The sequence below is a fragment of the Erythranthe guttata genome, chromosome 7 (assembly GCF_056151865.1).
Source record: "Erythranthe guttata isolate IM_541 chromosome 7, IM_541, whole genome shotgun sequence".
NCBI lineage: Eukaryota > Viridiplantae > Streptophyta > Magnoliopsida > Lamiales > Phrymaceae > Erythranthe > Erythranthe guttata.
The window spans coordinates 3747100-3883661 of record NC_142539.1 but is presented as its reverse complement, the minus strand read 5'-3'; the positions used below and the strand labels follow the sequence as shown (position 1 = coordinate 3883661).

The 136562-nt window shown below is 33.5% G+C and overlaps 15 protein-coding genes and 2 long non-coding RNA genes across 21 annotated transcripts; 7 read left to right on the top strand and 10 right to left on the bottom strand.

Moving 5' to 3' along the window:
- Nucleotides 1-1669: 1669 nt before the first annotated feature.
- LOC105964213 (putative disease resistance protein At1g50180) lies at nucleotides 1670-5004 on the top strand. Its single transcript, XM_088820908.1, is given in 3 exon segments — nucleotides 1670-2040; nucleotides 2043-2669; nucleotides 3095-5004. Coding segments are annotated over 3 exon segments (2901 nt in total). The 5' UTR covers nucleotides 1670-1676.
- Nucleotides 5005-15906: 10902 nt separating this feature from the next.
- LOC148769009 (uncharacterized) lies at nucleotides 15907-17700 on the bottom strand. Its single transcript, XR_016032149.1, has 3 exons — nucleotides 17354-17700; nucleotides 16648-17172; nucleotides 15907-16533 (listed from the first exon to the last, which is right to left on the bottom strand). It is a non-coding gene; the product is annotated as an uncharacterized LOC148769009 (long non-coding RNA).
- A 6694-nt stretch (nucleotides 17701-24394) lies between these two features.
- On the bottom strand, nucleotides 24395-33198 carry LOC105973467 (uncharacterized). 3 transcript variants are annotated; one of them, XM_088820775.1, is made up of 12 exons: nucleotides 32994-33198; nucleotides 32310-32365; nucleotides 27930-28029; nucleotides 27463-27540; nucleotides 27203-27361; nucleotides 26876-27120; nucleotides 26565-26768; nucleotides 26346-26438; nucleotides 26158-26259; nucleotides 25557-26039; nucleotides 25238-25471; nucleotides 24395-24655 (listed from the first exon to the last, which is right to left on the bottom strand). In XM_088820775.1, the coding sequence occupies exons 3-12, from the start codon at nucleotides 28024-28026 to the stop codon at nucleotides 24626-24628; spliced, it is 1725 nt and encodes a 574-aa protein (XP_088676901.1). In that variant the 5' UTR covers nucleotides 28027-28029; nucleotides 32310-32365; nucleotides 32994-33198; the 3' UTR covers nucleotides 24395-24625. The 3 variants fall into 3 exon arrangements, with proteins under 3 accessions (XP_088676901.1, XP_088676903.1, XP_088676902.1); XM_088820777.1 differs by having other exon boundaries at nucleotides 27463-27525; XM_088820776.1 differs by lacking the exons at nucleotides 32310-32365; nucleotides 32994-33198 and having other exon boundaries at nucleotides 27930-28036.
- Nucleotides 28196-29414, bottom strand: LOC148769008 (uncharacterized). Its single transcript, XM_088820907.1, has 3 exons — nucleotides 29182-29414; nucleotides 29000-29099; nucleotides 28196-28903 (listed from the first exon to the last, which is right to left on the bottom strand). The coding sequence occupies exons 1-3, from the start codon at nucleotides 29412-29414 to the stop codon at nucleotides 28283-28285; spliced, it is 954 nt and encodes a 317-aa protein (XP_088677033.1). The 3' UTR covers nucleotides 28196-28282.
- On the bottom strand, nucleotides 29556-31805 carry LOC148769007 (uncharacterized). The gene has a single exon (XM_088820778.1). It carries the CDS (start codon nucleotides 31782-31784, stop codon nucleotides 29556-29558), a length of 2229 nt encoding a protein of 742 aa, XP_088676904.1. The 5' UTR covers nucleotides 31785-31805.
- A 4430-nt stretch (nucleotides 33199-37628) lies between the features above and the next one.
- Nucleotides 37629-43651, top strand: LOC148769006 (putative disease resistance protein At1g50180). Its single transcript, XM_088820906.1, has 2 exons — nucleotides 37629-38622; nucleotides 41754-43651. The coding sequence occupies exons 1-2, from the start codon at nucleotides 37629-37631 to the stop codon at nucleotides 43649-43651; spliced, it is 2892 nt and encodes a 963-aa protein (XP_088677032.1).
- A 3616-nt stretch (nucleotides 43652-47267) lies between these two features.
- LOC105964211 (putative disease resistance protein At1g50180) lies at nucleotides 47268-50782 on the top strand. The gene is made up of 2 exons (XM_088820905.1): nucleotides 47268-48273; nucleotides 48996-50782. Exons 1-2 carry the CDS (start codon nucleotides 47268-47270, stop codon nucleotides 50780-50782), a joined length of 2793 nt encoding a protein of 930 aa, XP_088677031.1.
- A 3948-nt stretch (nucleotides 50783-54730) lies between these two features.
- LOC105964205 (Protein kinase superfamily protein) lies at nucleotides 54731-60322 on the top strand. Its single transcript, XM_012988734.2, has 13 exons — nucleotides 54731-55260; nucleotides 55710-55859; nucleotides 55956-56126; nucleotides 56222-56365; nucleotides 56483-56588; nucleotides 56670-56818; nucleotides 56903-57028; nucleotides 57122-57265; nucleotides 57375-57462; nucleotides 57544-57917; nucleotides 58534-58866; nucleotides 58950-59174; nucleotides 59979-60322. The coding sequence occupies exons 1-13, from the start codon at nucleotides 55030-55032 to the stop codon at nucleotides 60114-60116; spliced, it is 2379 nt and encodes a 792-aa protein (XP_012844188.2). The 5' UTR covers nucleotides 54731-55029; the 3' UTR covers nucleotides 60117-60322.
- A 196-nt stretch (nucleotides 60323-60518) lies between these two features.
- On the bottom strand, nucleotides 60519-61859 carry LOC105964206 (Tetratricopeptide repeat (TPR)-like superfamily protein). Its single transcript, XM_012988735.2, has one exon. The coding sequence runs from the start codon at nucleotides 61857-61859 to the stop codon at nucleotides 60618-60620; it is 1242 nt and encodes a 413-aa protein (XP_012844189.2). The 3' UTR covers nucleotides 60519-60617.
- Nucleotides 61860-70914: 9055 nt separating this feature from the next.
- On the top strand, nucleotides 70915-75880 carry LOC105964204 (Ankyrin repeat family protein). 3 transcript variants are annotated; one of them, XM_012988731.2, is made up of 3 exons: nucleotides 70915-71337; nucleotides 72752-74474; nucleotides 75236-75880. In XM_012988731.2, the coding sequence occupies exons 2-3, from the start codon at nucleotides 72864-72866 to the stop codon at nucleotides 75569-75571; spliced, it is 1947 nt and encodes a 648-aa protein (XP_012844185.2). In that variant the 5' UTR covers nucleotides 70915-71337; nucleotides 72752-72863; the 3' UTR covers nucleotides 75572-75880. The 3 variants fall into 3 exon arrangements, with proteins under 3 accessions (XP_012844185.2, XP_012844187.2, XP_012844186.2); XM_012988733.2 differs by having other exon boundaries at nucleotides 72733-74474; XM_012988732.2 differs by lacking the exon at nucleotides 70915-71337 and adding an exon at nucleotides 72302-72534.
- Nucleotides 75881-76503: 623 nt separating this feature from the next.
- Nucleotides 76504-78109, bottom strand: LOC148769005 (uncharacterized). Its single transcript, XR_016032148.1, has 2 exons — nucleotides 77536-78109; nucleotides 76504-76660 (listed from the first exon to the last, which is right to left on the bottom strand). It is a non-coding gene; the product is annotated as an uncharacterized LOC148769005 (long non-coding RNA).
- Nucleotides 78110-81857: 3748 nt separating this feature from the next.
- LOC105964203 (FAD/NAD(P)-binding oxidoreductase family protein) lies at nucleotides 81858-87242 on the top strand. The gene is made up of 10 exons (XM_088820773.1): nucleotides 81858-82003; nucleotides 82419-82524; nucleotides 83192-83294; nucleotides 84391-84534; nucleotides 84656-84714; nucleotides 84840-84907; nucleotides 85000-85051; nucleotides 85248-85385; nucleotides 85492-86091; nucleotides 86918-87242. The coding sequence occupies exons 1-10, from the start codon at nucleotides 81996-81998 to the stop codon at nucleotides 87131-87133; spliced, it is 1494 nt and encodes a 497-aa protein (XP_088676899.1). The 5' UTR covers nucleotides 81858-81995; the 3' UTR covers nucleotides 87134-87242.
- Nucleotides 87243-88334: 1092 nt separating this feature from the next.
- LOC105964202 (methionine--tRNA ligase, cytoplasmic) lies at nucleotides 88335-93539 on the top strand. The gene is made up of 16 exons (XM_088820774.1): nucleotides 88335-88762; nucleotides 88878-89022; nucleotides 89185-89338; nucleotides 89422-89577; nucleotides 89665-89895; nucleotides 89987-90130; nucleotides 90215-90305; nucleotides 90427-90533; nucleotides 91098-91212; nucleotides 91408-91526; nucleotides 92260-92325; nucleotides 92417-92545; nucleotides 92641-92769; nucleotides 92853-92952; nucleotides 93097-93435; nucleotides 93483-93539. Exons 1-15 carry the CDS (start codon nucleotides 88609-88611, stop codon nucleotides 93183-93185), a joined length of 1929 nt encoding a protein of 642 aa, XP_088676900.1. The 5' UTR covers nucleotides 88335-88608; the 3' UTR covers nucleotides 93186-93435; nucleotides 93483-93539.
- A 1072-nt stretch (nucleotides 93540-94611) lies between these two features.
- LOC105964209 (chalcone synthase) lies at nucleotides 94612-97703 on the bottom strand. Its single transcript, XM_088820772.1, is given in 4 exon segments — nucleotides 94612-94717; nucleotides 94719-95447; nucleotides 95449-95657; nucleotides 97378-97703. Coding segments are annotated over 4 exon segments (1194 nt in total). The 5' UTR covers nucleotides 97565-97703; the 3' UTR covers nucleotides 94612-94648.
- Nucleotides 97704-103364: 5661 nt separating this feature from the next.
- Nucleotides 103365-105156, bottom strand: LOC105964201 (chalcone synthase). Its single transcript, XM_088820771.1, has 2 exons — nucleotides 104696-105156; nucleotides 103365-104565 (listed from the first exon to the last, which is right to left on the bottom strand). The coding sequence occupies exons 1-2, from the start codon at nucleotides 104871-104873 to the stop codon at nucleotides 103571-103573; spliced, it is 1173 nt and encodes a 390-aa protein (XP_088676897.1). The 5' UTR covers nucleotides 104874-105156; the 3' UTR covers nucleotides 103365-103570.
- An 11343-nt stretch (nucleotides 105157-116499) lies between these two features.
- Nucleotides 116500-118045, bottom strand: LOC148769004 (uncharacterized). Its single transcript, XM_088820904.1, has 2 exons — nucleotides 117364-118045; nucleotides 116500-117011 (listed from the first exon to the last, which is right to left on the bottom strand). The coding sequence occupies exons 1-2, from the start codon at nucleotides 118043-118045 to the stop codon at nucleotides 116500-116502; spliced, it is 1194 nt and encodes a 397-aa protein (XP_088677030.1).
- Nucleotides 118046-120644: 2599 nt separating this feature from the next.
- LOC105950466 (chalcone synthase) lies at nucleotides 120645-122171 on the bottom strand. The gene is made up of 2 exons (XM_012973831.2): nucleotides 121904-122171; nucleotides 120645-121823 (listed from the first exon to the last, which is right to left on the bottom strand). Exons 1-2 carry the CDS (start codon nucleotides 122079-122081, stop codon nucleotides 120829-120831), a joined length of 1173 nt encoding a protein of 390 aa, XP_012829285.2. The 5' UTR covers nucleotides 122082-122171; the 3' UTR covers nucleotides 120645-120828.
- Nucleotides 122172-136562: the final 14391 nt, after the last annotated feature.

Sequence of the window (136562 nt, the reverse complement as noted above, 5' to 3'; positions counted from 1 at the left end):
AAAACGACAATAAAGCCAAATAAAAATAAAAAATAAAAAAATAAAAAGAATTAACATTTATTTTATTTTAAAAATGGAAAAGACGTCAATAGCCTTGGATTTGTCATGTGCAACGCACATGGGCTGAGAGCCGGTCATTTTGACCTGAAAACAGGTAAAAAATGGCAAAGTGGCACAATTAACTGAGTACAGGTAAACTCTTGCAAAAAAAAATTGTTCAGGTGGTGATCCGCAAAAACGTAAAAAGTTTAGGTGGTTTAATGCTATTTACCCTTTAAAATATATACAAAAACTATGTGATAATAAAAATAAAAATAAATTAAAGACCCCATTGTACCTTTATAATTAAGATATAACAAAAATAAAATAATTAAAATATTTAAAGAATATAAGAATTTATTAATTGCAAAATCCCGGGGGTATTTGTGTCTTTTTATATGAAGTGAACACTCAAATGATAAATGGGCCGAGTGTGCTATTTAAATAATTTCACATGGGGTTTTTGCTAGTTTATTTATCATAGGGGAGTTTTCGCTATTTAGAGATTACACAGGGGTACTTTTTGCAGTTTACTCATACATATATATATCTATATATATATATATATACATATATATATATATATATACTTTTTTGGTTTTCTACAGCTGTTGTTGCTTTTCTGTAATGTTTTCTGCATTGTTGGTATTCATTGATGTAGTTTCATTCGTTCAGCCTATATGCCTTTATTTAACTAATTTTTTCTTTATATATTTACAAAAACAGGTGCGTACATGTAATGTGAACTGATTCAATAAAATGATTATATATGCTAATTCTTTTATGTGTTGCCAGTGTGTTGTTTCCACGATCTTTGTCGAGACTCGATTCTCTATCTATTTCTTTTGATAGAGAAGATGTCAAAAGGAGACCAAAAAACAAATGGTGCAAATTTGCTTGGTACTAATTTACTTGGTAGTTGATTTTCTTACCTTTTGTTTTAAATTTGTTCTTGTCGTTATCTTTGGAACAGTCGACTTTCTTACATAACTAATTTATTGACGAGTATCCTGAGCGATAAATGTGTTTATATTGTGAAAAAGACTGATTATGAATAATCAATAATTGTATTGTTAACAAATTCAAACTCATATACGCGGAGGGTAATAGACTATTTTGATTCGAGATTCCACGAAATTTTGTAGAAATTCTTAGTGGCTAATTTGTTTGTACTCATTTCAATTGTTCTTTATTGTAAAAGTGATAATTTAATATTGTATTTAACTGTGTTTTTCTCTTGTGTAAGGATAAATGTACTTGTAATCTTTTCAAATTGAATCACTTGCTAATATATTAATCCACTGATGGCGTGATGAGTGATGACTATAACAAGTAGGACTTTTTCAAATTTTTGTAATATTTCCAGCAATTTTTTGTGATAAACAAATCCATCAATTGGTAATTTATAGTATGTATTAAAGACTACAGAAATGCCAATTGTTGAGAGTTGGTAATATTTGACAGAGTTATGCTGACTTGTTAAAAACAATACAAATAGGCTATCGCTGAGTATTAAAAAATGGGAGTAATTGCTAAACATTAATAAGTTGTTTGTCTAAGAAGCCAAAGCACAGAATCATATATGCATCCAAAAACTTCAAAAATTGTATAGAGTATATTGTCCAAAACCAAAGTTTATGGCTATTCAAGTGTCTCTTCAAACAATTCGTGATTTGCTGATTGAAGAAGGCAGATTTCTATATAGTGTAAGCGATGAGGTGAAGAAAGTCGAGAGGGAGCTCAAAACCATCCATTGCATCTTGATGGATGCTGACAAATGGCGAGATAGATGCAAGGCTGCAATTTTAGGTGATTGGATGGCTGAGCTCGATGAACTGGCTTCAAGAGCTGAGTATGTGCTCGAAAGATATGCTGTTGAAGTTACATCCAGAAGAGGTGGAAACCTGTTGAAAAAGTTCAAAAGGTTCAGCTGTATATTCCGCGAGTGCGTAACGAGCCATGAGGTTGGGGAGGAGATTGAATCCATTAGATCAAGCCTAGCATTCTCACGGGGAGGTTGCAAATGATAGTCCCTGATTGGAGATTCTCGAATCCAAAGGAGGATCACCAACATTATTCGAGACTAGCTTTCGAGCACGACTTTGAACAACATTTTGTTGGTATGGAGAAGGACATAGCGTCTCTGGTGTCACTGGTGAAGAATAAACAGATTCCCGTGATATCAATTTATGGAATGGGAGGCCTTGGGAAGACCACTCTTGCCAGAAAAATTTACCATCACAAGGACCTGATAACTTGTTTCGAAGCTCGTGCCTGGGTTTGCAGTACACAACAGTTTCAACCCAAGGCTGTTTTAAGCCAAATTCTGAAGCAACTTCCTCTTGATGAAGATAATGAATGGATCAACTATCTGGAACTCGCCGAATTGGTGGTGAAACTTCATAATTTTCTAATGCAGAAAAGATGTCTCATTGTGATTGATGATATCTGGGAGTCCGCTCACTGGAACATCTTAGAGCCAGCTTTTCCGAAAGCGAGTGATATATGTAAAGTTATACTTACCACTCGCAACAGAGAAGTTTCTCCTCGAAAAATTTGTCTTTACGAACTCCGTTTTCTCACTGAAGATGAAGGTTGGGAGTTACTTCAGAAACTAGCATTTACCGGAGGTCAGTTTTTGCCATCCGACCTCGAATACTATTTATTGTATTTGATATCTTGCATTATTGCTTATTTTTTTGCATTCATCGATCGACATCCCTGTTTTCATCCTACTGTTGAAAACCCTTATATTAGAAACACTAAAAAATATTTTCAGCCAAGTTTGATATTAGTAGAAGCTACAGCCTAGCCTACATGCGTAAATTTAAGTCGAATAAATTTTAGTTAGTTAACATCATTTCTGTCAAACGGGGGTTCGTGTATAACTAGCTAAATATCTACTTTTTATTTGATAGTCATATCTACTTTTTATTTACTAAATATTTATCCAGTATATAACTAGCTGCCTTGGTCTTCCATCATGCAGAGCCGCCTCAAGCTGAACAAAATTCAGGGGAAACCTCTTTACATACTGCCGAGCTTGGGATTGAAGAAAGCCCACCCGCAATGTATCACCATGCCGAGCGCGAAACGGAACAAAGTCCACTAGAAGCTATTGGAAGACAAATGGTCCAAAAATGTGGTGGTCTACCACTAGCAATTACAGTTCTTGGAGGGATTTTGTGCGAAAAACAAACATCGAGCGAGTGGAAGAGGGTCAACGAAGATGTTGATTTATATTTAAAGCGTGGGGATGAAAAAGTGAAACAGGTATTGGACTTGAGCTACGATGCCTTACCTTACTATTTGAAGCCGTGCTTCCTCTATTTAGGATGTTTCAGTGTGGATCAAGAAATAGATACAGAAAGATTGTATTTATTGTGGATGGCGGAAGGCCTTATTTCTTCGGAAGAAAAGGGAAGAAAAGAAACTTTGAGTGACGTGGCCGAACGTTATTTGAATGAACTAGCATCTCGAAGTATGGTTCAAGTACGAAAGCATGAGTATTGTTCCAGTGCGTATAATACATTCAAATCATGTCGCCTTCATGACCTGATCCGTGATCTTTGTTTGTCAAAGGGAAAGGAAAAACGTTTTCTCAAGCTCATTGATCAAACAAATTATGCTCCCATTCATGATGCGAGCAGATTAGCCATTCATTGTGATGGAACTGCACACGTGGATAATAACTATTTCAACAAGAGAGAAGAAATGAACCTGAGATCTTTTCTATTCCTCTTTAAAGGATGGCGCCGTAGATTGCTAGTGATTGGTTCTAAAGGCAGTGCAATCGATTTCTACAAGTTGAAACGTCTCAGGATTCTTGCTCTGGAAAATGGTGAATTTATATTATCTAAAAAGGTAGGTAATCTAATCCATCTAAGATACTTGAGTTTGTATAAGAGCCATGTGGAAGAGCTACCATTGTCAGTTTTCAACTTGCCATATCTGCAGACATTGGATTTGAGAATGACAGTGCAAATAAAGGTGCCAAATGTGATTTGTAAGATGAAAAGACTGAAGCATTTGCTTCTCAAACGGATACAAGTCATTGGAGAATACGGAGACCAACTGATTCTGGATGGGTTGGAGGAGTTGGAGACCTTACGAGATGAGTCACATCCTTCATGTGTTCGCTTTGCAGACATCCCCAAATTAACAAATTTGCTAAATCTGAAAATTGAAGTTGGTACTAATGTTGAACTCTCAATCATTGCGCACTGCATGAGCTGCGGAAATACCCAACTACGCGAGTCACATCTTTCTATTTCGAATTGCGACTTCAATCCAGAGAGAGGATCGAACTATACGAATTTAAGGAAGATGTTGATGTCTCCCTCACTCACCACTTTGAAACTCAACAACTGTACATGTATCAGTTTGCCACACTATCAACAAGGAATGTGTGCAAATTTGATCGACTTCACACTTTATGATGGTGGTAGAATCGACGGTGATGCTTTAATGAAAATATTGGGAAAGTTTCCCTTGTTAAAAAGGCTTAGCTTGTCCCAGTTAAAATTCACCAAACCAGAAATAAGGTGCCTTGCAGCTTCGTTTCCACAACTCAAGTTTCTTAACCTCCATTGCTTATCCAATTTAGAGAGATGGGTGTTGGTTAAAGGAGCAATGCCCAATCTTTCCCGTTTGCAGATTAGTTTGTGCGGGAGATTGAAGATGATTCCTGATGGATTGAGATTTATCACTGCCCTCCAAGAATTAAATTCTGTGTTTATGCCTAAAGAGTTCAACGACAGATTACAAGTGGTCAATGGTGAACCAAGAGAAGATTATCACAAAGTTTGTCACGTACCATTTATTACACTCTATAACGACTCTAGAATGGAAGGTTGTTCAAATAGCGCGCCACACGCTTCCCGTTTTGTTCCAGACTCGGTCGGCGAACAAGATCGGCCCAAACCTTCGGCTTCCTCCAAGCCTTCCAAGAGGCCAAAGATGTAAGGGGCACCATTTTATTTTATTCTTCTTCTTGTTTATTTGTATATTTGTTTGTTTGTGTATTTGCTAGGTTGTGGTTGTTTTCCTTTTGGTGACGGTTTTTATTGCACATCCAAATTATTTTAATTGCTTTGCAAAGTAGAAGGTTCTATTTCTCTCTCTCCCCTACGTGCACCTTGTTTTGGACATAAACTCCTCAAATTTAGTTCTGATTTATTTTCAAATGATTAAATTTGGATAGAATTTAGATTTAGGTTCATTAACCTTTTTTAATACCCAAAGTGACCTTATTTAATTGGAAAAATTAGCAAGAAACCCCTTAAATTATTTTTATAGTTCCAAAACTACTCTTAAATTATCTACTATACCATTCTACAACCCTAATCTTGTTTTCTCTTCTCCAGTCTCTTCTCTGTTTTTTTTTTTTTCCTCTTTTTCTATTTTAATTTTCTCTCTCAATTATGTAGGTTATTGTCTCTTGATTGGAAGGTGAAGAACCAACCACCGACATCACCACATGTACAACGACACCAATCCCGTTGAATCCATCGTCGTCGTTGCCGTCTCCGTCGCCGTCGTTGCCGGGGTTAATTCATCTTCTCTGGCTTTCAATTCCTCTATTGAGACGTCTCATCCTACTTCTCCCCCTCACTACCATTCATGGAATTGGAACTTTTGCAGATCTGAACAGAAGCCATAAAGATGATGATGATTTTGAGAACGATTCTGAATTCCAATGCAAGGATCGCTACATCGGCGGCGAAAAGAGGTGAAATTGTCGATTTGTCACTGAAATCATATTTTGATGGGTGGTGGTTCTGTTTTGGTTGGTGGTGCGAGTTGTGATTTTATTTACTTATTTGTAATAAAAAAAACCGTCATAATATCAAAGTGAGGTGGTGATGGTGTGTTATGGCGGCGGTGTGGTAACGATAGAGAGCAGATCTAGGATTTTTTGGTAAAGTAGATGGAGGACGACGTGGGTAGAGAAATCCACGCAGGCTAAAACATTAATCGACTACGTACACGTTCAATATTTGATTAAGCTAATCGACTGATAGTCGATTAAGATTAATCGACTCCAATTTTTAAATTTTTTTTGTTGAATTTTGTGTTTATTGATTCTAGTTGTATAAATCAATTATAGTGTTTGTATATTTTTTTTGTTTTTGTAAAATATAGTTGATTTTGCATTTTTTTGTAGTTTTGATTTGTTATTTTTAGCAGTTAGTTCCTTAATCGACTATGCTTCATCATAGTCGATTAATATGCTTCATCAACTCCGTTTTTTTTTTTTTTAGTTTTTGTTTATTGATTTCTTTGCATAAATCAATTATAATGTTTGTATATTTTTTTTTTTTGTAAAATATAGTTAAGTTTGCATTCTTTTGTAGTTGTGATTTGTTATTTTTAATAGTCGATTCCTTAATCGACTATGATACATCATAGTCGATTTTCATCATAGTAAATTAATATGCTTCATAGTCGATTAATATACGTGATAGAGAAAGAAAGTTAACAAATGAAAAAAAATTAAAAAAATGAAAACAAATTACATAAATTAAAAAAAAAAAGTTTAGTAAAATAATAATAATAATAATAATAATAATAATAATAATAATAATAATAATAATAATAATAATAATAATAATAATAATAATAATAATCATAATAATAATCATAATAATAATCATAATAATAATCATAATAATAATAATAATAATAATAATAATAATAATAATAATAATAATAAGAATAATAATAATAATAATAATAATAATAATAATAATAATAATAATAATAATAATAATAATAATAATAATAATAATAATAATAATAATAATAATAATAATAATAATAATAATAATAATAATAATAATAATAATAATAATAATAATAATAATAATAATAATAATAATAATAATAATAATAATAATAATAATAATAATAATAATAATAATAATAATAATAATAATAATAATAATAATAATAATAATAATAATAATAATAATAATAATAATAATAATAATAATAATCATAATAATAATAATAATAATCATAATAATAATCATAATCATAATAATAATAATAATAATCATAATAATAATCATAATAATAATCATAATAATAATCATAATCATAATAATAATAATCATCATAATAATCATAATCATAATAATAATAATAATAATAATAATAATAATAATAATAATAATAATAATAATAATAATAATAATAATAATAATAATAATAATAATAATAATAATAATAATAATAATAATAATAATAATAATAATAATAATAATAATAATAATAATAATAATAATAATAATAATAATAATAATAATAATAATAATAATAATAATAATAATAATAATAATAATAATAATAATAATAATAATAATAATAATAATAATAATAATAATAATAATAATAATAATAATAATAATAATAATAATAATAATAATAATAATAATAATAATAATAATAATAATAATAATAATAATAATAATAATAATAATAATAATAATAATAATAATAATAATAATAATAATAATAATAATAATAATAATAATAATAATAATAATAATAATAATGATAAAATAATAGTTTAAAAATAAATAAATAAATAAATAAACGGGATGGGCCGATAGTGCTGATGAGGTGGGAAGGAAATAATTGGAAAAATGGGTGGCTGAGATTAGGAGTGGGTTTTTCTCAAATGGTGCAAAATAGTTTGGGTATTTCCCTATTAAAAGAAGTAGAGGTGGATTTGGTATGGTTGCCAAACATTTGGCTCAATACCATGTACCTACTGCACATTGCGGTATTGAAAAATTTCATACATTTACCGTACCAAAAAGTTTGATATACAAATGTACGGTTTACCGTTATTTTCGGTAAGGTATAATCGGTACGTGGTACTCTACCGTACTTGGTGATGCATCAAAAATTAAAGAACAGGTGAGTTAAAAAGTATATAAATTCAATTGAAAATAGTTCTAATTACTCTTGTATCTTATGAAACAACTAGGTATTTATTAGAAACTTAATTGTACTTAATATAATTAGGGGTAATATGCTAGGAGCCCCTCAAAGGAAACTTAATTTGAACTAAATGACAAGTTTAAATCCAATCTTTTAATTAAATCCTTTTTTGAATTAATATATGAGCAACATCCCTAATTTTTTATTTATTCCTATATTGCCCTTATACCCTAAATTATCTAACTTATACATTCACGTTTCTTCAATTTCAGATTTATTTATCTTTATTTTTACTTTCTCTCCCACGTTCTCTAACTCTCCATCTCTCTCTCCCTCACGTCTTCCACGGTTTCTCTCTTTCTTTTTTTTTCTCTTTCTCTCTCAACCATCTATCTCTTCCTTGTTTTCTCCAGTAAGAACGAAGACCGGTGATGGCAGGTGGAGTCGTGGTGGAGAGGGCCACGGCTGTGGTTGTGTGGTGCGGAGGGTTGTGATTTTGTTTGCTTGGTTTGGGTTCAAAATAGCAGATCTAGGTTTTTCCATCTTCTCTTACTCGTCTTCTCCAGTAGCAACGAAGGCCGACGATGGCGGGTGGACTCGTGGTGGAGAAGGCGGCAGCAGGTAGCTGCGACAGTGGTTGTGCGGTACCAGGGCTGTGGTTATGTCGTTGAAACCATATGTTCGACTAATTGAATCTGGTTTTTTTTTTTTTTTAAAGAGATTTTGCTTGGTTTGAGTTCAAAATAGCAGATCTAGGGTTTTCCAAAGGTAGTAGGTGAGTATAGATGCGGCGGCTGCAATTAGGGTTTGGCGGCGGCCGCACGGGATGCTAGGATTGGTGACGGCTGGGAGTTATTGGCGGTAGGGTTCAGAATAGGATACCATGGTATGTCGTAGTACATCATAGAACACCATAGTATACCATAGTATACCATTGTATTTTAAAATTCACAGTATACCATAGTATACCATTGTATTTTTAAAATCTGATGTCTTATTTAACAAAAACGAAAATATTTTTTTTCGTAATTTTCAATAAAATGTTAAAAATAAGAAAAACATATAAGCTGTTTTTATAATAATTAAATTTTTTTGAGTGAAAAACGAAAAAAACAAAGATGACAAAGTGTGCAAAAATAAAATAAAATATGGTAAATGAAAAAAATAAAGATATTAAATGCATAATAAAAAATGATAAATGCAGTTCGAATTTTACTTAATGCAAATTTCGAATTTATGAGTAGAGGGGCACTTTTGGAATGAATTTTATAAAGGATGTGAAGCAAAGATTTAGTTGGACTTGTCATTTAGTTCTAATTAGTTTTATCACTAGGGACCTATATCTTAAGACCCCTAATAATTATTCCATACAATAAATATTTTACAAATCATTAAAAGATATTTTCATACATCAAATATAATAAAATTAATTGGCACCTGGGAACGTAAAAAACAATTTAACATAACATTTATGTTCAATTAAAAATTCAACTTGGTGTCCGAAAAAAACAAAAACAAATACACTGACTTAAGAAAAAAATAAGTGTTGCCACTTATAAGCTTCTAAGTAAAGAAATAGAATTACAAAAAAATAATACCGAAAAAAATATATTAATCGGATTATAGAATGTAAATTACGGTACGGTACGTTATTACTGTGGTATTAGAAATACAATGCCACTACCGTATCATATTATAATAGTACGGTACTAATACTGTACCGTAGACAGTTGTAATCGTTCTTTTTGTAAATTTTCGGTAATTCATGATTGGAATACCATGGTATATGGTAATTGGTATTTTTTTTTTCGGCCCTAAAAAGAAGTACTGAAGGGTTATATCAAAGAGCCCCTATTTAATTTCAAATTAGAAAAAGACATATCAAATATTATTTGAATTTATATCTACATATAATACTGAATTTGTATTAGAAATTTACGTGCATATAAGGTTCTTTAGCTTTAAGGATAGTAAGGTAGTATTTGCAAAAGCTTTTAGACATAGCTTCTGAGTTTTTTCTGTTCATAATCTGTTTTTAGGTATTTGTAAAATGTGTTTTTGCTTTTGCTTCTATTAAAATGAGTTGATTTAAGCTGTAATTTGAAAAACACACAACCTGTTTTTTCTATTTAAAGTTAATTTTTAAGGTATTTGTAAACACCTCCAACTTTTTAGAGATAGGCACTTAATAATAGCTTAACTCATAATCACTAAATTATGCTTTTGAATAAGCTTTGGCAAACACCACCTAAATATAAATTCAATTCACATTTTAATAATTTAATGTAGTAAAAAAAAAAACTACTGAGAAAATGTCTCTCACAGATATATGCACCTTCTCCACCTTGATCTGCTCTTTAAAGACAATGTCTCTTTACAAAGTGCAATCTCACATTAATGTGTTTAGACCTCTCATGAAGCATTTGATGTTTTGTCAAGTGAATTGTACTTTGGTTGTCACAGTACATATTCACATTCTCTTGCTCAATCCCCAACTCCTGAATCATCTCAACCATCCACATAGCTTCTTTACTGGCCTCAACTGCCATATATTTAGCTTCCGTTGTAGACGAAGCTACCACTGATTGGAGGTTTGACTTCCAACTCACTGTAGTCCCAAACAGAGTGAAGACAAATTATGTTAAGGATTTATTTGTATCAACACTACCAGCATAATCTGAATCCATAAAACCCTTCACTGTATCAGCCCCTATTCTATCATTCATCTGCTTACCCTGGATCAGCCTTTAAACCTGCTGATTATAATTGCAGCATGTGCCAAATTCGGCCTACTACGCACCATGCAATACATCAAGCTCCCAACCGTATTAGCATAAGGCACATTTGACATGTACCTCTTCTCTTCATCAGTTTCAGGTGCTTGGGACTTTGAGAGTCAGAAATGCTGCCCAAAAGGAGTAGACACTGCCTTAAACTGATGCATGTTGTATGTCAACAAGAGCTTCTGAACATAAGACTGTTGGGACAAGAACAAGTGACCACACCGTCTGTTCCTCACAATCTACATTCCCAAGAGCATCTTGGCAGACCCCAAGTCTTTCATCTCAAACTCAGATTTCAGCTTCTCCTCGATATCACTTATCTCCTCCTTGGACTTGCTTGCAATGAGCATGTCATCCACATACAACAACAAGTAAGCTCTCACCGTTCCTTCTGCTTTTCTCACAACACACCATGTAAGAAAGTTGTTGTAACATCCACTTGTTCAAGGTCATACTGAGCTACTAGTGCCAACATGATTCTGATTGAGCAATGTTTTACCACTGGTTAAAAGATTTCATTGAAATCTATCTCTTTCACCTGTGAGAATCCCCTAGCAACCATTCTAGCCTTGTACCTAGGCTTGTCCACCCCAGGGATTCCCTCCTTCTTCTTGAAGAGCCATCTACAACTCACCGGCTTCTTCCCACTTGGTCTCTTCACCAAGACCCAAGTCTCATTCTTTCCCTATAATATTGATCCCTATTATTTAACTCAAGAGTTTCAAACGAATGTTTATTTGATGTCATGTGAAAGGAGCACCCTGAATCCAATATCAAATCCTTATTAACATCACCTTCAGTGACATCAAGGACATTATAGGATTCAAATTCCTCAGCTATAATACCAGCTTCTCCAATGTTCTGCCTCTGATCTTGTGTTTTCCTCTCCGGGCAATCCTTCTTTAAGTGACCAGGGTTCTTTCACCTATAACACTCCCATTCACTCCTATCTACCGGAGTCCTCTTGCCTTTTGCGGACTCAAAATATATACTTCAGTTTCTTTTCTTTGAAGTATCTCTTTTCAGATATGCCCCTCACACTGAGTTCCTCTCCAGATTCAAGAGCTTTACCTTCAATCTCTTTCTGCAATTCTTTTGCCTTGATTGCAGATTGCACCTCTTCCAGGGAGATGGTTTGCTTACTACCATATATCAGTGCATCCTTGAAATACTCATAAGACTTTGGAATAGCATTGAGTAGCATCAAAGCTTTATCCTCATCCTCAAGCTTCACCTCAATATTCTCAAGGTCATCTAGAATCTTGTTGAATTCATCTATCTGATCCGACAGAGGCTTGTCATCAATTATCTTGAAGGAATAACGTCTTTGTTTCAAGTAGATTCTTTTTGTCAGAGATTTGGTCATATACAGTTGTTCCAAATTCAACCAAACACCTTGTGTCGTGGTTTCTCTAGTTACTTCACTCAGAGCTTTATCACCAAGGCTCAAGATGATTGTGAGCTCTATCCATCAAGTCATTTTTCTCCTATTCTGACAAGGAATTCGAAAGTTCTTTAGCACCCTTCAAAGAATCTATCAACCCATGTTGCACCAACATGGCTCTTATCTTCATCCTCCAAATACTAAAATCACTAGATCCAGAGAACTTCTCCACCTCAAACTTGGTTGATCCCATTGTGTATGGCTCAGATCTTCCCACAAACGATGCCAATTGTTGTGAATTCAGGTCACAGACAACAGAAAACCACACAAAATAAATCAAACCTAGCAAGAACACACATACACCACTGTAGACTAAACTGATTGTTGACAAAGTTGTAGATAACACAACTATAATTACCACAAATCTAAAACTAAGGGTTGAAAGCTATAGAACATTAGAAAACACAATATGTAAAGTGGTTCGATATGTATCACCACATATCTACATCCGCTGTGCAGAGAGAACAAAAACCACAAGAACAAAAAGGTTACAGTTTACAAGATAGTGATACCACACTCAAGCTCTCAACAGCTATTTCACCTAAGTTGTTTTAACTATTCCCGTTTTTACCTCACTGTTTCTCTCTTGTTTCCCAACCCAAATCTCACAAACCCTGTGAAGGTTTCCTTCTTGATTTCGTATAGCTTATATCCTTTGTTCTGAGTTGCCTCTATTTCCAACCCTTCAAGCCTTATCCCCTTGCTGAGCCTTAGACACCAAGCCTATTCTTCAAGTGCTTTATATATGCAGTTAGCCCTAGCATAAAGCAAACTTAGTCCCCAAGCTAACCACTGTGAGCTCGACAGGTGTCTACCACAGTCAGTGGTCCTCACGTATTCTGTATTTTAGTGTAACAACTCTATTACACTACTTTTCAGCTCATCCTTCAGCTTTACTTTAACTGCTAACTTAGATCAAGTGTCCACTTGGCATGTATACGTGGATAGGAGTCATAGAATAACACACTCTTTGTCATTTTTTTAGGACTTCGGGTTATAAAAGACTCCACAAAATAATGCATTTACTTTCACACGTTTTTAATCATGTATTTTTAATTAATGCACTCTGGAAACCTGATAGAAAAGGTCAAAATATTTAGTTGCATATTGGGTGAGTGCTCAATAGTCCATCTGGTTGGAAAAGAGATTGAAGCCATTAGATCTAGCATGACTGTTCTCACTAGAAGATTGCAAGCAGGGTTCGCCGGAACGGTCGGAACGGTCGTTCCGGAATGGGAACGGTATCTGTCGTTCCGGAATCCCTAACAAAACCGTTCTCTCCCCCTTGACGTGGCGGACCACCGAGACGGGCGAGACGTAGCCGGGAAACGGCACTGGAACGGCGCCGGAACGATCTGAACGGCCCTCCGGAACCGCCTAACCCTTGACGGGAAAAAAAAAAAAAAAAAAAAAAAAAAGAGAAAAAGGAAAATTGGGAACGAGACCTTTGACGGAAAAAAATTGAAAAATAAAAAGAAAACGAAAAAAGAAAATTGGGAACGAGATAATTTGTAAAAGAAGAGTCTAAATAATTTTTTAAATTAAAAAAAAAAGTTTAAATTTAAAGAAGAGTTTAAATTATTATTATTATTTTCCTATGAAGTTAAGAGCTAATTTTTTGGGATAATGAGACCCCACTAATCCCTTTAATTCCCTATTAGTAGGAGAAAGTAACAATAAGTAAAACATGATTATAATGTATGTATTTAACCGGAAAGGAAATAAAATTGAGCAATAATACATATTTTTTTTAAAGAAAATAATAAATAAAATTGAAGACTAATTCTTGAAAAATAGAAAATAAATATCAAAATAAAAATAATAAATAAATATAGAACATTCGAATATATATAATATTAAAATTTTATTTAACTTTTTTTTCTTTCAATATTTTGTTACTTAAATATAATCATTTTAATTTGAAATTAATTCATCACATAATATGTTTTAATACAAATAAGGACAATATGGGTCACATTTACCGACTGATTCTCAAGCAGAAAATCTTGAAAGCTTTGAACCAGCTCGGCATTCTACGTGGTATTAATATTGCATATAATTTTATAATGTTAACGCAAGGTTGTTGTAATATTTTATTTTTTTTATTTTTTAATAATTTTAGCATATTATTGTATTGTAATGTTGGTATTAAAAATATATTTGAAATAAATTATATTTTAGTATTTTAATTTAAAAAAGTCCGTTCCGGTCGCGACGGAGCCGCGACAGAGCCGCGATATTGCAATGGAACTGGAACAGCAGTGTCCGCGACAGACGACTGTTCTGTGCCGGCGAACCATGATTGCAAGTGATGGCCCATGGGGAGAGCTCGTCCAATTCAAGAGAGGATCATTTGTTGAGAGTAACTTTCAAACACGAAGTTAAACAACATTTTGTTGGCATGGAAAAGGACATAGAGTCTCTGGTATCACTCGTGAAGAATGAATCGAATCCCGTGATTTCGATTTATGGATTTCTTTAGAAAATTTACCACCACGAAGACGTGATACGTGTTTTTGGAAAAGCTCGTGCGTGGGTCTGTGTTACACAACAATTTCAAGCTACCAATGTCTAAAGACAAATCCTGAAGCAACTTCTTCCTGATGAAGAGAAGGAACAGATCAACATCATGGAATATTCTGAATTGGTGGACAAACTTCACAATGTTCAGATGCAGAAAAAATGTTTCATTGTGATTGATGATATCTGAGAGAGTGATCACTGGAGCATCTTAGAGCCGACTTTTGCGTTGGAGAACGATAAATGTAAAGTTTTGCTTACCAATCGTTATGAAACAATTTTTCCTCAAGAATGTTTGTACAAACTCCATTGTCTGACTGAAGATTAAGGTTGGGAGTTACTTCGAAAAATAGCACTTTCAAGAGTTCAGTTTCTGCCATCTTTTCGTCCATATATGTTTAATACACTAAACCTTGGCATCAATTTTGTGAGATAAAAAGTATTTGATATCTTGCCATACTGCTATATTGTCAGGATAATTACAATTTTATCTCTATACTATACAACTTATTTGATTTCCGTCCCTATAAAATTAAAATTATGATTTTGGTCCTTAATGATGCCATTTATCCGTCCGCGGTCTTTTTTTTTTTTTGGATTAAATTCACATTTTTGTACGTGTCACCCATTTCAACCCCTTTCTTACATTTATTTCTGATTTTGAACCTATTAATTTATTTTTCAAAAAACATTTCCTTTAACTCCCTAAATCATCTTCTTCCAAAGTCAAAGCCCTGGGTTCACACCTTAAACCTGGAAATCGTTTCTTATGGAAATCACTTTTTAAGAATTAATGTCAGTTGAATTCAGTTTTTTAACAATCGTTTTGTTATGTTTTTCGCTTAGTGAATGCAATGGGATCATTTGACTTGCTTGGTTGATTTTCGCCACTCAATATATTATTAATATACTTAGTACATGGAGGAAATCCTAATCAATTAAACAAGAAACTAAAAGATATACATGTCAAAGATTACAAGATATTTATCTATGATGATGATGATGATGATGATGATGATGATGATGATGATGATGATGATGATGATGATGATGATGATGATGATGATAAAAAATAGGGAAATGTACAATTTGCACCAAGGAGCTACAGGGTTTGTCACAAATACCCCCTGAACTACAAAACGTAACAAAATGGCCAATTCATTTCCAATCTGTTTGTGTGTGTGTGTGTGTGTGTGTGTGTGTGTGTGTGTGTGTGTGTGTGTGTGTGTGTGTGTGTGTGTGTGTGTGTGTGGGCGTGTTTGTGACAGACACTAAAGTACATGGATAAACTGTATTTTCTCCTAATAAATATATGTATCGGCTAATATATCCCTGCAGTCGAAAGGAGAATGGAGAAAACGTGAAGACTGGACACAAACTCGCGAAACATTTGAGTCGGGAGTCCTTTCGTGAAGATATTGGCAAACTAATACGGGGATGGGACATGTAGGACCTGTACGTGTCCTAAAGCAACTTTATCGCGGACAAAGTGGTTATCAGTTTCCACATGGTTGGTGCGAGAGTGTTGAATAGGATTGCTAGATAGGTAGACAGCACAGACCTTGTCTTAATATACGATGGTGGCTTTCGGAGGAGGACAAAGCAACTCGAAAAGAAGATCGTGTGTATGAATTTTCTTTCACATTCATCCTTGAGGTGTCAAATTTAGTGGAATCTTCTAGATTATTTGCAATATTCTCCAATTTCTACCCATTCATACACCACATTTTGAAACAATTAGATGATCATAAGATTTGTCTCTTGACTTATAAATATCAGATTGTGGTGCATCACAAACTGCATTTTTGCACAAAAATGAGTACAAATTAGAAAATGTTCCACGAAATCTAGAAGTTTGTATTGAATGTGATACCATTAGGATGGACGCTGATGATGCTAAATATAGATCACCTTAAGTAGTTGAGATCGAGGGAGTTGGGAGAGAAAAGTGGATCACTAGCTCACCAGCTAGATGGTCCAGAGATACCTGCGATCAGAGAACACGTGAACTAGGCTGGGGTTTGATTCGGCGGAAACCCCTCCGACGCTCAAGTTAGACGTGCGGATTGTGGAAATAGTTGAGGGAATACAAATTATAGTATTACTCAAATAATAGAACGTACCTTTAATAAATGAAATAAATTGTTATTTATACCTTATCGATTGGGTCGAGGTTAATTTGTTGGGCCCAAACCTTGTTTGAAGGTAATTAGGTTTTAATAATAGTGTTCTTCTAAATTGGGCTCGTGGCTCAGTAGGTAGAGAAAATGTAGGCTTATTGCGCTGGCCCAATTAGGCATATCAGACGCGTAAGAAGATTCATAGTTGAAGGTGTTTATAATTACCCAAACAGGAGAGGAGATTTTCGTAATTTGACATTACCTCTGAGTTGGCCGTAATTTACCCAAATATTAACGATCTCACATGGAGGAATCCCTAAAAATTACATTTCACAATAATATACACAAATTTATCAGAACACATTATGAATTCATGTAGTTAAACGAGAGCCCCGTCCCATAATCGAACAAAACGATAACCAAATAAAGCAGATCTACCCAAAATCGGAAGATCAAAACCAAGTATGAAATTTAACTTGAGATGAAAGGGTACATACTGAATCCATTTTCGACGAGCTAATTGAAGGTGTGGCCATCGCAATTGTAGATGAATTTGTTACTAGAAGCGGGAAGCTTTGCCAGACACTGCGATACGCAATGGTAGTGAAATTCCCCTTGAATTCAGTGTACTCCGCCAAAATCATCGTCCCCCTCGCTACGAAACTGTAGATCAACATCTGCTGCCCCATGATTACGCAGAATTTTTGTTTCTAATTAAGTAATTTTTTTTTTTTTTTTGTTTATTGAAAAGAATAATCCATTAGCCAAAAAGAAATGCAAGAATGGAGAAAGAGAAAAAAAACGAGAAATTGGTTGAAAATGGAGAAAAGAGGGAATAGGGTTCGTGCCGATGGCAGAGAGAATGGAGGCGGAGAAGATGAATGGAGAGGAGAAAATTGGGAGAGAGAGATAAAAGGTGGGAAATTCGGTTTGTTTTCATGGACGTTAGAAATTGAATTGGCCTGAGAGGGAGTTATTTGCATTTGGTACTCGAATTACATATTATTTTTTTTTTTAAATTGAATACCAAAGTTTATTTTTGTATGTATATTTATTTAGGGAATTGTTTTTTGCGGTTTGAAAATTGCTATTTGCGGTTTTTGACAAAACCCCCCAATAAAAACACTTTATTCCACTAAAACCCCAAAACTTTCCAAAAAAATCCAGTGCAAAAACTTTTTTTTTTTTTTTTTTAAATTGTCGAACGCCCAAGATGGGCGCCCAAGGCGTGTACGAACGCCCGCCCGGAATGGGCGTTCGTACACGCCTTGGGCGCCCATCTTGGGCGTTCGACCATTTTTTTGCGAAAAAAAAAGCCCTACAAATCAATTTGTAGGGCTTTTTAACATGAAATTGGTTCTGTAATCGACCTACCCAATGCATATTACACATAAAAGTGTCGAAATTACATCAAAAAATCGAAGCCCAACCCTTCTTCAAGCTTGATTTCGAATTTTCGAATTTTTTTTTCTTTTTTTTGCTATTTGCAGTTTTGGGGGGTTTTTTGATATTTTTAAAAGTTTTGGGGGTTTTGTTAGAAACCGCGAATAGCAATTTTGTGACCGCAAATAGCATTTTCTTTTATTTACCATCATAGAATTTTTAGCAAGCTGTAGTCCTGTGATATGTTTAACTGCCAAAAAAATCCCGATGTTAAAAGTACTAGCATTTTACCCCCTATTAAATATAGTAAAAGCCATGAAACCTCCTAGCCCATGATCGTGCAATACACTCGCCAGTTAAGTGAGTGGGAGTGTGTTTTTCGACTTGCAAATACTTAAATACCCTTTAAATCATAAATTTAAGAATTTATAGATTCACCCCATTATTTTCGTAACCAAATTGAAATTTTCAAATGTTTCAATTCAGTCCCTGATATTTTTCATAAAGCCTATCTCCCAATGAAATCCAAACACATGTAGTAACACACACAAATACACACACTTCCACTTTAATTTCTCTATCATGGGTTTCATTATTTATCCAATATCTCCGCCGGCTGCGCAATTCTCTCGAAGCCCGCCTCCACCGCATCCTCGTCGTCGTCCACTACTCTTCCTATCCCTTCTCATTCCACCCATCCTACGACCGCGCAACCCTCCGCCGTCTCTTCCTCACTCTGCTTGATGAGCTCTTTCTCTCTCCCCGCCCTCACCAACCACGTCGCGGAGTTAGGACTGATTTTTTCGAAAAGCAAATTTCTTTCTACCTTTTTTTTTTTTCCATTTTCTAGTTTTGTGGCTAAAAGGGAACAACGTGGGGTTTGCATAAGAAGAAAACTCAGCGCCATCGACATGGTGGTTGGCCGCCGTCGTCGGATTCGTCGTTTCTCTTCGATGTTGACCGTGTTGGTGGAGAGCACAGTAAGAATAAGAAGAAGAAGCAAAAGTTTCAACCTCACCCGAGGGAATAACGGGTGGTTTTGAGAAAGAAGATGAGTTGCAGCCCCCTCTTTCATTATGTTTTTTTTCTTTTTCTTTTTTTTTTCTTTTTTGTTTTTTCACACAAATTAATTTACATTTTACCTATATTATTTAATTAGAGTAGTTTAGTCATTTTATTTAAGTCAAACAAAAAAAATATGATGAAAGGGGTAGTGGACTAAATAAAACTCATCATAGCACGGTCAGTGCTAATTTTTTTAACATAAGAATTTTTCGACAATTAGACTTTTCACATGGGTTCTTTGCAATGAACTCACCAGCATATGCACATATTATATATCATATTACGTTTATATCAAAATCTATTATTTTACTTACAAAATCAAGCAATCCATAGTCGGTCCGATAAATTTAACAGACACGTTTATAAATAGATCAATTGATGGTTTTCAACTTCCTCAAAAGTCGATTGGTCAATAATTACCCGACCAATCAACTTTTGTAATTATAAATTTATTATAAGTATATAAAAGAAATCAAAATTCAAAAACTCAAAATGCAAAATTATGATAATATTATCTTAATGAACCTCTTAAGTGGTCTTATAGCTAATTTTTTTTTACGGGAAAATGGAATTTATAAGGCTAATAATTAGAAGGAAGGACATACTCCGACTAATATAATACTAATACTAATACTAATATTAATCATAATATTATATTAATACCAATATCAATATCAAAATCATTACCAACAACAATATCAATACTAATATAAATATCAATACCAATACTAATATCATCAATACCAAACCAAATACCAATACTAGTACAACTACCAATACCAATACACATATCAATACCAATATCAATACCAATACCAATGTGAATACTAACACTAATACTAATATTAATACTAATACTAATACTAATACTAATACTAATACTAATACTAATACTAATACTAATACAAATTTTGTTACTAATACTGATATTAATACTATAATAACGCATAATATTAATAATATTAGTCATATTGGAATGGAAATTCCAATTTCCGCCGATCCCGATCCGAAATGTTCCGATTTTGGAACAACTTTTTTCATTCCAACTTCCGAAATTCCGATTTCCGAATTTTTCCGAATTTTTTGGATTAGAATTGGAATTATATAAAAAACTTTGGAATTTCTATTTCCAAAATTAATTCCGAAAAAATCCGATTCTTTCTCCAAAAATACACTTATAAATAATATATATTATATAATACTTATTTTAAGTTTTTTCTATGAAATTTGATTTAAGTCTTGTTTAATGATTTTGACATATTGAAATGATGTAAGAAGTTTTATTGGATATTAAGATGTGGTTTATTTTTATTTATATTTTTGAACTGAAATTTAGTAGATATTAGTTTTACTTTTGTCGACGTGGATGTTCTTATTTTTGGAAAATCATGAAATTTTCATAAAATTCCTGCTAAGTTGTGAAATTTTAAAACTAATGTGATTTCCGAAACTTTATCCGAAATTCTGAAATTTTCGGGCCTTTTGGAATTGGAATTGATTTTGCACTTCCGAAATTTTTTGAAAATTTTCCGAAAAGGCTAATTCCGATCCGATCCATCCGACTTTCACCCCTACTCATACTCATACTAACACTAACACTAACCCTAAATACTCGTACTCGTACTCATCCTCATGCTCATACTCATACTCATACTCATACTCATACTCATACTCATACTCATACTCATACTCATACTCATACTCATACTCATACTTATAGTCATATTAATAGTCATATTCATACTTATATTGATATTGATACTAATAATAATATCAAATATTAATAGTAACGCTAATACTGATGTTACTATTGATACAAATACTAATAATAATACGAATAATAATACTAATATTAATACTAATACAAATAATAATATTCATACTAGTACTAATACTAGTGCAAATACTAATCCAAATACTAATAATAATTCTAATATTAATACTAATATTAATAATAATACTAATATTAATACTAATACTAATCCTAATACCTTCAAAAAAAGGAGTACCGGAAAGAGTCTCTCAACGTTAGCACTTCTACGATCAAGTTAGTCGGGGTACAGAGGGGGAGGGAAAACGCATATACTTTAAAAGTGTAAAGTGGTGTCCTGTGTATTGTACCTCAACGCTGCTATTTATACATGCCTTCTAAGTGAGATGGTGGGGCCCTCTTTTACTTTTGTCCATACCCTTACGCGGAGATGATGTGACCTCCCAGGGTCATTTGTCATCTGGTAGCGAGCCCTTGTTTTGTGCTGCGAGCCTCGTTGGTCGTGCAAAAGGAAGGCTCGTTTGCGGGGGAGAGCTCACTAGTCACTATTGAGGTCGCCTCGCTCTTGGATCCCACGTGGGTGGTCTTCATGTCTTTGTCACTGCAAGCTTTTCGATTTTGTTTCAGCCGTAAAGGTAGTCCGTCAGTCAGCCGGCCATCCCACGTGGTAAAGAAAGTAATGGGCCTAGTGGGGTCATGTCGCGTCATGGGGGGCTTCTCATGGGATTTTTCCTTAATGGGTTCTATAGGGTAACTAATTGGGCCCAGATCAGTTGTGTTAGTATTAATGTTATTGTCTTGGCATGCAGTATCACTATGTTGGTCGTTTAAAAAATGAAAAAGAAAATGAAAAAGCAAATCAAAAGTCATTGTCGGAAACCGGCGGTGGTGGAAAAAAGATACTGGGCAAAAATAATTTCAAAAAGAAAAAAGTCAACGCCAACGACCGGACGAAAAAAAATTATTGAAAAAAAAATAAAAAACTCTGAAAATGAGGGTTAATGTGATATATTTGTTTAAATCCGAGGTCAATGTGCAATCAGTTAAGTTAGAGTTTCGTGGATGAATTGAGTGTAATTTATACCTTAAGGAGTATTTTGAAAAAAAAATATGGGGGTGAGTTTATTTACGAAACATTTTTTTATCCGGACCAGGCCCGGCTTTACCAATAGGCAAATGAGGTATTTGACTAGGGCCCCCAATTTTAGGGGGCCCCACCTAGATACACATATTATATATATATATATATATATTAACTAAAATTTTCTCACATTTAATATAGAGTCCACATTAAATCATATTCTCAATCAACCGTACAATTTTCTCATCTTCTATAAAAAAACGTTTATTTCCTTAATTTACTAGAGCCCACTTCACACAATCTCACTATTCTCTCACTATATCCCATAAATCAAGACTTTTCAGTTTCCCTGAATTCACGTTATATTCTTCTAAATTGCTTTTTTTTGTCTCCTTCACACTTCTTCTTCTTCTTCTTCTTCTTCTTCTTCTTCTTCTTCTTCTTCTTCTTCTTCTTCTTCTTCTTCTTCTTCTTCTTCTTCTTCTTCTTCTTCTTCTTCTTCTTCTTCTTCTTCTTCTTCTCTCTTCTTATGTAAAAAAAAAATCCACCAAAAACGCTTGCCACTCAACGTGAATCACACAACAAAATCTCAAAAAAAAATTATTTTCTTTTTGTTTGACGATTTCTTTTATTTTTTTTCCTTATCATTTTTCTTTACGTATGTCTTTCTTGTTTCTACTTTTTTTGCAGGTTATTATTCAGATTTTATTCTGTTGGCTACTAGGCTTCGAACTTGCAATTTCCAGAATTTTCGCAAATAAAAAGAAAAAAACTTGCAATTTTCAGGTTCTATTTTTCTACTTTCTTAGGATTGCTAATCTCCGTTTGCTTTATTATGTCGAGTGGTAGACATTACATGTCTGGTTGTCAAAAAAGAAAAAGACAAGAAAAACTAAAGAAAGATGATGACTCTCAAAGGGGAGTTATAGAAAGATTATTTATGAATAGGAGGAATCAAAATGCTAGAAACGAACTTGAAATTCCTATGAATGCCCAAAACGATAATCCTAATGATTTTCAAAATGATAATATTCTAAATATTCAAAATGATAATCTAATTGTTGTTCCAATTGATAATCCTACTAATTATTAAAATAAAATTCCTATGCGAGAAGAAAATCAAAATAATGTTAATAATTCAAATCAAAATATTGCTACGGATCATAATGTAATTAAAGAAAATGCCAACTTTCTTGATAAATTTGATCCGGCAAATTGGTTCAATATAAATACAAAATTATGAGATTTACTAGTGGAAAAATGTCCTATTAGAATTACTAATATAGATTTTCCAAAAGATCGTGATGGTAGACATTTCTCTATTTCAAGTTATATTCGAAATTTACCTAATCGAGAGAAATATGATAGGAGATGGCTCGTATATTCAAAAAGTGTAGATAAAGTATTTTGTTTTTGTTGCAAGTTGTTTAGCATTAAAACTACTTCAAGTAATTTTTTTGGTGGCGGAGTTAATGATTGGAAAATATTAGTACTATATTAAAAACTCATGAGACATCTAGTGAACATATTAATAACATGTATGATTGGATGAATTTAGAAACAAGATTGCGAAGCAATAAAACAATTGATCATAGTATACAAGAAAACTAAAGAGACACTACAACAAAATGTGCTTATAAGGACACAAATAAACGTCCCAACATATACCATATTGAGGCACTTATAGTTTTAGGGGCAAAAAAAATATGTGTCGCGTAGTTGTATGTCGCAATAGCTCATGGGACACTTATTTATGCCCTTAAAACAAATTCCTTTCGAGACACTTATATATGTCCAAATAGACTATTTTTGAGGCACAAATATGTGTCTCCTAAATATATAATACGCGTAATAAATAAACTGTGTTGGGACACTTATTATAGAGAACATATATCTATATGTGTCTCCAAAAGATTGTCATACGACATTTATAATTGTCTCTTAATATACTTATAAGGACATTTTTTAATATCCTATTAAAATCTTATCAGCACAATTATTTTTAAATCGAATAAATTTTACAATATTTAAAAATATTCAAATAAATATTACAGGATGCTCAAAATTCTTATTAAATGGGTAAAATCAAATGTCGTAACTAATTTTTGGAATATCATATGATAGTATCCAAACTAAACTTCCAATCCACATGCATAATCTAAATCATGCTATAACTACACTTTAAAAGTACATAGAAAATAAACGTGCATATAAGAAATAAAAATTAACATTCAAAAGTTTCAACAATGAAGGCAAAGTATTAGTATAATCAATCTCCAAAGAACAACAATATTCAAAGATACGAGAAATTCTCTAACAAAACAATAGTGAGACAAAATCTAGAATCAAATTCAGTGTCCTAAGTTATTTGAAAAAAAAAGATGAAAAACATCGTGTTACCAAATCATTATATGCTCGCACTACACTACGAACTCAAATTATGATTCAACCCCCATCGCCTTGATTTTATTAATAATGAAATTCATCATCCAAAGCGACCTGCATGTACACAAATATGTATTAATTATAAATAAATAGTAAAATATTATCTCCATTCAGACAAATTTACTACATATATCAACAAATTCATTCACCATCAGTAAAGAGAATAGACTAGAATAATAAAAGGATTACCAAATCAACTAGACCTATGAAAAGAAAACCAATAAATAAAATAGATTACCAAAAAAAAAAACTAAATCAATTGTCTATGTAAAGGAAACCATTCACTCTGCATGAAATCAAACTCTTGCTGACAATTATATTCCTATTTTTTAAGGTCACCAATGTACTTAAAATTCAAAGTTGTAAATTGAAAAAATGATCTGGTGGTAGTTATATTTCATTGTACTGTTCATGGTTGAATTCAACAGTATATCAAAAAAATCCATGCATTTGGTCCATTTAAGTATCAATATTATGTAAGTAAAGCAAAATTAAAATATTTACCAACAAACATTAACTAACAGAGATAACAAGTTCAATCTATATCTCCCAATAAGTTAATATTAAGCATCAACAAAAGACGATAATGTAGATATAAAAATAAGATAAAGATGTTGAAGGATCAAATAGACATACCAATGATATGGGCCAAGCAACTGGTACTCCGATAGCATTTCCAATGGTTTGAATATGATTATAGGGTAAAACTAATCTTGCATCTTTGTTTACCGGATATTGAATGACAACTTGGCAAAAGTCGGGCCCCAAATCTATTCCATTTACGCTGATATGGTCCATCTTGTCCACTATACCAGTTGCCACTATTTCATTCATATTTGCAAGACTTTTCAAAACAACATAAGAACCACCCTGTGAACGAGTTTTTGCTAATTAGTGCATCAAATATATACAAAAAATTATATATATAACAAATTACATGTTTTATTTTTGTTACCTTGATAGACGTAGAAAGTGAACTTGTTCTAAATGAGTGTTCCTCATTTGAAACTGATAACGAAGGACTTTGAGCACCAACTTGCTCACTTAAAAATGCATTAGGAACATAAAAAGAATCATTTTGTTCATTTGGAGTCGCGATTGGAGATTTTTCAGGAGCAATTTCCTGTTCTGGAAAGCTTTCAGCTTCAAGTTGTCCATCTGATTGACCTACGTGAACATTTGCTGACAATGTATCATATTTTTTCATTGCTTCCAAATACTTCGTTTTGTACTCCATGGCCTTCCTAAGAAGCGTAGAACGGCTAGGTTTTTCCCCATAAACATCAGCTGGTGTAACTCCCAATCCATACATGCGTACATGTCCATCCTTATCTTTACCCATTACTTTTGCAAATAAATCATCATCATTGTACATGTTGCTATCTTGGTGATTGTCTATGTTTTGAGAATATTGAGGAGCTAGTTGTCTCATTTTTCCCTAAAACAAAGTTAGTCATCCAAGTAAATGTAAATAAAATACTACCCCTGTCAAGCAAACTACGAACATAAAAAAATATAAAAATATTATCTAAATTAAATTATATACATAAACTTACAACTACTCCTTTTACCGCCTCACTTGTCGATGAACTATCTTCCTTATAATAGCATTCTTCAAATAATTCCGCTCGTGTAGGATATCTTCCAAGTTTTTCCTTCTACATATAAATTAGTAATTATATTCAAAAGTTAAATATTAATCATAAACAAGAAAGTAATATTAATTAACAAGAAATAATATTACCAATTTTTCTTTCACCACAGCAAAACTTTTCTTGCCCATACAATGAAACAACTTTAGCTCACCACGACTATTTTTATTCTTTTTGCTTCGTTCCTAAAGTAGTAGGAGTTTTAAGTATGAGAGTAAAGTGAAGACATGGAAATAATAATAATATCATAAATTATATATAAAAAAAAGTAAGAGTGATATGTATTAATTATAGTGATGTGTAATTCATACCTTCGACTTATCAGACATCCAGTGATGAACTAGAGACTTATATTGATCTTCATTGACTCGATCGGGTATTTTGGTTGTTTGTTGATCAGTAGAGATATCTGGATCAAAATTCAAACTCTTCACAGAACTTTTCCAATTTCTCCACTTTTTGTTTATGGACCTCAAAATGTAACTTTCATGTCCCGGTGGTAATTCAAATCTTGCCTACGCATATAAAATACTAACATCAATAAGATATATATTTACACTAGTTTAAAACTAATTCATTACCTTCAACTAGATTTAAAATATCTGAAAATTTGATTCATTACCTTTACAATCTTAAGCATTTCTTCCTTATATGAATAAGGCATCAGTCTCCAATCTTCATAGTTAAGGGGACAATATCTTCCATTCCTAGCAATCGTACCCAAAAAATGAGACAAAGTGCTTGTCTTATCTTGATCTTTTGGCTGTCCAAGTTCGTTGAATGAAACAACAACAAGTTCATCCGGTTGTTGTCCCCAAACCTTAGGCATACAAGTAGCTCCTCTCACCCTTTTTTGTTTATTGTCGACTGCATTAATTAAGAATATACCAATTTGAAGTACAAAAATAGCAAAAGTATACAGTAAATTGCGATAAAGAAAAGTTTCTACCAATATCAACCACATTCTCCACAATATCGACCATATTGTCATTGCCAGTAGGATCACAAGCATTAGCAAAAACACCATCAGTTATTTGACATGTAGGTACATGAACATTAGACTGTAAAGTAGTTGCTTTGGATCGATTTGATCTCATATCAAGCTGCCCTGCAACTTAACATGAGAAAGTTAGTGCATAAAAAAATATGATTAAGTAGTAAAACATAAAATTAAAATTAAAATTATAATTAAGACGATTTTGAGGTTACGGTTTAAATTCGAAGCTTGGTCAGATCGCGAAGTTGTTGATTTGAGCTGAGTTGAATGCCTACCTAGTTCACCGGGAACTTAAAATAAAGAGATTAGTGAAACATGAATATAATTAACTACTAAAAATACAAAAATATGATTAATTTAATTCTGAGTTTATTTGAACTCGTACCAAGCTGAAGTGTGTTAAAATAAAAAAAATATATTGGATAAGCAATATGATTAAGTGATGAAACATAAAAGAAAAACAGAAGAATTTAATTAAGTTGGTTTTAATATTATGATTGTGAGAAAAAAAATTAGAGTTTGGTCAGAGGAAAGGAAGTGCTTTTGGTTGATTTGAATTCACACCTAGTTGACCTGCTGTAACTTAGAATAAATAAGTTAATGCAGGAAACAATATGATTAACCAGTAAAACATAAAAGTAATTTTTTAGCAATATAATTAAGTTTATTCTGAACATACGATTTTGACAAGATTTTAAGTTGGAAGGTTGGCCAGGATGCTCAAATGCTTCACACGTTATACGCTTGCTATGAGGAGGACGATTTTTTGGAGCCATAATCTGTAAAGTAAAACAAAACAAAAATATATGAGGTTATTATAAACATTATTAAGTAAAGAGATTATTTTTTTAAGAGAAATAACTTACCAACCAAGAACTCAAGTAATGTGTATAATTAGCATCAACGAGATTCAAATAAAAGATTAAAATGCAAGAGTAGACAAATAAATGCACTTAAAACAATTCGAAAGCAGAAATTAAAGGAACACTTAATTATAGTTCAAGTATATATTCGTTGGAATAAAAAAAATTCCTAAACCATAACTCCATCTACATCTCCCCTAACCCAAATGTGTTCATCTCCATCATTCAATTGGGCATTAAAATCATTATTAGCATGAAGTGTATCTATATCGAAATTCGAGACTGGATTCATGTCAAACGAATCTCTCGCAGTTGTCTTCACAACTACACGCCACCCCTTCTCGTTCGGGTCATCTACATAAAAAATTTGTTGTGCCTGGCTTGCTAAGATGAAGGGTTCACTATTTTGCCGTGCTCGAGAAAAATTAACCAAGGTGAAACCATATTCATCTTGCTTCACTGCGCTTCCTGTTGAGACCCAATCACAATCAAACACTACAACTTTTCTCCCCTCAGAGTATTCAAGTTCAATTATATCATTTAATACCCCATAGTAAGTGACATCTCCAATAATTGGATTATTGTCACTTCTACTTGCAAAACTACTAGTTTGTGCTGTGACAACCACACCACTGTTTTGTGTCTTCCTTCTATTCTCAGTAGTTTTTACATGGAACCGAAAACCATTGATAATAAATCCACGATATCGCTTTCCAGATGGATTAGGACCTCGAGCTAAGGCCCTCAATTCTTTCGAAACTTCATTTCCAGCAAGATGTAATCCTTCAACCTATTTGATTTTGATTCTATATTAGAAAACCATATGAAATATAAAATCAAAAAAATTAAAAAATAATAAAATAAAAAATTATATGACATGTCTTACACGATTATATAACCAATTGGCAAAAGTTTCACTGCTGATTCTTTCAATATCTCTTTTGTTGAGGCGAGGGTTTGCAGCTTTTACTATGGCCTTGTGTTCTCTGTAGAAAATTTACACATGAAAAATATAAATGTACAACAATAAAAATAAAGTTCATTAATTTTTTATATAAAATATCTTACTCAATGAAAGAGTCAGCTTCACCGCAATTGAACAAAATATATTGATGTGCCTTGGTACATATTTTCTTATCAAGAACTATGCAATTTCTTCTCCCAATATGACGTCCGGGATAAGAGTAGATAGGAAACTCTAATGTGCTCTCACCACGAATATCCTCATTCCTATGAAGCTTGTTAAATTTAGTCTCCACATCCTCAAAGTATCTAGAACAAAAGTTTAAGCATTCTTCCATCAAATAACCTTCGGCAATCGAACCCTCAGGACGACTTCGGTTACGAACATATGATTTTAATGTCGATAAATACCTGTAGTTGAAATACATAATAAAATTAATTATTTTTTAGTACAAATTAATCAAGAAAATAAATAAAAATTACCTTTCAATAGGATACATCCAACGGTATTGTACTGGTCCTCCAAGTCGAGCCTCATATGCCAAATGTATTGTTAAATGAACCATGACATCAAAAAAAGATGGGGGGAATATTTTTTCCAACTCACAAAGAATATTGGAAATTTCTTCTTCCAAACGAATTAAATCTTGGGGATTAAGAACTTTAGAACACAACTCTCTAAAAAAGGTGCACAAGTTAATCAAAGGTGTTCGAACGTGCTTCGGTAAAAGTTTACGCAAACTAATCGGAAGCAATTGTTGCATCAATATATGATTGTCATGGCTTTTTAGACCGGAGAGTTTAAATGGTTTAGCTTGCACACGCTTGGAAATATTGGAAGCATATCCATCTGGAACTTTAACATTCTGTAGGATCTCAAAAAATACTTCTTTCTCCTTTTTGCTCATTGAAAAAGATGCAGCAGGCAAATACTTTCTTCCAGATTCAAGAATAGTAGGATGAAGTGCATGTCTTATTCCCATATCTTTTAAATCCAGACGAGAGTTTTCATGGTCCTTTGTTTTTCCTTCCAAATTTAGTAAAGTACCAAGTACATTATCGCAAACGTTTTTCTCTATATGCATTACGTCCAAGTTGTGACGCAGTATGATATCTTTCCAATACGGCAAGTTAAAGAATATACTTCTTTTTTTCCAGTTGTAAGGAAGAGTAGGATTATCATTCACTTTCTTCCCGAATTTCACATTTAACTCACCTAAGTCCTCAAGTATTTTATCCCCTGTTAAAGGTAAAGGTGGTGTGCCATGCTCCTCTTTGCCATCAAAAGAATTAGCATCTTTTCTATAAGGATGATTAGAGCTTAAAAATCTACGATGACCCATGTAACACTGCTTTCGACTTCGATATAAGTATTTAGACCATGTGTCTTTATGGCACATTGGACAAGCTAGTTCCCCTTTCGTACTCCAACCGGATAAATTTGCATATGCCGGAAAATCATTAATGGTCCACAATAAAGAGACACGCATATTAAAATTTTTCTTGCTTGATGCATCATATGTTTCGACCCCATTCCACAATTCCTTTAGTTCTTCTACCAAAGGTTGTAAGTACACATCAATGTTATTCCCAGGAGATGATGGACCAGGTATGAGTAGAGTCAAAAAGAAAAATGGCTCTTTCATGCACATCCATGGAGGTATGTTATATGGGGTCACTATCACAGGCCATGTACTGTGAGTGACACTTAAAGTTTTAAATGGACTGAATCCGTCTGAAGCTAGACCAAGTCTTACATTTCGGGAATCTTTTGCAAATTCTTTATGTTGACGATCAAAGGCATGCCACACAGGAGAATCGCTAGGATGTCTCATGCATCCATCCTTAGTGCATTCTTCTTTGTGCCATCTCATTAAAGATGCTGTCTTAGATGACATAAAGATTCTTTGAAGCCTAGGTGTAAGGGGAAAATATCTCAACACCTTAGTTGCAATTTTTTTAGGCTTCACAGATGAATCTTCTTCATCAGGTACATCATTTTGACTTTGCTTATATCTTGGTGTGTTACAAATATGACAAAAGGTGTCATTTTCATGTTTTTTCCAGTATAACATGCAATCATTAGGACACGAATCAATCTTGATGCAAGAGAGTCCTAATGCCCCAATAATCTTTTGCATTTCATAATAAGACTTAGGCAAAGACTCAGTCACATCAGGAAAAGCCTCTTTCAACAACTCAAGTAGCAGTGTAAATGTTTTGTTAGACCATTTACCCATGCATTTCAAGTGAAATAATCGAAGAATAAATGCAAGTTTTGAAAACTTCTTACACCCAGGATATAATTCTTGCTGGGCATCACCTAGTAACTTGTAAAAAGTTTTAGCTTGTTCATTAGGTTCTTCTCTCGTGCTTTCATCTGGACCTTTAATCCCAAAAGCATCATGTACCAAATCATCCATATCATCGAACATATCAGATTGATCAAAATTATCAAATCTAGTTTGACTAGATGATGTATCTTCCCCGTGTATAACCCAATGCGTATAACCTTTAATAAATCCATCTACAAGAAGATGCTCTTTTGCTATCTCTCTACTTGCCCATTTTGCATTTTTACAGTATTTGCACGGACATATAATTTTTCCATTGAGAGATACATTAGCAAAAGCCATGTCTAGAAATTGGTTTAACCCATTTTTATATACTTTTGTAGACCTTGGTTTATGCATCCAACTCTTATCCATTACGACCCTACTGAAATAAAATATTGCACATTAACAACAAATAAACATGTGAACATCATACTCATATGATCTGAAAGATGTGCTTCAAGTAATAATAATTTTCATGACATAATAATATAAAACAAAAGGGCTGGGAAGAAAGCAATAACAAACCTTTTTCGTCACACTTATAACCAAATAATTATTAGGTTTGCGTTTGCGACTTGTAACAAGATAACAAAAATCGAGATGCATATCAAGTTAGATTAATTAAGTAAAAAAAATATTAAAAGACATCTATATTGGCTATTAAGAAACCAATGATTTAGAGGTACAAAACAATCATTTGTTCTAGATCTGTAGTAACGTTAAGAAACTAAGGTACTGATAAGTTTGGATCTAGATGAAAATATATATGTCACCCTAGATGTTGCTTCTTATTATACCAAACTTATCTTATAGAACACATTTTACGCAAGAAGGTTATGATAGTCCAAATGTACCTTATTGAAAAATAAAACATCATTGTGATAAAAAAACACGAACCTGAACAACCGTAATACTTATTCCACGATCAAAAACTTCAGAGCGATGCGTAACCCCTACAATTATTTAACATAGATGTGTTATTATCACTTCTCCCAAACGAAAAATAGATATAACAAGTAGGATAAATACTATAGCGAATCCCTGGTAGAATCACGTAATATACAATTAGTTAGTTTAAGATAAATAAATCATCGAAATTATCGATGTTGAACTTTTTACTGATAGAAAATTTTATCAGCTAGTACTATCAAAATTAAGTACACAGATGACATTACAGAAACATATATACATATATTCATACAGGAAAGATGGATGTAAGATGAAATAAATAGTAATATATATAATGCTTTGTCTAGGAAAATCACACCAGTCAAGAATAAAAAAGGAAAAGAGTACCACATTAGAAAGTCATTCTTCTTCACATGTCCAAAAAAACAAATAATTTCTTTATAGAACTTTTATGAAAAAACTAGTATTTTTCTCCTACAATTTCCCAACCTCTTTTTCGGAAAATCACAGAGGTTGACATGAGAATTAATTTCTAGCATATTGTTATTTCTATTTTCAATTTATACATATACATACATACAAACTTATATAAACTACAAAATCACAATTTAGGGCTTCTAATTTAATTACTGGGAATTGAAAATCGGAGGGATAAATTTCAATCTCAATTACCGTAAAGAAAAATCAGTGCCCAAATTACTTCAGAACTCGATTAGAATCTTCTCTTTCTCGTTGTTGCTGGTGAAATAAAAAAAAAAAAAAAAAAAGATGAAGGCCGTCGTTGTTGGAAGGAAGACGCAGGGTTTTTTTTGAGAAATACGGTGTATTTGGGAAGAGAATTGGGGAAAACTAAAATACCGCGAAGTATTGGCGGTATACTTTTAGTATCTCCGTAATGTGTATATGCATAGCCCCACTAAGACTATGGCCCACCAAGCCATCTTCTCTTGACCTTTTCAATTACGGATATATGTGGAATAATAAATTGCATATATTGTATTTTTTTATTGCATAAATTGCATATATTCAATTAGTGTCCCTATAGGTTTTAAAATTAATTAAAAAAAACTAAATATCCTTATAAATTATATTTGAGGCATTTATAAAAATTTGTCCTAAAAAAATAAATGCCCCTATATATCTTATAAATAAGAAAATTTTATCAAGTGTCCCAACAAATTATATTTGAGGCATTTATAAAAAAATGTCCCCAATCTTATGTCGTAATAGCTACATTTTGTTGTAGTGAGAGAAAAGGAACATTGGAAACAAGTATCGAAAAGAATTATTGCGGTTGTGAAAACTTTAGCTAAAAATAATTTGGCTTTTCGTGGGACAATTGAAAAAGTTTATGACAATAACAATGGAAATTTTTTAAGTCTAATTGAAATGATTGCGAAATTTGATCCTATAATGCAAGATCACCTTAGGCGCATTAAAGATAGGGAAATACATATTCACTACCTCGGGCATAATATACAAAATGAATTGGTGCATATGTTAGCTTGTGAATTAAAAAATAATATTATTAAGAGAATTAAAATGGCTAAATATTTTTCTGTTATACTTGACTAGCATTTTTTTCCCCGTGCGATGCACGGAATTCAAAAGTGAATATTTTTTTTAATAATTTAATACATAATAAGAAAATATAGTATATTAACATAGTAAAATTTAATAATGTAGTATTATTCATATTTTATATAACATTAGTTTTTTTAAATCTTACATATTAAGATTTATAATTCAAATATATAAGTTTAGATTTAACTATTAAGATTTGAGATATATTGAAGAAAAATAGAAGATTGATAATTGTTGAAAATTAGTACATAAAAAATATTAAAAATATATAATTACAGAAATATCATTAGGGTTTTTTAGGGTTGCCCATCGTTTCTTTCTTTTATATATAAGATTGTACTCCGAATACAAGTCATCAAGAACAAATGTCTCTTATTTTAAGAAGTGTGAATGTATCTATGAATCCAATTCAAATAGAAGAATATTTTATAGATTTTTTAAAAATAGATGATATAACGGAAAAAGGTATTTTTGATGAACTTCTACATGTAATAAAAAATCTTGAACTTGATATTGATAATGTGAGGGGTCAAGGATATGATAATGGTTCAAACATAAAAGGTAAAGAACAAGGTGTGCAAAAAAGATTGCTAAATATAAATTCTAGAGTATTTTACACTCCTTGTTAGGGCTGGGACTTTGGGATCGGGATTCGGGATCCCGTCCCGTCCCGAATGGAATTTTACTATTTGGGACTAAAACTTCGGGAATTCGGGATTACGGGATTCGGGATCGGGATTAGGAACAAATACGGGATCGGGATCGGGAATTGGTTCAATCCCGATTGGGATATTTTAATCCCGAATTAGGAATTAAGAAAAAAAAAACTAATAAAACCACACACACACACACACACACACACATATATATATATATATATATGAGAAATACAATATAATATATCGTTTCGACTTATTTTTAAAATTTTAAAATTTTATTTGTTCCAAGTTTTGTGGTAAAACTAAATAGTGCAAGAACAATAGTATGTATATAATATATTCAAGTTGGTTTAGAGTATGAAATAATACTAATGGAAAAAAAAACAATATTTCTTAGTTTTTTCGGCAAAATATGGGATTCCCGATCCCAATCCCGAATTCCCGAAATATTTAGGGATACCGATATTATCGGGATTTAATAGTATGGGACGGGATTGGGATTTAAAATTTCTATCCCGAATCCCGAAATCCCGATCCCGAAAATCCCGAATTCCCGAAATCCCGTCCCGAACTCACCCCTACTCCTTGTGGTAGATAGCCATAGTCTTAATTTAGTAATTTGTGACATGGTCAATTCTTGTCATAGAGCTATATCTTTCTTTGGAGTCATACAACGTATATATACTATATTTTCTAGTTCCACAAAGAGATGGAAAATATTGACGGATAATGTAAAGAAATTAACAGTTAAACCATTGTCACAAACACGGTGGGAAAGTCACATTGAAAGTGTTAGAGCCATCCAAAGTCCACCTATCGAAATAAGAGATGCTTTGATTGAATTGGGAGAAACTTCCTTAGATTCTAAAATAAAGAGTGAAGTTAAATGCTTAGCCACTTATGAGATTGAAAATTTTGAATTTTTACTTAGGATGAATATTTGGTTTGAATTATTACATGCCGTTAATTGTGTTAGCAAAAATTTACTATCTAAAGATATGCACATTGACTCCGCTATAGATCACTTGCAAGATCTTGTACCATTTTTAGAGGATTTTAGAGAAAATAGGTTTGAATTAGCTATTAATGCTACTAAAGAAATTGCTTTAAAGATGGGAATTGAACCATTATTTCGAGAAAAATGTGTGATGCGTAGAAAAAAATAATTTGATGAAACTCAAAGTAATGATATTATATTATCACCCGAAGAATCATTCAGGATAGAATATTTCTTATATATCGTTGATCAAACTATCTCTTCAATTAAAGCTAGATTCGAGCAGTTTAAACAATATCAAAATACATTTGGATTTTTATTGAATATAAAAAAATTAAAGTCTTTAGATGATAACACTTTGAAAGAAAGTTGTATTAATCTTGAAAATTCTTTACAACATAACTCATTATCTGATATTGATTGTTCGGATTTATATTATGAATTAAAAGTGTTAAGAAAAGTCATACCTTCCGAAATAGATAAACCAATTGATATACTTAATCATATAAAAGTTATTGATACTTATCCTAATACGTGTATTATGCTATAGAATAATATTTACAATATTTGTAACCGTTGCTTCGGCCAAAATGAGTTTTTCAAAGTTAAAATTAATAAAAACATATTTACGTTCAACTATGTCACAAGAACGATTAAGTGAATTAGCTATTTTATCTATAGAAAAAGATTTATTAGAAGAACTAGAATATGAAGATCTAATTAATACATTTGCATCTATAAAAGCAAGAAAAATAAATTTTACATAAGATAAAAAAAAAAAAAAAAAAAAAAAAAAAAAAAAAAAAAAAAAACCAGGGCCTCATTTTTGGGTTTCGCCTAGGGCCTCCAGTATCCTAGGGCCGGCCCTGATCCGGACAATATGTGTATTTAAGTCTTCCTTCTTGGGAGTAGATGCAAGTAGTCCGATATGTCTTTTAGATAATGAAGATACTAACCGTGATTTGTATTTTTAACAAAGTCAAACTCATACTTATAATCTTATATAGTGTTCTTTTACCAATTCATTACATCTGGATTACTTCTTAGACCAATTTGCTTCTTGCCTTATACTTATTTCTTCGGCTCTTTATTATAAAGTCGGAATTGGTCATATATATATGTAACTCTTTGTTTTATTTTATTTTATTATTAGTTACATTAAATTAGTTGCCACAATTCAATCAATTCTTTGGGAAAATGGATTTCTATATCGAATTCCTTGATATCTCCTAATATATTAGTCCATTGATGGCGTGGCGTCTATGACAATTAGTTGGGCTTGTTCAATTTTAGGCAAGACTCTTCAGTTTGTTGGGCTTGTTCAATTTTAGGCAAGACTCTTCAGTTTCAGGTATTACTTGCACCAAAAAGCGAAATTATTTGCCCCCAGGGCTCTCATCCCTTGGCCCGACAAGGATTGATGGAGGAATGTAAATCATGGTAACTCAACGGCCCGTTAAGGTAGCGGACCCGGACCTGGTGCCCACAAGGAACCAACTCATTGGAGTTGAAATTCCCACACTGTGGCTGCCAGGATTCGATCATAGGACCTTGCACCAACTTACCACCTCCGGAACCAGTTGAGCTACACCCATGCGGGCAGTTTCAGGTATTACTTGTATAATTAGAAAGTGACTGAAATACTAGAAAAATGTCAATTGCTGAGAATTATAACATATAACATTTTAAACTGGTGGGATGCACATTGTTATTATTGTCTTGTTCAAAAGTTGACATATGGGTTCTTGATTTGTAGTTTCGCAAATAAAAATTGGGAGTCATTGTTAAACATTAAAAGTGTTGGAATATAATTTAGGTTTTTTTATTACATTAGAAATCTATTTAGAAGAGAATGGGTCTTTCAATATTGCATCTCTGTCTATTATAGCTGACTATTCTATAATAATATTGTCTCGTTATTCTGTCTCATTAAATCCAGGTATTATCTACTTTTTCATTCTAACAATAAGTTTTATGTGTATATATATATATGCAGCCAAAGCAGGTTGATATATCCATCCAAAAACTTCAAAACCCGATAGAGTAAAGTGTCCAATATCTAAGTTAATGGCTCGTGCGACTATTCAACTGTCTCTGCAAACACTTCGTGATTTGCTGGTTGGAGAAGCCAAATATTTATATGGTGTAAGCAATGAAGTTGAGAGAGTCGAGAGGGAGCTAAAAACCATCCACTGCTTGTTAATGGATGCCGACAAATGGCCAGACAGACACAAAACTGCTATTTTGGCTGACTGGATCGCCGAGCTCGATGAACTGGCTTCAAGAGCAGAGTACGCGCTCGAAAGATATGCTGTTGAAGTCAAATCCAGAAGTCATGTAAACTGGTTCAAAAGGGTTGTGCTATACATATCTAACGAGTGGTTAAGTACCCATGTTATTGGGGAAGAGGTCAAAGACATTAGATCCAGCCTGAGAACTCTCACCGGGAGGTTGGGTTCTATGGCTCCCCCAGGAGGAACCTCATCAAATGACCCGCAACAGGAGCTGAGACAAACTTACGGAGACAGAGATGAAGAATATTTTGTCGGTATGGACAAGGACATAGCGTCTCTGCTATCACTGGTGAAGGATCGGACGAGACCTAATCGTGTGATATCGATTTATGGGATGGGAGGTCTTGGGAAGACCACTCTTGCCAGAAAAATCTACCGGCACAAGGATTTGAGAGGTTGTTTTAAGGCTCGTGCATGGGTTTGTGTTACACAACAATTTCAACTCAAGGCTGTTCTGATCGAAATTCTGAAGCAACTACTTCCCGAAGAAAAGAAGGAACGGGTCGGCAAGATGGAACAGTCTGAATTGGTGAAGGAACTTTACGATGTCCAGAAGAAGAAAAGGTGTCTCGTTGTGATTGATGATATATGGGAGACTCGTCAATGGCGCCAGATAGATGCAGCTTTTCCGATCACGGATCCTAATTGTAAAGTTGTGCTTACCACTCGTAACGAGAAAGTTGCTCCTCAAGCATGCTTATACAAACTGGATTTTCTGTCTGAAAATCAAGGCTGGGAATTACTTCAGAAGATTGCACTTCCAAGAGGTCAGTTTTTGTATCTTCTCATCCATATATATATCTTTATATATACATCTACCCCAACCAAACATTATTTATTTCTCACACAAATAGGCAGTTTATATCTTTCATGATAATATGAGCCAATTATAAAATTTTAAGAAATTAGCTATGTTATCTGATGAAAAAAACTTTACAGGGAAACAATCTTTTTTTTTTCATGACATAAATAATGTGTTGTACATTTCAAATATTAAGGGCTTGTGCCAATCGGTTTTATCCGCCAGGTTGCCAATCGACCCACTTTCGAACGATTTTCCATTACTTATAACTCATAATCAACCGGCCCATAGACTCGGAGAGACAATTTTAACCGATATGTGTATAAATGGGTCGGTTGGTGGTTTTTATTGTTCTCAAAAGTCGGCTGGTCGATAATAACCAGACCAACATATTTTATTAATAATAAAACTTTGTTATACGTATTTAATTATAATTATTTTAAGGGTTAAATACAAAAACTCTTCTGTACTATGAACTTTGTATCATATACTCCCTTGTACTACACATAAAAACAAAAACCTCCTACTGTTATATTTTTCCAAAATATGACGAAAATACCCCTGCTAAGCCTATAAATATAAGGGTTTGTTTGAGCCATTTTCCACCATATTTTTTAACCTTTTGGGTCAATTTTAGTTGGGAAATTTTGATTTTTTTTTTCTTCAAAACATTTAATTACTTCGATTTTTTTTTATTTTATGAATAAAACCTTTTATTTTCGTCAGTTTGAATTTCTTCATTTTTTTCTTAAATGTCTTTCAGTAGTTCAAATTCTCAACAATCATAGGATTGTAAAGATGTTTTAACTACCGGAAGACACTTAAGAAAAAAAAAATGAAGAAACTCAAAATGACAAAAATAAAAGGTTTTATTCATAAAATTAAAAAAAATCTAAGCAATTAGATGTTTTGGAGAAAAAAATATAAATATCAAAATTTTCCATGTAAAATTGACTAAAAATGGTAAAATATGTAGTGGAAAATGGCTCAAACTACATATATATATATATATATATACATATATATATATATATATACATATATATATAGATATATGTATATATATATATATATATATACATATATATATATATATATACATATATATATACATATATATATATATACATATATATATATATATATACATATATGTATATATACATATATATATATACATATATATGTATATATACATATATATATATATATATACATATATATATATATACATATATATATATATACATATATATATATATACATATATATATATACATATATATATATATATATATATATATATATATACATATATATATATATACATATATATATATATATATATATATATACATATATATATATATATATATATACATATATATATATATATATATATATATATATATATATATATATATGCGCTTGAGTAGGGGTATTTTCGTTATATTTTAGAAAAAATGTAATGTGAGGGGGTTTTTTGTATTTATATATAGTACAATGAGTGTATGATACAAAATTCATTGTATAGGAGTGTTTTTTGTATTTAACCCTTAATTTAATTTAATAAACCTAGGCTAGCATTAGTCTATTGAAATATCAAAACATTAAACTTAAAATAATATATGAAATAAGTCAAAACAAAAAAGGGTTAATTTTTTGTTTTTCAAATATTTTCAACTCATTCAAATTTATTTGCAAATAAGAAAAACCATTTTATATATATACCAAAATTATCCCAAATTCCTTGTAACTCAATTCAACTCCAATGTCATGATTTACACCCCAATTTCGCTCAACTTCGCCAATGAACCAATATTGACCCTAATTTTAATTTTGATCCCAATTTAGATACACCACCACCGGAGACCGCCGGTCTCCGACGTTGATTTTTTATTTATTTTTTTTGAAAACATTTTTTTTTGGTAGGTCAACCGCCGTTGACTTTTTTTCGATAAAAAAATATTTTAATTAATATTACTGTCTTGACTGCTAAATTACTATCTCCAACAGTAATTTAAATGTTAATTGACTTTGTTCTCTTAAAACAATTATTTTAATTAACATTATTGTTTTGACTGCTAAATTACTGTCTCATACGGTAATTTAATTGCTGGAGACAGTAATTAACTGTTAATTGATTTTTTTTTTAAATCTTAAAAAAATTATTTTAATTAATATTAATGTCTTGGCTGTTAAATTACTGTCTCCAATAGTAATTTAACTGGTTGAAACAGTAATTTAATTGTTTGAGACAGTAATGTTACTGTATTAATTAATTATATCGTCTTGGCCTGCAATTTTGCTGTCTTTGATCGTAAGATTACAGTCTCCAACTATAATATTACTGTCTCATGCAATAATATTACTGTTTAGGATAGTATTATTAGTAATATTACTGTCCGAGAAGAGAAAGTAATATTCATAATATTACTTTCCAAATGGTAATTATCGAAAGGCAACTTTTGTCATTTTCCCCTAAAAATGGTTGAAAGTTGAAAGAATGGCAAACTGTTACGTAGTGAATTTATATAGGTGTATTTGCTTTTGATTTCTGATTAGAGATTATTGGCTGTGTTTGGTAAGCTTTTGGGCTTCCATTTCCATTTTATTTCGGGGAAAGATGTTTTGGGAGAAGAATTTGAAAATTAAATAAAGTTTGTTTGTGTTTTGGGAGGAGACAATTTGTACTGTAGCAAGTCAAATCATGTCTGAAAGGTGCTGGAAAAAGGTATTTTGGAAGAAGAATTTAAAAGATAAAGTGATTTGATTTTGTATTTTAGTGAAGACAATTTTCACTGTAGCGGTCAAATCATGTTTGTTAGAGAGAGAAATATTTGAATTTGTTTTGGGGAAAGTTTTTGAAAATAGTGTAGAAAGATAATTTTCATTTTGGGGAAAGTGTGGAAAGAATTTGAAAATGGTAACAAACATAGCCATAGTTTTCTCTTTTTATCTTTATAATATTGAAATTAATAAAATGATGTTGCATGCAAAAATCTATGAATGCACTTCCAACTAAAATTAAACCTTGAATATTCTAATTTTCTTTTTTTTGTTTTGTTTTAATAATCTATCTTAATCCTCGTACAGAATCTCAAACCGAACAAGGTCCATCCGAAGCCTCTCTCCTTGCAAAGTTTTTCTGTTTCATAAATCATCGTGCAAAGATTACAAGTATACAAAATCCGGCGGAAGTTTATCATTCTACGAAGCTTGAAGCTATCGGAAGAGAAATGATAAGAAAATGTGGTTGTCTACCTCTGGCAATTTCAATTCTTGGTGGGTCTTTGCTCCGTAAAAAAACATTGGCCGAGTGGGAAAGGGTCAATCAACAAATTGATACATATTTGAATTGTCCTGAGGAAGGTGTTGTAAGCAACAAACAAGTGAAACAGGTATTGGACTTGAGCTACAATGTCTTACCTTATTATTTGAAGCCGTGTTTTCTTTATTTGGGATGTTTCCCCGAGGACAAAGAAATAGATACAGAAAGATTGTATTTATTGTGGATGGCGGACGGTCTGATTCCTTATGAAGAAAAGGGCAAAAATGAAACTTTGAGGGATGTGGCTGAACGTTATTTGAGTGAACTAGCATCTCGGTGCATGGTTCAAGTACAAAGGGATGAGTATTCCATTGCCTATAATAAATTCAAATCATGTCGGCTTCATGATTTGATGCGTGATCTTTGTTTATCAAAGGGAGAAGAAAAAGGGTTTCTCAAGGTCATTGATCTTCCCAAACAAACATTGGATGCTCCTTCTGCTCATACTACGAGAAGATTAGTCATTCGTTGTGATTGGCAATCGAATGACTATTTCACCAATCCAGGAGTCACGAAGAACCTGAGATCTCTTCTACTATGGAAAGAACGGTTCTGTATAGCGTTAAAGATTGGTTTTAAAGGCAGTGGGACCGATTTCAACAAGTTGAAATGTCTCAGGACTCTTTCTCTGGAAAAAGGTCAATTTGTGTTATCTAACGAGATAGGTAAGCTAATTCATCTGAAATATTTGAGTTTGTTAGGGAGCCGTGTGGAAGAGCTACCATTGTCTATTAGCAACTTGACGAATCTCCACACATTAGATTTGAGAATGAGGAGACATTGTGAGATAAAAGTGCCAAATGTGATTTGTAAGATGAAAAGATTGAAGCATCTATTTCTCAATGGGAATATACAAGTCACTGGAGAATGTGGAGACCAACTGATTCTGGAAGGGTTGGAGGAGTTGGAGACGTTACGAGATGAGTCATATCATTCATGTGTTCGCTTTGCAGACATCCCCAAATTGACTAATTTACGAAATATGAAAATTGAAGTTTGTGGTAATGCTGAATTCTCAATGATTGCCCATCACATGACAAGCGAAAATATCCTCCTACGTGAGGCACATCTTAGTATTGGGTATTGTGATTTCCGTTCAGCGGAAGAATCAAAAGATATTAATTTGAGAAAGATATTGATGTCTCCCTCACTCACCACTTTAGCACTCTTCCACAACTATATAAGTTCCAGTTTCCCACGCTATCAACAAGGTATGTGTACAAATTTAGTTGATTTCACACTTAATGGCATTGGTGGTTATAATTATATTGAGAGGGGTGATTTAGTGCAAATGCTGGGAAAGTTTCCCATGTTAAAAAGGCTTGTTCTGGAGGATACAGTTTTCCTCAACGGAGAAATGAGATGCCTAGCAACTTCATTTCCACAACTCAAGTTTCTTACACTCATATCCTTGAATGATTTAGAGAGGTGGGTGGTGGATAAAGGAGCAATGCGCAACCTTTCTTCTTTGTGTATTAAATATTGCAAAGATTTGAAGATGATTCCTGAAGGGCTGAGATTCATCAATACCCTCCAAGAATTAACAACTCGTCCTATGCACAAAGAGTTCAACGATAGATTACGTGAAGAGGTGAATGGTCAACCAGGACAAGATTATCACAAAGTCTGTCACATACCATCTATTTCGCTCATGGATTGCTAGGTAGTGATAAACAAGGATAAGATTATCACACAAGGGTTTGTCAATTGCCATCAATTTTATATTTCGTCAAATTACATATTTCACATGATGTTGGATCCATGTAGTAATTCCAAGCCACATTCCAGTTTTATGTACTAGCTGTTTAATGCAACATTTTAACAATAATATGTGCTAGTTTGTTTGGATAATAATTTGAATTTAGCCAATAATCCTTTCCCTTCACTTGTTTCCCTTTGTCACTTTTCATCAATTTACATCTCTCACGAGTTGTCCATGTGGTAATTTGAATCTACATTATAACTTCTTGTCGCATCTATTTGAAAACAATATTTCAACACTAACGTCTACTATTTTCTTTTTTCTAAATTATAAATACCTTCCTAAATATGTCTAAATTATAAAAATTCTTCTCTTATTTGGAAATTATATTTACCTCTCAAACTAAGGATCGATCAAAAAAGAAAAAACTCAACAGGATTTGAAAAAAAAAATGCTCGAAGCCACAATTATTTTGTGCCTTGTACTAAAAATACATAAATGGTTTCTGATGATGTATCGCTCATCTTGGGGATTTGGATGGGAAAACCGGGGTCTCTGCACGCGAGTAGAAGATTTAACCACAGAAGGACGAAAAACTTGGGTCTCTAACCTGCAAAACTAAGCACGTGAACTAAGCAGGGGTTGATCCGGCGGAAACCCCGTCCGCACTCAAGTGAGATGCATGGATCAAAAGTAAGGTTGAGGATACTCAAAAAATAGAACTTATGACATTTGTTGGGACTTACCTTTTACAATGAGCCATGGGTCTTATTTATACTTAATCAGCGGTATAATCCTAATTAGAGTGTAACTCTAATTAAGCTTAGAACATAACCCTAATTAGTTCTTGAATCAATATAATAGGCTTGAGCCATCAATCTTAGTGGGCTCGTTATTTTGGGCCTCAACGTCTGGCCCAATACAGTAAAAAAGTTAGTGGATCAATTAGAGGCCCACTTAGGTGTATCATTAAACCCCCCCACTCTCGATTGAGTCTCGAGTAACGAGAGTCGTTTGAGACTAGATGATTTTGTTTGACGCTTTTAATGTATTCATCGGGTCAAATGGATCTTATCGTCCTTTTATGATGTTTCTCATAAGAAAACTTACCAATAAAGGTGTACTGTAACAGCTCAAGCATTTTATCAATCTTCTCTTTCGAGAAACAGAGCACATTCTTGCCATCTATCACTTTAATTGTCTCAATTGGTGCTCTTTCTTCTCGGTTGATCAAGTGATGACGACGATCAACCTTAGAAGGGGCAATTGGAGGTCGGAGTGGGGTTTCGATGGACAGTTTTAGGGTTTTGGGCTCGGGTTTGTGTTTTTGGGCCCGTGTTTGAGCGATTATCGTGATCTGGTTGAGGACCGTAAGATAGGCCTTTCTTAGAAGAGTTTGGGGCTGAGATGGGCTTAGGCGCTGGTGGTTTGAAGGGATTTGGCAAGTGGTGTAAACTTGGCGTATTGTGGTTGGTTGAGGTGAGGAGTTCTAGCCAAGTCAATGAGTGAGGTGGAATGGGCGGGCAAAGGGGTTGGTGAGGTTTGAATTTTGGAGACCTTGTCTTGTGTAGAAGATGCAACCATCGCAATCAAGGAAGATTGATTGGTGAAATCTTCTATAACTATCACATCCGAAAAAAGAAGGTCCAGATTTAGAATGATCTTGATTTGTTATAGTCGTTAAACGAGGAACGTAGACAAAATGTGAGTCTAGATTCATGAGGGGGCAACAAGTGAAGCCCTAAGAACAACTATCCACTTGAAGACCTCCACCACAAGAGAAGGCGGAGATACGACGGAGGTATGAAAAAACGATGGCAAGACGCGACAAAAGATGAAGACGAAACAAATCTTCACCAAAATTCAAAATCAACTGACGGTAAAGAAGCACAATAAGCAAAAGAATCTCACTACGCTCTATGAAAAAAACGAGGCTGAGATCACAAAGAATGAAAGCAGCCACAATAACCAAACGACGTGAAGGAAAAAACCAAAAAATTTCACAAAGACACAAGAATACGGTTGACCCTAACACAAGACAATAAATTAAAAAACAAAGAACACTAACAAATTTCGAAAATTAGATGCAAAGAGCACCAAAACCTCAAAACCGATGGCAAACTTATAACAATATAAATAATAAAAAATAATGATAAAGTAACCATAAATGAATGAAAAATGATAAACAAACACGTAAACGATTAGAATCGATCAAAATCGTCATTAGAAAGTCTCAACTATATAGAGAGAACGCAGAACATTTTTTTACTAGAGATAGAAACATTTTTTCTTCTTAGCTTGGGGCTCCATCACATGGCTTGTTTATGCATAACTATATTGGCATTATAAAAAAAAAATTAACGCATATATTAAGTGAAGTATTTTTATTGTCACTAATAATTCCTTCTGATTTTTCTTTTTTATTATTTTTTTTCAAATCAATTTTTTTTAATCACTATATTAAATAATGACATAGCTATTGTGACTTCTTTTGGTTGACGATGTTTCTTACATTCATGGTTGAAATGTTCTCACTCTTGTAGTGTGTTTATATTTGTTGACAATATTTTATCTTCTATCACTAGTAATTCATTTTTGTTGTCACGTTTTTCCACCATATTAAATAGTGACACAATTATGGGGACATAATTTACAATGTGTGACATGATCCATGAACAATTAGATAAATGATTATTCTCACAATCGCATCAGAAAGATCGAGAATAGTATTTTCAGAATTCGAAATGAAAAATGTATAAAATAAAAAATAACACTAATTTCCACACCATTAAGAGTCAGAAAGCCCCATAATAAGAGTACCAAAAACAGGTACAGTAGAACCTCGATAAATTAATATTCTGATAAATTAATAACCTCGATAAAATAATAGTTTTTTCGGTCCCGACTCAGTGAAAACGTGTTAAATTATTAACTTAATAATTTAATAATTCACTAAATTAATAGAATATCCCTAGTCCCGATTGTATTAATTTACAGAGGTTTACCAGTAGTTGTAAAGTCATTCAATATATGATTATGCTTTTCTTCGATGCTGGTATTGGTCACACGACAGACATAAGCTTACAATTTCTGTTGTATTGTTTCCATGTTCTGTGTCGATTCTTTATTTATTTATTTTCTTATAATTTTTTAGATAGAGAAGATGTCAAAACGAGATTAAAATACTAATTATGAACAATCAATTAATTGTATTGTTAACAAAGTCAAACTCATGTTATGGCAAGGGTGTAATACACTACATTGATTCAAGATTCCACTAACTTTTTATTGGTAATTTTAGGTAAGACTTTATCAATACTAGGAGATGTCCAGCCAATTTGTGCAATAAAAAAACTATCAATAATTAGAGTGAATGAAATACTAGAAAAATGCCAATTGTTGAGAATTATAACATTTAGTGGATGACATCAAGCATAAATGTTATGTGTATTGATATTATTAAAGTTGACAAATAGTTTTTTCGAGATACATATACATATATATATATATATATATATATAAATTCAAAAATCTGATAGATTCAAAAATTCATATACCATTTTCAGATACTAAGTTAATGGCTAATCCTGCTATTCAAGTGTGTTTGCAAACAATTCGGGATTTGCTTGTTGAAGAAACCAGATTTTTATATGGTGTAAGCGATGCAGTTGAGAAAGTCGAGAGGGAGCTGAATACCATCCATTGCATCTTGATGGATGCCGACAAATGGCTAGACAAACACAAAACTGCCATTTTACGCGATTGGACCGCTCAACTCAACGAACTGGCTTCAAGAGCTGAGTATGTGCTTGAAAAATATGCTGTTGAAGTCACATCCAGAAGAGGTGGAAACCTGATAGAAAAGGTCAAAAGATTTAGTTGCATATTGGGTGAGTGCTCAACGGTCCATCAAATCGGGGAAGAGATCGAAGCCATTAGATCCAGCCTGACCGTTCTCACTGGGAAGTTGCAAGTGATGGCCCCATGGGGGAGCTCCTCCAGTTCAAGAGAGGATCAACAACATTTATTGAGAATAACATTCAAACACGTAGTCAAACAACATTTTGTTGGCATGGAAAAAGACATAGAGTCTCTGGTATCACTCGTGAAGGATAAATCGAACCCCGTGATTTCGATTTATGGAATGGGAGGCCTTGGTAAGACCACTCTTGCCAGGAAAATTTACCACCACGAAGATGTGATACGTGTTTTTGGCAAAGCTCGTGCGTGGGTCTGTGTTACACAACAATTTCAAGCTACCGCTGTTTTAAGACAAATTCTGAAGCAACTCCTTCCTGATGATCAGGAGAAGGAACAAATCAGCAACATGGAATATTCTGAATTGGTGGACAAACTTCACGATGTTCAGATGCAGAAAAAATGTTTCGTTGTGATTGATGATGTATGGGAGAGCGATCACTGGAGCATCTTAGAGCGGGCTTTTGCGATGGAGAACGGTCAATGTAAAATTTTGCTGACCACTCGTTACGAAACAGTTGGTCCTAGAGAATGTTTGTACAAACTCCATTGTCTAACTAAAGATCAAGGTTGGGAGTTACTTCGAAAAATAGCACTTCCAAGAGGTCAGTTTCTGCCATATATCTTGTTGTCCATAAATATTTAACTATACACGAAACCTTGGCATCAATTTTGTGACATAAAAAGCATTTAATATCTTGCATGGTTGCTACATGATTTTCGGGATAATTACAATTTTGTCTCTATACTATACCACTTGTTTGATTTACGTCCCTATAAAATTCAGATTAATATTTTGGTCCTTGTTTTCACACCTTAAACATGGAAATCACTTCTTATGGAAATCATTTTTTAAGGCTTAATGTCAGTTGAATTTAGTTTTTTAGCCATCTTTTTTGTTATGTTTTTCGATTAGTGAATGCAACAGGATCATTTGACTTACTTGATTGATACATATATTAACTTCTTGTGAGTGAAACAGAAACACTAGAAAATATTTTTCATCAAAAGTTTGAAATTAGTATAATCTACATGAGTAAATATATGTAAGTTAACTTGCTCTATTACAATCTTGGAGGACTTGTAATAGTTTTGATTAATGATGTTAACCAGTTGTAACTCGTGGTTTTATGCTAGATAGTTTTATGTTTACAATAAGCGCATGCATTAGACTTTTATTTATTTAGATTGATTTGAGTAACTGCCATAGAATTATTCATTTTACTCAACAATGATTTGCATGGATGTGAAGTCAAAATAATTGTTTAACAATGCACTTTGGCGGTTTGATCTCAAATTAACCTTGAATATATATATCTTCGTATAGAGCTCAACACTAAGCAAAGTTCAGTATTGGAAGCTATAGGAAGACAAATGGTCCAAAAATGTGGCCGTCTGCCATTGGCAATTACAGTTCTTGGAGGTATTTTGCGCGAAAAAAGTACACCGAGCGAGTGGCAGAAGGTCAATGAAGACGTTGATTCATATTTGAAGCGTGGGAATGAAAAGGTGAAACAAGTATTGGACTTGAGCTACAATGCCTTACCTTATAATTTGAAGCCGTGCTTCCTCTATTTAGGATGTTTCCCCGAGGATGAAGAAATAGATGCAGGAAGATTGTATCTATTATGGATGGCGGACGGCCTAATCCCTTATGAAGAAAAGGGCAAAAACGAAACTTTGAGGGATGTGGCTGAACGTTATTTGAGTGAACTAGCATCTCGGTGTATGGTTCAAGTACAAAAGGATGAGTATTCTAGTGCTTATAATAAATTCACATCATGTCGGCTTCATGATTTGATGCGTGATCTTTGTTTATCAAAGGGACAAGAAAAAGGGTTTCTCAAGCTCGTTGATCTCTGCAAACAACAAGCAAAATATGATAGCACTTGTGTTGACACTGCAAGTAGATTATCAATCCATTATAATCGAGATCATTCAGATGAATATTTCAACAGGCGAGGAGTCGTGAAGAACCTGAGATCACTTCTACTCGTCAATGAAGGATGGTCCAATGTAGTGTTGAAGATTGGTTCTAAGGGTTGTGAAACCGATTTCAATAAGTTGAAACGCCTCAGGACCCTCGCACTGGAAAGTGGTGAATTTGTATTATCTAAAGAGGTTGGTAAGCTAATTCATCTGAGATATTTGAGTTTGTTTGGGAGCATTGTGGTAGAGCTACCATTGTCGATTACGAACTTGACATATCTACAGACGTTAGATTTGAGGATGATGTTGAATTTTATAAACGTGTCGAATGTGATATTTAAGATGAAAAGATTGAAGCATCTATTCCTCAACCAGATACAAGTCATCGGAAATTACGGAGACAAACTAATTTTGAATGGGCTAGAGGAGTTGGAGACATTACATGATGAGTCATTTACTTCGTGTGTTCGCATTTCAGATATCCCCAGATTGACAAATTTAAGATATCTGAAAACCGATGTTAGTGGTAAAGATGAACTCTCGATCATTGCCAATTACATGAGCAACGAAAACATCCGTCTACGTGAGGCACATCTTCAAATTTCTCGATGCGATTTCAATTCGGAGGAACCATCAAATAATAATAATAATAATTTAAAGAATATGTTGATGTCTCCTTCACTCACCACTTTGGTACTCTCGACAAGCTTTACAAATTTCATTTTCCCAAGCTATCAACGAGGTATGTGTACAAATTTGGTTAACTTCACACTTCGGGGTCGTGGTAGAACTGAAAGGGATGATTTGATGGAAATACTAGGGCAATTCCCCACGTTAAAAAAGCTCACGTTGTACGCTACAGTATTCCTCAACAGAGAAATGAAATGCCTTGCAACTTCATTTCCACAACTCAAGTATCTTACCCTCACTGAGTTACATAATTTAGAGAGATGGGTGGTGGATAAAGGAGCAATGCCCAATCTTTCTCGTTTGCGGATTTATTCTTGCGACGGATTGGAGATGATTCCCGATGGATTGCAATTCATCACTGCCCTTCAAGAATTAGAAACGTATATGGCCAAAGAGTTCAACGACAGATTACGTAAAGATGTGAACGGTCAACCAGGACAAGATTATCACAAACTCCGTCATGTACCATCTATTTTACTTAAAGATCGACAATAATTAACGAAATTGAAATTAACCAAATAATCATTTCCCCTCGATTGTTTCCCTTTGTAATATAACAACAACAATGAAAAAGTGTAAAAACGTATCTAACTCCATTTCTTGTTAATTTTTTTTTCAATGATTTTCAAATCTCTAACAATAATTTAATTGAGTTTGTGTGGGTGTATTTATTTCATAATAATCTTTAAATTCTTATATATCTCAATTTGTACTAATTTTTAAATTATTTAAATTCATTTAAATCTACCACTTACTTCCTCATTTGAAATATTCCCCAATGTCTTCCATAAAATTCAAATTCCTCAAATCAAATATACTCTAACAAAACACTAACACTAATTTATAAATGAACTTGAGTATTTAAAAGTCCATATGAAATATTTTCTAAAAAAAAACTGACAATATTATGTCATGTGCCAAATAGAATATTAGAAAACCTCAAGCTTTAATGTTCAAATACCTATTTATTAAAGGGCACTTAACAATAAGCACAACAATGGGTACTTATTCATAAATGGGTATAGACAAAAATTTCGTTTACAAAAAAATCCACACATTGTTCAGAGGGTTGTAAAAGACTAAAATAGCCCCTCACATTTTAATATGCTCCAATTTCATCCTTTAATTTAATATAACCTAAATTTGACCATAAATTTCACAAATTATTCAATTTTGATCCAAAACACAATTTTATGGACAATTTCGTCCGTCGCCGCCGTTGACCGCCGGTTTCCGGCATTGAATTTTTTTTTTCTTCTTGATTTTCCCGCCGCCGGTTTGCGGCATTGACCGGCACGGCAGTCAACGCCGGTCTCCGGCGGTGACTTTTTTGTTGTTTTTTTTTTCTTTAACATCTTTTTACCCCCCCCCCCCCCGTCTAAACAACAATATTGTTGTGGTTGGCAGTAATATTAACTATATTACTGTTAAACACAGTAATATTACATATATTACAGTTTAACACAGTAATATTGCTATATTAATCTTTAGCACAGTAATATTAACACAACAAAAGTCATTATTATTTTGTAATAGAGTAATATTAATATGTTGACTGTTCAACAAAGGTAAACATAATAAAAAGCCAAAAGAATTAATATTGATGTGGTTGACAGTAATATTACTGTAACAACAGTATTATTACCGTCAACCACAATAATATTATTGTGTTTACTGTAAAATTACAATAGTAGACAGTAATATTATTATAATCCTTCAACAACTCGAACAAAACAAATAACCCAAAAAGATAATAATATTGATGTGGTTGACAAGAATATTATTGTGTTTACAGTTATTTTACTGTCAACGATAGTAATATAAATACGTTGACTTGTCAACAAATCAAACAAAAAAAAACCCAAAAAAATAATAATAATGTCGTTAACTCTAATTGTATTGTCAACGACAGGACATTTACATAAATGTACTGTCAACGACAGTACAATTACGTTAATCTACTGTTAACGACAGTATAATTACGTTAATGTACTGTCAGTGGTAGTATAATTACTGTTAATGGCAGTACAATTACAGTCAACGTTTAGCGGCAAGCATTAAAAAAAGGATAAAAATTTTAGGACTAGAAAAAAATCACTAAAATAAAGTCAACGCCGGAAACCGGCGGCGAAAAAAACACACCCGAAAAAAAAATTTAAAAGTTAACGCCAGAGACCGGTGACAAAAAAAAATAATTTCAGAAAGAAAAAAGTTTTAAAAAAAGTCAAAATTGAATTTTTGGGATCAAAATTGATTAAATTGGGGTTACAATTAAAACTGGGTATAAAGAGTTGGGGTAATTTTGTCATATACATTATTTTTCATTTATTTATAATACATATTAAACGGATGGACTTATTGGCGAAAAATATATAAATTAACCCCTAAACATAAAATAATAAAGATGGTTGGTCAGAGACTTATGCATAAAAATCCCTTTATTAAATTCAACTAGGAAATTTTGAAGCCAAGCAAAAAAAACACATCTACATACAAAGAAATAAACAAAATGCACATAAAAAGAAAGGGTAAATTACAACCACCTCCCTGAGATAAAAGCTATTTATAAGAAAATCCTTACATTCAGCCCCTTCAGTTTGTAAATTTCGTCCATTCTACCTCTTGAGTTTGTAAATTTCGACATCCAACCCCCACAAAAGGGTGTTAGTGTAATAAATCTACGAATTGCAAGTATAGATGTAATTATGGAATAATAAGAGATTTTATCGTAAATACACATTACTTCAAGGGTCGATTGTAATTTACCCTAAAGAAAATGAACGGCGACAAAAAAGCTCACTCAGAAAACCCAAATACCATTTACATTATAAACTTAAAAAATAGCCCTAAATAAAGTTTTCAATTTTTTCAATTCAGTGCCTTTAAGTTTCAGAAAGGCCCTCTTCTTCCTTAAGTCAGGGGCTGATTTGCAATCTTCCAAAAACACACTGATTGAGCAGGTTCCTTGATCGTTCCAGTACATTCGATGGTGCTCCGAAGCTTGGGCACCTCTGTATAAAAATCCTACCCGTACAAAAACAGTATCCCTTCTTGTACATAACATTATCGTCTGTAGTTCATAAAAACAAAAAAAAAAAAAAAAAAAAAAAAAAAAAAAAAAAGGAAAGAAAAAAAGTCTACCAATTTGTATTATTTTTTAATACATAACACTAAATTTTTAATCTCAATTTGTATTATTTTTAAATTATTGCAATTCATTTAAAATCTATCACTCACTGCCTCATTTTAAATCTTCCGCAATGGGCTTAATCCAACTCTACACCCTTGAAATATATCATTTTGGCACTTTGCACCCTTAAAATAAATTAATAGCAATTTCCACCCTCGAAACACAATATATTATGCATAATGCACCCTATATGAATTTTTAAAGCTAATAAATGTAATTTAGTATTTTTAGTGGCATTTAAAAATTATATATTTTATCACAAAAACTATTTTACAAAAAAAAACATTCATCTATTTCAATTCGTTATCACAAGTTATCTGAAAATCATATTTCTTCCAAATATTTCAACCTAATATTTCCACCAATTACAATAAAAGATCAATCAATCGAATAACTTAGTGATAAAAGTTTGTTTGATTTTATTTTGAAAGAAATATAATTATTTATTTCAATTAGTGTGATTTTATTTTTTCGCACTTTGTGCGCTCGAAATTAGGTTGGATGTTGAAGAAATAAACAATTTAATTTGTTATTTTGCACCCCGAAAGAAAAAAAAAACCAATAAAAAATGAATTATCCTTTATTATTCACTTAAGGTGCATTGTGAATGGTTTATTCCGTTTTGAGGGGGCAAAAGTGTTATTATTGTCTTTCAAGGGTGAAAAGTGGGATTAAGCCTCCCAATATCTTCAATTCAAATATGTTGTACCAAAATACTAATATTAATTTATAAATGAACTTCTGCATTTAAAATCCATATGAAATATTTTCTACAAAATAAACTATCAATATGTTATGTGCCAAATAGAATACTAGAAAACATCAAGCCCTATTATTCAAAATACCTATTTATTATTAAATTCAACTAGGAAAATTTGAAACCAAGCAAAAAAAAACACGTCTACATATCGTGAAAAAGAAAAGAAATAAACAAAATGCCTTAAGAGGTACATAAAAAGTGAGGTAAAGTCTATTTAAGAGAAAAATCCCTATTTTATTAGAAATTACATTCAGCCCCTTCAATTTGTAAATTTCGTACATCCAACCCCCTAAAAAAGGGTGTTAGTGTAATAAATCTACAAAATGCTAGTATGAATGTAATTATGGAATAGTAAAATATATTATCGTAAATAGACCTTACTATAGGGGTCGATTGTAATTTACCCTAAAGAAAATGAACGGCGACGAAGCTCACTCAGAATCGCGCCAATATAAGTATATAACCGAAAGCTCATTAATTTATTTTTTCCTTCGCTCCACATTCGTCCACGTGTCCGCTCAACCACCAATCCACCCCTACCCCCACCCCACCCCACCCCCACCCACCCAACCCCTACTCATTTAGTAATCGCACACTGTCAGCAAATAAAGTTCATCAAAAAATAAATAAATTAAAAAACACGCACAACACACACAGAGATTCTCTTTCTTTTTTTTCCTCCACCATTTGCGCTTCTACTTCAGAGTTCAAACCCTCCGTACACGCGCACACACGCGCGTCCAGGGGGGAAGTGGATTTTTCGATTTTTTTTTTCCTCGAAGAGTTTCCGCCATGGACGCAGCAGCTGCGCAGCTCGTCTACTGCGGAATGTATCCTCTGTACCGTACGTCGCCGTTTTCCTCGACCGCCGGAAACCGCCGATTTTTTCCGAGAATTAAGCGGAACGCGGTTGTGAAGGCCATCGCCACCGAACCTAGGCCGTCGGATACTAAGCCGACGAAGGAGGTTAACGGTTCCCCCAAAACGGCGTCGTCTTACAAACCGGTCAACGGCACTCCCACTGTAGGTTTTTGATGAACTTCTTTTCCTGATTTTTTATTTTTTATTTTTTAAGTTGTTTGCAATTTTTTCAATTCTTTTTTGGGGGAAATTTTATTGTGCTAGTGATGGTGAATGGAGAATTTCAGAGTGCTAATTTCATTTCAGGGGTTAACTCCTTTTCGTCGATCTGAATTATGGAATTTTACTAACTAATTTGTGTTATCAGTTTCGTTAATTAGAAAGTGAAGCAGCAAATGCTGAATAAGAAAGCGAAATTTACATAAATCATTTTCTCCTAATGACACTGAAGAGTGTGAAAAAGATTAGTTATTTTTAGAAATAGTTTAATGTTATGAATAAGTACTTGAAAATTAAGATCACATATCTGTAAGATTTTATCTGACTATGTGCAAATGGTGTAATGTAATGAAGTGATAATTCTTTTCATTATTTAACTTTGGAAATGACAGAGAATTCAAGATGTTTCGAAAGAGATCAAAAGGGTTAGGGCACAAATGGAAGAAAACGAGGATTTGGCTATCCTTATGAGAGGTCTTCGTGGTCAGAATTTGAAGGACTCTTTATTTGCCGAGGATAACGTCCAGCTCCGTCTAGTTGAGGTTCGTCTCGTTCATTTCATTGTTATTGTTTGATTCTCTCTCTCTCTCTCTCTCTCTCTCTCTCTCTCTCTCACATGTATCTTTCTGCTCTTTCAGATGGATGAGAGCAGTGAGTTTTTACCAATGGTGTATGATCCCGATACCATTTCTTCTTATTGGGGCAAAAGGCCACGCGCTGTAGCCACTCGTATTGTTCAGTTAACTTCCGTAGCTGGTGGCTTCCTCTCTCGTCTCGTATGGGATTTAATTAATAATAAAATAAAAGAGGTTAGTTTTTCACCACTCTCTTCCTTCCCTTCAAATTGCCACTATGCATTTGTTTATGTTTCATACTGACTACAACCCAATTTTTCATTCTTCAGAATGAGGTTCGTCGAGCTATTGAATTGAGGGAAATAGTTACTTCGTTAGGTCCAGCGTACATAAAACTCGGACAAGCATTGAGCATCCGACCTGATATACTCTCTCCTTCTGCCATGGTTGAACTTCAGAAGCTTTGTGATAAGGTGATAAGTTTATATATTTCTTTTTATCTTCTTGAATTAAATTTCAGTGGAATATTATCTTTGTGTTAAATCTTCGCTTTCCGATAATTAACTTCTTAATCTCATTACATTTTTTAGGTTCCGTCGTTTCCAGATGACGTGGCAATGGCTCTTCTAGAAGAGGAGCTTGGACAACCGTGGTCTGAAGTCTATTCTGAACTCTCCACTTCTCCTATTGCCGCCGGTAATCTCGATGGATTTAATTTTTTTTTTTTTTTTTTTACGTATAAAAGAACAGAATTTTTATATGGAAATTAATTTGCAGCATCCCTCGGCCAGGTGTATAAGGGCCGGTTGAAAGAAAACGGGGAATTGGTGGCTGTGAAAGTACAGAGGCCCTTCGTTCTCGAGACTGTGACCGTTGATTTGTTTATCATAAGGAATTTAGGTCTTGTTCTTCGTAAATTTCCTCAGGTACTGTTTGGTACTTCCTTTTTTTCTTTATTATATTATTTTTGGAAGAGATAATCATAATAATTGTGGTTCGATGTCCTTCAGGTTTCAGTTGATGTTGTTGGATTGGTCGATGAATGGGCGGCTCGTTTTTTTGAGGAGCTTGATTATATAAATGAGGGGGAAAATGGGACATTATTTGCTGAACAAATGAAGAAGGACCTTCCCCAGGTACTTTTGGTGTTACGTTACGCTAAAAACGAAATTTCTGTAATTTAAAAATATAATAATATACTGATTTTTTTATTAATTTTTGGTCCATAGGTAGTTGTACCGAAGACGTACCAAAAATACACTGCGAGGAAAGTTCTTACAACACAATGGATAGACGGAGAGAAGCTGTCACAAAGTACCGAAAGTGATGTTGGAGAACTCGTAAATGTTGGAGTTATATGCTACCTTAAGCAGGTAATTTAACTCTCGATATTCGATTAGTTTCTTAACAAATACATGATTAATGCCGTGAAAATTATACATAAATTAGTTTATCTTACTCAATTTCAATTTAAATCTACAGCTTCTCGATACGGGTTTCTTCCACGCCGACCCACATCCAGGAAATTTAATACGAACTCCCGATGGGAAACTCGCTATTCTTGATTTCGGTAATTATTTATCAGTCTAGCTTCTTGAATAGAATTAGGTTATTATCGTAAGTTTTATTTTATTTATCATTAAAATTGCAGGTTTGGTGACAAAATTGACGGATGATCAGAAATACGGAATGATTGAAGCTATAGCTCACCTAATTCACCGAGACTATGCTGCGATTGTGAAAGATTTTGTCAAACTTGGTTTTATTCCGGATGGGGTTAATTTAGATCCTATTTTGCCTGTGTTGGCCAAGGTTTTCGATCAGGCGCTTGAAGGCGGGGGTGCGAAAAATATCAATTTTCAAGAATTGGCGTCGGATTTGGCACAAATTACGTTCGATTATCCGTTTAGAATACCTCCTTATTTTGCGCTTATAATTAGAGCAATCGGGGTGCTTGAGGGCATAGCTTTGGTCGGCAACTCTGATTTCGCTATTGTGGATGAAGCCTATCCATACATTGCGCAGGTACATATAAATACGACACACTTATTTGTAATCAAAAGTCTAAGGCCTCGTTTGCTTGTTGCTATTAGGTTAGATTAACTAAACAGTAGGAGTTAATAAGATGTTTGGTTGGTAGGATTCAACATTACTTAAGCGCACTACTAAAGTTGAAGCCCGCAATTAAGTGCTACTACGTCATGAAATTAGCAACACCCCTCCCCCTGCGATTAATTTTGTAGGGGGTGACTAAAGCGGAAAATTACTAGTTTAACCTTAAAATAATAATTTAATTTTATTAAATAAAAGACTTTATATATAATTGACATATAATAATAGAATTTAACAAATTTAGTACAACATGTAATCTAAAGAACCAAACATATTATTAACTAATTAATTAGTTTACCAGTAGGGATTTAATCCAATCTAATCTAATCCGATTTAATCCAATATAGGTAAGCAAACGAGGCCTTAGTTGATTTACATCTACGTATTAAGCATGTCGAAATTCAAGATTCCACCTGTGCTTTTTTTTTCATTTTTACGCGTAAATAATTTTCCGAAGCTGTTGCTAGAAAAAGTTAACAAATGCTCTATTTTTTTATTTTTTTTCTTTTTTCTTTTTTGTGGATATTAGAGGCTGCTTACTGATGAATCGCCACGACTAAGGTCCGCATTACGCTACACAATATACGGCAAATCCGGAATCTTTGATGCCGAAAGATTTATAGATGTGATGCAAGCTTTCGAGAGTTTCATAGACGCAGCAAAGAGCGGAGGTGGCGAAGATCTTAATGGAAGAATGGCAGAGCTCGGAATTCTACAAAATCAAAATAATAATAATAATAATTTACTTCCCTCTTTCGGCGGAGGAAGTACCTCTCTAACACAGCCAATTCAAACAAGAGCAGCCTTAGGGTTTATACTGTCCGATAAGGGAAACTTTTTCCGAGAGTTTCTTTTAGACGAGGTATATCTAATGTTTGTTAAATATTTAATTAATGTCTAGAAGCACTCAAATATTTTTAGTAATATTATTTTGGTATGAAACAGATTGTGAAGGGAATAGATGCCGTCTCGAGGGAACAGTTGGTGCAGATATTGGCATTTGTTGGAATTAGAAACGTAACACCGGTTTTCGGCTTTGTTCCTACTTTGGGGCCAATTAGGACAGCCGCACTTCTTCCGACAGTAACTGAGGAAGACAGAATTATATTGAACAATGTCCAGAAAATTGTTGGATTCTTAGCTGCTGGTAGTGCAGCTTCATCAGACAAGGTAACTATAAAGTTCTCGTTGTTTGCATCTCAGTCTAAATTAATATTATTTCCTTTTTACATGGCATCTGTTTCTGAGAAAAAAAAAAATTATAATGTGTAAGTCTATAGTGAAAAGATTTATCTAAGAAAAATATGATCCGGTGATGGTTAAGAGGGAGTTCGAGTAAATATAAAGGGCAAATTACGGCCACCCCCTTGAGTTATGGTCAAATTACGAAAACGCCCCTTCTGTTTGGGTAATTACAGCCAACCCCTCAACTATGTATTATCTTACGAAAAAATCCCTCCAGAGGTAAATTTAGGGATGTCAAATCAGTAAAATTGAACCGAATTTTCGGTACCCCAACATTTCATACCATTTACCGAACTAAATATACGATTTGGTTAGGTAAATAACCGAATTACATAAATTTTATGTAAAAATATGTAAAAATATGTAAAAAGAGGGGGGTGGCTGTAATTACCCAAACAAGAGAGATTTTTTTCGTAATTTAGCCATACCTCAGGGGTGGCCGTAATTTACCCAAATATAAATTGAGATTTTTAGAAACTATGCAAGAAATTCGGGAAATTTCATGTAGAATTAACGCTCTTCCCATGCATATATCCATTTCCAAGCCTTGCTTTAACATTAATTTGTTTATTAAATGTACGATTTTCACAAAGAGACGAAGAATGCATCTGCTATAATTGTACCTAAATTTTCAAATCTTGCTTTCACGATACTTTTGTTTATTATTATTATGCCCTTCTCATTCGATAAGAAAATTATCACAACATCTAACAGATTCTGCTTCCACAGGGGGGTGTAAATGTACCTCAAGTGATCCAAGAGCTACTCCCGGTATTGCCTGGACTCTCGGCAAAGGTGCTCCCTGAGTTGCTCAGTCGGTTATCCTCAAGAATTATGGCACGCATAATCCGAGATACACTTTTGTAAACAGAGGAGCATTGGCTATTTGCTCACACAAATCCATTATACACATATATATGTATCGTAGATATAAACCGAAAAAAAAAAAGTTACCATTTGTTTTGTTCTAATCAATGGCTGTAAATCTTTTATACGATAGTCGATTTAATAGCTAAGGGTAAATTTACTGACGGAAATATATTATACAAGCTGACATGGTTTTTTTCTTCTCAGCACTATACAAGATGTACCAACTATTTATCTGTCTTGATCGAGTAGTCGTACTTCTCTTCGTTTTTTTCAATTTGCCCGTGGCTTGCATTTGACCCGCTGATGAAAAATGACGATGTTCGTATCCCGGTATATAGCCAATCAAAAGACGAACTCACACACTTGTTCCTATTTCAAATTACTCTACAGCTGGCTTGGTTATTCAGAAAAAATTGATCCCATATCATTTCATATTAACTTGCTCTATGTGCAAATGTCTTGAGCGTTTACAAGATGAGAAAAACTAACGACTTTGCTTCATTCGTACAACTCGGTTGTACGAGAGTACATATCCAATAAGCAAACATAATGCTCGAAGCCGGGCTCGATACCATGAAATTCGATCATGTGATTGAAGTACTCGCGAACCTTCTCAACGTTGTCCGTCTGCAGACAAGCATTTAAGATTCCCGCAAAAGTAATTGCATCGGGCTTTACGTTCATCTTCTCCATCTCCTCGAAAAGCGCGAGTGCTTCTTGGCTATGCCCGTGAACGCCAAGACTTGATATCATTACATTCCACGTCGCCACATTCTTAACTTCCATCTCTTCAAAAACCCGCAACGCATACTCCAAACTACCACATTTGCTATACATATCGATCAAAGCTGTCCCGAGGAAAACGCTAATCTCGAACCCGTTCTTGATTGCGAAATCGTGAACCCAACACCCCAATTTAAGGCTTTCCAATTTAATACAAGCTTTCAGAAGACCGACCAATGTGTACTCGTTCGGCTTTGCATCATCGTACTGCATTTCTGCGAACAATTCGAAAGCCTTCTCCGGCGTCTCACTTTCGGCATAGCCCTTAATCATTGCACTCCAAGAAACCACGTTTCTGTCCGGCATTTCGTCGAACAGTTGCTGCGCCGCATCGATTCGCCCATTAAGAACAAGCCCCGAGATCACCGTTGTCCAAGAAAACACAGTTCTAAAGCGCATTTTATCGAACAGTTTCAGCCCATCATCCAAAACCCCACATTTGAAATACAAATCCAGCAAAACATTATCCAAGTACACATCTCCAACGAAACCCGTTCTAACAGCAACACCATACACCTCCTTCGCCTTCTCCACCGAGCAACAATCCAAACACGACTTCATCACAAACGGAAACGTGAATTTATCCACACACACACCGCGGCAAATCATTAAATTGAACAAAAGAATAGCCCGATTCGAGCAGTTATTCACAGTGTACGCTCTGATGAGCAAATTCCAGGCGAACGTCGACGGGTTATCGATCTGCTCAAACACCGAGGCGGCGTAGTCCGGCTCCCCGTACGAAGAACAGAGGCGGATCAATTTCGCGACAACCACTTGGTGCTGGTCGAGGCTGTTTCGGATGATTTTGGCGTGGATTTGCTTCATCTGCTTGAAAGTGGCGCATCTCTGGAGAAATATGAGTGCGTCTTGAGAGGTGAAGCTTGGTCGGGAGCTCGCCGGAATATTCCTCGCCGGTAAAACATCGACGGTGCCCAGTGAGAAACATGCTATCATAGTTGACGAACAAGGTGTTTGAATTAATGCCTGCAAGATAAACAGTTTTGAGATGAATGGTAGAAAAGGCAAGCGATGCCGACGAAGTAATGGACTACTTTATCCGCCTTAACTGATTATTCTTCTTCTCCCATTTTTTTTTTTTTCATATTATAATAAATAATAAAAAAATAAAAAAGTTGTATTATGGAAATTAGGATTTTTTTTTACTTTTATTTTTATTCTTTTATTATATTCGTAATTTCAAGTACATTTTAAATAATAATCTAAATATTTTGCTAGGATTAAAATGAATAGATTTAAAATAAATTCGAATGAGAATGATTTGAAATAAATATAGATTCATTACATTGGAAGGAATCTGAAATCTACCGCGATTGCTTAAAAATAACTAAATTAAACGAGAATTATGGATTTAAAATTAACTAGTATTTCACTCGTACGATACATTGCACGGGGATCAATTCGAAGATCAAAATGCATTAACCAACGAACTAATAAATATCGAGGATTTAAATTGAAAACAATCGAACAAAAACAAACAAAATTGTATATCATTTTACTGAAATGCTATTCATAGAACAACTTTCACCGGCTTGCAGTGCGAATTTATTTCGCTTGTAACTTTTCTTCAAAAAATTCAAAATCCTCTCAAACCCTATCCAAGGCCCTTCGAATTCCTGCGGATTAAACGACCAATTCAACAACGATTTAAGGTAAAACTCGAACTCGAAATCGTTAATCCAATGTTTTATAGTAGTATATTAACAAATTTCGTCGAAAATCTATACGTTTTCAGTATTTCGAAGAAATTCGAAACTTTTCGGAAAAAAAATTGCGTTTCGTGAAAGAAATCACGAAATTAAAGGGCTAATTTCGTGATTTTTTCCACGAAATTAGCAGGATGGTTTGTTTTTCTTACGTTTCGTGCAAATTCTTACGAAACGAAAGCTTACATTTCATGAGATTTCTCACGAAATTAAAGCTTTTGTTTGTAAGATTTTGCACGAAAAATATGTGTTTCGGCCGTTTTGCAGTTATTTCGTGGAAAAACACACGAAATTAGTGCTTGTATTTCGTGAACACAAACATGAAATGTAAGCATTAATTTCGTGTATTTTTCCACGAAATTAGTGCAAAATTTCAGTTTTTTTAAAAAAAAATTGTTTTATTTATTACTATTATTTAGACTGACGTTAATAGTGTCTTATTTAACGGATGGCAGGCAAAGACAAATCAAATGCAATTATGCGAGCAGTTCGTGAAGAGGCTGAGCATCAAGAGCGCGAGCGCATGACTATGTCTACACGGCGTATTTTTATAAACTATTTAATTTTAAAGTTTATTTTTATTATTATTAGGACTATGCATTTTAATTATTGTTAGGAACTATTTAATTTAATAATTTGTTTTTATTATTATTAGGAACTAATTATTTTAGTAGTTTTGTTTATTATTATTACGAAGTATTTAATTTACTAGTTTGTTGTTTTGTATTTTAATTCACTAGTTTTTTTATTTGAATTTAGAAACTACGTACAACTGAAGCAATTAAAGTACACATTTAAACATTCCAAAACAACCTTACAAACAACCTTACAAATTTAATCATTTCAAAAACATAAGTTAAACATAAAAATGCGAAACACAACGCTAATATTCCAAAACATAAATTAAACATTAAAATGCAAAATTAAAATAAATACAAATTTAAACATAAGTTAAACTTTCAAATACACGGCAGATGGTTATGATTACCATTACTCACACTCAATTGCCATAATCCATCCTTCATTGATTTTTTGCCAATTAACCTGAACGGACAAGAACGGTTCTTCAATAGTACGTGTCGTCCAGATTGATATCTTGCACACGTTAAAACATGATATTTTTCTGATTTACAATGATTAATCAGTCGATGATTATGACTGATTGCTGTGTCTTTTGCCCACATAATTAACGCTTCTCAACTATCACACACAATACCACGTTCAAAGAAGTGACTATGATCGTGAGATTGTTCTCTTAGTTCCTGCATAAATATTTGAAATTGAAAGACAATATTTAAGGGATTTCGTATGAAATAACACGAAATGTAAGCTACAATTTCGTGTAAAAACATACGAAATAAGAGCTCCATTTCGTAGGTTTTACTACGAAATGTAAGCTTTAATTTCGTATGTTTTGTACGAACAACCAACAAATGATTTTAAGACACATTTCGTATAGTATTACACGAAATGGAAGTATATATTGTGTGTGTTATAACACGAAATGTCTAAAAACGTTGGAAATGAACCAAAAAATGTGTATTTTCACCTCAAAATCGAAGCCGTTGTCATCCATGTCGATAATACTTGCGCTCTAACTGATGTTGGTCAAAACAATATTGAATTTGAAAAATTTCAAGAATTAAAGGTTGAGAGTGTTTGAGAGGCGGTTTGGATAAGATTTGGAAAAGAAAAAAAAATGAATTATTTTGCACTGCGAGTGGTAAAAATCGCACTGATAATAGCAAACCCCATCATTTTATCACAAAAAATAGGGTAAATTATAACCACCCCCTGAGGTATGGTCAATTTACGAAAAAACCCCTTTGTGTTTGGATAATTACATCTACCTACTCAACTATGATTTTTCTTACGTCTCCACCCTTATGGTGTCAAATTCAACATAATCATCTAGTTTTCGTGGAATATGCTCTAGTTTGTACTCGTTTTGTGTAAAATACAGTTTCTGATGCATCACAATCTTATATATATACAAGCCAAAAAACACATATTATGATCATATTGCTTCAAAATGTGGAGTTCGAATGGGATAAAACGGGTACAAAAGTGATACTATTCCATATAATATCTAGGACCGGCAATTGAGCCGGGCCTAACCGAAGCCCGATGGCTCGGCCCGATTATATTTGAGCCGAGCCTACTTTTTAGTGAGCCGGGCCAAGTTTGAGCCATTTTACTAAACCCGATTTATTTATGAGCCGAGTTTGAGCCTACTATGGCTCAAACCGAATAAGGCCCAACCGATTAGGATAATAATAAAATATATAATATATTTATTATTTAATACTATGACTCAACATACAAGTTACCGTATAAGATTATTTTATTTTACGAAGAAAAGAGTCAAAATAAAAGGAATTAAGTAGTGACGGTGGCAATAAGTTAAATATGAATCAAATGCAACATATCACCGAGATTTGAGAATATAAAATGTTTACAATAATAAGAGTTACTAATCTTTTTTTACTTCTTTCGGTTTTATTTTCAAGTTTTTCCAATAACTTTCAATGATCGTTTAGGTTTTGTTTTTATTATCTTCAATGGAGGTAAATCTTGTTCACACTTATATTTTTATAAAAAAAATTTACTCATTACAATTATATAGTAATGGGGCTCGATATAAACTCGTAACCCGAAAAAATACATGAGCCGAGCTTGAGCCTATTCTAATGAGGCCCGATGACATGTGAGCTTGAGCCTATAGTAACGAGGCCCGATGGTATGTGAGCTTGAGCCGACCCAAGCTCGGCTCACATGGCCCGATTGCCAGCCCTAATAATATCGAAAATTCCACTAAATTTGAAACCGCAAGGGTGGACGTATAAGAAGATTTATAGTTAAGGGGTGGTTGTAATTACCCAAATAAGAAGGGGGTTTTTGTAATTTAACCATTCCTCAGGGCGTTGGTTGTAATTTACCGCAAAAATATACATAAATATAAACTAACAACGTTGGAAACATCATCCAAACTAAAATGTCATAACCAACTCCATGAGTGTTGATCGATCATAGCACCACTCTTGCACATTAATTTGAATATTGATACAGTGACATACGAAACTACGGTCAAATCAACAATTACTGAATGAATAAGCTATAATTATTTATTAGTGTCAATATATAAGTTTAACACATTACTTACAGAAAAAAAAATATAAATAACAAATGAAGAATGTGTACATAAAAAATATTGCCCAAAAAAGGGCAAAATCGAAAATCTTATCGAAAAATATTACTCTTTGAAAATAAACATGAATGCACATAAAATGTGTATAAGGGCAATGAAAAATGTGCGCATGCATGTAATCGATAAATGATGTTTGTTACGGTGCATCTTCGTATTCTCTAAAATATTTCTTTATACATTATGTTGTTATTAGCTGATACTGATGCTGATACTGATATATACTGAATCAATATTTTAAAAAAATAATGAGACAAATTTTATAATTTTAGTTGTACTTTTATAAATATTTAAATTGTCAAATCAATTTTTTTTTCTCTCGACCTTTCAACTCAATTTCGAAGCCATAAATTCCAAACATAAATCGCATTGACTTATATTTTCTCAAAAAATAATCACCTTACAAAACTTTTATCACCAAATTATTTATCTTCTACTAAAACTTATTAAAAGAAATTGGTTGTATTCTTTTTATACGAGAAACTATAATTTTTAACTTATCTTGTGATGAAATGGTTGAATGGTAGATATACATTAAATATTTAATTTATTCTTTTTAGCATGAAAATAAATTTAAGGAATTCGCTATTGCAAATTTAAAATGTCTCCATCAAATCCTCTCATCTGAATGCACCATAGTCCACAAGCATATTTATTTGCACAAATAGAAATTACAAGTTAATGGAATAATGAAACCAAAAAATCTTTAATTTTTTTTCGGGGAAATTACGAGAAACTCCCTAAGGTAAGGTCCAATTAAGAAAACAAATATCATGTTTGCATTATTACGAAAATTCCACTTAATTGACCCTTTATTTTTTCTAAATAACAGAAAGGTAAAACGGACAAAATATATTTTCTGTAAATTTAAACGGTCAAACACTAATCAGAGAGGGATTGTCGTAATTATGAAAATATGAGGAAGATTTACATAATCATGCCTTACCTCATAGGGTCATTTTCGTAGTTTGTCCTAAAAAGTAAATTAAAAAAATATTATTTTATCTAAACGTCCCGAAACTAAAATATTAACGTTAAATTGTCAGGTAAGTCGACATTCAATTATTATTATTATTATTTTGCTTAACAGACTAAAGTATCCTTCAATTTATAAAAGAAATGGTCATTCCGTTTCAAAATTAACTAGTGCTTTAAAGAAATGGGTTTTTGTGCACAAGTCCCCAAACAAGCATCTTTATTATTTTAGGTTTACGGGTTATATCTCTTTCACCAATAAGCACATCCCTTTAATATTAATTATAAATAAAAGAAACATTCATGTATATGTCAATATTACCCCAAACACTTTATACCCAATTATTAATTGTAACCCCAATTTAATAAATTTTGTCCACAAAAATCCAATTTTGACCACAAAAATTCAATTTTGACTTTTTCTTTCAAAAACATTTTTTTTCAATTTTTTTTTGCCGACGGATTCCCGCGTTGACTTTTCGAAATTTTTTTTTCGCCGGTTTCCGGCGTTGACTTTTTTTTTTTTTTCATTCCGGATTTTTTCGCCGGTTTCCGGCGTTGACTTTTTTGTAGTGTTTTTAAGGGTTTTTTTGTTTTTTTTTTTACGTCCGCCGCTAAACGTTGACCGTAATTGTGTTGTTACTGACAGTAAATTAACGTAATTATACTGTCAATGACGGTTAATTAACGTAATTGTACTGCCGTTGACAATACATTTATGTAATTGTACTGCCGTTGACAGTAAATTAACGTAATATTATTATTTTTTATTTTTTGTTGTTTTTCTTGATTTGTTGACAAGTCAAAGTAATTATATTATTGTCGTTGACAGTAAAATAACTGTAAACACATTAATATTACTGTCAACAACATCAATATTATTATTTTTTTTGTTTTTTTGTTTTGTTTGAGTTATTTACGGAGTAACGTAATAATATTACTGTCTATTATTGTAATATTACTGTAAACACAATAATATTATTGTGGTTGACGGTAATATTACTGTTGTTATAGTAATATTGCTGTCAACCACATCAATATTATTATTTTGTTTGAATTTAGTTGTTTGTTTGAGTTATTCACGGAGTAACGTAATAATATTACTGTCTATTATTGTAATATTACTGTGGTTGACGGTAATATTACTCTTGTTATAGTAATATTACTGTCACTCACAGTAATATTAATTCTTTTGCCTTTTTATTATATTTACATTTGTTGAACGGTGAACATAGTAAGTAATATTACTCTATTACACAATAATAATGAGTTTTGTTGTGTTAATATTACTGTGCTAGAGATTAATATAGCAATATTATTGTGCTAAATTGTAGTTTAGTTAATTTTATTGTGTTTAACAGTAATATAGTTAATATTACTATCAATCACAGCAATATTGTTGTTTAAAAAAAAAAAATTTACACAAAGAAAGAAAAGAAAAAAAATCGAAAAAGTCAACGCTGGAGACCGGCGGTCAGAAACCGGCGAAAAAATCCGGAAGAAAAAAAATAATAAAAAAAAATTGAAAGTCAACGCCGGAATCCGGCAGGAAAAAAAACATTTGCAAAAAAAATTGAAAAAAAAGTTTTAGATCAAAATTGAATAATTTGTGAAATTTGGGGTCAAATTGTGGTTAAATTAAATTAAGGATGAAATTGGAGCATATTAAAGTATGAGGGGTTATTTTAGTCCTTTACAAAAATCTGGACCATGTGTGAACTTATTGGTAAAGGAGTTTTTTATTTGAATCTCTTGATGAATAAATATTCATTAATGAGCTTATATGTAATGACCTCTTAAAAAAAATGTAATAACTATATTCCAAAAATGAAAAAAAGGAAAATTGTATGCACATTTACTTTCCTATTTAATTTCAACAAAATAAACTTTAAAAAGGCCAAACAAAATTATAGTGCATTAGCCATAGCTATCCAAACAATGTGTAATGAGCCCAAATCAAGAAATTGGTGTTATGAATATATATAAGAAAGAAACGTTTGATAATCCTAAGAAACTCTAATGATACTTTTGTAATTATTTATTTTTAATTTTTATGTATTAATTTTTTAACTGTATTTTTCAACAATTATCAACATTGACACTAAACTGTGAAAATCCTACCAGCTTTAATCTACTATTTTTTGTCAATACATCTCAAATCTTAAGAGATAAAGATAGAAATTCGATTTGTTCAATCTTAACTAATTTGTTTGGAATATAAATCTTACTAGGTAAAACACAAATGTTATATAAAACATGAATAGTTCTATTTTCTTTAATTTTACTATGTTAAGAGTATTATATTTTTTTTATTTTATTATTAAGTTGATTATTTTCTTTCACTTTTAAAATACGATTCCGTGCATCGTACGGAAAAAGAAATGCTAGTATATATATATATATATATATATATATATATATATATATATATATATATATATATATATATATATATATATATATATATATATATATATAGACACACACACACATTATATTTATTTATTTACATTTATATGCAGAAATAAACGTCAATTTACGATAATGTACTACTCGATTTTCGATATATGTATCACTCGATGTAACATTTATGAGTTCAAATTCAAATGCTTGATGATATTTCTTTACAAGTGACTTATTTAACATGAGTAAAAAAATATTCCATACAATTTTCAACTGGGACCAAAATATGGCATTAATTGACGATAATAGGTATGTTGGTTTTTTAAGGGAAAAAATTGAATTTAAGCATGTTAGTCGGTTGAAGGGGAGAATTTAATATTTTCCATAATTAGATGGGGTATAATGACATTATATAACATAAGGGATGGAAAATTTTGGTCCACCTTAATGCTATTTATTTAATTGAGAGCAAAATTCACTTTGTGCCCCTAAATTATGGGGTGCATCTCATACACACCCCTCAATTACAAAACGTATCAAATATCCCCCTACATTTTCTGGTCAAACTTTTAAAAATATAAAGACATTAGTTTTGTAATGTTTTATTATGAAATTACAATCTTACCCTCGCCTTTAGTTTATAGTAAATATATGTGAACTTTAGTACTTCAAAATATTTTAGCCGAAATAAGAAAAATACAAAGTCATCCTCTCCTTCATTTTTTACAATGTAAACTCATCTTGTAAATAGTACTTGGATGATTTTTTAAGCAATTGTTTAGTTTATTTTAATATTTTATTAATTCGAGTATATCTTTTTGTCGGTTATAATGGCATGTCAATTTTCTGTAATTAAAATCCATCGTGGAAGCCTAACGCAGTTTGAATATGTTGGAAGTTTGACTTACATTGAGAGATGTTTACCCTAATTTGATGTCCTATTTTAAAATATTTGGTTTAATTAAAGCAATTAATATCCGGTTATTAATGCAGTTTGGTTTAGAATGCCATATAAAATTGAGTTTCAGACTACTTGTTGATGACAATTAGAACTAACACCGAACATTATAGTGAAATTAAGCAGAAAAAATGAGCGGAAAAAAAAAAACTACTTTCAAATGAAAAATAAAGGCAAGAAAATGAGGCACATGTAAGCTTTTAGCCCTTGCACAATATATATAACAAATAGAGCGGTAAAAAAGTCAGAGAAAAGATAAATGCTATAATAAGTGCTTGTAATAAGAAAGTCAACAGATACCATCGACCTATTTAAACATAGTACAAAATGTGAGGGGGGTATTTAATAAATTTCATAATTGAGGGGTGTGTTTGCGATACACACCATAATTCAGGGATGCAAAGTGAACTTTACCCTTTAATTCAAGATATTATTCTATGCTACCCCAATTTATTCTAATTATTGTTTGATAAATTTCACCAAATGTTAATTGTACTCCCTCCTTCCTATCTAAATTGTCATTTTTGTTTAGTAAAAAGTAATAAATTATAAATGTTTATAAATTTCAAGAAAAACATGATAAAATAACTAAAATACCCCTTCTCGAAAATTAAGATTAGTAAAAAATAATCAAGAAAAATATAATAAATACTTCATCACAAATATAAGTGACAAGTAATTTTGAAATAAAAACTTTTATTCAATAAATAATATAAAAAAGAGGGAGCATGTAATTTGCAATTTATGGTGTGTAGGATAACACCACCATTTATTTCCATAAAAAGAAAAAAAAATATGCATTATGAATGACATATACATACATATATACATACATACATATATACATATATGCATGTACACACAAGCATAGATGTTCCACTCTTCGCTATTTCTCTCTCTCTCTCTCTCCTTCCGTCGAAGTAAATAATAATAAATCAGACAAAATCAAAGAAAATCAAAGAAAATCCTGGAAGAATCACGAATTTCATCAATTTAATTGCATATTTCCAGAAGATTGATTTTTCCCCAATTTTTTTCCCTATCTCCAATTGGTTTCCGGAATCTTCGGAGCAGCCCGATCCGACCAATCTCCGGCGCTTCGATTTAAGTGAAGAATATTTTCAGTTGAAAGCCAACAGCCCTAGCTTTCCACAACCACTTGAAAAGGTATGCGATTGATTCTGTACCGTTTGTTATGAATTTTTCGAATTTCGTACTGATTATTAGGTTACAAATGTTGCGATCTGTGTGTGTGTTTTTTCTTGGAGTTGATGCGTTGTTTTTTAATTGTTGCTACAGTGTGGGTTTACATCGATTTTGTGAATTATTTAATATTGTTTGGAAATTTTTGGGTAATTAGTTATTTCGATTACTATTGAACTTTTGAATCTTGGAGATGTGCAGAGAAATGGGATCTTAGTGGGATTGAATTTGGTTGTTGTGATTGTTTTTGTGATTATAAGCAGATTTGCACTATTGTTAAAACATGATCGGTTAATTCTTATTATTGGGAAATCATAAATTAAAATCGAAATGTGCTGTGTTAAGATTTAAGAAATGAAGTTACCGCATTCACTCATGTTGAAGTTATTTAGAAATGAAACGTTGGGTCGTATAATTTTCGTTTATAGGAGCCGAGAGTTGGCTTAATGTGTGATTCTTGAGTTGGGTGAATGTTGAGTTCCCTTCGCACAAATTTCTAAGTTTTCTTGTGTCTTACTTAAATATCTTGAAATAATTGGGAAGTGGGGTAACTAGAAATGAAGTATCGTTCTTTTAGTTTGAGGGGGCAAATTGCAACTATTTTTATGGTTTGAGGGAGCAAGTACAGAACGTATGATTAAACTGTTACTGACCCTAGAGGTAGTGAAAATATACTGTTGTTTGTACAAGAAACTTACTGTTACTAAGGCAACTCCCTAGTTTCTTCGGGTCTTACGTTATTTGGAAATTTATTTCTGTAAGTAAAAGAGATTTTTTTCCCCTTTAATTGTTTCTGTGCAAGAGTAAAAACATGAATTGTTGGATACTGTTTTTCTTACCCAAGACTTTATGTCTGTCCAAAACAGAACACTTTAGCCCCTTTGCTTGATTGGTAGGTTTTGTGTACTGGTGCTTTTCTTTGTCTTCGTTAAAAGTAGTTCCTTCCTTATACTTTTTTCTCATCCACCCCTTCCTCAGATTCTCAATTGTTTATTAATAATTTTCTACCCTTTATAATCCCCTTTATTAATAATTGTTTCTTGGATTTTTGTTTGTTCCTTTCTGTTACTTGTTCAATCTTTATTGCTAAGGCAGTGTTGTTATGGGGTTCAATATCTAAGGGAACTTTGAGGCACCAAATTCGTTACTGGAAAAGATAAGGTGGTATTTTCCCTTATTCTGAAAAATCTTTCTAACTTGTGACTCCTTCAAGATTCTGCATTTGAATTTCCTCTATAGATTATTGTATTGTAGTTTCTGTGTTTCTTGTATCATCTGTGCATTTAAACCGCATGTATGAATTATTTTTTCTGTATTTCTTGCTTCGACTCTAGAATGATATGACCGATATCTGAGTAGTTTCTTTTTGTTGTGTCAGTGGTTCGAGGAGCGAGTTGGTTGGCTAAACTGGGAGGTTTTGATTTGCTTTATTGGTCAGTGGAACTTTGGATGATTGAATAGCATAGTTTGTTCCCATATACTTACAAGACATGTCATCTGTTGATGTATCAAAGTACGAGCATAGTCCTGTCCATAAGGCAATAATCTTGAAGGATTATGCTGGACTTAGGAAAATTATTGCAGGCCTTCCCCGACTGTGTGACCCATCCGAGATTCACACAGAATCGGTTTCGCTAGCAGAAGAAGCTAAAGCTGACATCATAGCTGCTGCGATTGATCGACGCGATGTACCGGAAAGAAATACGCCGCTTCATTTGGCTGTCAAATTCGGTGACGAAACTTCGACAGAGATGCTCATGCTAGCTGGCGCAGATTGGAGCTTGCAGAACGAACAGGGATGGAGCGCTTTACAGGAAGCAATATGCAATAGGGAAGAAGGGATTGCTAAAATTATAGTCAGGCATTACCAGCCTTTAGCTTGGGCGAAATGGTGCAGAAGGCTACCTCGGTTGATTCAAACGATGAGAAGGATGAGGGATTTTTACATGGAGATCACGTTCCACTTTGAGAGTTCGGTTATCCCTTTCATTTCAAGAATCGCCCCTTCGGATACTTACAAAATCTGGAAGAGGGGCGCTAATCTGAGGGCGGATATGACTCTGGCGGGTTTCGACGGTCTAAGGATACAGCGTTCGGACCAGACTGTTCTTTTCCTAGGCGATGGGTCCGAGGATGGTCAAGTTCCTCCAGGTTCACTCTGTATGATATCACATAAAGATAAGGAGGTAATGAATGCTTTGGATGGTGCCGGAGCTCCGGCGACTGAGGCGGAGGTGCAGCACGAAGTGACTGCAATGTCTCAGACTAATATATTCAGGCCTGGCATTGATGTCACTCAAGCAGTTCTTATACCTCAAACGACATGGAGGAAACAGGAGAAAACAGAGATGGTGGGCCATTGGAAAGCTAAAGTGTACGACATGCATAATGTTGTTGTGAGTATTAAATCGAGGCGGGTCCCGGGTGCCATGACGGATGATGAGCTTTTCAGCTCGACCAATGAAAATGAAGGAGACAATGAGTTCGACGATATTTTGACAGAGGAAGAGAGAAGGCAGCTCGAGGTTGCTCTTAAAATGGACGCCTCAGATAATGGCAATGAAAACGGTGACGGGATTATTGCGCACCGACACAGTTGTTACGACCAAAGGGATATTCCCATTGAGGAGATTGATGGTTGTAGAAATGGAGAAGCTAGGCAGGAAAAGAAAGGGTGGTTCAATGGATGGAGGAGAAAGGAAAATAAACATGAGAATGAGAGAAGAATTGCTCCACCGAGGGGTTCTTTGTGTGTGGAGGAGAAAGTTAGTAATCTTCTAGAAGATTCTCCTAGTACTCAGAATAGTACAGGTAGGCACTCTGTTGAGGTGGTTGTGAAAAGGGATGAGCATCGGAGAGGAAGAGAGGTTAAAGGTCCTTCTTTGACGCATATTGATAGTGGGAATCGAAGAAAGGATGTAAATAAGGAGAATGAATATAAGAAAGGTTTAAGGCCGATTCTGTGGCTTTCTCCAGATTTTCCGTTGGGTACAGAAGAACTTCTTCCTTTGCTCGACATTTTAGCGAATAAAGTTAAAGCTATACGACGATTAAGAGAGTTGTTCACTACAAAACTACCCAAGGGGACGTTTCCTGTGAAGGTATGGTTTGTTACTTGCGCTTTACGGAACTTATGTGCATGCTTCATTTAATTCTTCTTCACTATTACTGATATTTGCATTGGGTGTTACATATTTATCAGTGTATGTGATGAGTTTAGAAAGTTTGTGTATTGACGTAATTCAACTATTGTGCAATAATTCTTTTCATCGTCTTCGAACATGATAATCATGTAACATGAAGTGTCAGTTATGCGGTTCTCTTGTCAGTGACCATATTGGTAAAATCAGACGTAATCTCGTGGTCTGCAACATCACAGCATGGACCAAGTAATGAATATGCAGATTTGATGATTACATATTTTTTTCCCATTAAATTAACTTCATGGCTTCTCATACACAAAACTCTTTGGAAAATGCATGGCTGCCGTTTTTCATTAAAGTCTATTTGTGATTATTCTTTTCCTAGATATCGTGTGGGATATCAGGTTCTGTAAATTGCGACATTTTTGCTAGAGATTTTGCTTCACTTATTTGCTATTGTTGATTGTGGAGGTTGCAAGTACTAGAAAGTAGAAAATTCTAATTACAGAGTCCAATATGGATTGGGTGGGTCCCACTTAAAATGATAAGAGTCGGACATGATGGCTGAAAAATCGCGTCTTTTTCATCAATTTTAGCATGCCTTTAATGATAGGCCATTCTCTGATAGCATTTTATCAATAAGTAGATCTCTTTATCTTTAATTTTATCTACGAGTAATTGCAACTGTTGATTAATTTTTGTCTCTATGCTAATTCCAGCTGGCAATTCCGGTGGTTCCGACTATAAGGGTGATGGTCACATTCACAAAGTTCGAAGAGTTGCAACCGCTAGACGAGTTCTCAACACCCCCTTCAAGCCCAACTGCTTATAGCAAAGATAGTCCGTTGATTCAGTCTTCAACTTCATCTTGGTTCCAGTGGATAAAAGCTCCCTATCAACGAACCGGTTCATCTTCAAACGGGTCAAGCAGCCGGATCGAAAATATCCAGGACCCGTTTGCGATTCCTTCGGATTATTCATGGATAACTGCCGAAGCAAAGAAGAAAAAGATGCAGGAAAAGAGCAAATCCAAGAAAGCCAAAAGTCAAAAGTAGCGTTTACACATGCCAAACTGATTCTATTTGTTTTCGGTAATATGTGGTAAGAACATCATTGTGGGGGGTATAATAGTAATTTGGTATTGGATATGTCATCATTGTGGGGGGTTTATAGAAGTTTGAAAAAAGTGTAATTCTTGTTAACCGTTATCGAAAATTTGTTTCGTGTTTAGGGCGTGACTTCTACATGTAGTTTTAGCTTCTTTTACTCGAAGATTGAAGGGAACTTGTTTGTACATTCTTTGTTTTGTATTATCATCATTTTGTTGATTAGTTCATTGCAATTTGTTTGGATTTGTGATAAAAGTGGGATTGATGGTCAAATGACAAAAATACCCCGAACATTTCTTGTTAGATAAACGAAACCATGTGTCGTTTCGTATTTTTGCAATTGATGGTGCATAGACTTGTGCTTGATTGCTCGATCAACCCATTTTAGGGTTGATTGTGAATCGATTTTAGGGTTCGGTTATTAATCAAGACATTAATTCAAAAAACGAAACATTTGTTGTTGTGCCAAAATTGTCACATTAAAGCAAAAGGGTCCCGATTCGATTGATGTGGGATATAATGCAAAATTAGCTTTGCGAATGTGGCGTAGGTAAAAATTACAATAGAATATCGATAAGTTAACTCTCAATAAATTAATAATATAGCTTAAATAATAATTGTGTTGGTTCGACTGTATTAATTTATAAAGGTTGAACTGTAAGTAATTCATATGCTTCGGCAAAAGAACAACGCAAACGGAGCGCGTGAACATCGATAAATTTGGTGAAAAATGTACTTTAATCTCTTTATTTTGTCACAATAAAAGCTATATTTTCATAAACAGAAATGTTGCAATCATATATATATATATATATATATATATATATATATATATATATATATATATATATATATATAGAAAAATGCTGTCACGTTAGAATCTGAATTTTAAAAGGAATTAATTACATTGGTATATAGTATTCAACCTCCATCAAATTAATTAATTTGAAATTGAACACCTGACTTATACCCTAGCTTTGTCACTGAATGGCACATCTACAAGAGTTCCCTACTCCTCCTATATCTCCTTCTTCACTGCAAATATATATACATACATGCAAATAGTTAATTAGAGGCTAATTAATAATAAATAAATAAATAAAATGTTATATTTTTTTTTTTGAGATGGATAAAATGTTATATTCGACCAAGAAAAAAAAACTAAAATAATATGTTTTCCGTGATGTTACTCGTCACGAGCATGCATAATCTTAGGTTAAGCCTACGTTCGCATAATTTCCATGCAATACCAAAAAGAATAACATTATAGATAAAAAAAAAATTAAAATTAAAATAATTAATATTTTTAGGGTAAATTACAACCACCCCTGAGGTATAGTCAAATTACAAAAATCCCCTCATGTTTGGATAATTACAACTACCCCTCAACTATGAATCTTCTTACACGTCCACCGTTATGGTGTCAAATTCAACATAATCTTCTACATTCCGTGGAATGTTCTCTAGTTTGTACTCGTTTTGTGCAAAATTGCAGTTTCTGATGCACCACAATTTGATACATATACAAGCCAAAAAACACAATCATGCTTCAAAATCTGGAGTTCGAATGTGATAAAACGGGCACAAGATTGAGAATATTCCACATGATCAGAAGATTCCACTAAATTTGACACCGCAACGGTGAACGTGTATGAAGATTTATAGTTGAGGGATGTGGTTGTAATTACCTAAACAGGAGAGTTTTTTTGTAAATTAACCATACCTTAGGGTGGTGGTTGTAATTTACCCATATTTTTATAAAAAAATAAAATAAAAAAAATCTTAGTAATTATTTCATTTTCTAGCCAGTAAAATTTTATTCCATATTTCTGTCACATAAATTAAAATAGGAAAAAATCAGTATAATGAAGAGAAATTAAATCATATAATAAATTAATAATACATTATACCTTGGTTCAAATTCTTGAACATGAGCAATGTCTTTCCCATGTGCATCAGACCAGCTAACTTTTCTTATCCCACCACCTGGATTATTAATCATCTCCACCATTGATTCACTTCTCTTTAGATTACTCTTGAGAGCACTGGATTCAGCCTGATTAATAATCCCATTTGATGAACTTCTATCAATCCTCTTAACCAAACAACCCTTTTTCGACGATTCACTATCCATATTAAATAATCCTTCATTATCTGACCTATTATTTCCCGAACTCGAAAACCCTAATTTCCGGTTATCGATATTATTTTTGATTTCTTCGTCTTGATCTCTGCTGTCGGAGTTTCTTGACGCTACATAACACGAGCACACTAGTGAGGTGCACTTGTTGTGAGCCGCCGCCGCCAGGATATATCAAGATTATTTAATCCCTCAACAAGAACCTGATTAATTATTCGGATTATTAATTAATCCCTCGAATTCGGTCTCTTTTGGTTGCTGATTAATCAATCTATCATGAAAGTTTTTTTGAAGCAAGATTAGGGAGATATATATGGAAAATGGAGGTAATGTTTTGAAGAAATCAATCTTGATGCTTCAACATGTTTCTTCAGACTTAAGATATATAGTGGGATATATTATGATTTTTTGGTGTTTGTGGAATCTAAAAATCATGGAAGAATCAACAATTGTGTGTGTGTGTTTGTGTGTCTATATATATATATATATATATATATATATATATATATATATATATATATATATATATATATATATATATATATATATATATATATATAAATAAATTATAATTGTCACTTAATTATATACTTAAAGATTGTTTCCTTTTTCTTTTTGTTTGATTTAGAAGAAATTATTGATAAAGAATGTAATGAGTTATGAGACTGTATTGAATAACTTATTAATTATAGGGTAAATAATACTTAAATCTCATGTGGCTTAAATTTGTGCACATGACCCATTGTATTTTTAATATATGCACATGATCTCCCTGTACTTTGAACTTTGTGCATATGAACTCTTTATACTTTTACTATAAGCACATAACGCCCCTATCGTATTCCACTTGGTAAATAATCATGCTCAATAAAAAGATTTATTTTTTGAAAGTATAAGTAGGTCATGCGCACAAATTCAAACCACAAGGGTAAGTGCGATTTCTCCTGAATTATATATATATATATATATATATATATATATATATATATATATATATATATATATATATATATATATATATATATATATATATATATATATATATATATATATATATATATATATATGTCTATAAGATTATTTAGATGATATTATTTGTTAAAACTCTTACTAAACATTGATTTCGAGCTTCCAACATGGGTGGAAGAACTTATCTTCGTGTACCAGAAATTTGAAATCCACCACAATTGCTCCGAAATTGTTTAAACTAAGTCCAAAAAATAGTTATTGTGAATTTGAAATTCATAACTTCAAAAGCATATAAAGAAAAAGTTAATTAGTTATGAGATAATAATTATAACTGCACTTTGCTATATAAATTAGTTGGGTGCCATTGAGTGATTTTTAAACTTTTAAATCAATTTTCTTTTTGGGTTACTAAATGGGAAGTTTTGATGAGCTTATAGTAAAAGTAAAAGGATTTTTAGATTCGGTTAGAACATACAATCATGAATCGAGGGCTCGTGCCTCTCATCCACTAAGGTTTGTTTGTTTGTTTGTTTTTTTTTTTTTTTTTTTTCCTAGTGCTTTTGCACTCATTTGCAAGGTGAAAATTGATGAAAGCAACCAAAAAAAAAAAATAATTAAAATCACTCTAAAAAGAAGAAAAGAAAAAAAAAAAAAAAAACACGAGGGCGTGCAATAAGGGTCCTATTAATTATTAATCTCTAATTAGAATTTTTTTCTTTCTCCTATTGAATTGGGTTATTTTTTTTCATTTTCTTACAAAGAAGCCAGCAATCACATATGTGAAGGGGTGCAAGTTGGAACTGATTTTCCAATTTCTGCCGGTTCCGAACCGAAAAGTTCCGATTTCGGAACAACTTTTTTCATTCCGACTTCCGAAATTCCGATTTCCGAAATTTTCCGATTTTTTTGGATTGGAATTGGAATTCTATAAAATAAATTTGGAATTTCCGATTTCCAATCCGATTTAATTCCGAAATTAATTCAGAAAAATTCCGATTTTTTTTCCGAAAAATACACCTATAAATAGTATATATTAAATAATACTTATTTTCCGAAAAATACACCTATAAGTTTTGTTTAGGATTTTGATATAATGAATTGTTGTTAGAAGTTTTATTGGATATTATGCTGTGTTTATTTTTATTTATTTTTTTGAACTGAAATTTAGTAGTTATTAGTTTTACTTTTATCGACGTGGATGCTCTTATTTTCGAAAAATTATGAACATTTTAGAAAATTTCGGCTAAGTTTTGAAAATTTAAAGCTTATGTGATTTCCGATTTTTTTCTGAAATTCCGAAATTTCCGGGCCTTTTGAAATTGGAATGAATTTTTAGATTCCGAAAATTTTGGAATTGTAATTGGAATTGATTTGTACTTCCGATTTTTTTTTTGAAAATTCTCCGAAAATGATAATTCCGATTCGATCCATCCGACTTTCACCCCTACATATGTGTATAGATAAATCTCCCTCTCATATGATAATTTGTATACCATACAGGATATTCACTTAGATTTAGAAAGTGTTAACAGAGATAATCAAATTTGGATCGTTAAACGTCGCACTCTTTTACTCCCTGAGCAAACCCATCTCTCCAATCTTTTTTTTTTGGGGTTGGAGGTGGTTGAGAGGTAAAGTTGGGTTTTTCATTAAATCCACTCTATTAATTCTTTTTTTTTGGTTTTTTTTTACCTTTGTAAATGATAATGCTTTTAAAAAGAGAAATAAAGGTTAAAAAAAAAAAAGTACCTTGCGCGTGTCCAATGTTTGATATTTAAAGTGTTATTTGTACTCATAATAGTATGACACAATTATGTTGTCTATAATCTTCACACTAATATTGGCATAATGAGTAGGATAATGAAAATTGACAAGCATAGGGTAATTATTTCAATATGTTGGCCATTTGTTCTTACACGGCCTTCCAACTCTAATATTTTAATTGTAGGCCTATGTATATTGCATTAATCCTATATGATTTAGTAATGTTTTTTCTTTGTGGTGTAAAGATATTATCTTAAAAAAATGGCTTTATAATATGACCATACAATACAATGCACGCACCCAAAAAACACGCACCCACAGAGATAGAGATTCGAAACTTCAATCTCTTACCAAACACTACTATGAGAGATGCTCCTGATACTACTAGCCTAAAGCCTAGTTGATCAATTAATTAATTAATTAAGTTTGTTGGATCGCATTGATTAACTTAAACCGAGTTGAATCAACTCTAATTTAACCGATCAAATATAATCAATTGTTTACATAAACCCTAGGATCGATAATCATCATTCTTGATCGTTATATGGTAATTGGGGAATTGTTAAATATGACGAACAAACTAAATAAAATGACATCAAATTTACGCAGTTCAAGTATCTATTTATGTTTACGAAATGTATCATTTTATCAATACTTATACACAATAAGTTTATTCCAAAAGAATTAGAATAAATAGAACTTAACTTGTAGTTTGGATTAGAGGAGATTGAATTAATATTTTCCTGACTAATTAATTATTTTGTTAGTTTGACGTTAGGTATTATTTATTAAGATCTTGTATTAAATCTGTTAAATTCTGATATTATGTGTGATTTGTCATTAAAACCTTTTGTTTAATAAAATTAACATGTAATTTGAAGGATAAAATAGTCTCTTACTTATTTAGTCACCTCTTATTAAATTAATCTCAGAGAGAGATGCTACTAATTAATGAAATAGGAACATTAAATAGCGAACTTTGATTTCAGTAGCGAGTTTGAAAAAGTGTGAATCTTATCAGCCGAACGTATTATTAGCCCCTGCCCTTTTAGCATTAGTGTGTAGTGTAATTGCATCTACCCCTCTTTTTTTTTTTTTTTTTTTGAGAAGATCTACCCCTCTTATTTACTGCACCAATCTGACAATTATCATATTTAAGTTTTAACAGATCAATTCACCAATTAATAACATTTTCCTATTGAAATATGAAAATAGTAAATTTTAAATTGGGGGGGTGAAATCAACATTAACTAGAAATCGGGCCTCGGGCCTAATTAATTAAAATGCAAATGGTAGTGTACACTTATTTGGGCTTAAAATTCGGAAATGCAGCACTAGAAACGTGTAAGCACCAGAATCACTAACACGACTCTTTAATTAATGACACATCGTTTCTAAAATTCATTTTTTCTTCTCTTTTTTTCAGGTTTATTCTTCTTCTTCCATTTGTGCTTCTCAACAATCTCTCTCTGAAACTCAAAAAAGATCGCCAGCAAAATGAATAGGTATGGAGTTTCTTCATTATTATTATTTTTGTTTAAATATTTTATTTAATTTGGGGTTGTGGGTTTCTGAAATTGGTGAAAAGTTAACCTATGTTGTATTGAAATATGAGTCGATTTTGAGTGTACTCCAAAACCCACCACCTCTCTTATGCACGCCATGTGTTCGACCAAATGCCAGACAAGAATACCTTCGCATTTGATGCTCTTTTCATTGCATACTCCGCACACATTCGTCACGCCGAAACTTTAACTGGAAATTTGTCATTGTTACCTGACTAAAAATTGGCTTGATTTCGATGTTTTTGTTCACAATTGGGTGGGATTGAAGGTCTAGAGATTTTGCTTGAATTGATATTTAATAATTGATATTGGATCCTTCTTTACTTTTTTTTCTTATTGTGTTTGTTTGTACAAGGATAACTGCAAGAAGAGTGGCGTTCAATATTCATGCCTTGAAATCGGCACGGAGGACGCTGTGTAGTAATTCGGGTGTCAAGTTACCCGGTGAAGATCGTGATCAAGTTAGTAGTTACATAACTTTTATATCGTTTATTCTTTATTCTAATTCTTGAGCTATTGTACATAAACAGAGCTATGTTTTCTTTATTAAGCGTACTTGTGTCATTCTCTATACTCGTATGTGCTTCATTTGCATGGAAACCAAACAAATGGTTCTTTCACATGCTCTGAATTTACATTCTACGATCTTTCGGGATTTAATTGCTAATCCTCAACGGTTCTTCTTGTATGAGCTATCTATTCATTATGAATTTGAAAAGAAAAAAAACAACAAATATGTCAGTTAAGTAATCACAATAGAGAAAAGAAAACAATCATGGAATACCCGTTTTTTTTTTTATGTTGTCGAATAGAAGCTGATATGTTCTGCAAAATGAATTGTATTTGACAGAAATAGAAATACTGGAAATAAGATACGTAATTAAAGAGAAGAAAAAAGTTTGCAAAATCCATCTGCAGATAAATGTACTTGATTTGCAGTAAGGACCAAAAAACGAGCCCATCCTGTAGAGGAGCAATAATTAAGTTGCAATATTTCTGTTGGTCGTGTGACATCTTAAATAATGTCAACTGAAACTGAATTTTTAGAGACGGAATTTTTGTCGTACTATTTTGTAAAAGTGTTTTCTGCATGAAATTATGCCTCTAAATTATTATTACTATATCTAGGATCTTGCAGACAAGCACGGAGGATCGCATACCAATCTTCCGGTGCATGATGTTGCTATTGTTGGAGGCGGCATGGTTGGCATGGCTTTGGCTTGTTCTTTGGGTAAATATTTTATTTTTTATTTCTCGAAATTTTAATCTTGTGGTGTTCGAGATTTGCATGTAGCCCTTGGGGACCACATATGTAATTAAAAGGTAGCTTATATTTAAAATAATTATGTATTGAATATCTTCTATTACACTACTGACATGAACTTATGGTGCTGATTTTGCCATAATAACGTAAATCCGTACATCCAACACTCTTCTTTAGTAGTTTTCTTGAGGTGTTACTGTTAGCCTGGGTTTGGCAGCAATTGTCCACGTGGTGGAGGCCCGGGTATGGGCGGCCCACAATCGAATGCCGTGGGCGCTTGTGTGTGTTGAATGCACTATAAGGCTAGGGTTTGCGCCTTTCCTAACACCAATTGGTTTTGGGACAACTGGTAGCGCCTGAGGTCCTACAAGTGGTATCAGAGCCAAGGTTAGGGTTCGATTCCCAGCTGGAGCAATTGCTGAGGGGGAGATTGTTAGCCTGGGTTTGGCAGCAATTGTCCACGTGGTGGAGGCCCGGGTATGGGCGGCCCACAATCGAATGCCGTGGGCGCTTGTGTGTGTTGAATGCACTATAAGGCTAGGGTTTGCGCCTTTCCTAACACCAATTGGTTTTGGCTAGGGTTTGCGCCTTTCCTAACACCAATTGGTTTTGGGACAACTGGTAGCGCCTGAGGTCCTACAGTTACGTTTGGCCGTAGACTGTGTTTTACATCAGCACCCACCCTACTTTTTAAAAAGTCCTCATGTTATTAGATATCAGCAAAAACTCCCCTATAATGCAATTTTTTGAGCAAACTATCCCCTAAAGCGTCACCATTGAGGAGGCTGTTTGCACAAAAAATGCATTATCTGGGTTTTTTTTGCTAATATTCGTAACACAGGGGTATTAAATATAATACACTCTTTATAATTGCCTGGATTTTTAATTTGTTTTTTTAAATCAAGACGACCTTTGATTTATTCTCTGGATTCTGAGGCTGTATGCAGAAGCATGATTAATTGAAGATTTTTTTTAGTCATGCTTCATTTTCACATGGAAAAGTTAGCTCTTTTGCTAATTCAGATCGAGTAATAAAAAAAATTTGCGTACTCTCTGCTTGCAGCAAACACACCGTTAACAAAGAAACTAAATGTTGCCATTATCGATAGCAATCCAGCATTACTTAGCAGTGCTGTCATAAAAAAAGAGGACCCCCCCGATCCAAGAGTTAGTACTGTCACACCAGCCACTATAGCTCTTTTTAAAGGTACCAATTTTTTTTATTTTTTTTTGTAAATTTCGTGTTTTTGACTTAAGAATCACTTTTTCTTTTTATTTTGCATTACTTCTTATATAAACTATGTGAGCATGATAACCGTTTCTTTCAGATATGGGTGCGTGGAAATATGTCGAAGAGCATCGACATGCGTACTTTGATAAGATGCAGGTAGTGATATTGGAAAACATTTAATTTTTTTGCTTTTTATTGCTCCTGTCTTTTCTATTAATATTAGAAAAAAAAAATCCGGATTCTTTGTTTAAATCTGAATTTCGTTCAATGTCTTCTTCTAGGTATGGGATTACACTGGTCTGGGGTATACAAGGTACAATGCGAGAGACATTAACAAAGAAGTACTAGGGTAAGACAAAAAAAATGGTGCAGTGGGATTCCTTTTCGTAATCATACAATTCTTTCTTGCAGATAATGCTTTTTTCGGGATTTTTAATTTAGGTGCGTGGTGGAGAATAAAGTGCTTCATAGATCTCTCTTGTCATGCCTACAGGTATACGCTTATACAATTTATAATTATCTAAGCTATTTATTTGACTTGTGAAGTCCTTGCTTAGTAGGGAAGAACGTTTAGATTCTAGTTTCACTGAAAAACGAGGTCTACTTTCTTTGCCTATATATATATATATATATGTATATATGCTAAAAATTATTAATGCTGCATCATTTTACCTTTTTTTTTTTAACAGAATGCAGGTTCCGAGCAGAAAATATATCCTTTCAAATTGAACTCGATGACAGCCCAACCAAGCTCTTCATCAACTCCACACGGATCTTTAGCAAAACTTGAACTCAGTGATGGCCATAGCTTGTACGCAAAATTAGTGGTAAAAAATTCAACATTACTACCTAAGTATTTATTCAAGATTTTAAGCATTTGCTGAAGAAAATAATAATAATAATAAAAAAAAAAAAAATTAACCTTAAAAATAGGTTGGGGCGGACGGGTCAAAATCACGCGTTAAGGAGTTGGCAGGAATAACCTCAACCGGATGGAAATACTCCCAAAATGCGATTATATGTACCGTACAACACACGCAAGAAAATTTTTGCGCATGGCAAAGATTTCTACCCAACGGTCCAATTGCTCTTCTCCCAATAGGCGACAATTTCAGCAACATCGTGTGGACAATGAGCCCTGATGAGTCATCGAATCGCAAATCGATGTCAGAACTTGAATTTGTCGAAGAATTAAATCGTGCATTAGACAGCGGCTATGGCCCACGTCCGAAATCTCAACTGTCAGGGGCCCCACTATTCTCCTGGCTAACAGATAATACAACAGCATCATCGCCCGATGATTTATTTGAAGCTCCACCGAAAATTACTAAATTAGCCTCCGAAAGAATGGTATTCCCTTTATCATTAAATCATGCTAATCGTTACGTATCGAAACGTGTGGCTATTATTGGAGATGCTGCACATACTGTTCATCCTTTGGCTGGTCAAGGAGTTAATATGGGATTCGGAGATGCGTTTTCTCTCTCTAAGGTTCTCTCTCAAGGCATTGCAGTTGGATCAGATATTGGGGAGGTATGTTAATTTTCTCCTTTTCGATTTTATGCTTTTTATTCAAATTATATTTTAATAGATTTCGCCTTCATTTTATTTTCCGTAATCAAAACCCATATGAAGAGTACCTCGGCATGCTAGTTAATGTAGGCCCAAGTTTTTCGATTTCATTTACAGTGTGAAGTTGTGTCAGATGGCTAAATCAGCTAGGGGTGGAAATTGGAACATAATTTCCGAATTTTGTCGATTCCGATCTGGCTATTTCCGATTTCGGAACAATATTTTTCATTTCGATTTTTGATTTTTTTTGGAACGGAATTGAAATGCATATTATATAACAAATTCCAATCCGATTTTAATTTCCAAAAATATTTCAAAAATTCTAATGTTTTCCTAAAATTACACTTTCAATATCAATATGATTATATATACTTTATATATAGGTGTGACTAAAAATGAAAATTCTGAATTTCGTCGGTTTTGACCCGAAATTTTTCGATTTTGGATCATTTTTTTTTCATTTTCCGAAATTCTGATTTCTGACAATCTCGAAATTTTTCGGAACAAAATTGGAATTTGTTTTTCACGTCCGGGAAAAAAATGATATTTTTTTTCTTCTGGAAGTGAGAATTCCAATTCGATTCGTCCGATTTCCACTACCCCTAGTCAAGACTCTTGGTCTGAGAATAATACTAGAGCCGTTGTACCATGTTACAAACAACGAGTCATGGTCCTATAATTTACGAACAATGATAACTTTTCTTTGCCCCTTATATGAGCATTTATCTAATCTTATCTTATTTTTTTTTTTTTTTTATTTCTGGACCTTGGTTATGTTTTTACTCAGTTATCATTGCTAAAACGATACGAATCAGAAAGGAAACCAGCAAACGTGACAATGATGGCGATACTGGACGGCTTTCAAAAGGCATATTCCATTGATTTTGGACCGTTAAATGTGCTGCGCGCTGCTGCATTCCAAGGAGCCCATTACATTTCACCGTTGAAAAAGAATATAATCTCGTACGCCTCGGGCGAGCAGAGATTTCCGCTTTTCTCTTGATTTTTTCTGTAATTTTTAGTGTTAAATTTTGGAACCAATCTTGTATGGTTTTGTAAAACAATGAATTCTGAAATAGGAAGAAGTAATAAAAAGGCTCTCTTTTTCTTGATGTTTGGAGGCATTTTTAGCAATAAAAGTGTTATCCCTCCAGGTTTATTACATGCTACACCGAGTGAAATATATCGGCAGATCTTTATTGTTCAATTCGTGCACAAAAACCGAGCATGAACCAATAAATTTGGTTTTCATTATCTTCGACGAGTAAGCGCGGAAATCAATCAAAACTTCCATTTTACTTTCTACTCCAAACATAAAATGCGGAATGACAACTCTGTAAGCAGTAACAATAACGACTATAATTATGAGTGCGAGATGGAAGAAGATGAAACTAATTTTTTTTCACTGATTTATTTATATTTTTTTTGCAAAATTGATTTTGTTGTAAAAAAAAATGTAAATGAAAAATAAATTACAAAACAAATTAAAACTTTTAATGTTGGACTATAAGTTTAATTCGTTTTCATATATTTTTTTATTTTTAACAATTATAAAATGAAGAGTACATAATCTTATATATAAAAGAAAGAAACGCTGGACAACCCTAAAAACCTTAATGGTATTTATGTAATTATTTATTTTTAATATTTTTTTTTCTCTACTAATTTCAAATTATAATTTTTAGTAATTGTCCATCTCCGATTTTTCATCAATATATCTCAAATCTTAAGAGATAAAGATAGAAATACGATTTTTTAAATCTTAATCTATATATTTGGATTATAAATCTTAATATGCCAGATTTAAAAAAATCAATGTTATATAAAATATGAATAATACTACATTATTAAATTTTACTATATTAAATTTAGTGTATGATATTTTCTTATTATGTATTAAATTGATTATTTTCCACATTAGAAATAATATCCCGTGCATCGCACGGGAAAAAAATGCTAGTATTTATAAAATTAAAATCAACACTGGTATAAAATCTCGTAATTATAGAGTTTCTTTAAATATATACAATCTACATCCTAACTAAATAATATGCTTAAAATAACTCTGACGGAAATTTGGAATCTGTAAATAACAGTATCAGAGGAATATTCCATGAAATAAAAAAGATTAGGTTAAGATTAACGTCGTAAGAAGGACTGTTTAAGAGGACAACAAACATCAGAGGGTCTTTTTCGTAATTACCCAAACATAGGTGGGAGTTTTGTAATTTTATATCTTACCTTAACTAAGAAGGTTTCTTGTAATTTGCCCTACATTTAATAATGTTTGTTTTCTTTTGTTTGTGATTCGTTCCATTAACAAAAAATAAAGATTTTTTTAATATAATTTTGTGGCATAACTGCTTTTATTCCAGAGATTTTGTATATTAATAATAGCCAAATAATAAACCCCCAATATACATACCGCCGGCGGCTCCCCTTTCTTCGGCGAATCACAACCCCTCGTCTCCACCGGAGATGGCCACCACCGCAGCGATCGTCTCTTCGTCTCCACCGGAGACGGCCGCCACCAACGCACCGAAGATTCCGCTTGCCGGAAAGCGTAATATTCTGATAACTAGCGCGTTACCGTACGTCAACAACGTTCCCCATCTCGGAAACATCATCGGATGTAAGTACATCTAAATTCTGAAACCTAATTTAATTTTATCGCACTGTGTGTAATCGGTAGTTTAATTGCGTTTATTTTATAAATAATATATTTTTTTTGATTTATTTTTGAATAGGTGTTCTTAGCGCCGACGTTTATGCGAGGTACTGCAGAAACAGAGGGTATAATGCACTCTACATCTGTGGTACAGATGAATATGGTACGGCTACTGAAACCAAGGCAATCGAGGAAGGATCTTCTCCTCAAGAAATTTGTGATAAGTAAGTATTGTTTTTTTCATTGAAATTTTATTTGGATTTTTTTGGATATGAAAATCGTATTTGAACTTGTATGAATTAAAATTCAGAAAAATTAATCGGATTGATCCAGGAATTGAATTCATTTACACCCATACTAAAATTTAATTTTTCTTTATTTTTCAGATACCACGCAATTCATAAAGAGGTGTATGAGTGGTTCGATATAAGCTTCGACGAGTTTGGGCGCACCTCGAGTCCGCAGCAGACTGAAGTATGTCAAGCAATTTTCAAGAAACTATGGGAGAATGATTTTTTTTCAGAAAACACAATGCAGCAGGTGCTATATTATTCCTAAATTAATATTCCATCACTCTTTTTTTTTTTTTTGGTGAAGCTTATTAAATCAATTTGTTGGTGAAGCTATACTGTGATAGATGTGAAAGATTCTTGGCCGACAGGCTTGTGGAGGGTAATTGTCCAACACCTGGTTGTAATTACGATTGTGCGCGTGGAGATCAGTGTGACAAGTGCGGGAAGCTTTTAAACCCCACAGAATTACTTGAACCAAAATGCAAGGTGAGAAAAAATCGGCATTTTAACCTAACACGTAGATTCACATTTAGAGGATTTTTTTAAACGTTAGTGGTTGTGGTTAATGAACAGGTTTGTCGGGATACTCCATGCATACGTGATACAAACCACCTGTTTATTGAACTTCCAAAGCTGAAGGATAAGTTAGAAGAATATATCAGCGCCACGTCAGCGTCTGGAGGGTGGAGTCATAATGCGATTCAAATAACAAACTCTTGGCTTAGAGAAGGGCTTAAGCCACGATGCATCACGAGAGATTTGAAATGGGGAGTTCCTGTTCCACACGAGAATTTTAAGGACAAGGTAAATTGATTTACACGAAACGCTGATTACTTTTTCTGTGTTGGTTTTTCGACAAAATAATATGTTACTATTTTGCAATTTTTGTGGTTAGGTGTTTTATGTATGGTTCGATGCGCCTATTGGATACGTCTCGATCACTTCGTGCTACACGGCAGAATGGGAAAAGTGGTGGAAGAATCCTGAAAATGTGGAGCTGTACCAGTTTATGGGCAAGGATAACGTGCCTTTCCATACTGTAAGTCTTTTAAATATTAATCTTGGCAGTCGGGAAGTATGTAATTGTAACGAGCTATACGACACCTCCGTATAAAATTTTCAGGTGATGTTCCCATCCACTCTTCTTGGAACCGGTGAAAGATGGACTATGATGAAAACGATCAGTGTTACAGAGTACTTGAACTACGAATCAGGTAATATATGCACGGATAAAAAATATATTAACTGTTTCAGGCTGTGAGGCACCTTTCTTTCGTATGCTACTTTTGAATTTGATTTTCTTTAACCAAAATGTTTCAATTGTTTTGATTTTAGGGAAATTCTCCAAGAGTAAGGGTGTGGGAGTGTTCGGAAATGATGCAAAAGACACTAATATTCCCGTTGAGGTTTGGAGATACTATTTGCTGGCAAATAGGCCAGAGGTAAGCTCTTCGTAATGCACTTTCTCTTATGCTTTGTTTGTTAGATTTGGCACGAGAAAAATAAAAAAATGTTGAAATGAGATTAAGACGAATTTCTGGTGGTCCTAATGGTTCTCGAATAAATTAGATAAAATTTGTGGCAGTACTGATGAAGTTGCATAGGTATATTGCTTTTAGTTTCTTTTGATCTCATGACAATATCAGCAAAAAGTAACAACTTATTGTCAAATTGTCGAATATTTATTTTTTATGAGAATTAATAGAGTTGGGTTTATTTTTTTTATTATTTTTGTGATTGTTTCGTTAAATTAGGCATGGTGTTATTCATTATTCGATATGGGGAAATGGTGGTATGGTTGAATTTATTTTTAGTAGTAGTATGTTAGATGAGTTTTTTCCAACTATCTGCCTTTGTATTTTTCGAAACCGAAAAAAAAACAAGAACGAACTAAAACTTCTCCACTTTTGAAAAAAACATATCATAGTATAAACTAGTTGCATACATGCTCTAGATTGTACCGAATCACGACAAACACTGATTACGTTATTAATTCACGATATTAGGGATCAGACACAAAATTCGAATGGGCCGATTTGCGAGACAAGCTGAAGGGTGAGCTGGTGGGCAATCTCGGAAACTTCATCAACCGTGTCTTGAAATTCATTGCCAAAGGTCAAGGTATGTTCAATCTAGGGAGCTTTTCATCAAATCTGTTTCTCGGTTAAGAACTTTTCTTATTTTTTAGCACGGAAACCATTTTACTGACTGCTTCTTATTTATTAGGGAACCAGGTATCTGTGATGTTTCTCCTCATTTTTCAATATATATATATTTTTTTATTGTTAAATAATTATTGGGTTTATGGCAATGTAGGCGAAGGATATGAGTCCGCCATCCCCGTAGGTCGGTGCGTTGATTCTCATCCGCCAACGAAAGACTTCGGATGTAAAGTCGGTAAACTTGTGCAAGAATATGTAGATGCAATGGAAAAGGTAACCAATTGATCCATAACTTTGTCTCTCTTTGTTCTTTTTTGGTACACAACGACCCTCATTCCGCCTCGATTAACGTTCCGAGCAATGTAGTTAAAATCGAGATCTAAATCGTAAAATCGTAAGACTTTAAGATTTTAGACACTGTAAAGGAGTAAGATCGCACCAAAATTGCAGGTGCCCTAAAATCGTGTGAAATCGCGTTCAAAATCGTTAAAATTGTTAAAAACGCGATTTTAGTGTGATTTTGGCGATTTTGGTTTTTGTCAAGAATTGGGCTGAAATTTTGGATTTTGGACTCATAAATTCAGTTTTTTAACTGAAATTTTTAGCCAAATACCAAATAATCCAAAATATATAAAGCTCAGCCATGCCCTAAAATAACAATCTATCACGACGAGAAGAAAATACTTCTCTTCTGCTAAAAAAACATCCAGCGGTTGTGAGTGTTAGTTTCAGTTATCTCCTAACACAATTTATGTTAGACTATGTTTAATTAATGTTGGGATGTTTTATATTTGTTAGGACATATTTTATGTAAATTATGACTTATTTTATTTGTGTTACAGATGTTTTCTAAGTAGTAAGTACTAAATATATTTATTTTACAATACATGTAAAATCTTACGATTTTACGATCCGATTTTACGTTTCCGATTTTACTACCCCTCTCCGATTTCACTTAAAATCCTGATTTTGACTACCTTGGTTCCGAGTGGCATTTAATTTATAGGTGAAACTAAGGGAAGCCTTGTCGAAAGCCATGGAAATATCTAGTGCAGGAAACAAATACTTGGAAGTAAGACTTCATCCTACATTGCTCTATTTTTTTAAAATGCCACGGTTTATAATAAGGCAAAGATTTTTGTTTAAAAAATTCGATGATGTAGGACCCCCCTTACTATAAGCTTTACAAGACAGACGAACCGACGTGTGCTTTGGCTCTGAAGACATCAGCTGGAGTCGTTTATCTGCTTGCTTGCCTCCTCGAGCCCTTTATGCCGTCTTTCTCGGTCAAGGTAAATTTAAGAGCTTAGTTTTGATATCAAACGGAGCGGCAAATAATAACTTGGTAGTGATAAATGAATTGATTGTGTTTCATAATTCATTTTAGGTACTTACGCAGCTGAATTGGAAATGCATTTCACTTTCTGACGACTTAGTCGAAAGGGCTAAAAGACCTTGGGAGATCCTACCTACTCCTCATAAAATCGGAATTCCATCACCATTGTTCAAAAAAATGGTATATTCTACATTTGTCTATTCCGTTTGTTGTCGGTTTAACTTTTTTTCTTTACTTTAAACATTTGATATGATAATTTGCAGGAAGATGAGGACGTAAAATTTTACACGGATAAATTTGCCGGCAGTCAATCAGATAGGAAGGACAGGAAGCTGAAAGCTGAAGTTGCTGCTGCAAAGAAAGGTTTCGTTTTTTTTCTTTTTTTCTTTTTTCCGTCTCTTTTCTTTAACATATTGCGCAAAATATTCTTGTGTGATCCTTCTTCGGGCTATACTAGATTTTGTTTTAATGTTATGCTTACTTCATCGTATGTTTATTCTTCTAAAGGTGGTAAAACTTCGAAGAAGGAGAAGCTGGAAAAACCCGCCAAAACAAACACCAAGCATATAAACCTCGAAGAAATGCAAAGAAAGTGACGAACGAACTAACAAAAATTTTGTATAGGGCCGAAAAAAGTAATTTATCCCGGTAGATAGATATAGATATAGATAGTTGGTATCGTGATATAAAATTCTTAGCACCATCAGTGAGAGGACACGAGCTAAGGAAAAATATTTCCGACAATAGTTTGGATAACATCCTTATATCATCATAGCGCCAAACGTAAGACAGGGCATGAGATGAACATGTAGCTTTCATCCGTATACACTCGTAAGAATTAGCTACGTCCATTCGTTTTGTAGCTTTCATCCGTATACACTCGTAAGAATTAGCTACGTCCATTCGTTTTTTCGATCAATGATTAAATGTCTGATTGGTTTGTTCCCCAATGATTGAAATCATTTCCATTTCCATTTTAATTGTTTTCCGCAATGAAGCAATTAGTGTTCGTTAAGGTTTTAAAACAAGATTTCTAATTTAAACAATTTAAAAAGTTTCTCTATCCCCAGAACATGATTCGACTCGACTGTTGTAGTAAATAATTGTTGTCTTCAATAAAAAATAAATAAATATCACATTATTTTTTCAAAAATTTCAAAATATATTTCCCCAAAATGAAATGAAAATAACTTCGATTTGACCGAACAAACAATTTAGAGAGATACCATATGTATGTGGGAAAAGTGTGTTTTAGTGTAAAGAGTTTAGACACTAAAAAACATAAGAGCCAGAAGCGCCATGCAATGGGTGGTTTAGTTGATGGAAATCGGACGGAATAGCTTTTTCGGAAAATTTCTAATTTTTTTCGGAAGTAAAAAATGGGTTTCAATTTTTTTTCCGTTCTAAAAAAATCGGAATGCAAAAATTCATTCCGATTTCAGAATGCCTCGGAATTGGCGAAATTGGTGGAATTTCGGAAGTTACATTAGCTTATAATTTATTGTTTCAAATTCGGAAATTACATTAGTTTTCAGGCTATTTTTCTATTTTTTTGAAATTTTGCAAGAAAATGCAAGAACATCCAAATGAGAATTCGACAAAACGCAATAAATAAAAATAAATGTAGGAACAATAAATTGAAAATTTGAAACATAATTTTCTGATACCAATTTTTTTTTATAATATAATTACTTGATCCTGCATTATTTATATTTTTCATATAAAATATAATATAAGTTATATTATGGAATTACAAAACATATCATAAAACTACATTATATATTTCGAAAAATCACAGAAATATTCAGAAATAAAATTGGATCGGAAATTAAAATTTCCAAAAATTTTAAATACCATGCCAATTCAATTCAGAAGAATCGGAATGAAAAATACAGTTCCAAATTTTGATATTTTCGGATCGGAATTGGCGGAATTCAAAAAATACATTCCAATTTCCACCCCTAATTGTCGGTTACCTTCATTTAAAAAATAATAATAATAAGAAGAAATAACAAAATACAACATTACAATAACAACAAAAAATCTCAACGCCGAACCTTTAATTTTCAACAAATTGCCACACTACGCAGTACCACCGTCTCCACGGTGATGCCCGGCCCGAACCCAAACATGACCCCCCAATCCAACCCTTCTCCGGTGGAGCTCAGCCCCTCCTCGGCGGAGGACTTCCTCATCTCATCCATTATAAACAGTACGCAAGCACTCGATATATTCCCGTACTCGCTCAACACACGCCTCGACAACCGCAGTTTTTCGGGCTCCAGCGCCAGCTCAGCCTCCACGTCATCAAGAATCGCCCGCCCGCCCGGATGCACTATCCAGAAAATAGAGTTCCAATCCGAAATACCCAAAGGGTCAAACGCCTCACTCAAACTCGCGCCGATGTATTTCGATATTAGTTCCGGTACATCTTTCTCGAGCTCAACCATCATCCCGCAATCGGTGAGGTGGCCCTGGATGCAACCCTCGCTCTCCGGCAATAGTGTCTGTGCGGTCGAGATGATCTGGAAAAGCGGCCGCTCCACCCCCGCCGCCGCGTCGGAGCCCACCACAACGGCGGCGGCGCCGTCGGCGAACAGGGCCTGCTCCACTAGGGTGGCCATGTGGGTCCCGCTCGGGCCGCGGAATGACATGGCCGTCATTTCGGAGCAGACGACGAGGACTCTGGCGCCGGAGTTGTTCTCCGCCAAGTCCTTGGCCATGCGGAGGGCGGAGGCTCCGGCGAAGCAGCCCTGGTTGTACATCATGAAACGCTTGACGGAGGGGCGGAGGCCGAGGAGCTTGGTGAGCTGGCAGTCGCAGCCGGGCATGTGGACCCCACCGGTGGTGCAGACTGCAGAAGACGAGGTGGGTGATCGATGACTTGGGCTGCCCCCATTCTTTGATGGCCTTTTCGGCGGCTTCTCTGCCGAGCCTCGGCACCTCCGCCGCCGTAATTTCCTGCCGGGCAGCCAGCGACGGCGCCGTGAAGGCGCACATGTTCGGATTCTCTCTCAAGATCTCTTCCGTCAAGTGCGTGTACCGTTTCTTGATCGTTGATTTCTCGCCTGCATGCGTATTATTTTGTAATTTGCATTACTTAAACAAAAAATTTACTGCAAATTAAACTATCATGTAATATATTTATATTTATATATATATGCCAAATAGCACTTCACCTTCTAAAAAAATCAACTTTTGCATACAGGAGGATTTTTTTCGCAAGATGGAATGTTTAAGAAGGGTAAATTTGTCATTTAATGACATGCTTTTGATGCAGAGATGGCGGAGGCGGAATTGTGTGGGGCCAAGTTTTTCCGAATCGGAACGACAAGGGGAGCTAAACACATGCGCTGTGATTAGGGATGGCAAAAAAACCCCAACCGCTAGCTATCCGCGGGTATCCGCTCCGTTTAAAATCCGTTACCGAAACCATTAGGGTTTGGTAATGGTTTTGGTAAGAGAAAAGAAAACCGTCATGGTTTTGGTATGGTTCTGGTTTTACCTTCACGGTCATGGGTACCCGACCATTTAATATATATATATATATATATATATATATATATATATATATATATATATATATATATATATATATATATATATATATATATATATATATATATTAATTCAACAAAATATGAATAAAAATGATATTTTGGCAAATTTTTAAATAAAGTATTAAATAATTTAGGGAGGATATATATTTTTCTCTTTTCTTTTTTTCTTCCTCTTTTCTGAGAGTTACTTAAACGTTATCGGACCCAAAGTTATTTTTTATTACCGTAATTTAAATGGTAAATGGGTACCCGTGGGTACCCGGATATTCGCGGTAATGGTTCTGGTTTTTCCATGAACTTTTTAAATGGGTTTGGTATGGTCATGGTTTGAGCTATATTAAATGGTAATGGTAATGGTATTGCACTTTTTCGAGGGTACCCGCTCCGCTGCCATCCCTAGCTGTGATGTGCGATGGATTTTGGCGTTTCGAGGTCGTTTAGGCCTTCAAAACGACGTTTTTGCTATATTACGAAAAAATTAAATAATTCATAATTAATTCTATAAAAATCGGATTTGAAATCCGCAAGTTGGGATGTTTCCAATTTTCGGTATTCTACTAGGCTTAGGAGTTATTTCAGTTTTTTTTTTTTTCTTTTTTGCCTTTTTTGGTAATTTTGTCGTTTTCCTAGTTTGATTAGGATTTTTTCGTTTTCTTTAGTATAAATAATTGCTCTAGGGTTTATTTTTCAGCATCTTTAATTATCAATAAATTTTCTGAATTTTCTCTCAATTATTTAGTGGATTCTAGAGTTATCGTATTCTATAAATTTAATTGACAGTATTAAATTTCTCTTGTGCTTCCGTTCTAAAAAGGTTCTACTTGACCTTGATCAACTCTAAGTGGTTGTCTATCATCACTAACAATATGTGGTCAAACACATGAATCCATCATTAAATATTTCAATGGGGCCAAGATCAGGGGAAAATGAACTATGAATTTTTTGGGATATTTCGTACATATCAACAATAAAAATTAAATATTTCAAATTATTTTAATTAAAAATAAGTATAATCTAAAATATATTATCATATTATTGGATTTTTTAAGCTTAAAAATCATAGACTACAAGTTTTTTTTGAGGGGGCAAAACACACTATAATTTATAAATAAATATAAAACCTTATTAAAAATAAAAAAGGTAAAACAAGAAAAATCTCGCAGGGGCGGCAGCCATCCAAGACAAAGTTTGGGTCCGCCCCTGATTATATACATATGTGAAAACTTACAAATGCGCTTAAATTTGTTCTTAAGCTCGGTCTCATGTTCGCTGTTAGTGACACGGAAGTAGTAGTCGGGATATGTGCTCTGGTCGATACAGTTTGCCGGAGTTGCTGTTCCGATTGCTAGGATGTTGGCCGGCCCCTTAGCCCGACGTCGAGCCGCCCTATGGATCTCCTCCACGGCGGCCGTCATTTTAGAACGACAATATAGTACTTGTCGTTTTCGGGTTGATGATGATGGAAAACATATTTTTTTTGTTATAACAACGACTGGCTATTAGTGGTGATAATAAAGCTTTGGTATAATGGCACAACATGACTGCTTGTTGTGGGTTATGATAAAAAATAGAAGGAAAGAGAAGAAAAGAGAGAAAACTAATTGAAATGCCTATCTAAATTACTTGTATATATAGAAAGAGAGAGAGAGAGGGGGATTCAGTCTTTAGGGTTTCAACTAAGGGTGCAAGTTGGAACGGATTTTCCAATTTCCGCCAGTTTCAATCCGAAATCCGAAAAGTTCCGATTTTGGAAAAACTTTTTTCATTCCGACTTCCGAAATTCCGATTTCCGAAATTTTTCGATTTTTTTGGATTGGAATTGGATTTATATAAAATAAATTTGGAATTTCCGGTTTCCGATCCGATTTAATTCCGAAATTAATCCCGAAAAATTCCGATTTTTTTTCCGAAAAATACACCTATAAATAGTATATATTATATAATACTTATTTTTCGAAAAATACACTTATAAGTTTTGTTTTAGGATTTTGACATAATGAATTGTTGTTAGAAGTTTTATTGGATATTATGCAGTGTTTATTTTTATTTATTTTTTTGAACTGAAATTTAATAGTTATTAGTTTTACTTTAAATTAAATTAAGTCCAACTATTTAGTTAATTTATTGAGGATACCAAAAATTAAATTAAGTCCAACTATTTAGTTAATCATAACTTATCTTTGGCAACCAAACGGACCTTAAGTGATTGATTATGCGTTCAAGACTTTAAAATATTATCGATCTCCGTTGGCAATAATATTTTAAAATCTTATCTACTCGCGAATCGCGATGCAATAATTTACCCTGACTTATTTGTTTTGATTATGCGTTCAAGACTTTAAAATATTATCGATCTAGCTCCGTTGGCAATAATATTTTAAAATATTATCTACTCACGTGGAATAATTTACTCAGACGTATTTGTTTAATTACCCCAAGTAAATAGTGCACCATGTCCCCGGCTTTGTACAACCTACACCTGGTGAAATACACAATATTATTTTAAATCATAGATTTATACATAATAACACATCCAAGTGTGTATGTGTGCTTAGTGAGTAGTTATTTATATGTACTCGATTTTTTCTTCTTACATACTCCCATGTACTGTTCATTGTTTTTAGACATCACTCCCACCTATAATAATATTATTTTATGAGAGGGATCAATTGTAATATATATTTTTTTGTGCAATTAAATACAATTGTTTGTGTTCCAAGTTCCAACGTTCATAATTTATAAGGGTGCTAATTTTAAATTTTTTCTGTGTTTGTAAAAAATTGATTCGATCTGGAGTTGACCGTCAAACCAAATTACCTGGATACTCGATACTAGATCGTTAGTTAATTAAAAGCTTGTTTGAATTGCGTATTTAAAGGAAATAATAAGAAGGGAAATAATCTATGTTGCATGCACTGAAACTTTTAGAAGGTGAAGAGTCCCCGTATTCGATACATGGACACTCGGATACACCCTGACACTTCTCGGACACCTGTGGTGGGCCGTGTCGTAATTTGCTAAAAGTAGGACACCCGTATCGGGCAGTATCCACAATTTTAAAAAAGTTGGGACACTTCTCTTACGTTTTAAGAAAAAACCCTAATAAAAAAAATGCGCATTTTCTATTATCTCTAATACATATTTCATCTGTTTTCTTTGTGAGTCCACCCAAAACTCCAAAAGTCTAGCATGCGATGGCGACCAAGAACATGAGCAACAAGGGCGAGCGGTTCTTATGCGATGACGACTTATACATATTTTTTATAATTTATAAATGTACCCCTATATTTTTATTATTTATAAATATACCCCTATATTTTTTATATTTACGTGTATCTCGCGTGTCCGTATCCTAGTTTTTTGGAAATGCCGTATCCCTGTATCCGTATCCGCATATCGTCGTGTCCACGTATTCGTGTATAAAGAAATGAGGAAATGAGGAATTAACAAGAAGGCATAAAGCAGAAGAAGTTAGAAAAGAGAAGAAATCATGAAGAAAGTAAATTAAAGAAACAAAGATAAAATGAAGAAGATGGGTTAATCAGCATATATAAAACCCTCATGTGTTAAGAAAAACTTGCATCAAATTCCCTTATATTTTTTTTTTTCTCGCGTAAAATCTCCTTGTGTTTTATTTTACTTTGCACGAAATCTCCTTCTCCGTTAAAAGTTAACGTCGTTAACTATAGAGGGTTTTTTATGCAAATTTTTTGTAACATAGGGGGATTTAGTACATATTTTCTACGGGATAATTACAGATTTGGTTCCCGAAGTTTGCACGTTTTTCACTTTTGGTCCCCCATTTACCGCCGTCAACAAAATACACACTAATGTTGTCACATTTTAACACATTTAGTCCCTCCGTCTGTTTGACCGTCAATAAGTAACGGTCAACTGTTGAATTAGGGTTGAATGTGTGATTTTTCATAGATAAAAATTGCACTCAGACCCCTGCATTCTTTTAAAATATTCTAAAACCCCCTAAAATTTTATTCAACCCTAATTTAACCTCAATTTCATCATTTAATGAATTTTGACAAACGACCCCAATTTTTACCATCATTACTCCTAACCGTTGACCGTCGTTGATTTTTTTTTTTTTACTTTTTTTTTTTGGCATTGATTTTTTTTTATTTAATATTGATTTTGACGCCGTTCATCGAAATTGTATTCTCGGAATGTTGACTTTTTTTATTTTTCTTGATTTTTTACGAACTTTTTCCTTTGACTTTTTTTGTCCGATCAACACAATTTCTGTATAACACAATAAATTAATATGTAGTATCGTAATATTAAAGTTACAAACTTCTAACAAAGTTTTTATCTTAAATTCTAGGGCGTAAATACAATTTAAAAAAAATTCTAAAATCCATAATTTCTTCCCCTCAATTTTTTATTCGTGGAACCGCCAACGCATCCCAAAATTTTCCCAAGAAAATATGAAGAAGATGAATTAGGCATGTTCGGAGTAATTTGGAATGAGATAACCACTCTATAACGGTTTTTGGGGCTAACATCGGCCGTTACTTTTTATCTTTTTTTTTTTGTCTTAAAAATTTTCCGTCATTGAGATACGTTGACTTTTTCCTTTTTTTCTTTATTTTGACTTTTTTTATGATATTATTTTCTCGCCGATTATTAGTTTTGATTTTTTTTAATTATATTTTTCCATTACTCAACAATTTAAATAAAAATAAAATAAAAATCAAGAAAAAAAATGTCAACGGAGTTAAGCCAACATTCAACATTGGTCAACAGCGGGGAAAAAAGATCAATCAACAAAAGAGTCAACCGAGTTAAAAAGAAAGTCAACGTCGGACTACCCAATTTTAAAAAATCGGGGTCATTGGTTAAAATTGGTTAATTGATGAAATAGGGGTTAAATTATGGTTGGATAAAATTTTAGAGGTTTTTAGAATATTTTGAAAGAATACATGGGTCTTATTGCAATTTTCTCAAAGAAAAACCCCAAATTCAACCGTTGACCGTTACTACTTAACGGTCAAACAGACGGAGGGACTAAATGTGTTAAAATGTGACAACATTAGTGTGTATTTTGTTGACGGCGGTAAATGGGGGACCAAAAGTGAAAAATGTGCAAATTTTGGGGACCAAAACTATAATTATCCCTATTTTCTACAATACAAAGGGATTTTATGCAAATTAATTTATTCATTTAAAATTTAAATTATTTTATGCAAATCTCCATATGTTACAAAAAAACTTGCATAAAACCCCATCTATAGTTAACTGTGTTAACTTTTAACGGAAAAGGAATTTAGTGCAAATTAAAATAAAACACAAGGGGGTTTACGCAAAAAAAAATAATACAGGAAAATTTGGCACAAGTTTTCTTAACACAGGGGGATTTTATGATGTTTAGTCGAAAAAGACGAAATGATAAACTAGCTAGGCAAATATATATTCTATTATTTTTTTTGTATTGGGCTAAATAGAAATGGACTGGACTATGTTAGTTAAATTTGATGGACAGTGGGCTAACTAGTCATTCTAGTTTAGTACGTAAAATATATACTAAACTAAAATAAAATTCGAATTGGTCCCAAAAGAAATGAATATATGAGATTTTTAGTTTGTTTTAATTTTCGTCCTCAGTAAATTATCCTTATGATAGGGTCGATTTGACAATCTAGTGGGCTCGTATAAATATTTGCATTTGAAGTCCTTTAGTGGACATGGTCAATTCTATTATGTTTAATTGACTCAAAATCTTGACGATTTTATTGCCATTAGGAGACTTACAGGTATTATCTATAAATATTAAATACAATGTTATTCTGCACGAAAAGGTATGATCTATTTTACATCAAAACACACGTCTAATGAGTGAAACATACGTTTTCCTACTAACTTAAGCGTCAGAGTGTCTCCCCAGGCTCAAGCCCCGAGATTTCAGGTGAACGGAGCAGTTTTTTCGAACAATCGAGGATTGAGGAAGATGTTCGAGTATATCTCATTCAATACAACAAATAATATAAGTGCACACATTGTTTCGATATCTATCTCGAAAAAACCCTAATTAAGTCCGCTGAGAAGCTCTTCGCCGAATGTCTTCTCCGGCGAACTAAAGAGTTTTTTTTATAAAAGAAAACTTGAACATGTACGAAATGACATGAGGCGGAAAAAAAAGTGGTAGTTGGTCCGAGAGATAGATATTTGGCCACGTCGTATGTTAATGTACATTTCCAGAATTATGGTTACATTCAACTAGGTAGGTACTAGGTTGTTATCCATATGAACTTTTTCACATGTCAAGTGTTGTCTTGTAATCAATATTCGTACTTTCTCAACAAGAAAAAAAAAATTCGTACATTCACGAATCAAGAAAATATATACTCTTACTAATATTAATTGATAATAGTACTTCCATAATTAGGAGACACCGAATTCGATCTGCTCCATACATAATATAGGAATATATATATATATATATATATATGCCCAGTTTTAGAGAAAATCAAATAAATAAATATAACAAAAATACACATATTCACACTTACTCATACGTATGACGACCATTACCGAAATTTCGGTATTATGAAATTCATTACCATTGCCCAACCAAAAATTTGGTATGCTGAAATCGGTACACTAAAATTTCGGTACGGTAGGATATGGTAATGGTAATTACCAATTTATGTTGACTACTATTTAAATCTAAATTGAATATCATTTTTTTCAAAAAAAATTCAAGGTATATACATATTTAAAATGTTCAAAACTAGTATTTAGATATAAGTATTCTAAATATATGCTTTTAATTTACCTAATGTGAAATATTTCGTAAATACAATTATAACATAAAAACTTTTAACATCAATTATATCATCATTAATGAAAGCAATTTAAAATATTTTTGACATATCTAAAGAGTATAATTAATTTAACTAATAATAATAGTTAGTTAGGATACTATGTTCACTTTTTATATATAATAAATTAATTATTAAAATAAAAATTATTTATTAATAATATTTCGGTACGGTAGGGTAATACTATTTTAATAGTATAATATTGAGGGTCGTTGCCCTACCAAAATATTTCGGTAGGATACGGTAATAATTCGGTAGAAATATTTTGGTACAAAATCGGTAGGGTTCAGTACGGCGACGCGTTGATAGGGCAATTTGGAAAAGAAAAATCCTCCCCTGCGTATGTGTACATAGTGGGTAATTATTCAATTAAAATAGTGTGTTTCCTCAAAATGAGAATTCCTTTATTTACCATATTTAAGAAAATTAAATAAATAACATCCAAACATATAAAAGAAATAACTCAAAACACACAAATTAAAAAAGAAAAAAAAAAAGAAAAAAAAAGGGCACACAAATTAAATGAAAACTAAAAAGGGTCCACAAAAGTCACACTCCCACATTAAATAACTTGACTGGCAGGGCTTCTCAGTTGATAGCGACGCTGTGCAGAACCACCGTCTCCACCGTCAGGCCCGGCCCGAACCCGAAAAGCACACCCCAGTTCAGCCCTTCTCCGGTGGTCCTCATCCCTTCCTTGGCGGATGACTTCCTCATTTCGTCGAGTATGAAAAGCACGCACGCGCTCGACATGTTTCCGTACTCGCTCAGCACGTGCCGGGTCGACCGGAGTTTCTCCGGCTTGAGTGCTAGAGTTGACTCCACCTGGTCAAGTATCGCCGGACCGCCGGGGTGAGCAATCCAGAAGATGGAGTTCCAGTCGGAGATTCCCAAAGGATCAAACGCCTCCTTCAAGCTTTTTCCGATGTGCTTCGAAATCAATCCGGGAACATCTTTCAGTAGGTGGAATGTCAGGCCCACTTCCCGGAGGTGACCGTCGATGGCGCCGTGGCTGTCCGGCAATAGCGTCTGCGCCGCCGAGACCAGCTGGAAAAGCGGACGCTCAACTCCGACCACCGGGTCGGAGCCGACAATGACGGCGGCGGCGCCGTCACCGAACAGGGCTTGACCGACGAGGCTGTCGAGGTGGCTGCCGTTGGGTCCCCGGAAAGTGACAGCAGTGATTTCGGAACAGACGACCAAAACCCTAGCGCCGGCGTTGTTTTCTGCCAGATCTTTAGCCATGCGGAGGACGGTTCCTCCGGCGAAGCAGCCCTGCTGGTACATCATGAAACGTTTGACGGAGGGGCGGAGGCCGAGGAGTTTGGTCAACTGGTAGTCGCAGCCGGGCATATCGACGCCGCTGGTGGTGCAGAAAACGAGGTGGGTGATCTTTGACTTTGGTTGACCCCATTCTTTTATGGCCTTCTGTGCAGCTTCTTTCCCCAACTTCGGGACCTCCACCACAACTATGTCCTGACGCGCGTCTAGAGAGGGTGCCATGTACGCGCACATGTTTGGGTTCTCCTTCAGTATTTCTTCCGTCAAGTGCATGTACCGCTTCTTTATCTGCGATTTCTCGCCTGGAAATATTAAAAAAAAACAAAATTACTATTCATGCAAAAACTTTACTATTTTCGGTCAAGCGGCGGGAGACTCTTTCTCTCTCTAGAATGAAAATTAATAATAAAATAGAATATAAAAAAATCTTACACATGCGCTGAAATTTTTCCTTAAGATCGGTCATATGTTCGCTATCAGTGATGCGAAAATAGAAATCAGGGTACTCGCTCTGTTCGACGCAGTTCGCCGGAGTAGCGGTTCCGATGGCCAAGATGGTGGCGGGGCCCTCCGCCCGTTGAGCCCGGCGAATATCCTCAATGCTGGCCATTTTCGCCGGAGATGAGAAGTAGGTTTTAATTTCAGCGGTGGTGGTGGTGGTGGTGACAAAATAAATTAAATATATTTTTGTTTTGTGTTGTTATAGAAATGGAGAGTGTATTTAGGGGTATATATATATATGGAGTTAGTTAAGTTGGTAGCTGGAATATCAAACGGTGGAGGAACGCTCTCCGGTTAAGTAAAGCCCTAACTACGTGCGGTGGAGAATAGCTACCCACGTGGCACAAACCTCCAACGTGATTCTTTTTTTCTATTTTTTTTTTTTTTTTTTGCTACCTAATTTTTTACATTATTAGACTGTTATACGTAGTCGAGAATTATTTTTATTTCCTTACTTAAGTATTGAGAATGTTAGATTATTGGGAAATGTATATTATATTAGTAGTCACGGCCAAGAAAATTTAACATAAACTATATTATATAATTTTAATTTTATATATAAAAAATAAGAAACATTAGGAGAACCTAAGAAATCATAATGATATATTTGTAAAAAGAAATAATATATATATATATATATATATATATATATATATATATATATATATATATATATATATATATATATATATATATATATATATATATATATATATATATATATATTTCGGAGCCACTTTTTGCGCGCTAATTACTTTCACGCTAAATCTCGGCTAGCACAATCCTAATCCATTACTTCTATATCTTTTCAATTGTTCTTATTATTTTTATCTCTTATCTTCCAGCATAGTTTCTCTAATTTTTCTTTATTTCATTTATTTAATAATCGATTTTATATTATGAAAATTAAGTATATAGAAAAAATATTTCAACATCAGTTTGTATTATTAAATTTGTATTGATGTTGTTATTACCAATATCACAAATTTATTATAATTGTTAATTGTCATATTTTAAATTAATAAGTATTTTCACGTTTGAAATGCTATCCAATGCATCGGGCATGAGAAAAAAATGCTAGTATTACTTAATTAAATAAAGGATGTCTATTTTGAGAAAATTGAAGTTTTGTTTTTTGAGAATAGAGAATATTGAAGCAATCCCTCCATAATAAAATCTAAAATATAATTTTAGGTTTTTGGTACTAAACCTTGGTAAAATGGTCCAAAATCTTTTTAATTTCTGTTGATATTTTTAAAAAAAATGTCAATTTTACCCATGCAAACAAAACATTTCTTATGATACTTTTTAAAAGACAAAATTTACCATCAGATGAGTATAGTGTATTAAAAAGTTGTAAATGTGATATTCAAGAAGAAGTAAAGATTCCGTGGTGTAAAGGCTTCCTAAGAGAAATTTTTACATTTAAAAAGTAGCATAAATAAATGTCACGTCTGTAAATTAAAAAAATGGTTTTTTTTGAGAAATATTACATGGAAACAAGCATCGGCAAGATTTTGGTAACTACGGAAATGTGGGATTTTTTTTTTTTGTAATTTAGCCAAAATTTAGCGGTTTTTTTTCATAACAAGTAACAGGCCCTAGTAAAATATCACGTCATAATATTTTATTTATATTGTTCATATAATTGACTAATTTGCATATTCAGTGAAATTTAAAAACAATACATTAAATAATGCCACAGTAATAACAAAGAAGAGGTAGTTGGTATGAGAGACATACGTTTGGCCACGTAGTACGTATTATAATATATTCATATCCATTTTTCTAGCATGACGTTTATTAATTCCCTTCACGCTTTTTTCTTTGTCTTTTGCATTTAAAGTACTGTAATAAACATATATTATATTACAGAAGAACTAATAACTTTTTATTTCAGGTTTTTAAATTTTAAAATAGTTTTGTTTCATTCGTTATAATCAAAGCTAGGAAAAGTATATACATAATTAATTACGTCAAGTAGGGGTGTGAATGAGCCGAGCTTGTCGATTTTTTTTTTTTCTTTTTGCTCGAGCTCATGTTCATTTTATATTATATATTTTATACATTATTTAAATAAAAAATAATATGTAAAAATAAAAAAATAAAGCTCGCGAGCCGGCTCTTGGGCTTACGAACAACTAATAAAAAACTCGAGCTCGAAAAACCAGAGTTCGAGGTCGAGTACGTGCTTTTTTCGAGCCGGCTCATCGAGCTCACGAGCGGCTCAACTCGTTTACCACCCAACGCCAAACCCACAATTAGCAACTCATATTTCACTCCTTTGTAATAAAAAAACAAATATAAGTATCCAATAAATAATTTAATTTTAAATTTTGTAAGCTTATAAGAAATTATAAAATACTTTTAGATTGATAATCTTTTTCATTATTTACAAATTACCTCCATTGATAATCAATCACCTTTTGCTTTTAGGGTCGATTATTGAAATTTAAATGTCAAATTCAAGAATTAGTTAGTTTTATAAATATGTTTTTTTTAAATATCATAATAGATTTTTAATTTTATCCGTGCCGAACCGAAAAAAACTGAATTACTTCGGTAAAAAACCGAACCAGCCAAAGGATTTGGTACGAATTGGTACAAATATTTGAATTACCGAAATACTGAAATTTCAGTACAATTCGACAGTATTACCAAATGAACACCTCTATTTACATATACATCAAGATAACTAAGAAAAATAAAAAGTGGATCTAATATAATATTTAGCCTGTTTAGGGTAGAATTAGGTAATTAATTAGTGAATTATTAATTAATAATTAGTACATTCCATTACTTGTGCTGCAGAAATTCCTCCCATTTATTGACTATCATTAATCAACAATAAAATAGTTGTCACACAAGTTGCCAAGTATTGAATAAAATCATCATTTGTGCCACAAAAATTCAGATTCATGTATAATTTATTTCTTTTGTAGCTGCAATTATTTAAACGGGTATGGGTTCAATCACGTGACCAGTCGGATCCAAAACTTGCAATTTATTAATGTTTTATTTTGCTATCTCCTATATTTGTAGAGGCACATAATTAATTTGTTAGGTTATGCACTTAAGCTTTGTCTAGTAAGTACACAATTAATATATACTATTGTTTAAATAAAAGATTTGATATTTAGGTCATTAGCCAATGTATTACACAGAAGCATAGAGTCACATTCAATATATATATATATATATATATATATATATATATATATATATATATATATATATATATATTTTCCCTAATTGTTTAGCAATTTGTAGATCTTCCTGCAATACTCACATTTCAGCTCTGTTGTTTCTCATTCATCATTTCAGTTTTGAGAGTCAAAATCTAATTTTATTTTCGATCAATTCAATGAAAAATATTGAAACTACTAGTTTTTTTTTAAAAAAATGTGTTATTCTTTATCTTGATCATCGAAAAAATGAGCACATAGTGATTCTGATGGGATCAGTTCGGCATGTAAGGGCTGAACTTAGACACGACCATGGACCGGGTTGGACCCGGGCCTGACCCGGATTTGGATCCGCCCTGCCCTGGAACCGACCCGCACCCCTTGGACCTGGACCCGGACCCGATTTTACATGGGTCGGTTTTGGTTCTTGATTTATTGGACCCGAGACCTGACGGGTCTACCCCGCAGGGGACCCGAGGACCCGTCGGGTCCACGCAAAGAAAATATGTTTTTTTTAATTTTGAAAATGCAGCGGCCTAACCCGGACCCGGACCCGGTCTGTAAATTCAAATTTTTTATTTTTTTATTTTATTTTCAACGGCTAGAAACTCGGGTCCACCCGGAACCGACCCGTATCCGGTCTAACTGAATTCAAATTTTATTTTTCCAACGGTCAAGATGAAAAAAAAATTTTAAATGACCGGGTTTGGACCCGGACCCGGAAGAACCCGTGTGAACCCGACCTAGACCCGGACTCGCCTCCACACGGGTCGGTTTCGGGTCCCCAAAAAGTAGGATCCGGACTTGGGGGGTCTGACTCGGACCCGACCCGGCCCTTGTCTAGCTGAACGCATATAAATGGGCTTGATGGAAGTGAAATAATTGCGTGGGCTAAGATGGCGCTGGTCTCAGAGCTTCACTATTAGATTTTAGTAAATAATTAATTTAAATATATTTTAAAGATTCGAGTCCGGTTAACTTAGTGAGTTAGACCGAGTTTCATTTGATTGAATAATAATTGCCCAAAAATGCATTAGTTGATAATTGAATTGAGACCTTTCACTACATTCAATACTATTTAACTATTGGCGCACATTAATTTTTTTTTTTTATAAATCTAACAATCATTTCATATATTGGCAATACATAATGTAAAGTGAAAATAAATATAAGTATTTAAATAATGTTAAATAGAATATTAAATACGACGTTCATTATTTTTAAATAATTTTAAATAAATTATTAACAAATTTAATTTAATAAAGTTTAAAAAAAATATAAAGAATTGCGGTTCAATATCCCCAAACATCTAATTTTAGTTATATAAATTAATAAACTCCACTATTGAAAAATATAAAAAATACTCAATTAAATATAAACAAATACATGACTTAATACAATCTCACGTTCGTTATTAAATTGATAGTGTTACAAATTCGAATAAAAAATAAAATAAGATGTTTATTTAGAAAAAAAAGATTGTAAATCATTCCAATTAGTTTTCTTACTTTAATATAAAATGATATACTCAAAATATTATATTGAGATTTTTCTTTTAATATTTAGTTTAATCAAATAGTAAGATTAGATTAATTAAGCTCAAATACTTTTAGTTAGTAAACATTAATCAAAGATTTAAATCAATGAAGTTTAATAATTTACAAGAACGTATAAATTGAAGTAACTATTTATAATTAAGGTCTAATATCTTTTTAATTCTATTTTATCATAAAAATAATAAATTTAATTCCTAACACACGTAACAATCAAATCGTAAGTCTTGAATCGATTAAGCTCAAGTCCGTTCAATTTGTAAATGTGTTTCAAAGATTTGAATCGATTAAGTTCAACCATTGACAAGAACGTATTAATCGAGTTAACTATTTGTAATCAAAGTCTAATATCCTTTTAATTCAATTTAATAAAAAATAAAATAAAATTTAATTCGTATACATTGTAAGAATCAAATCGTAAATCGTACGATTTAATCTAACCATAATATTTGAATCGATTAAATCTTACGATTTTTACAAATTAAATTTTATTCTTTTTATGATATAATTTAATAATAAAAAAAGATATTTAACTTTAACAATACATAGTTACTTCGATTAATACGCTATTGAAATTTTTTGAGTTTAACCGATTCAAATATTTAATATTATCTACGAATTGAAATGACTTGAGTTTAATCGTTTCAAATCTTTGAGTATTGTTTTCGAATTGAAAACACATGAGCTGAATTGATTCAAATATTACAATTTAAGATTCAATTCAAACTTCAAATTCCTTTGAAATTCATTTTTAAATAACACGAGTTGATCCGCATTTCCTTAAATTTTTAAAATTTATTATACATAAATATGTTAATATTGGATATTTTTAATATATAATAATAATTATATGAGAATTAGTAATTGTTTAACATTATTTATATAAGTTTTATACTCATTATACACTGTAGTGTTGTGATATATATGCTTATGGTTAGGTAATTTTAAATAATGTGTTGTGTCCTAATGGTAAATTATTTGAATATTCGTTCAAAAATTGAGTATCATGATTTTTTTCAATAAATATATTTTGAAATATTAAAAATAAAATATTTTTATTTCGGATTTATAAAATATTAAATTTGGAAATAATATATATACATGTGGTAATTGGTTAAATGAGTGTATAAATGCTAAATAGGAAATAACTTAAATACATACCAAAATAAAATTGACAACTCACCAATTGAAGAATCCACCTCATCAATTGAACTCCAACTAAGCAATTTTGATAAATGACATCATCATTTTCCACATGTCAATCATTGAGGGCATAGATCCTCTTTTTATATTATATATATAGATTTTGGGAATTCTCTTTGAAAAGCTTAATTTATTTTCGAAAAAAGTGAGAAAAAATTGTTATATAAGTAGGTATATCTCAAAATAAATATTAGAACATAAGCTTATTACGGAAACGAAGTCGAGGCGAGAATTAATTTATTTCTCCGTAAGACAAGATTGGCTCGTAAATATGCTTACGTTCGTAGCCAATTGTCCCCAAAATACAACGACTTAAGGGTTTCGATTTTTGCAGCACAACAAGAATCGAACTACATGGAACATAACGTGAGCGTTGGACTCTCTAGACACGAAGGAAGAGATAAACAATATGCTTTATATATGAGTGCAGAAAAATGCTTTAGATTGAAATGTCTAAGTTTGCATTCTGTAGGGGGTGTATTTATAGGTTTGGAAAACTTGTCTCCAAAAGACACAGATGACTGAAAAGGTGAGCCAACTTGGACGGAAATAGCACGTGAGGCTCACGTGACCTCTATATCGCCGTTAAATATGACGTGGAATAACATATGGCATTGAAATGTTGACCTGGAATAATATTCCCTCACATTTCTACCTCACTCTCCCAAATCACACTTCACGGTTTATCTCATAAACCCTAGCCAGCCAATTCCAAAATATCTTTCAATCTCCTCATCAAATCACTCTCAAATTTCCAATCCAGTCTACATTCTTGGTCGAACCCATACCAAACTCAAAGTCATAAACCCATAAGAAATATAGACTTTCTCACACATTGCAAAAGTTCTTTCCTTCAAGACGCCGCGCTGCTTTGGGTGAAATCAAAACTACCACACACCCCCCGAAATCCCAAAATCAAAGTTGAAAGATCTTAACTTTGAAGAAACTTACTCAAAATTAGAAATTATTGCTCGATTATGATGTCCCAATTCCACAAATGTTCGAAACTCTGCGAAATTAGGGTTGGGTAATCTTCAAGACGCCGCGCTGCTTTGGGTGAAATCAAAACTATCACCCCCCCCCCCCCCCCCCCCCCCCCCCCCCCCCCCCCCCCAAATCCCAAATTCAAAGTTGAAAGATATTAACTTTGAAGAAACTTACTCAAAATCAGAAATTATTGCTCGATTATGATATCCCAACTCCACAAATGTTCGAAACTCTGCGAAATTAGGGTCACTACCAAAAACAAGGGCTTTTGTGACGGACAATTTCGTGACTAAATTAATGAAAATCCGTCACAAACATGCTTTTGTGACAGAGTTGTGACGGAATACGTCTTTGAGAAAATGGCTCGTCACTAATTAAAATGGTGACGCATATATGTGTCCGTCACCTAATTTGTCACGGAAATATCCGTTAGTATTAAAAATAATTCCGTCACTAATATCTTGTCAAAGATCCATAAAATTTGTGACAAATGTTGTCACCAATCCGTCATAGATTGACCGAAGGTTATCCGTCACAGATATTGTCACAAAACCATGCCCGTCACAAAACGTCTATCACAAATGTTTGTCACAAACCTCCGGTAACAAATCCCTCACAAATCTTTTGCTAATTAAAATTATATTTTGTATTGAACCGTCACAATTCTGTCACAGATTAGTAAAACAATATTTTTACTATTACTATTTTAATTTTGTACACTATTTGTTAAACATGTTAATTAAATATTTCAAGAACTCGCTTGACTTTGAAATTTAATCATCCATAAGAACATCAACGCAAAAAACAATGCTTAAAATATATTTATATAAACATTACCAACGTATACAAAAATTAAGAACATTAACCTTGATACATCCTAACAAAGTATAAAACTAAATAAATTACAAAAGAATACAAATCTAAACAAGAGCAATCAAAGTATTTGTACTCCATCCATGTCCTCTCTTTCTAAATATTTCCTTTAGCAATTGATATCCTGCAAATAATCATATGAAAATAATCAAAACATAAAAATACATAACCAAAAAATAAAGTAAAACATATATACTCAAGAGTACAAATATGAAATGCAATTAGTGAAAAGTTATACTAAATAAATGCCTATGCTCAACCTCTTAATATGTACAAAAGGTAAATAAATACAAAACAAACAAAAAGAGCAACGAAAGAATAAAAAACCACCTTTTAGAAGATGAAGCCCTTACTCTCTTATTGGTGCTCGCTCTAGCTTCTGCATAACTCAAAATTTTCGATGAAGACCACATCTGTGTTCCCTGAATAAAAATACATGATTTTTAAGAAGCGACCGTTTAAAGATAATTAAACCAAAGATAAAAAAGTGTGAAGCATTTATCAAGATATACTAAACATCATTCTTTAATATAGGGTCTGGGACTCATTCTCTTCGTTCTACCGACATCATTCTTTAATTGGAACTACAGAATTATGTAGTTCCTCTGTTGCAATAAAAAGATCCAAGAACACTCATTCTGAATGGTAACTCAGAATACATTGACAAAGAATGACTAATTAATTAATACAATCACACGGAAAAAACCCTCAATCGTCATCATTTTCATCGCAAAACCATATAATGGTTTTCATCATCATTTTTTTTTGTTAATACCCAATTTATGCATAATTCAGTCTAGTTATGTTATGTATCATTTTTTTTAATACACGAACATGAATCGTAAGATTTACCCGAATGCCCAAGGGTCCTCTATTAATTTTCTTCGGACTCTTCTTCACTTGGGTTTATTCTCCACTTTAAGCTTCCCCACACTGTGCACTCCATATCTCAACCCATTTCTTACCACCAATGTCTGGTTGCTGTTACAAGAAACAGAGTACACCAGTATGCAAAATTGTTTGTTAACTCTTATATTCAAGCCTTAGGAGTTTCGTCAAACATGTAGTGAGCAGTGTTGGAAGGTGGGTTAAAATGCAAATAAAAGAACTATTAGTTTCTAGTGGAGAGGAGATGAAAGCTCAACTCAATCAACACTTGTACTCTCAATTTTATTTCTTGTTCTCTCGGCTGATTTTCTTACACCCAAAGTGATGGTGGACATTCCTATTTATACAAGGGATAAGAGAATTCTAGACTAATATAATGAATATTATATTTGACCAAGACTTAGACTTTCTAAATACTCTAGAATATGACTTGACAAATACATTCATGTACATAAAATGGTTACGTACATGAACTTACAATTCACACAATTTAATTATTATTTTGACTCATTTATTCAAGTTTAATTTTCAACACGCCCCCTTAAACTTGATGCTCGCATTCCAAGACGATTCCTTAGCTTCTCGAAAATTTCTCTCCTTAGAGGCTTAGTAAAAATGTCGGCCAATTGATCCTCGAACTTCACAAATTTTACTTGAACCTCTTTCTTTGCAATGCATTCCCTTATGAAATGAAAACGAGTCTCGATGTGCTTACTTCGGTCATGAAATACCGGATTCTTTGCTAACGCAATTGCAGATTTGTTGTCGACATAAATGTCCGTTGATTCAACTTGGTTGAAACCAAGTTCCTTAAGCAAATTCCGCAGCCACAAAGCATGGCAAACACTTGAAGTTGCAGCAACATATTCAGCTTCACAGGTCGATAATGTGACAATGGGCTGCTTCTTCGAAATCCACGTGAAAGCCGCTTCTCCAAAAAAGAAAACGCATCCGGTAGTACTTTTCCGGTCATCAACATCTCCTGCCCAATCACTATCGCTATATCCTACCAACTTCAAATTTCCACCAGTAGGATAAAAAATTCCATGATCAAGAGTACCTTTGATGAAACGGAGAATCCTTTTCGCCACTTTAAAATGATAAGTTTTCGGGTTCTCCATAAAGCGACTAACAAGACCAACAGCATAAAGAATATCAGGTCTAGTGCAAGTCAAGTACCTTAAACTTCCGATCAAACTTTTGAATAAATTTGGATCGACCGGCTCTCCTCCAATATGCCTCGATAGCTTTTCACCAACATCGATTGGGGTACTCTTTGGTTCGCAATTTTCCATTTTGAATTTTTTCAGAACTTCCTTCGCGTAGCTTTCTTGAGAAATGAAAATTCCATCATCTTGTTGTTGCACTTCGATGCCAAGATAATAAGACATCAATCCGATGTCTGTCATCTCAAATTCCTCGGCCATTTCTTTCTTAAAAGCATTAATCAACCCCTCATTGTTGCCTGAAAAAATCAAATCATCAACATAAAGACAAACAATTAAGATATCACCTTTCTCGTTTGTCTTGATATAGAGTGCATGTTCGTGCGGGCATTTGTTGAAGCCCTTCTTTTGAAAATGTTCGTCAATGAGACTATTCCAAGCTTTGGTGCTTGCTTCAATCCATACAATGTTTTCTTTAATTTTAACACCTTATTCTCATGGCCTTTAGCAACATATCCTTCCGGTTGCTCGATGTACACCTCTTCGTCAAGATAACCATTAAAAAATGCAGACTTTACGTCCATTTGATAGATCCTCCACTTCTTTTGTGCTGCCAAAGAAATTAGAAACCTTATTGTCTCTAATCGAGCAACAGGGGCAAAGACTTCTTCGTAGTCAATTCCTTCTCTTTGTTTGTACCCTTTGACCACGAGCCTTGCTTTATACCTCTCGATTTCTCCTTTGGCATTTTTCTTAATTTTGTAAACCCACTTTACACCAATGGGCTTGTGTTCCGGAGGCAAGGAAGTCAGTTCCCAAGTTTTATTCTTTTCGATGGCGTCTATCTCCTCGTTCATGGCGTTTCTCCATTTATCACTCTTTGATGCCTCCTCGAAATTTATCGACTCGGTATTTGCAAATAAGCAAAATAAATTTGGATTTTGGTTGAGCTCATAGATCTCTCGCAATGATCTCGTCTTTTGGGGTCTTTCACAGCTTGAACTTTCACTTTCCGACGAGGACTGGCTAGACGGAGATTGTGATGGTGGAGTCACCGGCTCCGTTAGCTCCTCCTCAGCTTCTTTATTGACTGCCTCAATCGGGTAGAAAGTGAATTGCTCCTTCTCTTGAGAACTCCAATCCCAAGATTTTTTCTCGTCGAACACCACATCTCGACTGGTCCTCCTTGTCTTCTCAATAGGATTATACAATTTATAACCCTTTGATGCATGGTCATAGCCGATGAAGATAAACTTTTGACTCTTATCTTCAAGTTTGTTCCTATGCTGATCCGGAACATGCATGTGTGCGATACTCCCGAAAATCCTCAAGTGCGATACGCTCGGCTTGTATCCACTCCAAACTTCTTGCGGCGTTTTATTTCCGACACTTCTAGTTGGACACCGATTTGATAGATAGACGGCACAGTCAACAGCTTCGGCCCAAAACTCCTTTGGCAAATTCTTACTTTTCAACATGGACCGAACCATGTTCATTATGGTTCGATTTTTCCTTTCCACGACGCCGTTCTGTTGTGGTGAATAAGGAACGGTAAGTGGCCGGTGAATACCATACTCGTCACAAAATGCTTTGAAATCTTTTGATGTGAACTCACCACCACGATCGGATCTCATTACCTTGATTCGATAGTCACTTTGATTCTCGACAAGAGCTTTAAACTTCTTGAATGCGGAAAACACCTCGGATTTTTGTTTGAGAAAGTATACTCATGTCTTGCGGCTGTAGTCATCAATGAATAGAAGAAAATATCTATTCATTCCAAACGAGGCAGGTTCGATTGGTCCGCATACATCAGCATGAATTAGCTCCAATGGCAGCTTTGCTCTAGAGAGCGATCCCTTTGGAAAACTTTGCCGAAATTATTTTCCGACAAGACAACCTTCACAAAGTTGATCTGGCATGTCTACGTTTGGTAATCCCTTCACCATGCGCTTTGATGACATCAACTTTAATCCGTCAAAGTTGAGATGTCCGAGCCTCAAATGCCATAACCAAGATGGGTCTTCAAAACTTGATTTTAAGCACGTTACTTCGTCCTGGTTGACATTCATTATGAACATTCGGTTGCTCGTCATTTGAATATGCGCAACTGGGCTCCAGTCACTATTCATCAAGTATAGACTCCGGTGCTCCAAGTGCATTTTGTAGCCTTTTTCCAATAATTGGCCTATGCTCAAAATTCTCGCCGCCATGCTCGGAACATAATAAACATCAGAAATGAACTGATGTTTTCCACTTTTTGCTTGAATCGAGATTTTGCCTATGCCTTTAAATGGAATCTTTGACATATCAGCAAGAGTGATATCACCGCTCACAGATTCATCGATCTCGACGAACATGCTTTTGTCCCCGCACATGTGATTACTAGCACCTGAATCGAGGTACCATGAAGACTTATTTTCTTCCACTGACGCCTTATACGCCAATAAAAGGGTGTTCTCTTCTTTTTCTTCTAAAAGATGAGCCTTTTCTTTCTCTTCTTCGGGTCCATTTTGACACTCGTAGGAGTAGTGTCCAAGTCGATGGCAATTATAACACTCCGCATTTTTCCTATTTTGGTGTCGGTTGATGCCTCCCCTGCCACGGCCTCTTGACGAATGGGGCTCGAATTTTGTTTCATTATCATAAAATGTAAGTGTAACCACCACGACCTCTACCACGGCCTCGACCGCGACCTCGTCCTCGTCCACGACCTCGGCCGCGACCACGCCAACTCTGGTTACTTGCATCATCATCTTTCTTGATAGCGAAACTCAATTTTGCCTGAAGAGCTTGGTCAATGGGTTCTTTCGATCTCCTCTTTATCTTTTCTTCGTGCACTTGTAATTTTCCTGTTAACTCATCGACAGTCATGGTGTCGAGATCGTTGGACTCCTCAATGGCCACAACAACGTGATCGAACTTTGGATCGATCGATCGGAGAATTTTCTCGACAACACGGTTGTCCGACATAGTTTCACCATTCGTTTGAAGTTGGTTTACCACCGCATGAACTCTTGATACATAGTCAAATACTGACTCTGTATCCTTCATTTGCAAGGATTCAAACTCTCCTCTAAGACTTTGGAGACGAACTTTCTTCACCTTATCGATTCCTTTAAACGTATTTTGGAGTGTATCCCACGCCCTTTTTGCGGTAGTGGCTTGTGCTATCTTCTCAAAGATATCATCGGCAACACTAAGTTGGATGAATGAAAGGGCCTTTTGATCTTTCACTCGAGCATCTTTTACGGCTTTTTTCTGAGCTTGGCTAAGTGCAGTAAAACCTTCTGGTTCAAAGTATTCTTCTTCGATAGCATCCCACACATCTTGTCCACCAAGATATGCCTTCATTTGGATGCTCCACCTCTCATAGTTGTTCTTCGTGAGTTTTGGAAATGGCATGGCTCCACTCATATTTGCCATTTAAACCACGGCTCTAGATACCAGTTTGTTGGAAGGTGGGTTAAAATGCAAATAAAAGAACTATTAGTTTCTAGTGGAGATGAGATGAAAGCTCAACTCAATCAACACTTGTACTCTCAATTTTATTTCTTGTTCTCTCGGCTGATTTTCTTACACCCAAAGTGATGGTGGACATTCCTATTTATACAAGGGATAAGAGAATTCTAGACTAATATAATGAATATTATATTTGACCAAGACTTAGACTTTCTAAATACTCTAGAATATGACTTGACAAATACATTCATGTACATAAAATGGTTACGTACATGAACTTACAATTCACACAATTTAATTATTATTTTGACTCATTTATTCAAGTTTAATTTTCAACAAGCAGTGAGCACAATGCAACTCAAGGAAAAATGCCCCACAATTTTCATCGAAACTCAAAATTTCAATCTAAAATACAAGAGAGTAAATCATTTAGGCCTGGGAAAAAAGGGAAAAAAGAAGAAGAAAGAACTCGCACAAACACACATGTAAATGAAATTTACATATGCAGGATTTTTTTGTACGAAACGAAGAGAAATACCGTTTTGGGTTTCTGGGAAGTCTTCTTCATTTAGTACGGCGCCGCCGTTGCCCATAATCAGAAAAATCGACCAAGCCCGCCCTTAAAACCCTTGAGTCCTCTGTCATCTATGCGTTATAACTCAGATGTTTTCAAATGGGGGTTTGCTAATTTGTATCCTTGAAACCCTTGACTCCTTTGTTTTCAAAAAAAAAAAAAAAAAAAAAGAAATTTCTATTACATTATTCACATATATAATATATCAAAAATTATTTACATCATTTTTTATATAAAATAGTTGCAAAATAAATATTATATAATTAATTAAATTGTAAAATATTATATAATGAATTGAATTAATTTAATTCACTTAAGGGAAAAATAGGTTCAAGGATTTAAATTATTAAGTTAAAAACAAAACAAAAAAAACCATCGTCTCAAATAAATAAATAAAGGAACCATGGCATAAAATCAATTAATCAATTTATAATAATAAAATAAAAAATCACTTCAAATAGTATATGTGACAAAACGTAGAAAGTGACGAATATGTGACCACACGAAGATTGTGACAGATCAATGACAAAATTTAGGATACGACAAATTTGTGACGAAATTACATGTGACGCATTTGTGACAAAGTTGATGTTGTGACGGATTTGTGACAAATATTAATTAGATTATAAATCCATAAACAAAATATGACGGATATTGTGACATAATCAATTTCCGTCACCAAAATTGTGACCACAATGTGACCGACATGTGGCCGTCACAAACTCCATCACAAAATCCGTTACAAATTCGTCACAATTAATTGTAAATTCGTTTAGCTTCAATCAGTCACTAATTTCGTCACTCTATGTGACGAATTTGGTCTGTCACAAAAGCCTTGTTTTTTGGTAGTGGGTTGAGTAATCTTATTGTTGCGGAATTTCGCTCAATTTAAAGCTTCCTATAGGTAAATGGGGGTAGGGTTTCTAGTTTTTGGTTCAATAAATTTGGGTGTAATGAAATGTATGTGAGTGTTGGTGAGATTGAAATAGATGATGAGAGTTACGTGTCGCTCTCCACATCTTTTTATTTCGCCATATCGATGTAGGTAGTTAATCCACGTCATATTTAATGACCAAATAGACGTCACGAGAGCCACACGTGCTATTTCTGTCGAAGTTGGCTGACGACATTAACGGCATAATATAAATTGATCAACAGTGGCAAGTTTGAGGACATATTTCGTGAATTAAAAATATTTTAGGACATAAAATCATTTTAGTGATAAAGTTTATGGACACAAAGTGTGATTTTCTTAGTGCGAAACGACCCGATCGCCTCATAAGAAAGAGAAAAAAAAAAAAGTGGTAGTTGGTCGAGAGATGGATCTTTGGCCACGTCATTTGTTAATGTCCATTTCCAAAATATGGTTGCATGCATTCAAGTAGTTAGGTACTAGGGTCGCACTCGTGTTTTTCGTATGAGCTTTTCACATGTCAAACGTTGTCTTGCAATCAATATTATTAGCCGTATATTTATTTATATTAACCGTATATTTATTTATATATATATTATAGATAAATATTGATATTTATTTATATTATATATGTAAATAAATATACGGTTAATATAAATAAATATACGGCTAATAAATATTATTCGTACATTCATGAGGTAAAAGTACGGTCATCATTCATAAGATCACCAATCAAGAAATAACAGATATATATTCTGACAAATATTAATTGATAATAGTACTTCCAGAATCAAAGTTCAGAGTTAGAGACACCGAATTCCATCTGCTCCATACAAAATATATATATATATATATATATATATATATATATATATATATATATATATGCCCAAATTATTATGTCCAGTTTTAAATAAAATCAAACAAATTAAATAAATATTCTAAAATATGAGATTATTAGATGCTACACCTCATTATTAGATGCTACAACCTGAAATAAATCAACATATATATTCACACTCGTTCGTACGTATATGTACTTAATTAGTGGGTAATTATTCAATCAAAATAGTGTGTTTCCTCAAAATGAGAATTCATTTATTTACCATATATAAGGATATTAAATAAATACATCCAAACATATAAAGGAAATAATTCAAAACACACAACTTAAAAAAAAAAAAAAAAAAAAAAGCACACAAATTAAAGGAAAACCACAAAGGTGACAATCCCACATTAATTAACTTGACTGGAAGGCTCTCAGTTGATGGCGACGCTATGAAGCACCACCGTCTCCACCGTCAGGCCCGGCCCGAACCCGAAAAGAACACCCCAGTTCAGCCCTTCTCCGGTGGTGCTCATCCCTTCCTTTGCGGATGACTTCCTCATTTCATCCATTATGAAAAGCACGCACGCGCTCGACAAGTTGCCGTACTCGCTCAGCACGTGCCGGGTCGACCGGAGTTTCTCCGGCTTGAGTGCTAGAGTTGACTCAACCTGGTCAAGAATCGCCGGACCGCCGGGATGGGCTATCCAGAAAATGGAGTTCCAATCGGAGATTCCCAAAGGATCAAACGCCTCCTTCAAGCTTTTTCCAATGTGCTTCGAAATCAGGGCGGGAACATCTTTCCGTAGGTGGAAAGTCAGCCCCGCTTCCCGGAGGTGACAGTCGATTCCGCCGTGGCTGTCCGGCAGAAGCGTCTGCGCCGCCGAGACGAGCTGGAACAGCGGCCGTTCAACCCCGACCACCGGGTCGGAGCCCACGATGACGGCGGCGGCCCCGTCGCCGAACAAAAACTGCCCGATGAGGCTGTCGAGGGGACTGCCGTTGGGTCCCCGGAACATGATGGCGGTGATTTCGGAACAGACGACCAAAACCCTAGCGCCGGCGTTGTTTTCTGCGAGATCTTTAGCCATGCGGAGAACAGTGCCGCCGGCGAAGCAGCCCAGCTGGTACATCATGATGCGTTTGACGGAGGGGCGGAGGCCGAGGAGCTTGGTCAACTGGTAGTCGCAGCCAGGCATATCGACGCCGCTGGTGGTGCAGAAAACGAGGTGGGTGATCTTTGACTTTGGTTGACCCCATTCTTTTATGGCCTTCTCGGCAGCTTCTTTCCCCAACTTCGGCACCTCCACCACAACTATATCCTGACGCGCGTCAAGAGAAGGTGCCATGTACGCGCACATGTTTGGGTTCTCCTTCAGTATTTCTTCCGTCAGGTGCATGTACCGCTTCTTTATCTGCGATTTCTCGCCTGGAAATAAAATAAAATAAAATAAAATAAAATAATTACCAACACGTAACAAAATAGAAATATAATTAATAAGAACTTACACATGCGCTTAAATTTTTCTTTAAGCTCAGTCATATGTTCGCTATCAGTGATGCGAAAATAGAAATCAGGGTACTCGCTCTGTTTGACACAGTTCACCGGAGTGGCGGTTCCGATGGCCAAGATGGTGGCAGGGCCCTCCGCCCGTTGAGCCCGACGAATATCCTCAATGCTGGCCATTTTCGCCGGGGAAAATGTTGGTTTCAATTAAATTAAATGAAATATATTTTTGTTTTGTTGTTGTTATAGGAATGGAGAGTGTATTTTGGGGTATTTATATGGAGGAACGCTCTCCGGTTAAGTAAAGCTTAAGGCGAAATCCTTCGCCCCATCCCAGTTTGGTCCGACAAGTAGTTGATGGAGAAATGTAAATTATGATAACTCAACGGTCCGTTAAGGTAGGACTCGGACCTGGTGCCCACAAGGAACCAACCCTCATTAGAGTTGCAATTTTCACACTACGGCTGCCATGATTCGATCCTAGGACCTCGTATCAACTTACCAGCTCCGAAACCAACTGAGCTACACCCATGCGGGTCCGGTTAAGTAAAGTTGTTCGATTCTGGGACCTCGTACCAACTTACCACATTCGAAACCAGTTGAATTACACCCATGCGGGCTCGGTTAAGTAAACTTGTTCGATCCTAGGACCTTGTACCAACTTACCACCTCCAAACTCCGAAACCAGTTGAGCTACACCCATGCGGGCCCGGTTAAGTAAAGTTGTAACTACTTGAAGTGGAGAATAGAGTGAATAGTCACCCACGTGATTCATGTTTTCCCTCCGAACTTCAAAACCAATTGAACTACAGTCATGCGGGTCCGGTTAAGTAAAATTGTAACTACTTGCTCCGGAGAATAGAGTGAATAGCCACCCATGTGATTCATATTTTCCTTCTCTTTTTTTTGAATAGAGTGAATAGCCACCCACGTGATTCATACGTGATTCATGTTTTCCTCTTTTTTTTTTTTTTTTTTTAATAGAGTGAATAGTCACCCACGTGATTCATGTTTTCCTTTTTTTTTCAATAGAGTGAATAGTTAATGTTTAGTATTTTAAGATTTTTTTTTAAGTACCTTCAAGTTCATTATAAGAGGAAGTATGGGAGAGGGACTCGAACTCTAGATTTTTTTTTATCTTATTGGTAAACGTTAAGTACCATCCCTCCTAATGAGGGTTGGTTTTTTTTTATAAGAATTTAATGTTTAGTACTTGCAGTACGGTGGAGAATAGTCCCCGCGTGATTCTTGTTTTCCTTTTTTTTCTTTTACTACCTTATTTTTTACATTATTAGATTTTAGGTTGTTACAAATTTAATGTTGGCGGTCACATGCAATCGCAAAAGTTACTTAGGGCAAGACCAAATTAAATTTTATATCAAATTAAGTGTAATTTATCCGATATTAAAAGAAACAAAAACCCCACGTATACGAACAAACTCTTTATTTCTTCAACTTCTTCTTCGTTAAAATGTAATTCTTCTTCATTAAAATGTAAACCCTAATCTTCATTGACATTGAACTTTTTTCCACCTTTCTTGTTCATTTGTCAATCGATTAACTCTTCCGTTTACAGCAGAATTCTTTGGAGCAAGAAATCATCCCAAAGCTAGTCTCGGTGGTTGTACTTTCCCCTCTTATGGACCTTATTTTCTCTAAGGCATATATTCGAACACTTTGACTACCAGTATTTCTCGTTCCTCCACACACTTTGGGTTCATCTTCAGTATCAGAACAACCCAAAGTCCTATGAGAAGATTTATTATTTTTAAGTTCCAGAGGAGAATGTAGGAAGTATACCTGAATCCACCATTGTAGGGTTCCCTCTACGTTTTCTTTGGAATCTTTCCATCTAGGAGTTGCAAGTGAAGAAGATCCTTTTGCTTTTGATTTTGAGACTTCTCCATTGATTTTGATTCGTACATTAATTTTCAAATCTTTAGTATCGTACTAGGTCGTACATAAAGTTGATGGTTGAAATTAAATTTTAATTATTTTATACGCACCAGATTTAATATTTTATGGTCCGAGAAGTATAACCCCTAGACAACCCCTACTTAGTAACTCATATTTCACTCCTTTGTAATATAAAAACAAATATAAGTATCCAATAAATTTTTTTATGTTTGTGAATAAACTAATAAAAACATATTTAATCATGCATGGAATATGTATTGTTTAATTGAAATTGCAAGTGTTGCACTAAATTAATAAATATATCTTTAACAAAAACAACCAACAATTTTATAGATCAAAGATTAAGAGTGAATCAAATTTTGGGTACCCATATAAACGAGAAATTAATAGATAAAATAAAGTACAATAATCCTAATCGATTCAATAGTATACATATAGGAGTGTTCATTCAGCGGGTAAACTGGCTGAAGTAAACCGAATTGAAAATTAGGTACGTGCCAAATCGAAAATTCATTACGTGCCAAATTCAGTTCGGTATTCGGTAAGTATTTTTTTTAAATTATGATATGCGGCACGCGCGGTATATGGTATTGATGCTCGGTGTACTGTACCGTACCGAATACCGAAATATTTAGTAAATATGTATTTTTTTTTTAATTCTTTAAGGTTATAAAAAATTATATATAAAAAAGAAACTTTTAGACCGATAATCTTTTCTTTTATTTACAAATTAGCCTCCATTGATAATCACCTTTCGCTTTTAGGGCCGATTATTGAAATTTAAAGGTCAAATTCAAGAATTAATTAGTTTAAATATTTTTTTGTTTTATATATTATAATAGATTTTCGGTTTTATGCGTACCGAACCGAAAAAATCGAATGAATTAGGTAAAAAAACGAGCCAACCGAAGGATTTGGTACAGTAAACAGTACAAATATTTGAATTCAATACTTAAGATAACGAGAGTATGATCGTAGTTATAAGTTTATGTTAATTAATTTGGGATTTTTTTTTTAACTTGCACGATCAATCATTCATTGAACTTTTGAAATGCACTGTAAATTATATTAGGATGCTGTGCTTGAAATGTAGATAGTAAATTATAATAAGTGTTTATGTTTTGTGCAAATATTAATAGGGACTGAATTTGCTGATTTTGTTCAACTTCCACTACATATTCAGTGGACTGTCGTCACTCAGGTAATTATTCTATCTAAATTATGGAATATTATTGTTTAATATATTGTGTCTTTTTTAGGATATCTGATTTAGGTTACTCCAGTACTATTCGATGCTCAATAAAAACATATTGTTTTTTTGAGGGGCGATAGTTTATGTTGCCTATGTTGCAATTGCAAATTCGACCCCAAAGTGGATCTCTCTTGCATTATCCGAAATATCTGTCACCAATGCAACATGTTTCGACTTCACCTCAGTTATAATCGTGTGCAACTCATTTACGAAAATACGCTATAGCGAGCTTTAAATCTTATGATTTACGATTCAATTCATTTATACCTAAGTCGATTCAAATGTTAAAATAAATCTTAAATATCAACAAATCGATCAAATTTTACCGTATACGATTTAAGAAAACTTTAATTTATTATATTATTTGTAATAAACTTGGGATAATAACAATTTTGGTCTCTATATTATATATATATATATATATATATATATATATATATATATATATATATATATATATATATATATATATATATATATATATATATATATATATATATATATATATATATATATATATATATTTTTTTTTTTTTTTTTTAATGTTGGTCCTTAAACCAGAAATGCACCCCAAGTGGGGGTCCATTTGTAATTTCCGGAAAGCCACCTCTCTGACTGAAACAGTTTTGAAAATTGCAGAATCACCCCTATACTTACTCCATCTTCTCAGCCGCTTCACCCAAATTGCAAATTTAACACCAAAGTGGATCTCTCTTGCAATATCCGAAATATCCTCCACCAACACAGTATTCTTCTACTCCTCCTCAGCTATATTCGCGTGTGACTCATTTACAAAAAAATGCAATACCGAGTTTAAAATCTTATGATTTACGATTCAAATCTTACGATTCAATTCGTTCATACCTAAGTCGATTCAAAGGTTAAATTAAATCTTAAATATCAACAAAACGATCAAATTTTACGATTTACGATTTAGGAAAACTGTAATTTATTATATTATTTTTAATTAACTTTTGATAATTACAGTTTTGGTCCCTATATTATATACCATTTTTTATTTTGGTCCTTAAACCGGAAATGCCCCCCAGGTAGAGGTCAATTTGTAATTTCCGAAAATCCACCTCCCTGGATGGAAAGGTTCTGAAAATTACAGAATCACCCCTATACATACTCCATCTTCCTATAAGCTCCACCCAAATTGCAAATTTGACCCCAAAGTGGATCTCTCTTTCACTATCCAAAACATCAGCCACATTTACGAAAAATTCGCAATACCGAGCATAAAATCTTATGATTTACGATTCAATCCATTCATATCTATGTGGATTCAAATATTAAAATAAATCTTAAATAATTGATCAAATTTTACATTTTTGGTCCCTATATTATATAGTTTTTTTTTTTTAAGTTTGGTCCTTCAACCAGAAATACACCCCAAGTGGAGTTCAATTTGTAATTTCAAGAAATCCACCTCTCTGGGTGAAACAGTTTTGAAAATTGCAGAATCACCCCTATACTTACTCCATCTTCCCAGCCGATCCCCCAAATTGCAAATTTAACCCCAAAGTGGATCTCTCTTGCAATATCCGAAATATCCGCAACCAACGCAATATGTCTCTACTCCTCCTCTGCTATAATCGTGTGTGACTCATTTACAAAAATTCGCAATACCAAGTTTAAAATCGTTTGATTTACGATTCAAATCTTACAATTCAATTCGTTCATACCTAAGTCGATTCAAAAGTTCAAATAAATCTTAAATATCAACAAAATGATCAAATTTTACGATTTACGATATAAGAAAATTTTAATTTATTATATTATATTTAATAAACTTTTGATAATTATAGTTTGGTCCCTATGTTAAATACCATTTTTAATTTTGGTCCTTAAACCGGAAATGCCCCCTAAGTGGACGTCAATTTGTAATTTCCGACAATCCACCTCCCTCGATGAAACATTTCAGAAAAGTGCAGAATCACCCGTATACTTACTCCATCTTCCGAGCCGCTCCACCCAAATTGCAAATTTGACCCCAAAGTGGAATTCTCTTTCACTATTCAAAATATCCGCCACATTTACGAAAATTCGCAATACCAAGCATAAAATCTTATGATTTATGATTCAATTCATTCATATCTATGTCGACTCAAATGTTAAAATAAATCTTAAATATCAACAAATCGATCAAATTTTACGATTTTTGGTCCCTATATTATATACATTTTTTTTTGGTCCTTCAACCAGAAATGCACCCCAAGTGGGGGTCAATTTGTAATTTCTAGAAATCCACCTCCCTAGGTGAAACAGTTTTGAAAATTGCAGAATCACCCCTATACTTACTCCATCTTCCCAACCGAACTCCCAAATTGCAAATTTAACCCCAAAGTGGATCTTTCTTGCAATATCCGAAATATCCGCCACCAATGCAGTATGTCTCTACTCCCTCCTCCTCTGCTATAATCGCGTGTGACTCATTTACAAAAATTCGCAATACCAAGTTTAAAATCGTTTGATTTACGATTCAAATCTTACAATTCAATTCGTTCATACCTAAGTCGATTCAAAAATTCAAATAAATCTCAAATATCAACAAAATGATCAAATTTTACGATTTACGATTAAAGAAAATTTTAATTTATTATATTATTTTTAATAAACTTTTGATAAGTACAGATTTGGTCCCTATGTTAAATACCATTTTTAATTTTGGTCCTTAAATCGGAAATGCCCCCTAAGTGGAAGTCAATTTGTAATTTCCGAAAATCCACCTCCCTCGATGAAACATTTCTGAAAATTGCAGAATCACCCGTATACTTACTCCATCTTCCGAGCCGCTCCACCCAAATTGCAAATTTGACCCCAAAGTGGAACTCTCTTTCACTATTCAAAATATCCACCACATTTACGAAAATTCGCAGTGCCGGGCATAAAATCTTATGATTTATGATTCAATTCATTCATATCTATGTCGACTCAAATGTTAAAATAAATCTTAAATATCAACAAATCGATCAAATTTTACGATTTTTGGTCCCTATATTATATACATTTTTTTTTGGTCCTTCAACCAGAAATGCACCCCAAGTGGGGGTCAATTTGTAATTTCTAGAAATCCACCTCCCTAGGTGAAACAGTTTTGAAAATTGCAGAATCACCCCTATACTTACTCCATCTTCCCAACCGAACTCCCAAATTGCAAATTTAACCCCAAAGTGGATCTTTCTTGCAATATCCAAAATATCCGCCACCAATGCAGTATGTCTCTACTCCCTCCTCCTCTGCTATAATCGCGTGTGACTCATTTACAAAAATTCGCAATACCAAGTTTAAAATCGTTTGATTTACGATTCAAATCTTACAATTCAATTCGTTCATACCTAAGTCGATTCAAAAATTCAAATAAATCTCAAATATCAACAAAATGATCAAATTTTACGATTTACGATTAAAGAAAATTTTAATTTATTATATTATTTTTAATAAACTTTTGATAAGTACAGATTTGGTCCCTATGTTAAATACCATTTTTAATTTTGGTCCTTAAATCGGAAATGCCCCCTAAGTGGAAGTCAATTTGTAATTTCCGAAAATCCACCTCCCTCGATGAAACATTTCTGAAAATTGCAGAATCACCCGTATACTTACTCCATCTTCCGAGCCGCTCCACCCAAATTGCAAATTTGACCCCAAAGTGGAACTCTCTTTCACTATTCAAAATATCCACCACATTTACGAAAATTCGCAGTGCCGGGCATAAAATCTTATGATTTATGATTCAATTCATTCATATCTATGTCGACTCAAATGTTAAAATAAATCTTAAATATCAACAAATCGATCAAATTTTACGATTTTTGGTCCCTATATTATATACATTTTTTTTTTGTCCTTAAGCCAGAAATGCACCCCAAGTGGGGGTCAATTTGTAATTTCTAGAAATCCACGTTCCTGACTGAAACAGTTTTGAAAATTGCAAAATCACCCATATACTTACTCCATCTTCCGAACCGCTCCACCCAAATTGCAATTCAACCCCAAAGTGGATCTTTCTTGCAATATCCGAAATATCCGCCTACAATGCAGTATGCTTCTACTCCTCCTCAGCTATAATCGCGTGTTACTGATTGACAAAAACTCGCAATCCGAGTTTAAAATCATATGATTTACTATTCAAATCTTACGATTCAATTCGTTCATACCTAAGTCAATTCAAAAGTTAAAATAAATCTTAAATATCAACAAAACGATCAAATTTTACGATATACGATTTAAGAAAACTTTAATTTATTATATTATTTTAATAAACTTTTGATAATTACAGTTTTGGTCCCTATATTATATACCATCTTTAATTTTGGTCCTTCAACCGGAGATGCCCCCAAGTGGAGGTCAAATTGTAATTTCCGAAAGTCCACCTCCCTGGATGAAAAAGTTCTGAAAATTGCCGAATCACCCCTATACTTACTCCCATCTTCCTCCCTCTCCACCCAAATTGCAAATTTGACCCCAAAGGGGATCTCTCTTTCACTATCCAAAATATCCGCCACATTTACGAAAATTCGCAATACCGAGCATAAATCTTATGATTTACGATTGAAATCTCACAATTCAATTCATTCATATCTATGTCGATTCAAATGTTAAAATAAATCTTAAATATCAAAAAAACGATCAAATTTTACAATGTTTGGTCCCTATATTATATACTTTGGAACAGTGTTGCAAAGCTAGAGGGCACAACTGTATAGAAGACTTTCCTGTTATAATGACAACAGACTTGGTCACCTGCTTAGGTGATCATATATTTCTATCAACTCATGCTTCATCACTGCACCTCTCTTATTTTTACACTTATTCAAACACTAATGTCAGCTAACTAAAGTTTGTCTTATACATTTATCACAGGCTAAATTTTGTCTATATTATTTTAATACAGCTATTTTAATGCAAATAAAAATAAACAAATGTAACGTTGATAATACTATATACAACCAATATGCCGTAACAAATCTTCACCGCATGCCATTGTGTACCAATCTAGAACCGCATTCTCCTCTTTCTGATCAGTATCATCCATCGCAACATTGAGTCAGTATCATCCATCGCAACATTGAGTCCAGCAATAATCACATACGAACATTCTATCCATTACATATCATCATACAATACTAGCTTGTATAACATCACTTCTGTATCATTAATAAATATATTTTTTGGTCTTTTACCTTTTTACATATCAATATTATCTCTTATTTCATAACCCGTCTCACCTTATACAATGCTCTGTTTCAATGTGACCCTTATATTCAGTCTTCTAATTTTGATCAGGATATGGGGGCAACTTTGACGCGTCACATGTAGCGTATCATCAACCCCTTCAAATTCACGCCAGCATAAATAAAACACATTTTGCAAATATGTAAACAGGGCACCGGCACCGTACACTGCACGGTGCTCCTCACCTGGTGTGTGTGTATGTGTGTGTGTATATATATATATATATAATGCACCAAAAAAAAAATAAAAAAAAAATAACATTTGTCCAAATTGGTTCAGATAATAAGATATTGGACAAATGTGAGCTATCTTATTATTATTTTTTTTTTTGGGAGGATAATTTTTCATTACAAGGGAAGTTGTTCAGATATATGATTTTTTTTGTGTGAACAAATTGGTTAAAAGGTATAAATAATAAAAAGGGAAAATTACATTTTTCACCCCTCAAGTTTGCACTGATTACACATTTGGTCCCCTATGTTCACAAAAACACATTTTGTCCCTCATGTTCCAATAATTCAACACTTCTGGTCATTTTCGTCGATTTACCATTGGAAAAAATATAGTTTTAATCCCTCAAGTTTGCATCAATTCACATTTTGTCCTCCATGTTCAGACTAAACACATTCGGTCCATTATGTTTTAATAATTTAACACTTTTGGTAATTTCCGTCAATTTACCGTTAGTCTGTCAGTTAAGGCAGCTATAGGCACACGCTTGATTCTGTTAGTTTTAACATAAATTTTGACGGAATGGACTAGAAGTGTTGAATTTATGAAATATGAAGGACCAAATGTATTTTTTTTTATGAATATGGAGGACAAAATGTGAAATCAGTGCAAACTTGAGGGATAAAAACTGTATTTTTCCCATTTACCGTTAGTCCGTTAGTTAAGGCAATGATGGATGGGCTCACACTTACTTCCGTTTGTTTTAACAAAAAATTAACAAAAATGACTAAGAGTGTTGAATGTTTGAATCATAAGACACCAAATGTATTTTTTTTGTGAACATGATGAACTAAAATTGGTGTAAACAATTGGGGATGAAAACTGCATTTTTCCAATAAATAACCATCTCACAAGAAATTCATTTCCAATAATATAAGATAGTAAATAAAAATCCAAATCCAGGTGAAATAATATGCCACACCTTAACACATATTGGGGCGTTATTCTTTGTTATTCCAATATCGACTTGTCACTCCCAATCCAGTAAATTATCATACACAAATACAAAACAAAATAAAGGGTAAATGAGTGATAACTCCCTAGTTTTGAAAATATATATGAGCAGATCTAATAAATTTTTCTATTTTAGTCAAAAACCTAAATTATAATCTTAATTTGTGAGACCGTACCCCTGGACAACCTAAAATACTTGTTTTGCCCTTTTAATTTTTAATTAATATATGCCATAATCTTCTCTCTTCCACTCACCCACAACAGCCGTTTTATTTCTCTCTTTTTCTCTCATCTTTTCTGCCTCTCTCTCTTTTCTTCATCTCGTCTTTTGTGCTTATCTCTCTCTCTCTTCATCTCTCGTCTTCTCTGCCTCTCTCTAACTCTCTATGGCCAAAAAAAATAACACAAAAGCGCAAAGTCTCCGGCGCCGGCGGCACAGAAGAAACTAGAGGCTGGCAAGAAGCTCCCCAAGGACGAAGGCAGCCATCGGCGGAGAGTAGACGAAGAAGGGGACGAAGAAGAGTGTGGAGACGTACAAGATCTACATCTTCAAAGTGCTTCGTTTTTATATTTCCTATGTTCTCTACTCATGTTTGTTAAATCCTCTAATCGTTTGCTTAACGAATCATTTTGTGTCGAAAAAAAAAAAAAACTCTCTCTCGCCAAATCTGGTGACGACGTCGATCCAAGGCAGCCATCGTTTGATCTCCTTTTTTTTTTTCTTTATGCACATGTATGTTAATTGCTCTGGTATTAAATATTGGGACAAATTATTGTTATTGTGGATTTTTGAAGGTTTATTTGGTTGGAGGGAAGAAATCAACAGTTAGAGTTTTGTTTTTTCTCGGTGAAAAGATCATTTTTTTTTAATCAAGTGTTTAATTTTATGTGTATTGTGCCTTTCAATTGGGTTTCCTATCTCAGCTTGATTATTGCAGTTTTGAGATCTCAAAATTGTCGGATTTTTTTGATGTAGAAGAGGCAAATTTTAATTTTTATTCTTTGTCTCAAAGTGGAGAAAATTTCTCAAAAAAATTATGTAAGTGTGCATTTCGATATGTATTGATTTATAATGTAAATGTTTTAAACTGAAGTTGATTTTTTGTCACAGGCATTAAGTTTTTATCCAGAGGACATGGTGTTTGTCAATTCAAAATAGTTTGTTTGCAACTGATAAATCGGAGTTGTTGTCGGATTCAAAAGTGGGAATTGAAGCTATAGACTACGATCTACACTATATATGATTATACTCATATAGTCACATGTGGTCATATACGTAGTCATATATAGTCACATGTGGTCATATACATATAGTCATATATAGTCACATGTGGTCATATACATGTAGTCATACATGTCACGTGTAGTAACATGTAGTAATATATAGCTATATGTAAGTTGTGGTTTTTTTTATGTAAGTTGTGGTTTTTTATGTACTCAACACACCCCCAAACTTGAACTTTTGTTTGTCCTCAAACAATATCTAGCAACTTGCAAAGCCACGAAATCAATAAATGCATTATATAAATTAATATGGTCAACTTCACGTTTTCAGAACTTGCAATTGTTATATATGACACTTCTCGAAAATTCACAAGCTTAAAATTCAAAGAAAGTGAATTGCTTACCATTGCCAAGAACCAAAAATTATGTTATCGCTTCAAGCATCTAATATTTGTAATCTAAAATAGAGAAAAATTATACTTACATAATAATATTCAACTCCAAAGACTCATCGAATTTCTCTACTCCGCTAATATCGAATAATTGAGCTATTGGGATCATTGGGACTTTTTGGCTTTCAATTGTTGGGCTCTTTGGTGCAAGGTAGGAAATATGGGTATAAGTGGCTACTCTTCTCCTTTCGATCTCTCATTATTGAATAAAGAGTTGCACTAAACAAGATGTGTTTTTCTTTTTCTTTTTTTTTTTTTTTTGAATCGAGGTGTTTTTCCCGAGATTTGAAGATTAGGCTTTTTGAATCGCTTATTCACCTCTAAGGACTTATTATCCTACTCGATTCTCAAGAGTTCAAAAGTCTCCACTTTTGCTCTTGAGGTATGGTTCGAGTTTTTATTCGAATATTTGCGCATGTCCTCTTTTTTCCCTTCTGGTTAGTTCTCTTCTTCTTCTTTCTTTCTTTTTCATTTTTTTTTTCTTTTTTTTTTTTTAAATATCAGAAGAAGAAGAAAAACGTAACAAATTTTCAACTAAACTCCAAGGGATAATTTATCAAGAAATCTCCATCTACTCTACCCACTTTATTTTGGCTAAAAGAAAGAACACCGTTTCTCCAAGTCACAATCAAGGTTTTGGGGAAAATTTCAATAAAAGGTCGGCTTGAAAGGCTTAAACGGTTCAAAGAAGGCCCAAATCACATCTCAAATCACTCAACGACTCAATACTTCACTTTGTAAATTCCTAAGGTGAGTTCTAAAACCGAATATCATATGATATAGTATAAATTAACTACACGTTTAAAAAACAAAATTTTCAACAAAAACAACACATAATTCATAATTCTCAACAATGACTCACTCCTAAATTACTTTGAATCAAAAGCTCACCAAAATTCAAGTATAGCTACAACAAAGCAAGAAATATCATCATCAAACATTGGCCATCTTTCATCATCAAAATTCATCAATGCATTCAACTCAAACATTTATTTTTCTTTTTCGAAAGCAATAAATAAACTAAAACATCTAAACTAAAAAAAATCCTAGCATGCAAACTAAAAAATTAAAGCACATAAAAGCAAGTAATTTTCCACCCCCCAAACTTAAAATTTACATTGCCCTCAATGTAATTAGAACAAAGTTCAAAGATAGAATATACCTGATTAGTCGAAAAGTCCTTCTCTGGGATGCACTCTTTGATGTTCGTTTAATCCAAATTTAACGTCCGATTCCTTAGTGTTTGATTTTCGACCTGAAAATTAAAACAAGATTAAATTATTAGTTTGCGCATGCTAAAATCCTAAGAAAAATAAAAATAAAAATAAATACGAAAATCGATAAATGCTCGGGTTGCCTCCCGAGAAGCGCTAAATTTTAAGTCTCCAGCCAGACTTTGCTTCTTTAAACTGTTATGTCCAATCCAAAGCCTTGTAGATTGCACATCCATCCATTTGTTTTACTACATCTTTTTCAACCAATGCATGGACAGGGTTGCAATATGTCAGTGTCCACATCCACCTTAGTTGGTAGCTTTCTTTGTTAATAAGTAATCGATACAATACCAAGATAGGATGTTCGTCATCCGTTCCCTCAAATCGGTATACAAAAATCTCCAGTCCGCGTATAACCTCCACCTCAAAAACATTAGCCTTCTCATTAACCACTATTGATGTCTTCAAATTCACATTCACATTTTGAACAATGATAGGGTCCACAACTAAAATATCTTCAATCATTACATCCATCTCATTCTTCTCTTGTTCTGAGGCATCTTCGGGGTTTAGCTCGATTGACTTCTCAGATTCATCATGCTCAAGTGTCTTCGTAATTTCTATTTCTCTCATATCGACACTATTTTGTGGACATAGAAGATTTTTCTCACCGCAGGCTTCACCCGAATTTTCTTTGATATAATTATTGCCGATTTCGTCTGGAATACTTTCATGAGACTCGGATTGTAATTTGAGCGTCATCTCTTCCAATTGTATCTCCATGTTTCGAAATGATGCTTGAGTGGACTTCATGAATTCGGTAATGAGGGATACCAAATCAAGTTGTTCATCAGTGGTCTGTTGCTGCATTGGATAATAATTTTGAAAATCATTAAATTGTGGCTCTCTATGTTGAAACTCGTTCAAATCTTTGTCCTGAAAGCATTGCTCGTATGTGTTGTTGGTGTAAGTGTTCCAATAACCTCCGTTGGTAATTTCGTCGAAATTCATCGCTTTTGGTGATCCCAAGCATTGATCAGAATAATGATTTCCACCACATGTTGAACAAAATGGAGGCATATCATAGGTGTATTGGAGGTAGTCGCCAGATGGAAGCCATTCATATCCCGTTTGAGGTGCCCGAACATTGTAACCAGACATGTAACAAAAATAAAAAAATCAAAATTAAAAATCAAAATAAAAATAAAAATTAAATGGCTGAAGTAAGAAAAGTTGCTCAAATTTGATATTAGAATAAATAGATAATTTAGCCGTATTCCCCGGCAACGGCGCCAAAAAAACTTGTTGGGCTAAATACCTAACACGCAAGTGCACGTATCGCAAACAATTAGTAAAAGTGGACTCGTGAGAGTCGGATGTCGATCCCACATGGAATAATAAAATTATCTAATCCTAAGTAACAAATTCTAACAATTATGATTTTTATCCAGCCTACGCAAGGTTGTGAAATTTAATCAACTAAATAATTAAACTAATTATAAAAACAAATAAACACGCGAGAATATCAATAAAAACGGATCTAGGATTTTATATTCCCCCTATGCGATAATTCATCACCCAATTAAACCTCTATCATGCAAGTTACGATTCCCGATTATTAACCCAAGACACTCAATTACTCATAACCCGCTGTCGCGTGTATTATGAGTCTATTATTCATAATCGATTCACTATATGTCTATGCAAACCAATTATGAATAAAGCATTAAATAACAAGTCTCGTAAACGGCTGCCTAAGGTATTATCTGTATGTCTACGATAATACATGCAATTAACACACTCATCCGGTGAAAACTACTCGAAGGTTCTTCTATCCCTGTTCCAATTATTAAAACGATCTGTCAATCAATTTTAACAATAACACATAGCAACATAAATTAGCTAGGTTCATGCGCTAAATAAGATCAAATAGAAGAAATAATCATGGAATTTAAACTTGCATAATATAGAAAAATAGGTTCGAATCACCACATAGGGTTCAAATAAAATCCTAGATTAAAAACTTAGCTACTCGTAATTCTTATGATAAACAAAAATAGAATAAATAATATAAATAAGAAAAACTATGCTTGAATCTTCGTTGATCTTCGTTGATCTTCGTTCTTCGCGTTTTGTGGTGTATATTTTCCTGCTTGTGGTGTAGAGACATGTTGCT

Excerpts from the sequence above, each read along its gene's own strand:
- LOC105964203 (XM_088820773.1), top strand. Across the intron at positions 85,052-85,247 it reads CTCTCTTGTCATGCCTACAG|AATGCAGGTTCCGAGCAGAA; the intron begins GTATACGCTTAT and ends TTTTTTTAACAG. Across the intron at positions 85,386-85,491 it reads GCTTGTACGCAAAATTAGTG|GTTGGGGCGGACGGGTCAAA; the intron begins GTAAAAAATTCA and ends CCTTAAAAATAG.
- LOC105973467 (XM_088820775.1), bottom strand. The coding sequence starts at position 28,026 with ATGGCTCCAAAAAATCGTCCTCCTCATAGCAAGCGTATAACGTGTGAA. Across the intron at positions 26,769-26,875 it reads AAATGCTTAAGATTGTAAAG|GCAAGATTTGAATTACCACC; the intron begins GTAATGAATCAA and ends TTATATGCGTAG. Across the intron at positions 25,472-25,556 it reads CACTTTCTACGTCTATCAAG|GGTGGTTCTTATGTTGTTTT; the intron begins GTAACAAAAATA and ends ACTCGTTCACAG.
- LOC148769004 (XM_088820904.1), bottom strand. The coding sequence starts at position 118,045 with ATGGCAAATATGAGTGGAGCCATGCCATTTCCAAAACTCACGAAGAAC. Across the intron at positions 117,012-117,363 it reads CAAGAAAGATGATGATGCAA|GTGCTAGTAATCACATGTGC; the intron begins GTAACCAGAGTT and ends ACCTCGATTCAG.
- LOC105964204 (XM_012988731.2), top strand. The coding sequence starts at position 72,864 with ATGTCATCTGTTGATGTATCAAAGTACGAGCATAGTCCTGTCCATAAG. Across the intron at positions 74,475-75,235 it reads AGGGGACGTTTCCTGTGAAG|CTGGCAATTCCGGTGGTTCC; the intron begins GTATGGTTTGTT and ends TGCTAATTCCAG.
- LOC105964206 (XM_012988735.2), bottom strand. The coding sequence starts at position 61,859 with ATGATAGCATGTTTCTCACTGGGCACCGTCGATGTTTTACCGGCGAGG.
- LOC148769008 (XM_088820907.1), bottom strand. The coding sequence starts at position 29,414 with ATGGAAGAATGCTTAAACTTTTGTTCTAGATACTTTGAGGATGTGGAG. Across the intron at positions 29,100-29,181 it reads GAAGCTGACTCTTTCATTGA|AGAACACAAGGCCATAGTAA; the intron begins GTAAGATATTTT and ends AATTTTCTACAG. Across the intron at positions 28,904-28,999 it reads CCAATTGGTTATATAATCGT|GTTGAAGGATTACATCTTGC; the intron begins GTAAGACATGTC and ends AAAATCAAATAG.
- LOC148769006 (XM_088820906.1), top strand. The coding sequence starts at position 37,629 with ATGGCTCGTGCGACTATTCAACTGTCTCTGCAAACACTTCGTGATTTG. Across the intron at positions 38,623-41,753 it reads GAAGATTGCACTTCCAAGAG|AATCTCAAACCGAACAAGGT; the intron begins GTCAGTTTTTGT and ends ATCCTCGTACAG.
- LOC105964201 (XM_088820771.1), bottom strand. The coding sequence starts at position 104,873 with ATGGCCAGCATTGAGGATATTCGCCGGGCTCAACGGGCGGAGGGCCCC. Across the intron at positions 104,566-104,695 it reads GGAAAAATTTCAGCGCATGT|GCGAGAAATCGCAGATAAAG; the intron begins GTAAGATTTTTT and ends TAATATTTCCAG.
- LOC105950466 (XM_012973831.2), bottom strand. The coding sequence starts at position 122,081 with ATGGCCAGCATTGAGGATATTCGTCGGGCTCAACGGGCGGAGGGCCCT. Across the intron at positions 121,824-121,903 it reads AGAAAAATTTAAGCGCATGT|GCGAGAAATCGCAGATAAAG; the intron begins GTAAGTTCTTAT and ends TTTTATTTCCAG.
- LOC105964205 (XM_012988734.2), top strand. The coding sequence starts at position 55,030 with ATGGACGCAGCAGCTGCGCAGCTCGTCTACTGCGGAATGTATCCTCTG. Across the intron at positions 56,127-56,221 it reads TTAATAATAAAATAAAAGAG|AATGAGGTTCGTCGAGCTAT; the intron begins GTTAGTTTTTCA and ends TTCATTCTTCAG. Across the intron at positions 56,366-56,482 it reads TTCAGAAGCTTTGTGATAAG|GTTCCGTCGTTTCCAGATGA; the intron begins GTGATAAGTTTA and ends TACATTTTTTAG.
- LOC105964202 (XM_088820774.1), top strand. The coding sequence starts at position 88,609 with ATGGCCACCACCGCAGCGATCGTCTCTTCGTCTCCACCGGAGACGGCC. Across the intron at positions 88,763-88,877 it reads TCTCGGAAACATCATCGGAT|GTGTTCTTAGCGCCGACGTT; the intron begins GTAAGTACATCT and ends ATTTTTGAATAG. Across the intron at positions 92,326-92,416 it reads CAGGAAACAAATACTTGGAA|GACCCCCCTTACTATAAGCT; the intron begins GTAAGACTTCAT and ends TCGATGATGTAG.
- LOC148769007 (XM_088820778.1), bottom strand. The coding sequence starts at position 31,784 with ATGGATAAGAGTTGGATGCATAAACCAAGGTCTACAAAAGTATATAAA.
- LOC105964211 (XM_088820905.1), top strand. The coding sequence starts at position 47,268 with ATGGCTAATCCTGCTATTCAAGTGTGTTTGCAAACAATTCGGGATTTG. Across the intron at positions 48,274-48,995 it reads AAAAATAGCACTTCCAAGAG|AGCTCAACACTAAGCAAAGT; the intron begins GTCAGTTTCTGC and ends ATCTTCGTATAG.